Raw genomic sequence first — 144179 nt, 5'->3', positions numbered from 1 at the left:
CTGTAGGAAGCGGCCCACTGGGCCCTGTGGCAATCAGGGGAGTGAGCGCCCACGTAACAGGGGCAGGCAGCACCACAGTCCAGCTGGTTCTGGCATGTGAGAGCCCACGCTCTGCACCGCCAGATCTCCCAAGTTCTCATGAGAAACTGGAAACAGATTTATACGTAAAACAACCTAGTTTTGTTTTTATTTTTATTATTTATTTATTTATGTTTAATAGACTTTGTTTTTTCCGAGCAGTTTTAGGTTCAAGCAAAATTGAACAGAAGGTACAGAGATTTCTCATATACCCCCGGCCTCCACATATATATAGATTCAAGTAATGTCTGATTCCAAAACCATTATTTGCAAGGTGTCAAATGGCTTCTGAATTCCAAACGCTCACCACCAATATTTTTTTTTTTTGTGAGGAGGACCAGCCCTAAGCTAACATCTGATGCCAATCCTCCCATTTTTTCTTGAGGAAGATTGGCCCTGAGCTAACATCCGTGCCCATCTTCCTCTACTTTATACGGGACGCTGCCACAGCATGGCTTGACAAGCAATGAGTCAGTGCGCACCCGGGATCCGAACTTGTGAATCCCAGGCCTCCGAAGCGGAGCGCGCGCACTTAACCGCTTGCGTCACTGGGCCGGCCCCACACCACCAATTTTTTCAATTAATAAATTTTATTTTTTAGAGCAATTCTAGATTCATGGCAAAACTGAGCAGAAAGTACAGAGAGTTCCTGTGTACTCCCTGCCCCCATACTTGCACCGCCTCCCTCAGTATCAACATCACCCACCAGAGTGGGACATTTGTTACAACTGATCAACCTACATTAACACATCATTATCCCCCAGAGTCCCTAGTTTACATTAAGGTTCACTCTGGACGTTGTGCATTCTGTGGGATTGGACAAATGTATAATGACATATCATTACGGTATCATACAGAGTAGTTTCACTGCCCTAAAAATCCTCTGTGCCCCGCCTGTTCATCCCTCCCTCCTCCCCAATCCTGGCAACAACTGATCTTTTTACTGTCTCCATAGTTCTGCCTTTTCTAGAATGTCATATAGTTGGAATCATTCAGTATGTAGCCTTTTCAGATTGGCTTCTTTCATTTAGTAATATGCACTTAAGGTTCCTCCATGTCTTTTCATGGCTTGATAGCTCATTTCTTTTTAGCACTGAATAATATTTCCTTCTCTGGATATACCACAGATTATTTACCCATTCACCTACTGAATGACATCTTGTTTGCTTCCAAGTTTTGGCAATTATGAATAAAGCTGTTATAAACATCCATGTGCAGGTTTTCGTGTAGACATAAATTTTCAACTTCCTTGGGTAAACAAAAGGAGCCCAGTTGCTGGATGGTATGGTAAGAGTATGTTTAGTTTTGTGAGAAACTAAACTTCCTTTTGGAAGAAACTGTCTTGCAAAATAGCCGTACCATTTTGCATTCTCACCAGCAATAAACAAGAGTTCCTGTTGCTCCATATCCTCGCCAGCATTTGGTGTTGTCAGTGGTCTGGATTTTGGCCATTCTCACAGATGTGTAGCAGTATCTCCTTGTTGTTGTGAGGACTTTTTAAATGCTCAAGAATCTTCCATTAAAAGCAAGAAGGAATGAAGGAATGAATGAGGGAGGGAGGGAGGGAGGGAGAGAGGGAGGGAGGGAGGGAGGGAGGGAGAAAAGAAAGAAGGAAGGAAGAGCGCTATGTGAATCAAATAAATCCCATCTCTGGGCTCCCAGCGTTCTGGTCCCATGCAACATTTCAGAGGCAAGGAGCTGGGCCCAGGCACAGGGAAGGGCTTGGCCGAGACCACAGAGTTAGTTCGTGGTGGAGCAGAGATCATGCTAGGATGCAGGTTTCCCCTTTCCCAGCTTAGTGCTCGCCGGGCTTGTGCAGATTTAGACATTTTCACAAACTCACACTGAAATTCTTTCTTTTCTCCAGAACTTGGCAGCAGCCTTGCTTGTGTGCTTCCCTCTCCTCAGCAGCTTGGTTGAAAAGTCTCCAGATGAACGCCAGCTCCACAGCCAGCGCTGCTCTGGTCCCTCCAGTAAATGTTCTTTCCATCTGGGAGGCAAGTTGGAAAAGGAGGTTGAACACTGATGTCCTGTGGAGGTTCTAAGAGTTGGAGTCAGTGCAGTTGAAACCTTCACTCCACAGAGGGGCCTAATATTTGGGAATCTATGTCTTTTCTTTCTATTAAGCATTTCCAAAGTGTTGGTACTGAGCTGAATATAAAAGCTACTCCAGGAATAAGAATTTAACAAAGGTCTTAGTGGTTTTTTTTTTTTCAGTGAGGGAGATTAGCCTCGAGCTAACATCCGTGCCCATCCTCCTCTATTTCGTATGTGGGATGCCGCCACAGCATAGCTTGACAAGCAGTGTGTAGGTCTGTGCCCGAGATCCGAACCTGTGAACCCTGGGCTACCAAAGTGGAGTGCCCAAAGTCAACCACTATACCACTGAGCCGGCCCCAGGTCTTAGCTTTTTTGAAGTACTTGGACTTATGCAGGTAAAACTTAGAGTCAAAGATTCCCTGACAGAAGAAAAGTTCTACAAAGTTAGAAGCGCAAAGATGCTGCGTAAAATTAAGATTATAAAAGGTCAAAGGGACAGAAAGGTGATAAAACATGAGGGAAAAGTCATGTGCCCAGAATAAATAGGAAGTTAACACTATCAAGGAGTGATACTATTTTATTAAATCATAAATATGGCTCAAAAGGAATTTTCTGGAAAGAGATCCCTCAGTATACCTTCAATCATTCCCAGGAAAAAGAAGTTCTCAGTATTTGAAAAGTAATTTTGTAAAATAAGCATCTACATCTTATAGCCCCTTTAATGTCAAAACTCACCCAGCACATGTGTCTGTTTTTTACTCTAAAATTGGCTCCTACGCAATACTTGGCTTAGTGGATTTCTAGAGATTCTCACACAACCATGATTATTTTAAGAATCATGACTACTGTGAGTTATAAATATTTATGCTATGTCTGCTTTTATACCAAAGATGTTTACTATTGAAATGCATGAGAGAATTGGAGAGGGCAATACTCTATAATACTAGAAAAGGCTTGGGGAAGCCTGGAAACCCAGAGCACCATTTTCCTCCTGGGAGCTGATGTGGTCATTGTCATCGGAGTCTCCTTCAAAGATTTGGAGATTTTGATAAAAGCAACATGGAGCTATGCATAAACGGAAAATTCTTTCATGTGCTTTCAACCAATGGAATTTAAATGTGGTTCATATGTTTTGTATTTTTTAAGCCAAATCTTCAGAGTTATCCACTGTTATTGACAGCTTCAACCAACAAGACAAACATTTTAGATGGGGGAAAACATATATATAGTATTTACTATTAAAACTGAGGAAGGGAGGAAAATAAAGGACAAAGTAATTTGGGTTTGGATTATTTTTGTCTACCAGTATTAGTAAAGATACAACTTTCCAATAATTGAATTCCTTTCCAGAAATGTCATTACTATAGAAGAAATAATACATGAATGTATTTCACAATTCAGAATATCTTTTATCACACCTCTCTAGCAAAGTCTTCTCTTTCTGCCCTGCCCTCCTACTGAAGCAGCCTATGGTCAGCCTGTGTGGGAGGGGCAGAGCCTCCTAGGACAACTAAAAACATGGGGCACTCCCCTCAGTTGGTCCATCATTGAGAAACTTGTCCCCCCACCCCACAATTCCTTGGCTCCAGTCATTAGCCCTGACCCATGGAGAATGCTTTATCTTATGCTTTAATACTCCTCCTGGGGGTGGGGGTGGGGGTGGGGGTCTCATCTAACCCACGGTGGTAAATCCACTTTATACTGAAGATTCCCACATCCATATCTTTTTAGGCAAAGCCCCTCTCCTGAACTGAGGCTCATACATCTACTGCCTTACAGGCACCTCCAATTCAACATATCAAAATGAGCTCGTCATCTTCCCCTGAATTCTGCCCCAGTAGTCAGAACTACCATCCACCCAACTGCCCAAGACAAAAATCTGGTTGCTAGTATTGGCTCTTCTCTCTTTCTTTGCCCTGTATCCAACCAATTATGCATTTGTTTCACTCAGTATTCTCATTTACCTGTAATCTGCCAAATTTTCTTCATTCTCATGTTGAAGAACATCATGATATGTTTCCTGGATTATTGCCATATATTCTTAACTGGGATCTGATTCTCCATTTTTTTAAACCCCCTACTACTAACGTATTTCTTTGGACAGACTGACCTTTAAAAGATGTAGTGCTGACCATGCTCCTCTGCCAAAACACTTCAATAGTCCCCACTGCTCTTCTGGTCAAGTCTAAGCCCTACACGACTTACAGGGCCGAAGTAACAGCTGCCACGGAGCCTTAGGCTTCCCTTGGCTATTTTCCCCTGTTCCACTTCCTTCACTCTCTCCTCCTGACCTTAATTGCCTAATTTATCATTCTTCAGAACCAGCTTAGATATCACTTCCCTTGACATCACCTATGTGCTTCCCTATCATCCTGGGCTTCTCCATCTTTGGACTCATAGTGCTGTAATGCAATCATATATTTCTTTATTCAGCAGAGATTCATTGAGTGTCTGTTATATGCCAAGGGTTATTCTAGATGCTCTCAGTATAGCAGTGAACAAAACAAACAAGTTCCCACTCTCATGGGTTATCTTTCAATGGAAGCTATTAAATTAACAAATAAATACATGTCAGAGACAAATGCCATGAAAGAGAACAGAGCAGGGTAACAGGATAGAACGTGACTGGAGCAAGAAGAAATTTACAGCTCATGGTAATCAGGGAAGGCTTCTCTGACAAGCCAACAGCGTAGCAGAGACGTGAAAATGAGGGAGCAAGTCATGTGGATTTCTGAGAAAGAGGATTCCAGGCAGTGGAACAGTACACACAAAGCCACCAAGATAGGAGTGAGCTGGGCACAATCCAGGACAAGGAGAGGACAAGGGAGGCTAGAACCGACAAAGCAAGGTGGGGAGCAGTGGGGAGGAGGGCAGAGTAGTGGGAGTGAGGGTGGATGGCACAATCGTGCAGGGCATTGATGGCCCTCATGTAGACTTTGGGTCTTATTTTACCTGGAATGGAAGCTACGGAGACTTTGGAACAGAGGAATGATGTGACCTGACTTAGAAGGATCACTCTGACTGCTGTTTGGAGAAAAGACTGTAAGAGATGAAAGAGGGGAAAAGAGAGACTATTTGGAAGACTATCGCAGTCAATAGTCTCAGCAAGAGGTGATAGCAGCTTAGACTTTGATGTAGTATTGGAGGCATCAGGAAATGGATGTTTTTGGAACAGATTTTGAAGGTAAAATCAGAAGCATTGATGGATGTATCGGATACAAGATGTGAGAGAAAGAGAGGCGTCAAGGATCACATCATCGTTTTTGTCTGAACAAGCAGCAGAGTAGAGCTGGCATTATATTGAGATGGGGGAGACTATGGCAGATCCAGATTTAGGAGGAGGAAATTAAGAGTTTTGGATGTGGTAGGTGTGAGATGCCCATTAGAGATTTAAGTGGAGATGTGGAGTACCAGTTGGATTTATTAATCAGAGTAGATATAATTGTCTGGCTTAATCACACTCTGAAATTAAACTATATGAGGATGGGGACCTGGGTTTTTGTGGGTTTTTTTTTTAACCATTTTTTTTGTGTGTGTGAGGAAGATCGGCCCTGAGCTAACATCCACGCCAATCCTCCTCTTTTTGCTGAGGAAGACCGGCCCTGAGCCAACATCTATTGCCAATCCTCCTCCTTTTTTTCCCCTTTTTCTCCCCAAAGCCCCAGTAGATAGTTGTATGTCATAGTTGCACATCCTGCTAGTTGCTGTACGTGGGACGACACTTCAGCATGGCTGGACAAGTGGTGCATCGGTGCACGCCCAGGATCCGAACCTGGGCCATCAGTAGTGGAGCATGCGCACCTAACCGCTAAGCCATGGGGCCGGCCCCGGTTTTTGTGTTTTTTAACTGCTAAATTCCTATGTTTAGCATATACCTAGTACAGAGTAGGTATTCAATAAGTAATTGATATTTGATCAATGAGTTTCTAGTTTCATGATTTGAAGGCCTGGGGAATTTTTGGTGATTTCTGAGCCACCACCAACGATTCTACAACTCCATTTATTTAATAAGAAACAGTGTGCATAGGGAATGAGGAATTGTTCACTTTGGCAAAGTGCCCTCTGAAACCTTATCAATAAGACAACACAATTCTTTTTCACTGGACAAATCAGTTGGGGGATTGTTTACTTGACAAATTTCATCTGGTCAAGGTCTAGGTGTCTATGGTTTTGTGTCCAAGAGATACTTAAAAGGTTTTGTTTGCACAGTCCACCCTGTGATGGCCTAATCATTTCTCCTTTGTAACTATAATGAAGTAGAGACAATTGCCTCCAGTAAGCAGTCACTGCAAAGTCTAGGCAGGAGTTTGCAAACTGCCCTTACGATCTAGATCCGAGTTCATTCAGTGTTGGCCTATAGAGCAATAAAAGAAAAGTAATTGCCAACTAATAAATAATGAAAAAAAGTTACTTATATTTAGATTTATGCTTCTTTAAAAATAACAGAAATTATAATATCGAGTATCCCTGGGCTAGCTTTCTGGTGCTGAGTGGCTGCTGTGCCTCTAGGATGTCTGTGTACTCTCCTACAACTCCACCTGCAGTGAGTCATATAATTAGCATTAGACTAGGCAACGGTTGTAGACAACCCAGAAACTCTCTTTCTTAAAAATCAATAGGGGCCGGCCTGGTGGCATAGCGGTTAAGTGTGCACGCTCTGCTGTGGCGGACGGGGGTTCGGATCCCAGGCGCGCACCGACGCACCGCTTGTCAAGCCATGCTGTGGCATCCCATATGAAGTGGAGGAAGATGGGCACAGATGTTAGCCCAGGATCAGTCTTTCTCAGCAAAAACAGGAAGATTGGCGGATGTTAGCTCAGGGCTGATCTTCCTCATACACACACACAAAAAATCAGTAGTTAAAAAACAAATGAACCTCAATGCATACCTCACATCACAGAAAATTAGCTTGAGATGGATCATAGACCTAAACGGAAAAACTAAAATTATAGAGTTTCTAGAATAATGCATAAGAGAATATCTTCATCAACTCAAGGTAGGCAAAGATTTCCTAGACAGGACCTAGAAGTAACTATTCTAAACTACTAAAAATGAACTATTTTTGACTATCAACTATTAAACTATTAAAAATTGGTATAATGGACTCATCAAAATTTTAAATTTCTGCTCATTAAAAGATACTACTAAGAAAGTGAGGGGCCAGCTCCAGTGGCCTAGTGGTTAAGTTCAGCACATTCTGCTTCAGGGGCCCAGGTTTGCTTCCCAGGTGCAGACCTACACCACTCATCTGTCAGTGGCCGTGCTGTGGCAGTGGCTCACACACAAAAAGAGGAAGATTGACAACAGATGTTAGCTCAGGGTGAATCTTCCTCAGCCAAAAAAAAAAAAGACAGAAAGAAATTGAATAGGAAAGTCATGGACTGACAGAAAATATTTACTATACATATAAGTAACTCCAACAACTCAATAATAAGAAGGAAAATAACTCTATTAGAAAACGAGCAAAGACTTAGGCACTTCACAAAGGAAAAAGTACAAATGATCAATGAACACATGAAAAGACGTGCAACACATTTAGCCATTAGGGACATGCAAATTAAAGTCAAATGAGATACTATTATGCACTCAAAAAGACTGACACCACCAAATGTTGTCAAGGATGTGGAACAATTTGGACTTTCACACATTGCTGGAGTATAAATTGGTAAAATTAGTCTGAAAATTGGTCCAGCAATTTCTCATAAAATTGAACATGTACCTATTCTGTGATCCAGAAATTCTATCCTTAGCTATTTACCCAAGAAAAATGAAAAATATATGTCCACAAAACAATGTATATACAAATGTTTATAGTAGCTTTATTCATAGTAGCCAAAAACTGAAAATAATCAAATGTCCGTTACCTATGAATAGACAAATTGTGGTGTATTCATGCAATAGAAAAGTATTCGGTAGTTCGTACTATTCAATGATTGACTAAGGAGAGTTTCTAGGGTGATGAAAATGTTTTATATCTTGATATAGTGCAGATGATATGGATATATACAAATATTCAAACTCTACAAACTTTACATTTAAAAGCCAGGCATTTCACTACATATTAATTATACCTCACTCAGATCCTACTTGTCAATGGCCAGACAGTGGATCTTTTGAATTGGAAAAGCTTCTTTTTTTATTGCCAAAAATATGCTATTAAATTAACTAAATGCAATTATCTCTACCAAGCACCAAATTAAGCATGAAGACAGTTAGCAAACGTTTAAAGAAAGGAACACACCTGCTTTTTTCACTTATTGTTACTGTCTCAGTTATCAATTTATTTTAACTGGTAAACCTCTTAGTGAACTTTGATTAAACTATTATGTTGTTTTAATGAGTTTATACTTTGTACATCTTAGCTGTGTAAGGAAACCAAACTCTGACAGGTCCCGGCATTACTGCAGCTACATATGACTTCCAAAGGCCCCAGCAAGACTCCTCCTTCAGCAACAGAGGCCCAGAGGAGCAAGTGATAGCACAAACTTGTGCTAAACACCAGAAGTTCTGCCTCCACTAGTATTTCTAATTTTCAACTCCCCATCTCTCCCTTCCCAATTGGCGGAAATTGACAGAAGATAATCAGGAACACTCAGTGACCCTCTGTATAAAAAACCCACAAAGTAAACTTCTCCCAGTGTCTTTGTCCATTCAGTCTGACAAAATACTGTTGACTAGGTGGCTTATAAACAACAAAAATTTATTTCACAGGGTTCTTGGGGCTGAGAAGTCTGAGATCAGGGTGCCAGCAGATTCCCATTCATGAGGGCCTCATGACCTAATCACCTCCCAAAGCCCCACCTCCTAATACGATCACATGGGGGGTTATGTCTCAACATAGGAATTTTGGGGACACACAAATATTCAGTTTATAGCACCTAATTAAAGATTTCCTTGAGATTTTGCCGCTCTTTTCTAAAAACGGCATAGTCTACCTCAGCCTCAGATTTCTGATTTCTTAGGAAACTTCTGAAATAAACTAAACTTGAAGTGCAATAGCACTTTTCATCTGCTGCCCTGAAGAGTGAATTTAACAACCTGCAACTCTTAACAGCTTGCAGGCACTTTCTCAAACAGCTTGTTTCTCTTATCACAGATGATTACATTTTGAACAACAGTTTCAAGCTAAAACTACATGAGATTTTAAAAACAGATATAAAGCAGTTTTGTGAAAAAAAAATTATTACTCTATTGACTATCCAAAGAAAATACTGTACAACCTTATCTTGCTTACTTTAATCCAGGGAGTCTAAAACTCCATATATTTTGTTCCATAACACACAGAGGTACAATTTTACTGGAATCCAGGGCATCTCCACAATCTTTTTGTTGGGGCCCAGGGCAGTCCACCTCAAAATTTCCCACAATGGGAAATTTTGAATTAAAGTTGCTTGTTTGAGTTGAACTTTTGACCCTTCTCTCTCTGTTCTCCCTGAAAGCAGGAAATAAATCTCCCATATGGAAGATACTCTCCTCGAACCAGGAGATGGAGACTTCCTTATCACCAGAGCTAGAGAATTCAGGGACGAGAAGCCCATATAAACAAACCTTGTTACTTTTACTAATTTGCTACCTCAAGACTAAACTCTGCTCAAATTCCTCTGTAATTACACATTGCAAACCTAAGTTTTTTTGTCCTGTCAAATCCTCACAAATTTATCGTTTTTTTGTGTAAAAAGATATATAGACTGCCTGCTTTGTTCAGTCTCTGACCATCATTTTTATGATCTCCCATATGTAAGTATTAAATTGCTTTTGCTCCTGTTAATCTTGTCTTGCATGAATTTTATTATTAGTCCAGCCAAAAGAACTCAGGAGAGGTGGGGGGCAGGGGGCAGGGGGAGGGGATTTCCCCTTCCCTAACATTTTAAAACTCTATTTTTCCAAGATATAGACTTTTCCTCCAGGGTCCAGTAGTCTAGGGTTGATGTATTGTCCTGCCTAGGGAAGGCTGAGAAATTAAATATTTCCACTTTCCAGATTTGAAAGTGGAAGACGAGAAATTTGAATGGTTCATCAGCAGCCAAGGTTCACATCTGCCCATAAACTGATACTCTGGATGACTTGATGAAACAAATAAGGCACCAAAACTTACTCTCTGAAAATGAAACACTTTGGCACAAATAGGAGTATATCAGCCTTTTGTAATGCAGCCTTTCACAAAAGTTTGGCCCCTGCTAAAAAAAAACAGATGCACTATGTAAACTGTTTAAATAAAAATAAACTGGAGTGTTTACAGAATGCCTTAAGATAGTGTCCATAAAATGTTTTTCTTTAGAGAATATAGTTGATTTCTCAATAACACAGCCAGATGTTGGTCAGATGCTAGATGTAACCAGACTGGACTCCAGATGTGAATTTGCTGTTACTGTGGGTAAGCTCGAATTACTGCTCTCTATGCTTTATTTAACCTAGGCTTGTAAATTTGCAAGTAATGATAGTCTGTGCTCTCAAAATGCATGGCTGGAAAACCCCAGGACTGCGTGCGTGGCACAGACTGCAAGCATATGGGGCTTGTAAAATTGATAAATTTCTCCAGGGAGTAGTGGTGAACTAGAGCCATAATTAGAACTGAATTGTAATGTGATAAAATTCATAATGATTATCTTTAAAAAAGTTGATTCTTGATCAAATTTCAGGACTTTTGTGAATGTAAATTCCTCTACTTACTACCTTTTAAAGTATACATACAGATCAATATTGACAATTCAATGACCTCTTTGTAGAATTAGTTCTCTTTGTAGTGAATTTGAGATTCTAAACTGATTTATAAGTTAGTGTCCATACTTTACCGTCAAGATGTCAAATTCCTCTTTGTCTAAAGTTAGGTTGTCTTCATTTTCTTTTTTAATGAATATAGATTCTGCTTGCACTTTTTGTTTAGATAAACTTATTTACACAAAAATCTAAAGTGGAAGAGAGAAATTATTTTGAATTATGTCCAATTTTAACCACTAAAGAGAGGAAACAAGAAGGAGTCTAATATATTTTACGTATATAAAATTTATTATTGTGTTATGTTCCTAAATTCTAAAAATTATTTTTTAACTGAAATAAGCATGAGGTAGAAATATATTAGCATTTAGATAACACTTTTTTAAAGACCTGGGCTTTGTCTCTAGTATAAGAAATAGTACAAGTACACAGCCTAGATTTTCATGGTAATATCAGATTCTAAGAGTACCTTTGATCTACTGTCACACTAATAGACCATGGTTTGGAAAATGAAGCCACAGAAGACTTTTACTTGAATGAAACTTCAGAAAAATATACAAATATACATTATTTTTGTTTTGCTTCTGTGTGTTTCTTTAAAGCCTCATGTTCCTCCAAAATATCTTTTCTTTCTATAGCCACATGTCTATCTGTGAGCAAGGCTTTCAGCTTGACAGGTGATTAAGAGAAGTAAAGGTTTTGCCAAAGTTTACAACACTCTTATTCATGTTAAAGACACCGTAGAGAAGAGTCTTCTAGAATGTGCTTACAATATATAGTTCTACATTTATTTCTGTTTAAAAGAACCATAGCAAAGAAAACAGTTGACAGACAAGTCCATAAATCTATTCAATTAACCTATCATAGGCTTCAAGAAGTCCTGTAGTAGGGAAACCTGTTTAATTTTGTTTAATACAGGGTTCCCAACTTTTCAGACACTGTAACATTTATTCACACGGCAGTGTATATTTGGGGGATTGCCAAGAATGATAAAGTTGAAACAGGAAAAACTGTTTTCAAATTACATGTAAGTATTCAAAGGTCCATATATCACCATCATCACAATCATAAGGTACTTTACAAAAACTTTCAAATATGCCATTTCATTTCTATAAATATCTTAGGAGCTAGAAAGGGCAAGTATTAATCACATCCACTTTGAAGATAAAGCAACTAAAGTTTACAAAACTTATGTGAGAGTTCCAGTTCCAGTGAAGATGAAGTAAGCAACTTCATTCTGTCTTTCCAACTGAATACAGCCAAAAGCCCTTCACAGAGTGCAGGGAGTAGCTATACGAGACCTCTGAGTAAGTGGCAGCAGGTGGCTTGGAGAAGAAAAACAGAACTCAAAGTACAAGCAATCAGTGGGAAGTTTCCGTGTTTTCTTCTTTTTCTACCCATATCTCCCTGTCTTTGAGTCAGCATGAATCCCAGAACAGTGTACCAGGAATGGACAAAAAGAGCTCCAAGAGAAATTCCTCTTTTTTTTTTTTTTGTCCTAGGACCGGCAGGCGGAGCCCATAGAAGACAGAGAGAGTGGGGAGAGGAAATTCTCTGGACTTTTCTTCTTTGTCTCTCAGCTTTCCCTCCAGCAAGCCCCACTCCTGAGGCTGTAAATTTGTGCTGGTGGCAGTGGCAGCCAGGTGGGTACCTGAGGGGAGGAGAATCCTTCTCTCTAACCAGAGAAATGGTGTGATCCAAAGACTATGAAGGAAAATCTCCATTTTCTTCCTCTATCCTCCTGCCACTTGCATCTGGAAGCAGAAGCAGGCTCAGAACATGCATGCAGGATACGGAGATTAGCAGAGGACCAGGAAGGAGGGACCTTGGGAGCCAGACAGTCTGGAGGAGACTGTGGAGAAGAGAGGGCTCAAGAAAGGAAGTCAAAACATTTTATATGAACCCTTTGGCTTACCCCTAAGCTGAGCAGTGGATCTGACCATAAACAGTACACCAATAGCTTTGAGAACTGACGTATGAGGTAGACTACCAACTAGGCCTCAGACTGGTCGCCGGTGGCACACATGCAGGAGACGGCTGAATAACACTGCAAAGGCTTTGCAAGGTATACTGACATCTGAATCACAAATCATATAAGGCAGGTCAGAAATTTGAGCCAGCACCTAACTGACTCAATTGCCTACTAAAACAAAACAAACAACAACAATAAAATATTCTCCATAGGATTTAATCAAGACCCAGACCCTCATAACTTAATATTCAAAATATCCAGCATTCAACCCCAAATTATTTAACATATAAAAGAATCAGGAAAGTCCGACAAATTACCAAGGGAAAGGAAATTGACAGACATCAATCTAATATGAACTAGATGTTGAATTATCAGGTAAGTCTTTAAAGAAGCTATTATAAAACCCTCAAAGAAGCAACAACAAACAGTCTTAAAACAAATGGAAAGATAGAAAGTTTCATCAGAGAAATAGAAGTTATAAAGGAGAACCAAATGAAAATTTTAGAACTGAAAAGTACAATCACTAAAATTTTAAAAATTACTGGATGACCTCAATAGCAGAATAGAGACAAAAGAAGAAAGAGTTAAAGAACTTAGAGATTGATCAATCATCCAATTTGAACAATAGAGAGAAAAAATTAACAGAGTCTCAAGAACCTGAGGACAATATCAAAAAGTCTAACGTGTGTCTTTGGAGTTACAGAAAGAGAAGAGAAAGATTCTTGAGCACGAAAATACATATTTGAAGAAATAATGCCTGAAAACTTTCCAAATCTGGGTAAAGATATAAACTTATAGATTCAAGAAGTTCAGCAAAGCCCAAACAGGATAAACTCAAAGAAATCCACGCCTATACACATCATAAACAAACTGATGAAGATCAAACATAAAGAAAAAATCTTCTAAGCAGTCAGAGAAAAATAATGCATTATGTATAGGAGAATAACTATTCGAAATGATTATAGATTTTTCATCAGAAAGAAGGCAGTAGAGCAAAAATGATATTGTACTGAAGGAAAAGAACTGTCAACCTAGAATTCTCTATCCAGTAAAAATAATCAAATGAAGATGAAATAAATATATTCTCAAATGAATGAAAACTAAGAGATTTCATCACCAGCAAATCTGCTATAAAAGAATTGCAAACGGAAGTTCTTCAGATGAAAGGCAAAAGATACCAGAGAGAAACACGGAACTTTGGGAATAAAGAAAGAGCAACACAAATGGTAAATATCTACATAAGGATAATAGATTATTTTTCTTTGAAGTTCTTTAAGTTCTTTAAATTGTTAAAAGTAAAAATTATAACATTGTCTGGTGGGTTGTTCAATGAACATAGAGTTAACAAATACTACAACTACAACATAAAGGGAGATATGGTGGTAAAGTTTCTACATTTGACTAGAAATAGTAAAATATTAATTCTAAGTAGACTGTGAAAACTGAAGCATGTATATTGTAATACTTAGAGCAACCACCAGGAAAATATACAAAAGGATATATTCAAAAATCTAATTGATAAATTAAAATAGAATACTTAAAATATTCAAATAATCCAAAAGGAGGCACAAAGAGTGGAATGAAAAACAGAAGGGACCAACAGAAAACAAAAAAATAAAATGAGAGACCAAACTCTAAACATATCAATAACTACTTTAAAGATAAATGGTTTAAACACACCAAGTAAAAGACAGAGTTGTCAGATTGGGAAGAGGGAAACAAACATATGTAGTCTATAAGAAGCCCATTTTAAATATAATGATATAGGTAGACAAAAAAGGAACAGAATAGTAAAAGATATACAAATACTAATCAGAGGAAAACTGAAATGGTTATATTATTATCAAAGTAAATTTCAGAGCCATGAAAATTACCAGAAATAATGAACCACATTGCATAATGATTAAAGAGTCAATACATTAAGAAGATATAACAATGCTAAGTGTATGTACCTAACAACAGAGCTTCAAAATAGATGAGGCAAAAATGGATAGAACTGACAAGAGAAACATGTAAATCCACAGTTGTGCTTGGAGATTTCAATGCTCCTTTCTCAGTAATCAATAAAACTGGTAGACAAAAAGTCATGAGGATATAGAAGAACTGAACACACCATCAAACAATTGGGCCAATTGACATCGATAAAACACTTCCCCCAACAACAGCAGAACACTCATTCTTTTCATGCGCACATAGAACATTCACCTTGACAGACCACATCATGGATCATAGGACAAACCTTAACAAATTTAAAAGAATGGTAATTATACAAATCATGTACTCTGACCACAAACTTATCATACACTGACCATATGACATAGCAATCTCACTCAGCTATTTACTCTAGAGAAATGTAAACTTATGGTTACGCAAGACATGTATATGAGTATTTATAGAAATCTTATTCATAGTCACCTAAAACTAGAAACAACCTAAATGACCTTCAATAAGTAAATGGATTAAAAAACTGTAATTCATCCTTACACTGGATTACTACTCAGGAATAAAAAGGAACTATTTATACACACAACAGTATTGATGAATCCCAAAGACATTATGCTGAGTAAAAGAAGCCAATCTCCAAAGGTTACGTGCTGTCTGATTCCATTTATGTGACAATCTAAAAAAGGCAAAACTATATGAAAGGAGAAGAAGTTAGTTTGTATCAGCAGTTAGGAGTAGGGGGAAGTTTTAGCTACAAAGGAGCAAGAAAAAGGAATAGTTTGGTGTGATACTGTGTTCTATATTCTGATTATGGTGGTAGTTATAGGAATTTATACATATGTTAAAAATTATAGAACTGTGCATCAAAAACAGAAAATTTTAGGGGAAAAAACCCTTAAGTGAATTGCCCAAGATTATGTGACTTTTATGTGATGAGTCAGAAGAAAAGGCAAATCCTTTCGTACTGGGCTTTCAAATATTTGTTGAAAGAAATTAACTGATGAAACAGCACCATAGGCTGTTTGTCAGTAGGCTTATGTCATAACAGTAATTTGGCAATACTTTAATTAATTTTAGAAATTGCAATCACAATATTAGATGTATTTAAATAACACTTTCTACCTTTCAACAATCCTTCCTGCTTCAACAGTCTCTACCACATGACTTTGCAGTCTCTCCTCCTAAAGGTTCCAATTTGGGTTCAGCTGTATGACTTGCTTTGGCAAAGGTATGGGGGGGGGGCGGCCCCGTGGCTTAGCAGTTAAGTGCGTGCTCCGCTGCTGGCGGCCCGGGTTCGGATCCCGGGCGCGCACCGATGCACCGCTTGTCCGGCCATGCTGAGGCCGCGTCCCACATACAGCAACTAGAAGGATGTGCAGCTATGACATACAACTATCTACTGGGGCTTTGGGGGAAAAAAAATGAATAAATAAAATTAAAAAAAAAAAAAAGGTATAAGGGGGAAGTGATAATGTGCTACTTCCAAACCTAGACCCTACGAGGCCTTGGGGTTTCCACTTGCCCTCTTACACCTCCATCATTACCAGGAGAAAAACATGCTGGGGTGAGCCCACTAGGTCTGGGAGGGAAATGAGAGATTCATAGCAGAGAAAATCCCGTTAAACTGAGCCCAGGGAACTCATAGATCCATGAGATTAAATTATTGTAATTTTAAGGCACTGTGTTTTGGGAGTGCTGTGTTATGTGGTCTTTTGTGTAGCAAAGGTTAACTGATATCTTTGTAAAGCACAAACTGACCTCTAGTCCCTGACAGGGGCCCAGTTTTAGGGGAACAGCAATGAGAATCAAGATGTTTAGGAAGGTGTTCAGATGAAAGGAACAGACAAATCCCGTTCTAGTAAAAGGAATGTATGATTTCTCCATAGGTTCAAAATAAAACCTGGTTAACAGATCTGAAAAGAAAACGTCAAACCAAAGTGTTAACACGAGCTTCATTGTTAACTTGTTACCCGATCTACTTGGGGCTCTTAAGCAGAGACAGGATCAGAACTGAGTTGAAATCAAGCAAGACTCAATCTGTAGGTGAAGGTCTAATATATACAGAAATAGAAAAAAATGATGGGTAGCAGAGGAGAGAGGAATGTCTTTGAGGCAATAGAGAGGCCTCTATATAGATGACCTTTGTGTCTCTTCTGACTTGGCGGTGGAGAGAGCGTAATGATAAATTTTTGTGCAATTACAATAAACTTCCCACCACTTCCTCTAGATGTTTTCTGACCTTTCTTATCTTCATTTTAATGGTATTAACACTATTCCTTTCGGATATCTCTAATTCATTTTAAGTGGGTGTGACAGATATTATAAATATCAGTGTATGATGCCTTAGCTTTCAAAACCGTACATCATGATCATCAACGATGTACTCAATATACCAAGAATGGGGGATACTCCATGAGGGCTTCTCCTTGCCTTTTAAACAAAGGGCCAATAACACTGATTTTTATGAAATTCTAATTCACTAAACTGCTATACTCGGGCAATCTTAACTTTGAAAAAAAATGTCTGCCAAACGACCCAGAGACGCAAATTTAAATAATTGCAGTTCTTCTTAACTCTTACTCAATACTGTGATTGATCCCAGATGTGCCAGACTGAAAGTTTTCTGCTGCCAAACTTTCTGCAACAACACTCCTTTTAACAGCTGAAAGATATCAAAAGTCAAAGGAATAAAAAGTAATTTAATTTGGATACGTCTTAAAACCCAGTGTTCTAAATAAAAAGAGATTCAACTAGCATAGGATTAATGCATATTTTATTGGAAAGGCTTTGAATTTGGAAAACCATTCTTGTATCCCGTGCTTACTGGGCTATGTCATTTGCTATCGATGATCATCCAAGTTTATTCAAAGTATGATCTTAGGATGCTTTTATATACAGTAAATGTTAACTAAATTATATTATGCATAAACTCAACAATATAAGTAATAATAAATTGAAGTTAATTAATCTTTATACTTCTTCAAAATCCTTTCCAAACTTTTCTAAACATTTATGGACATCAATAGTTATTTTAATGTTCTAACTTTGTTGAAGACTGACCTCATAAAATTACATTTGGAAATTCTGGGAATCCTATTATCAGATATAATCAAACTGGAAAGAGTAAGGTCTGATATTTACATTCAAATAAAAAAAATTGCATTTACATACAGGTTGAGAGAAAGCTCATTTAAAAGCAAAACTCATTTGGTTACACATTAGAATCACTGAGGCACTTAAAAAAAATACCTGTCCCTGGGCTTCACCCCCGGAGATTCTGATTTATTTGGTCAGAGCTAGAACATGGGCATCAGTACTTTTTAAAAGCTCCCCCAGGTGATTTTAATGTGCAGCCTGGTTTGAAAACCACTTATCTACTATTTTCTTTTAAATCATTGTGGTATGACCCCTATAAAACATGATGAATTCTTAGGCTTTGTTTCTAGAAGTGCAGTGACCAGAGCAAAGGAGGTCATCAGAACCACTGCAGTAGTCAGGTAGTTCTGTGTCCTATTCCAGGTGACCCACAGTGAAGTGTAATGTTGACAAAGGAGAGGGAAGCAGTGAGTCACAGAGGACAGGATGATAAGATGCTTGTGAAACTCTGACATGTTTATCTTGGAGAGCAGATTTAGGAAAATTACAATCCATTTGCATTGCTACCACACGGAAAAGGCATTCAGCTTAGAGTGTTCCTCCAGAAAGCAGAATGAGAGCCAATGGAAGAAGTCAGGAGGGCAACCGATAGCAGCTTGATAGAAGGAAAAGCATTCTGGTAACAAGAGCTTCTCACCCGCAGATGGGCAATCTGCAAAATGCTCAAGCAGAGGCCAAAAGATCTGTTATGGACACAAGAAGGAGGTTGGACTATAGGACCTTTTCTTTCTTGTTGTACAAATAACCTCAGAGAACATCTTGAAACTGCATGAAATTTCTCAAACTGTCCCCTAGTGTTTTTGGAGCCAAAGTAGAAGAAACGCCTGACTGAGGGACTCAGACTATTGGCTGGAACCAAGGCTGTGTATAGTCATGAGCTGCTGCTCCTCTGTGTGATCGCACTAGGTCTCACGTTAGCGCTGGCCAAGTCTCTGGATGTAGCACACCCTCGGGAGAAATGGGATATTTTTTTCTTTCAATATGAAAATTTTTAGATTTCATTAGATTGCCATTTAATGATTGATCAGACATGTTTCATTTAACACCGATCCATTAACTAGCCGAAAATTCTCATGCGGTAAGCTGAGTTTAGAAGTATCATGTGGTTATGGAAATAACCTACTTTGTTAAAGGAAAAATTATTCAATGACACTTGTTAAAGCACAGTAAGGCAAACTTTATTCAGGACCATTGCAATAGTATAGGGACCACTGCAACAGGATTTTGCCGTGCAGGAGAGAGAGTGGACTCAACTCCGAATACAGCATGGGCAAGTGGGAACTGACAGCCAAGGGACAGGGTAGGGGTCAGGGGATGGAAAGTTCCTAAGCGGAAACATCAGGGAAAGGGGGGTTCTGGCTAAACTTCTCTAACAGCATTCTTGCTGAAGGCAGGCCCGGGTGATCAGACATCACCTGGGGGATGGTGGAGACTGAAGACCCCAATCAGATACCAAGGTCATCAGATATCAAGGGTAGGGGGTTCCTGCTAAACTGCATTTTACAATGAAGGGCACAGATGGGCCTAGGAGAAGCTTCAGGAGCCTGACTAAAGTTTGGCCAAACAAAGACTCTTTGTCACCTTCAAGGGCTGAGCTAAATCAGATCTTCCCAACCTTTGCTGCATACTAGAAGCATTTAGAGAGCTTTTAAAAATAACTAATGGCCTGGCTTCACTCCCAGAGAATGGAATTTAATAGGCGTATTTGGGGGTCACAGCATTAAATGCTTTAAAAACTCCCATGTGATTCTAGGAGGAGGTCAAGGCTGAGAACCACTAAACTATATAATCTCTAAGGTACTTCTCTAAAACTTCAGGATTCTATATTGATTTTTGTTTAACTGAAAATAAATATATTGTTCGTTTAAAAAAAAGTAAATTAAGAAAATTATAGCCCTAATCAGCACTCTGATAGTTTTACAGAGTATGGAAGGCCATTCCAGTTTGGGTGGGACTATCTGAAGACATTTGTAAATTACCAAGATGCACTTATTGAAGGCTTGCTCCTCATTTTGGGTGACATGAACCAGGAGGAGAATGACAAAATGATGCTGAGTGAGAGAATCAGCTTTCACAAAGATTGCAACAAGCTAAAACCTAATTTAAAACTAATAAATAAAATTTAATTTAATAACATTCTACACCTGGCTCAGTGCAAACAAGAATGTAAGTCCTATAAAGTGAAGTCATGGCCTGACAGCTTCCAGAGTGAATGACAACAAATCTTACCTGACCATAAATTGTCAGCAGCACAATACAGCTGCCCGCTCCCTACCAACAGTAACTTGATATTAAATTGTACTAACAAAAATCCAAAATAGGAGTAACTCCTCACTTTGTTTCTATATCACTTATCTAGCATATTGAATTCAGGTCCAGGCACCACCATGGACGTATTGACAAATCATTCCAAGTGTAAAGGAGAGTGTCTGAAGTGATACCAACTCTTTGTAAAATCAGCACACCACACTCAGTAGGGAGGGGCCTCCAAAGGCCGTCATACAAGCACTAGTGAAAAATCTGATATTTCAAGTGTGGCAAAGTTAAGGTGAGGCACAGGGAGGTGGGGGGAGAGAGGGAATGGTTGTGATTACTGCTGTTAAATATTTGAAAGATAAGCTCATTTTAGAAGGTATTAATTTTTTTCATATCATTCCCAAATGTACAAACATAAACTTTAAGTAGAAGTTACAAAAGGCAGATTTTCACACAGTTAAGAAAAAGCTTTGCTGTTTCTGTGTCAGGATTCAGTGACGTGCGTGCCCAGCTCTGGATTGTAGTGCAAGGACGATATCTAAGTCACAACTACAATTTTAGGTACGATGGGCATGTAATAGTCACCTAATGAACAGTCACTGAATGAAGTTTTCAAGTACAGTCTGGATGATCTTCAATAAGGGAAGCGTGAAAGGGGTTTGCGTAGGGTGGGGTTGGGACAGAGATTGGACTACCTACCTTTTAAGACCACTTCCAATCCTGAGATTCTATTATTAGATGATACAAATTAAATCACTAAACCCTAAAATAACTCTAGGTTTTTATTATTTTACAATCAATACATACCTAAATCTGTCTTCTCCAAATAAAATATGTACCTTTTCCTCAAACGTGTGATTGGTGCATTAGGTAAAAATAAGCCATCTTGGAAGCCTTGAAACCACAGTGGCTTAAGGTATAAAGCTTTATTTCTTTCTCACACAGGTCTGCTGTGGACCTGGCACCTCTAAAGGGAAACTCCTTTCCAAATAGTGACTCGAGATCCAGACACCTTAATATATGTGCTTCAAGGGTCGCTATAATGGGCTCTTAACGCTTGGCCTTGGGAGTGATCCACATCACTTCTGCTCATAGGCCACTGGCCAAAAGCAGTCACGTGGCCCCACTTAACTATGAGTCAGTGGGAAATCTGGGAAGCACATGGATAGTCAGTGAAAAGTACATGTAACTGTCACAAAAGTAAACCATCACTGAAGATTTAGATTCTGGGCTACAAGCATCTGAGAGCAGATACCAATGAATCACATCACATAGACAAGTGCATATTCTGCACTTCTTGTTCTGTCCTCATTTGAGACTTAAAAAAATAGTGTAACATTGGACTAAAGACTTGCAAGAGAGTCTGCTGAAGGACGAAACTGTTTGAAAAACAGTGCACACAACATGCTTTCCAAAAATAACAGAATAATCTGAAGTCTTAGCGCCAAAACAAATGTTCCAAATCAGATGTCACTCCTCTAATTGATGGCAAGTTAGAAGTGGGTTTATGCCCATTTTTCACATTCTTACTTTGAAATATAATTAGATTGATTACAACTCCTGAATCTCATTCCTCTCTCTCAAGTCTTGATTACCTTACACACTTGAATTCAGTTTTGTTACTTTTTAAATGTCTCAGATCTGCCAAATCCTTTACCAATTTTAAACAGTTAAAAATATCCCCTTTATATTTATATAAAAATACTACCTTCCAAGTCTGTTTTATTCAAATTATTACTTACATGCAGTCAAGAAGTTTCTAAGTTCTGTTTTTTTCTGACATCACCCCAGTTACGGCTCTCCTAAACAATTCATTTTTGGACAGATTCATATAGGTCCATACTTTTGAAATTATAAAGTTTTAATTCCATTATCAATTACATTTCTAGGAGCATACTGAATAGATGTTAAAATGGTATTTGGTTAAAATCAACAAGTCACACCCAATGACCAGTGCAATCTGTAACCATGGTAACAACAGTAGTTCCAGTAAAAATACGCATCAAGGCCACACTCTCCTTGGCATTCGAAAATCCACTGTTTTCATGTTTCTATTTTAGAACTATTTTTTAGTTTAAACTGGGGTGATAAAATATGAGTTTTTAGTCAGTATATAATGTTTTTTAAAGCATTTTACTAAAAACTGTTTTAAGATCTGTAAAACCAAATTCATTCAATTCAAAATACTTACTGAAAGTCTAATACACACATGGCCACCAACCAGGTTACTCATAAACTGACCACTCCCTGTCTCGATCCTTCAGCCCAGAATGCTGAGGATAACAGTCATATCAGTTTATTCTTATAAGATCTTACTACATCATTCTATCCAACTCGGGGCCACCTACATATCCCTTTATTCAGGAACAAACTACACAATGTTTCTCAAGTCTTTACCTCACACATCATAACCAAAGTACACTTAGATTTATTTTTATTTTTAGTCTATCTGTTAAATTCAAAACTCCCATTCCCTTCAGGGATCACTGATTCAAATACAATAAAATATTAGACACAAAGCCAATTCCCAATTATTCATTCACACATGAGTGCCTACTCTATGCCAGGCTGTGTGCTAGGCTCTAAAACTGAAAGACTGAATAAGGCCCAGTCTCTTCCCTCAAGGAGCTTATGGCCTTACCGAGGAAAATGAAAGGTAAATAAAAATCCAGTTTGCTAAGTGCTCAGAGAAGCAGGCCCAATTGGAGAAGCAGTGTAGGCAATCTTCCGTTTCGGTAATCGATTGCTGTATAACAAACTTCGCAGAACTTAGTGACTTGGAACAACGTTATCTTTCTCTCTCATGGCTCTGTGGGTTGACTGGGCTCAGCTGGTGGTTCTCACTTGGGCACTCAGATGTAGTTGCAGGCAGAAGTCAACCACAAGGACAATAGTCATCTGAAGCCCCGACTGGGCTTGATGTCCAAATAATTCACTCACATAATACCAAATGACGTAGGAGCTCAGCTTCAGCTGCTGTCCAGCGTGCTCGTACATGGCCTCTCCATGTTGCATGGGCTTTCCACACAACTGCACTGGATTCTAGAGGGAGTGCCCTAAGGGTGAACCTTCCGAGAGATCAAAGCCACAGGTCTCTCATGACTCGACTTGGAAGTTGCGCAGTCACTGCTGCTGCACACTGTTGGTACAGAAGGCCCACCCAGTGTCACGTGGGAGGGAGCTGCACAAAGGCAAGGATCCTGGGGCCCTGGTTCACTGAGGACCATCTTTGGTGACTTGCTATCACAGGTGCCAAATTGCTTAGGTTTCAAGAATACATATTTTTTAATTTTCTCTCCTCTTGGCTCACAGAAGATCAATAGGAAGGCTGACTTAGGACAATATGAAAATGAACGAAATCACTCCAGGGTTAGATGAGGAGCACCTGAATTCAGTCAAGCAGCCAGGGTGCAAGGTGACCCAAAGGAGGGAAAGGGGATCAAGAAGGATGGTGCTCAGCATTTGAATACGCGAGAACTGGAGTGAATCAGAACTGCTTCAGGACCCCTCCCTCCAACAACTTCAGCAGGAACAAATTTTGTTAATCCCCCAAAAGCCAAAACAGAGGTTATTTGCAGTTTGTCTGAATCACCCAATGTCTGTAACACAGACTCCTGTCCCCATTGCTGCCCTTACTAGCCCTGTGCTGATTATGAAGAAAAAAATTATTGTGACATACCTTTCCCAGCCACAAAAAAATGTTTTAAAATATATTTGTTTTTTCAATCAAACCTCTGACACTGCTCAAATATTATGTAAATTATTGTGTCTACCAACTACTGTATCAGTTATAGTTGAGTCTGACCACTTCTACACTGATTTTATTATTAGTCCAGGCTCATACTCCCTAGTGAACATAGATTAGCAGTTTACAAAGTACATAAAGAATAGAAAACAAATTACTTCATCAGTACTAACTGGAAACATGCTAGCTATCCTTTATTTCAGAATAAGGTGTCCCAATTCCTCCTTTTAAAATACGGTATTGTATCATACTACAAAAATAAAAAAGGAATTCCTGAAAAAAATCATCTAATATATATCATTTTTATTTATATTAGCCTTTAAGAAAAATTTTGAAACCATGAATTTAAAAAAAAAAAAAAATTAAGGCTCTTTTTTGCCTAAAATTTAGACTCTATTAGTTATCTATATTGACCACAAGGTGGGGCTGTGATGTCACAATTTGGCAAGATTTACAACATATATAAACTATATAAACACAGACAAAAATAATTTAATAAAACAAAGTTTAACAGGATAATCTCACTTCTCAAATATGCACTTTTTTTCAATTAATCAATCATCTAACCGTTAAATGCTCAGCAGAAGAAAAATATGCTTTAATTTGTCCATCTCTGACTTGGAAGTTATTGATCTTTGTCAAATACAAAATGCTTCTGAGTAGGTGCAGAATTATATACCATGACGTGATTTCCTTAAAGATTCTTTCAACCATTTCACATTACATTCCTAAAGGAAAAGTTACTGAACTTAAATCATTGTTAATAAAAATGTCTTTTAAAATTATTTTTAAAAATTATTTAATAATTAAGCACAAAAAAGTTCATTACTCCTTACAAATCTACATGGAATCTTTTTCTCATTCTCCATCCCTTAATTCTCTCTTTGTAATCTAATATTTACTTTGGGGTGAGGATGATTTGAAAGGAACAGTATTTTCTTTAAATTATTTATAGCAAGCATGATCTTTTCCATTTCATCTGTTAAAACTATTAAGTTGATTATTTCTGTGTTCTACAGTGTTAAGTAGGCAGAAATTCCTTTCTAATTTTCAAAAGAGTAAAATATTCAGATTTTTTAGTCAACATTTTTCAGTAAACATCAAATACCATGCCAAAATCATAAAAGTTAACTTGATTTATCAAAAAACAAACACCACCACCTCAAAAATCAGAGCACTATTTTTCCAAATGAATGTTTTCTAATCTATTTTAACATATTAAGAATGAAAGAAAAATATAATTTAATCTTTAATTGTTTTTTAAAATGTCAGGAAGATTTATCAACTCCACACATCCCTAGTATGTATATTCATCTTTCCAATTTTTCTCATTCCTTCTATTAGAATAATTTAACTATATAGTACTTAGCATTTTTAAGGTATGTCTACATGTACAGTTTTATACCCTTTTCATTACTTATTTCTTAGTGTATTTCTCTTCAAATTTAATCCAAAATTCATTGCTTTCATTAAAGAGCTTTATACATTTCCCCCTTTTTTCTCCCCAATGACTTTTTCTTAATAAAGAGTTATCCTAAAAGAAGTCTATAGCCTGCTATTCTGAAAGACCACAGATAAACAGTGCTGTTTGACAAAGGCTGCTGTCACGAAGTCTTTAAGACCCTAATTTTCCAAAACAGTCAACATCTAGTTAAAGAGAGGTATTTACTGACACTGACTCTCAACTGTGACTGAAAATTTTATTTGGCTTTCCTGCAACTTGAAGAGATCTGTTGAAGAGACCACTCCATACTCTAAAGGAATGACAGGCCCCCAAAATGTCATACAAGACGGGCTTTAAGGCTTAGCATGCAGGGAAATTAAGATGTGCATATGACGGACAGGAAACAGGAGTGAAGGACTATACAAAGAGATTCTGTCATTAGGATGGGCCACTCAATTCATATGTTGTTTTCTATATTTTTATTCCATAGAGGGGTATTTGATCTCTTAGGTAATTACCAACACAGGTAAATTACTAGCATTGTTTTTTTTTTTGAGGAAGATCAGCCCTGAGCTAACATCCACGCTAATCCTCCTCATTTTGCTGAGGAAGACCGGCTCTGAGCTAACATTTATTGCCAATCCTCCTCCTTTTTTTTTTTTTTCCCCCAAAGCCCCACTAGATAGTTGTATGTCATAGTTGCACATCCTTCTAGTTGCTGTATGTGGGATGCGGCCTCAGCATGGCCGGAGAAGCAGTGCGTCGGTGCCCGCCCAGGATCTGAACCCGGGCCGCCAGTAGCAGAGCGTGCGCACTTAACCGCTAAGCTATGGGGCCGGCCCACTAGCATTTTTTAAGAAGGAAGCAGAATGGAGAAAATCAATATACTGGACTACTATTAAAGTATCCATATTAAGGGAAAATATTCACATTTATTCCTATACACATTAAGAATTAGGGGGAAAAAAAGCCACCATGATGAGCACTTAAAGCCCTTTGGTAATATACACACACACACACACACACACACTCCCACATACCCGCAAACACAAATAGTTACTATTAACATCAATACTTCCATTTAATAAAATTATATTAGTCACGAGAATTCTCCCTTTTCTTTCTACTGTTTTTTCTTTAAATTAAACAATTGATACACAAATATATTTCTATAGTAAAAGATTTCAGTTCTGCAAAAAAATAAAAATACCAACGATATGATCTAAAATTTCACTTCTGGGAATATATCCCAGAATATGATGAATTGGTTTCAGAAATGAAACAAAATCATCACCTCAAAAAGCTATCTGCAGGGGCTGGCCTGGTGGTGTAGTGGTTAAGTTCGTGCACTCTGCTTTGGCGGCCCAGGGTTTGCAGGTTGGGATCCCAGGCAGACTTACGCACTGCTCATCAAGCCGTGCTGTGGCAGGCGTCCCACATATAAAACAGAGGAAGATGGGCACAGATGTTAGCTCAGGGCCAATCTTCCTCAGCAAAAAGAGGAATATTGGCAACAGATGTTAGCTCAGGGCTAATCTTCCTCACCAAAAAAATCCTACTATCTGCACCCCCATGTTAATCACAGCATTATTTACACAATAGCCAAGACAATGGAAACAACCTAAGTGCCTGTTGATGGATGAATGGATAAAGAAAATGTGGTATATGTATATACAATGGACTAGTATTCAACCATAAAAAAGGAAATACTGCTATTTGTGAAAACATGGATGAGCCTTGAGGGCATTACTTTAAGTGAAATAAGTCAGACAGAGAAAGACAAACACTGTATGATACCACTTACATATGGAATCTAAAAAAACCAAACTCACAGAAACAGAGAATGGATTGGTGGTTGCTAGAGCCGGGCATGTCTCAAACTGCAGCTTTCTTCATCCATCCAATCCTACCTGTTGCAAATCTTTCAATTTTTCTGATCTACTTATGGGCATTTTTCATACTTTCCCTCACGAATTATGAATTGTTCTTTTTAAAAGTACATTTTATATTATTTCATGAAATTTGGGATAAGAAGGAAGATAGAAAATGTGCTCAGTTGACTGCCTTGATCCAATCTCTGGAAACATAGCATGATATTTAAATAGTGACTATAAGTCACCACCCATGTACACCACAACTGAAAAGAACTAGGATCTGGTAGATGCCTTTGCTCTGAAGTACACCACAAGGGACATTAAGCTGGCTTGCACTGGGAGAACTCTATTTTTTACAGGTGGAGTCTGTTCTGATCGGTTGGCATCCATGACATAACTAGTTGTTACTTATTTGGAATACCATTCCTAAAGTATAATAATATAATTCACAAATAACTACTAAAAGGTCTCTTCAACCAAGTGATGAATAGCAGGAATTTACTTTTGGTATGAAGTGCCACCAACGAAGAGAAAAGAGGTAGAACCCAACTTCCTTATTTCCTAAGTCCATCTCCCAGTAAATATAACACCTGGTACATTAGCATATTCTCAGTGCCTGGAACAGTGCCTGGCCCATGGAAGGGACTTGAAAAACAACACTGAATAAATAAATATATATTGAATAAATGCTTTGTCTCTACTTCCCCACTTGTAAAATAAGTTAGATCAAATCCCTAGTTACTTTGAGACTGAAGATATTACAATTCAATTTATAATTTAATAAATAGAATTTTTGTTAAGTTATGATATTAGTAAATGTACCAAGGAAAATGAAAAAAATAATAGCTTATTATATTGAGATATTCTTTCAGGCTACTCCATCATACATTCTCTTCTAAAGATAAATCACCAATAATAAAGAAAACAATAGAAACTTATTTTAAATTATTTTATTTTTCATAATTTTCTAACACACGGTGTTAGAAAAATGAATTTTGGCACCATGACTTAGACCTTTTATTCAAGTTTAACCTTTAAATTAAAAACAGTAGGTACAATAAGGATAGTTAAACCTCACTCAGAGACATGATGAAAAATCAAGTCACAAATTTCTTTGTGTTGGGGAATTTTTTAAAGTGGGGCAAAGGGACGGTACTAAAAAGAATAAGAAGGACAAAATGGAGATTATGCTGGGAAGACAAAAAATAAAAGAAACCTCCATAAAAAAACAATAAAGAGGAAAGACAAAGGGCAAAAAGGGAAGAAGAAAGGTTCACCAACTTTATTTTCCTGATATAAAATTCAAGTACTTAAGAAAGTTTTTTAAAAAATCATAAAATGCTACTACTAATCTCAATGAAATTTTTGTTTTTCCTCATTATTTTCTAGAATTAAAAAAAAAAAAACCTGTCTTGACTTAAGGACACTTGCTGATCTTAAGTCGATACTTGATGTACTTTTAAGAAATGGAAAGGTTTGAAAGTTGTCCTAAATCTAATATCTACTAAACATAACCCACCTTGGAAAATTAATCTGAAGCAACACAGGGCTTGATTTCCAATACAAATGTAAAAAAACCTGTTTAACAATCTAAAGAAAAATGTTTTTAACTGGATCTGGGCCTCAGTCATCTTTTATACTAAGTTTCTTGAGGAAAAACATTGTGTAATATTGATCTTTGTATTCGTTGAATAACTACTGCAAAACGTACCTGCATAGGTGGTCAAAAAAGTACTTACACAATTAGTTGCATACAAATTCAGTTAGAACCCCAGTTTTCCAACGTTTTAAAAATTGCCAATTTTCATTTATATCCATTTTGTCTATAAGTTGATAAATAAAATTCTTCCCAGGATTTTAATAAGAAAATATTAGTCTCATTCGTCACTTGTACAAGTGTATCTGAATATGTTATCAACTGAAACGCAAATCCAGAAAACTGTCATTATTCTCAGAGACATTAAGGCACAGAAATAAATATTGGCTTTTACTTTTTTTTCTTTCTTTTCTTCTTCAATCTGTGTTTTAAGGCTCAGAGCAGACATTAAGAAATATCAAACAATTTTTTGTAGAAAGTTTTTCAAATGTTTGGCCCAAAGTGAAGTTGTTCTGTTGAAGTTATTTAAATATTCCTCTCATCTTCTCAAGCACAACTTCAAAGACATGTTCGTGCCAGTCATCCATTCCAAAAGAAAATTCAATTCAACGAAAAGTAAATAACTTAGGGATCTATAAAGGACACTGCGATGTATCTTGTTCCATTTTTAACAGGAAGTCCTTCATGCAAATGCGTGAGCCTCCCTGGATGCATGAAGCTCCAGCCTTTTCGAGGTGATTCAATAGAGCAATTGTACCTTAGAAATTTGCATCCACCTCCCTAAAAGAGATGGAACAAATAAATGTAACAGCTTATTATGTTTAATTTTTCATCAGTGACAAAATTCAAATTATGCCATCTAAGCAGAATCTAAAAAAAAAATAAGGCAAAGGCCTTTTTGTAATGATGTATTTCTTTTGAAAAATGTAAAAACTAAAAGCCATGATTACCTGAAAATCTTCTCCCACATTATTGAGTGCAATGTTGATGGTAAACGTGGAAGCATCGTGATGAGGGCGAAGAGAGCGCTGTCTTTCAGGGGAGTATTTTACGACAAAATTCAATAACGCAAACCCCTAAAAAAGCAAAGTAAACCAATGGATTTGCTTATCAATAAAAACATAAAATAGCAAATTTGCGTAAAACCTGGAGGTGGGCAGGAGGATGGGAGGATAACTACCTTTGTATAATAGCCTGCGAAGACCTTCAGCGTAACCGGCGCAATAAACTCCCGGATAAAATGAAGCCATACGTTCTCCAGATCAATTTGCTTCATGTGGATATCATCAGTTGGGACATTTTCATAACCACCAGATATACGGCTATCCTAGAAACAGCATTAATGACATTATACAGTGTGGTCCATGTGTAATTCACATTTATATTATCTTGGAATTTTTTCCAACCACAAGATCATAATAGACAATAAAAGTAACAGTTGTTGAATTATGGTGTACCGTCTGCTTTAATTGTAAAACTATCAAAATCACTCAGATACCATGGCTTTGCAAATGTATCAATGACGAAGCAAAGTATTGCAGAGTCAGCAGACTCCTTTCCTACTTACTTAATGTACGTGAGGTCAGACTATAAAGTAAATAAAATTGGTTTCCAAAGCCCTCCCATGACTCCTAAAAAAATGAGTTTTTTACAGTGACCCTTCAAGCAGTCTTAGCTGCTTGATGGGCATAGATTCCACTTATCTCGCCTCAGATTACCTACCACTGAAAACAAGTTTTCTCTAATCTGTTCCTCATTTCTATTTTGTGGCACCCAAAGTCCTTGCATGATAGCTTGTCATTATCCTGCCTGCAACCTGCTGACTTCGCATTCTTCCTCATACTTGAACTTCTGTCTCCCTGATCAGCTAACTAGCTTGGGTATGTAATTGAGCAGAGGCAGTAATATTCCAGAGTATTTCACGTAAATTCCTTGGTACTGTTAAGGAGCTGGCATCTGTGGGTTCTCAGAGGAAAAGAAACACTTTGAACCACGGACAGTAATACCTCCTGCCAAGTCTTTGGCAATGAATGTAAATGCAAAACTGAATTACACCAAAGGGTTCAAACATTCCTTCTTCTTACATCGACACAAAAAAACAGCTTTGGCAGGCAACCAGATAACCTTTGTCTTAGTACTTTCACTACAGCTCACTGTGAAAATGCAGAGAATGGAAAATGGCCTTGGAGAAGGACAACCTCACACAGTAAAGACATGTAGTACCTTGCCATCTCCAGCCTGGGGACAGTGACCCTCAGGGACCATCCAGTGTAATTACACGCATTAATGGGAAACCGAGGCCCAGAGAGATTAACTGTCAAAGAATAAGTGGCAGAACTACACTGAAAACAGAGTTCTCCTGACAGCCTTGGCTAGCCCGCTCATTTAGGTCTAGGACTCAGAGATGTGTGACAAAAAGTACAGATCCCCTCTCAATTCTCTAAATATTTACTCCTTTTCCCACCCCACATACACATTTTAGTTCTCTGTGTGAAATTCAACTTACATGATGTTTCCCCCCAGACCACTGGCCATAATGCTCCATTTCCTCCACCAATTCATCACAGGCTTTTTCGGAAAATATGGGAAACCAAAAGACATCTGGACAAGGCTATAAAACATAGCATCACCATTAAGAGGAAGAATATTTTGTGTTTTTTAACTAATAAATGGCTTTTCAACAGTAACAGGACAGAATATTCAATATTCACCTCACTTAGATGTTTTTTTAAGAAGTTTGCCCAACATTATCGACATTACTGTTACAAACAATACTAGTTTTGGGGGTTTTCTGTTTAATGCTAAGACGTTTTTTTTTTTGGCATTTTAACATGTGTGAGATCAAGATGTGTCTTAGTGTCCTGGTCGGCCAGGCAGCCACTGTGATGTGGTTGTGATGCCACAGTGCATGTAAACTCGGTCAGACTTTCCTTCCGTCCTCACCGTGTGTGTGCACACGTGTGCGTACACGCATGTAGTTGGTGATGCACTTGCTGAGTTTACTTGCCCTTGGAAATGTCTTTTAAGATGATTTACACTATGATTTGTCATGGAAATGAAGGGTTATCATGTATACAGTGTCCTAGGACATATGATAACACCTACGCCTTAACAAGTCTACAGTAGCTCTTTCAATATGTACAAAATAAAAAATTCTAAATGAATGGAAAACATGTGTCATAGTGTAATTGGCAGTATTTTTTTATCTTTCTCACAATACACAAAATAATGGAGCATCTCAGAATCAAAGATGCCTTACATTCTCTGAAATAAGGTATTAGCAATAGTTTAGAACACTAATCTAAAATAGAGTTCATTTTTTAAAACACTTGAGAAGAGACTCTCTGAGCCCAATTTTTCTTTCAAAGATAAACTTTCATTGAAAGAGGCCTACACCAAAGATCTGCCCAAGGTACCTTATTTTTAATGGTTTGAGAAAGCTATGGCTTTTGGGAGTATGCTTAAAAAAAAGGCATGATCTTAAAATTATTGTTAATCTCCATGTCCTACATTTATACAACTATATGACCCTTAAGACTGTAAAACTGGTAATTAAGTCACATTAATTTTACCTAAAAGATAGTTTCTCCACTTTCACAACATCCTCCACTAAAGCAATATTGCATTAATAATATTCCCTTCTGAAAAGATATTAAAAATGCTTTACATATCATAGTAATTATTAATACAAACCTGTTCAACCATATTTTCAGTGAAAATCTTTGAATAATCACGGTTTATATACTTTTCCTTCCAGTCCTACCAAAAAAAAAATCAATTGCACAGATTAAAGCAAATACCTTTTTATAAATACTTTAATGGAAAATATAAAGTATATGCATTTTAGAAATTGCTCAAACAATTTATATATGACTACGTGTAGTGGACAAAATAGTAATTTTCAGAAACCAGTTTACATTTTTAAATCTTTGCCTGGTTCTGTGAATGCTCATATCATTCTATGAAAAACAAAATTTTATTCATAAAGTTCTATACCTCAGGATTTTAAAACTTGAGTAATCACACAGTGATTAGGTTTGTATTCTATATTCTATGCAAATACATAGGGGTAGGTAAATATGTGTGTGTTTAAAAGCGAAAGATAAGCAACAAAACTCCACCAACAAATATTACTAAAAATCAGCAAATTAATCAACGAGGGTCTTACTTATACTTTTATAATGAATTACTCTAAAATAAATTTGATTTTTTAAAATATATTTAACATCTGCCTTCACTTCAGTTTTTAATACATATCAAAGAATGATTATGGGGTTACTAACACTTCCACTTCTTTTAGTTACTGAAATTAAGATATAGGACCATACAATGCAAAACAGCTCTTCTTCATGCTAATTCATAACCTGATTCTTCTCTTTGACCAATCTCTGACACATAAACTACACAATTAAGATATCTCAGTTTTTGTCAACATCAGCTAAGGAATCCTTTTCCTAGGTCAAGTGTTTTATTTAAAAACCCAATATTGAGAGATTAAATTAAATCACTTCAAATTAAAACATGAAGTGATTTAGTATCCAAAAAGATCTCTTCTTAAATGCATTTAGACTGTTGAACAAAATTCTTAATTTTCTCTTTACAAAGTACAAATATAGGGAGTCAGCATAGAAGAATTGAGATATGGACCCAAGATAATTCCCATCAAGACATCTTCCAAAGAATATTTGCCTGAAATATATCTTTTGAGGCCAGATTTCAGGGGATCCCTGATAATTTATCTGCCATTCTTAATTTTGCATATCTCTGCTTATATGTAGCTCAGACATTTTTGATATGGAAGAAAAAAAGCTATCTTCAAATTCTTTAATAAATTTCATTTATACATTGTATATAATTATAAGGATCAAATTACTATATTATCTCATTATTCCCTCTAATATTGATTAGCTTTCTGATTCCAAAATATGAGAAAAAATTAGAAGAAAATAATCATCCACAACATTTCAGAATCTTTCTCTAAGTATTTTTTCCTATGCATCATTATTGATATTTTGAAGTTAAAGAAAAAAAGCCCTAAAGATTTTACATTATGATACTAATATTAACTTTTCATTTTAGACCACTTTTCCTGTATCATTGAGTAAACTGAAACTTCACTCATTTCTTGGGAGTTCTGATAATGGAACAATCACTAAATATTTTCCTATGGGATATCCCTCATGTGGCATATTGATCACACTAATTTACCAAAAAACAAAGGAAAGCAATGCTAAGAAAAGCAGATCCTACTTACTTCTGATACTTTCATTGCATCCTCTCCAAAGATTTGAATTCTTACACAAATGTCTACAGTTCAGGATATAATTTGGGACATTTTTTTAGGAATCTAATATTACACAAGAAATCTAATAATCCTACCCCTCAAAATACCAAGAGATTTGGTGCCAAAGTAAAATATGTAATTCCACCCTCACCATTAAAAACAAAGCCTCTTTTCCGTTCCTGTGAAAGATGAAGATATACAGCTAAAATGGAACAAAAGTACTTTTAAAATACAAAAATGTCTAAAGATATTCTTTTTCTTTTCAACAGAGTATTCAGAGACCATTAAATTTACTATTCCTGAATGTCAGTTACTCCTACAAAATAAAAGACAATTCTGATCAGGTGATTGAGTCTTTGTAATTTAAAACATTTACTATTGACAAGGGGAGAACCATAAATAGTAGTATTATAGAGATGATTCTTCGAGAGAGTATTTCCCCTTGAATAAATGTGCCAACTTGATTAGAGAAAACAGGTCCCAGTAAGACAGAAAAGGAGTTAAATCCTGCATGATTCAAATCTTTAAGAAAAGAAATAATTTTAGACTTTAAAAGGAAATAGTTTCCTCAACATAAGACTTTCTTTGTATGCTAAGTCTCTGCAATTTTCTCGGGCTATCTTTGGCGTACATTCACAAAATTGTTATAAAAAATAAACAAAATGATAAAATGAAATCCATTTTCCCAAATAAACTTCTTGAATTTTCTTCCTGAAAATCAAGTAATATTTTCATATGTGACAATACTAAAAATGTAAACATTTTTTCTGAAATTGCATTTAAAAATTTGATGGTGCTTTTGAATATAAAAAAATAGAAATATGGGGGGAAATCAAAGAAATTGATAATTCCCTTTTCCAAATTTAATATATGTCTTAATAAAAAAAAGTTCTTGGTCAAGTTTACATCTACTTTACAGGTCATGAAATATAATTAATTATATATCTTTTTACAAAAGATATAATTAAAAAAATTTTAAATCCTCTTACCACATTTCCATAATATTAACCCAAGTGATTTACATCCATTTAGAGTTATAGGAAAATAAGCAATAAATGAAATTGAGTATGAAATACATACCACGGGATTTTCAAAAATCTGCCAGAGGTCATTGTTATAATGGGAAGTATTGTAATTAGCAGTTGATAATAGTCTTCCAAATTCGTGTCTATTAGAAATGTACATAAACACACCCTATATGCCAAAAAATAATAGTATTAATCTTAGAAGAAAGCACAAGAAAATATATTTAACCACAGGAAAAATATATAGGACACATTAATTTCAACTTTTATATTTCACTCATAAACATGCATTTTTATTTTTCATATAAAACATGCATGATTTAAAATGAAAGAAACAAAATTTTGATTAATTATGAATTGACACCACACAAAACTAATTGATGCACTGACACTCAACTGAAAAAAAGAAGAGGAAGAATGGACTGTTTTTGCCCCTTTCTCATTGATCCTAGATGTAGACATCGGGAAAAAAACTCCTGTTTGAAAGCAGAAATATTTTTCAGACACCAAAGTGCAACGAATTGTACCTCTTTTGGCTTCTTTCCCTTTCAAAGACGACATCACATTTTTAAACAAGAATTCAAATGTCAATATTATTTCGCTAGTCTATTTTATACTGTTATTGTCTTGATGTTTAAAAACTGAACACACAAATTATTCATGTATTATAAGGCGGCTAAACAAAATCAGTCTCATATCCTTGTCCCAAACCAAATAAATGTGGCAAACACCACTAAGGTAAGGTTGTTTCTTTTTGTGCCTGTTTTAATGGTAAAAGGGTTAGTTATTAATAAAAAAAATTAATAAAAAATACCCAAATCTCATTTTAATCAAGATGTACTTCATGCTTACTCCTATCTCTTTTCTCCCTTAAAACTAGCAGAAAGGATTTGGGTTTAACTGTCTTATCTGTCAATCATAAAACGTCAATCAGCCCAAAGAACTAAGAGTTGACTATCACACAACGCCTACCCACAACACACAAACAGACACGTACATATACAGATTAAGAACCAATGAATACCAACATTTTACCAAGCTAAATGGAAAGAAGACTCTTAAAGAAACTTTACTGTTAGCCAATATACCATATCTAGTATTAATTAAATAAACAAAAATAAATAAAAATAAATAAAAATAACACCTTTGGGGGGCTGAGCATTTGGAATGTTTCCGGAGTAGGGGAGTCTTTTTCCCTTTGTAAAGTCTAAAATGAAGAGAAGCATTGGGTAAGTTGACCTGCACACCCACTCTCTCTCAGGTATTCTTAGGTAAATAAAAACAGCAGCCCTTGATCAAAAGCTGACATTATGAAATGTCCTTCATAGACAACATGCAGGACAAGCAAAGCTTAGAGCGCACACAAAGAGACAACTCCAGCCCTGTCTTTTTTTTTTGGTCAAACATAAATCCAAGCTCATTCCTTAGTAGAACTTTCATTAGACACAAAATTAAGACAAAGGAAAAAATGTGTGAGAGGCCATTCCAGGATGCGCTGTTGAGTCAAATTAGCCGAACATGAGCACGAATTACAGTCACACGTACTGAGGATATTCAATATAACAATGCACAGAGGTTTGTAGGAAAAACATATTCAAACAACACATGCCTTATTAAACTAAGAAAAAAATACTTGCCAACTTTTCTGATTTTTTCCCAAATCACATTTGCTTACATAAATTTGAATAAAATAACCCAATAATTTTTAAAACAGAAAATCGTATAAATATGTTTTAAAACATATGTATACATTTTGAAAAATATTTTCTATAGTCAAGTTTCATAATGAAAGTATATTTGTAGAACAGCAATGTATCATTAATTTTTCACCTAAATTAAATCTACAATATATTGTTCCTTCTTCAGTTTAGTGGTAAGGAACCTGCTTTTTAAGAGTGTGGAGTTGGGCTGGCCCCGTGGCTTGGCGGTTAAGTGCTCGCCTGGGCTACTGGTGGCCTGGGGTTCGGATCCCGGGCGCGCACCGACACACCGCTTCTCCGGCCATGCTGAGGCTGCGTCCCACATATGGCAACTAGAACGATGTGCAACTGTGACATACAACTATCTACTGGGGCTTTGGGGGGAAAAAAAAACGAGGAGGATTGGCAATAGATGTTAGCTCAGAGCTGGTCTTCCTCAGCAAAAAGAGGAGGATTAGCACGGATGTTAGCTCAGAGCTGATCTTCTTCACAAAAAATAAAAAAAAAAAAAAAAAGAGTGTGGAGTTAAGGACAGAGAAAACATGGACGTTGATTTCAGAACAAAAGTGTGTTCTTCTTAAATGTGTCAATGATCACTTCACCTGGGCATTATCTAATTAATTTTAATCAGGTCAAGTTTTCAGTATAGAATTTCAAATGGAAGTAAAGATGAATTTTTAAAAATGCATATCTGATTTGTAACAAATCTATGTTTATTATTGAAATCTTACTGTTGCTTATGAGTTAGCCTAAGCACCAAACCTAACATTTTTCAAATTGTTTCCACAGATGAATGTTCACCAATTATTCTTCATAATTGCTCCCAATTTTTCAATACAGAACCAAAAAAATTGGCTAGTACTTATAAATTAGAAAGAAAAAGGGCATCAAAACACAATGACACATCAACTGGGAAAGCAAGCCATCTTATAAGAACATTCAAGCAAACCATCATTGTATACCCTACCATTTCTCTAGCATTTCGGCAAAGAGCCATATCAGGATCCAATTTGTCACGAACAAAATAGTTCCTTTCATTCATCTCTGATCGGAGTGTCTTTCCTTTAATTAAGTACACATTAGCCATGTATGGGACATTCCATATTCCTCTGAAAGTAAAGAGAAGACATTCCAAAACACCACAAATACAAAATATTTTAAGTTTATTTTTATGTTTTTAAAATAAATGTTTTAAAATTTTGTTATATAAATTATTGAATCATATTACACAAAAATGCAACCACAGTTAATGATATTTGACATATATATATACATATACCTATGCTATATATATATTTATATGAGATTACTTGGTATATACCACATTTTTATGAGATAAATCACTATCTCCCTAGATAAAGTTCATTTCAAGGTTGGTATCTGTTTGGCATTTTGGCTGCCACCCTCACTTAGTTGTTATAGAGTATAATATTCTGTTGTACAGAAGGTGTTTCCATTTAAGATTAAGTAGTTTGATAGCAAAAATAATCACATACAATCAGTAATGTGCTAGAGCCAGCTCACACTGGCTCCCCTGAGCTGACTTTCAGCTTCACTTTCCAAGTCTACACTCAGAGACTTCACATCAGAAGCTTGAAATCAGCCATGGCAGAAGTATTTACACCACAGAAACTGGCAAACACTACGAATCAGGGCACCCCCAACCCCAAGAACCAGCTGTTAGACATTTACCAGCACACCACTGAATATAGCCTAAAATTCTCCTAAAATATATTCTCTTGAAATTCATGAAGCAATCTTAAATTTTTGTAGAAAAAGGAAGACATGAAGAAATATAGCTAGAAGTACATGACTATTGGGAGACACTTAATTTTGTCCTTCATTCTTTCCCACACCTGTCTCCTCACTCTGAACATGACTCATTTTCTAAGAACAGTATAACAAAGGTTTCACCTGAGGGATATGCTTGTTGCTTTTAGGGAACAGAAAGGGAAGATCTTGACCAAGGAAATGTAGTTAGATAGTAAAAGGAATACAATATCATTTTGTCTTACTAGATGAGCCTAGAAGGAAATGTCCATAAAAAATATACGTTTCAGCTGAATTCAGAAATTAACCACTGGTACAGTGTGCAGTGTTTCAATTTTGAAGGAAAACACACACACACACACGCATATACATCATAAGATATCATTCCTTCATGCTGTACGTGAAGTGTATTTTTGTATTAACTAGATCAAAAACCTCTACCTGATCCTTTTCCTTACACTTTAGACAACAATGACAGGAGGTTGGACAGAATTCACCAGTGCCTAAAGCAACTTGAATGAAACATGAATTCTCTATTCTACTTCTGTGAACCCTTATTTCTGCTATACCCACAGATAATATCAGGCATATGGTCTATACAAATCATCCCGGAGACTGTTAAAGTACTTTAAAACAATAGAATATGATCTTCATAGTGCTTTCTCAGCTGTCATGCTTTTTTTGTGTGTGTGAAGAAGATCAGCCCTGTGCTAACATCTGCCAATCCTCTTCCGTTTTTGCTGAGAAAGACTGGCCCTGGGCTAACATCCGTGCCCATCTTCCTCCACTTTATATGGGACGCTGCCACAGCATGGCTTGACAAGCGGTGTGTTGGCGCCCAGGATCCAAACCGGCGAACCCCAGGCTGCCGCAGCAGAGCGTGTGCACTTAACCGCTTGCACCACCGGGCCAGCCCCTATCATGCTTTTTAATTGCAGCTAACAGAAAGCCTTTATCATATTTACATCATTCAAATTTACTATTACTATTTTCACAAGCAAAACATCTTTTTACTACTCAACCGTTCAACAAAGAAGTGTGATTTTTTTTCTAAATTTAAGGGCACATGTTTTTAGTCATGAAAGAATGTTTGCCTTTTTTAATTGGGCTGACATATCTGAAAAATTAAGTAAAGCAGTTAATATCTGAGTCACTCTGGTCCATCATCTGATGAAACAAAGAATGACACAAAACCTATTTCAATTGTGATTATTTTTTAGTTTAAAAAATATCAGCTATTGTCTCTGAAAAAAAAATCAATCATGCACACACTTTGTAGAAAGTATATTCTTTTCAAACTTGGAAAGGAGAATATTGATGAAGAAATTGATCTTTTAAAGCAGAATATTCGCTATTTCAAAAAAAAAAAAAACTCTTGCGATAAGAAATTGCTGGAAAGTTTGGGTTGTTAGCGTTGTTTTTGTTTGTTCATTTATAAATTTTAAAAGCTATCAAAACCACCTTTATCCCGGCCAATAAATAAATTAGCTAAACTAAATTCCCTTTCCAAATTTTTAATTAAGGAATATTACTCTTCTAACAACCATAAGACAGCTACTCATGGTAACCATATATTGTCTCTTAGTATTTCCCATAACAGTGAGTTTGTTCCTTTGAAGACTCAGAACTTTAAAAATAATTTTTTTATATTAATTTTACACTAGTATTTCAGGATCCCAAGTGGTTGCTAGGTTTTCAAATTTCCATTAAACAGAAAGAAAAAAGATAAATAATAAAAAAAATATTTAAGTAATATTAACAAGATGACATCTTTAGATTATAGCATTTTCCATTAAAAGATTAAATTGAGTAACTTACACTCTATTCCCTTGAACAATGTCCACATAATCTTCAGATCGAGCATAGTAGCCATCAGGACTCAATGCTCCCCAGAAGTTGGACCACAGTTTTCCATGACGCGTCACAAGAGGAGCAATGATCTTTCTAAAGAGAAAGAGAGAAAACCAAATCCAGGTAATTATTTTTAAATTACTACAGAATTATGCATTTTTGGCTTAGCATGACACAAAAAAAACAATACAATTCATTTAACATGCATGTAGTTAGTCTGAAAAACTAAAAGTAAAATAAAATAAAAAGAGGAATTTCTTTCTAACATTTTTTCTTAAGTACACTCAGTTTCAATGATGTTCCTTAAAAAAAGTAACAAAAAGTAATTGAAGATGCTAAAGTATAAAAATGACATGTAAAAGTACCCTACTTATAGCCCAAAAAATGAAACTACCTTAATTATTTAATTATTTTAAGTATTTCAGAAATTATACTAAATGAAATCAAAGATTTTCATTGTCACTGGGAAGACATAATAGTCCCTGGCACATTAAAGCATCCAATAAATATTTGTTGAATAGAAAAATTGAATGAAGATGGGCTGAGATATTTGTAAAGAGGCCAGTGTTCCTAAGGTTAGGTCCAAATTACTTTAAAGTATGTTTCCTTTTTTTTTAACAACTTTTAAAATGGGTGTGCCAGTCCTGGCAACACTGAACATTTTTCTGGTCCTGTATTGTAGAAAACAAAATCTGAGGTTCCTCTAGAACTACTTTTAAAGTGAAGTGAACTGTAGTGGTGTCACACAATTTTTAAGAAAAGTTCACACAACTTCAAGAGGAAGTTTATGGACCACTATTCTCCACAAAAAACCTATTTCATAACACCCCAATCTTGTGAAGACCAACTGTGCCCTTTCTCTTACCTACAGAAAAGTGAAACGTAGTCTGTTAAATACACATCACGCAAAATAATAATTGTGATTTATTTTTCCTGGTTCTTATTAAAATGAAATGTCAACCAGAAACACTAATATTTTGTTTTGTTTAGAATATCTACAATATTAGAAATGATAAAACCAATTAGAATCTATATATTATGTTAATTGAAGGAATGATAATTTAATGTCGATAACTGACAAGATCAAATATTTAATAGAAAAAAACCTTGTACTTGTACTTTATCATCCCAGCTGCCTGCCAAAGAGGGTTGGGAAAGAAATGTTGAAAATCAAAATCCACGTGCTATGTACCTTAATGTTTTGAGTATGGAAATACAAGAATAGCAGCTGGGGGACGATGAAGTGCATTACACAATTGAGAGGTGAAGTCTGGAGCAAGGCAGTAGACAGCAGAGACGGGAAGAGGAGGGGAAAAGAGAGCTGATGCGATGCGGGAAAGCCACACGCTCTACGTTCTACGATGGGACCCATCCCTTGCCCTCTAACCCTTGGTCAGGTCTACCAGATCTCACAACATTCTCGGTACGTATATGTAAATTCTTTATGGAAACCAAATGTTTGGATACTGGAGCAAGAACCATAAGTATCATATGACCCTAAACCTTTGATAATTAACAGAAATTTATGGAACTGGAGAAACAACTTGAGTTTTACTGGCTCTTCAAGGCACTAGGGCCCCAGATGGCAGCTGTGTTACTTATGAGGGAAATTTTACTTTTTACAAAGTTTAAAACATTAGACTAATATTAAGGAAAATATACGTTAAGTACATAGTATGGATTCAATAAATAGTTCACTACGAGAATAATTAATAAGTACCTACCCAAAGTGTTATGAAACAAAAACATCTAAATATTATTAAAAGCATATGTACGTTGTACAATACTGAATTTCAATCAAATTAAGAGGATATTAACACTGTAAATTCAAGAAAGTATTACTGAATTCCACTAGGTTTTAAGAGTTACAAGTCACAACTCTATCCCGTATCTCTAGAGTAGCCTAACTGCTTTTCCCTGCCTAATGATCAAAACCTTATTCATATGTTTTGAAAAACTAGCATGGTGATGGATTGTAATTAGTATTTGGGTGGTGAACATGATGTAATCGATGCAGAAATAAAAGTACAATGATGTACGTCTGAAATTTATACAATGTTATGAACCAATGTGACCGAAATAAAATTAAAATTAAAAAAATAATAAAAAAAAAAAAAGAAAAACTACCTTCAACTCATAGATAGTTATCTTAGATAAGTGTCTATTGATAGTTATATAGTAGGGCTGTATATACAGATTAATACCGAGAGGTCTTAGATTTTGAAGTAATAACTGAACTCTCAAATTAACAATCACATTAAATATAGGGTAGGTTAGTAGAGCATAATAGAGTTCTCATAGATTTTACTCAGCAAAATAAAAACTGTAAATCTAATATTTCACTGCTAATCATTCTATCTGTTATGCAAATTAATTGTGTTCATATACATAAACATACTTAGAACAATACCTGGCACTTAATAAGCACTCATTAAAGGTGGGGGCTAAGTAGGAGTACTAATAATCCTATTATCAGTAGTAGCAGTATCAACAAGAGAAGATTAATATCATTATAAGCTGTATAGACAGTGTCTTTTTCCCATTTCAATTCAGTTAACTGAAAACAGGTACTGCCCAGCGATAATCAGTTCAGTATTAAATATAACCACAGATCTGGCTGTGGAATAATTTGTACCCCTGAAATTTCTTTCAAATTCTAAGAACTACAACTCTGTTTGCAATAACTTTTTAGGTGAGAAGTTTTATGAAACTGTACTTTAAAATTATCTAGAGAGAAAAACACAATTCCAAATTTTATTTGTATCAGATATATCACAATTTCATCTAACTTTAAACAGAAAAATAGGCCAATATAATTGACAAATATTGCATTTGTGATTGTAACCAATATTAAATACTTCTAATTTTCATGAGGTTGTTTTCTAGTTGACTCCTTTAAAAGAAAACTAATTAATTAGAACTGAAAGTTAATAAGGTGTATAAAATAACTTGGTGTGGGTTCCCTCAATTTGCTAAACACTGATAAGTAATTATAGTGTGTCCACGTAGATGCAGAAAATGATTATTATTTTAAAACTAAATCGACATTGAACTTCATATAGTACCTGTTTTGTTCAATCAAAATTTTTAAAGTCCTTGGATTTGTCAGAACAACATCTGCGTCCACACTGAAGTAATAATCACAGTTTTTATCCTGACGGCAAAAATCCCTGACATTGCAAAAGAAAGTAAGAATCAGATAAAACAAATATTTGCTGGTTGAAAAAATGATAACATAAAGCTTATATGTAAAACAAGGTTTCTTTAACAGACTTTTCTAATCAAAATAGTAAGATAATATCCAAAAAGATAAATATCGTCTTAAATTTCAAATTGGTCAATTGATCAACACAGATGTTCACAGATAAACAAATACTAGAAACATACACACAGAGCACAAAATCTTGTAGATCCAACAACTCAGTTTTAAGTGAATCTTGGAGATACAAGTGTGTGACTATTTAGGTATTAATACTTTTTAAACTGGATTTGCATGGGATTCTTTCTAAGATAGTTACTCTTCCGATTCTTTTCAGGGGATAATTATGATGTGTGCCTTTCTTGGTAGAGTCTCTCGTATTATCTTCAGGAACATGAAGGAATGAACCACTCGTGATACATGAAATGCCTCCAAGTATTATGGTTTCTGCATTTGGGGCTCTCTCTCTGAGCTCTGCTCCCTCACTGCTGGTCCCAGTTAACACTTCCTGCTATTATCAGTGTGTATCTCCACACCACATTTGTTCCTAAGCAACTGTCAAACAGGAGACACCGGGCAGGAGAGCTTGTTAAAACTGTGCAAAAAATTAGAGAAAAATAAGTTCTGAATGTGGACCCAAGGGATTCTCCAATGAATAAGTTATGGTACCATTAGCAGTAACATCTGTTTGGTTTTTCTGAGGTCTGTTTTCCAGCCTATCCCTTTACCTCCCACACGAGGCAGTATCCATCAGTCCGGGCCCTGAGCTTCCACAGCACAAAATAAGAACATCTGATGAGAAGTCAACAGGACTTATTCACCTTTTATCAGCAGCTCTTACCCCACTGCCTGCCATATTCAATTAACGTTCACTGAATAAATGCCTGTTTTTACTATTACCAGAGTTGTATTAGTAATCTGTCTGAAGTACTAAAGGGGCTAAAGAAAGGACCTAAAACATTTCTCCTGAGCGTTACATTATTATCTAGATCAGGAGGTAACTAGAAAGGAGGAATACCCTTTGTTCCCCACAGTCTGAAACATACATTTTTACCACACACAACCTTCAGACAGTAAACATTTCAGTCACTGCTGCATCGTCATACTATTCATTTGTCTGAGTATTTTTTTTAATCTTGATCTGAAGTTCATTAATAGTTTGATTAAATATGTTGACTCTTAGTCATTAAAAGAAAAATGTAAATAAATTCCATGGCCCTTTACACGAAAATATATACAAACACAGATGATACAGTCTAACAGTAGAGGCGCTCTCGCACGCGCACACACAAACACACACACACTTTTGAGATATCTAAGTTTAAGGTACTAATTTAGAAAAAAGTTACTGTTTTTTTAGTAGAAATTGTTTAATTTCAATTTGTTAAAACATACATTCCCATATTTCTGGCGTCAGCTTGACTCAGATCTTCTTCTGGTCCTACTATTTTTATAGTACTGATTTCATGTTTAGCTTTATCAAAAAATATCTTGATGTCCTTTTCATGATAAACTTCCTGTAACATATTTAAAAAATAGAAAATTAGTGAGAAAATAAGACAGTAAGATGACTGAAGTATTCAGTATATATGTAGGGATGGGTTCATATTCAAAGTGGTAAATTCGACAACTCACATATTCACTCTATCACAGACAAAATGATAACTATATTAAACATGTTATATTTAAATATCACCTAAATGTCACATGAAGAATCTAAAATAGATACATATCAATATTTTTTAAAGAGAAGATACTTCAAAATTCTTCTAACATCTACTCCTAAACAGGTCCTTGCATAAATATTTAAATCCTGGGTGCTATAAAATGTTTCTAACTCGAGGGAAAAAATAACTGATAGCCTGAGAATCTTACATATGTGTTGTAAAATATTCATAAAAATTTCTATTAAACCTAATAGATATTAATATGTTGTACATATAATCATACTTTACAAAATAAACATAATATTCTTTGAAGCCAGAGAGAAAAAATAATGCTCATATATAAAAATTGTGTTTTTATAAAAAGAGGGGAAAGTTTAACATTTTATTGACAGGGAAATATAATGGGAAAATTATCAATATAAAAGTCATCAAATTAGTTTGATTCAACTGTGCTAAAATTTAGAGAAGATTATCTGTCTCCATCATTAGAGCATTTCAGAGCTTTTTATGTATCTAGTCTCACTAGATACTTTTGAAAACTTTTCACAGCTTGTTAAAACTACTTATCACATACAATCTGCATAGAGCTAATTTTAAAAATAAGAATAGAAGACAAAAACTCTTGCCATCAAGGAATTTTAGGTGTTATGAAAGCAGGAAGAATATAAATAAAAAATACATAAAAACAAAACACTTTAACGTAAGTACATATACTACAACACATTTTACAAAACAAATGCTCAATGATTCACCCTTTTAAACTTATTTTAGTTGGTTTTCTGCAAATTTAAAATATTCTCTGGGAAAGGCAAATGATTAGCCGACATGTACATTAGAAAGAAAGAGCGATGTTAAACAAATAGTATTAGGACAGAAGAGAAAAGAGCATACTTCACAGCTATTGAGTTTTTCTAGATGATGTTAAATACCAACTTTTAACAGGAAAGAGACGAGTAACATACTGAGGGAAAATGTCTTTAAGTTTAGATTATATGTGGGAGGTGTCTGGGAGGTTCTGAATATTTTTGAAAGAAATGTCAGTATCAAAATCCTTTGGGGAAGAGCATGCCATTGTGTGATTAATCAAAACAATACTCTATCTGGAAGCTATTTCAAGTTCTGATGTTCTGGTATTATCATAAGCTGCAAACAATTTAATTCTAGAAAAGGAAGTACCAGAACTAACCCAAAGGCAAAGGAATATAAAGCTTTGACATCTCTTCCTCATATATTAAGTTGAGCCATAGGAAAATAATGGCTGATATTCAAGCACTTTGGATCTACAAAAAATTGAGTTTCATGTGGCTCATCCCAATATTATGATACTAGTTTCTAGACTCTAAAATCCTTAGGTCCTAAAAAGGCAGGGCAGTAATTACTTCAAAACTACCCACTGAATCTAGACCAGTGGATTTTTTTAGACATAAATAAACAAAAACAAATAATTCCAAAGAAGAGCAAAAATAGTTTGCACATAAAATATTAATTTCTCAAATACGTACTTTGTTATGAAGAAAGAGTTTAAGTGCTTCTTTTGGGTAATCCAGTGTCAACAATCGGTTCAGAAATCGAGGTAGGAAAGGAGTTGGTTGCTCAATAAAAACACCTATTGTTACATTTGGATGGACCTTTGTTTTATGGTAAAATAAAAACAAGTTATCATTAGTGTGGTTTTACTTTAAATTCTATTCAAGTCATAATCAATACAACATAAAATATACTAGAAGGTCAATTCAACCTAATCTGCTGAATTTGAATGGCCCCATGGCAAATCTCTAACCCTCAAAATACATTTTTGTGGACCCCTGACATCAAAGTGATTTTACTCAATCCCATCTCAGCATTACGACTTAAGTTTGAAGAGGAAACTCACTATAATATTTATTATATGGATACAATTAAGGATAGTGCCTATTCTACTGTTCAACCCTTCCTTTATGATAGTCCTTAAAGAAACTGCCTTCAGATCTGAATCTATTTTGACAGCCTCATCTAAGAAGCCAGAATGCTGTGTTTCCCTTTTCGTCTCCACAGGTCGCAAGTTCAGCAGTTAACGTGCAGCTCAAATAAAGCTGGAGGACTGGAGCCTTTGTTTCTATCCTTGAATATCTCCTTGAATCTCATTTTACTGAGAGTACTTTATTTTGCTTCATTATAATATTATATAAAGAAAGCTATTTTCTTTCACTAATATATTTTATCTTGTTCCTATTTTTATATATTTTCTTAAATCCTGTTTGAGTATGTTTTGGGGAACAGTTTATCTTCTATCCACTGCATGAAAACTTCTGAAATATCCATTATATTTGTCAGTCCTTGTATAAGCAACATTTAGAAAAAGGAGAGAAAGTTGCTGGCTTGAAAAACTTACAAATGGTTGGGGAAGACAGAAACATAAGCAAACGACCATGTAATGGTGCTATTACCAGAACTATATGCAAGATTTCTTTTTTTTTTTTAATTTTATTTATTTATTTTTTTCCCCCAAAGCCCCAGTAGATAGTTGTATGTCATAGTTGCACATCCTTCTAGTTGCTGTATGTGGGACACGGCCTCAGCGTGGCCGGAGAAGCCGGGCGTCGGTGCGCACCCAGGATCCGAACCCAGGCCACCACCAGCGTAGTGCATGCCCCTAACCGCTAAGCCACGGGGCGGGCCCTGAAAGATTTCTTTATAACGCCTTTTTAAAGCCATGTCTTAAAGCCTGAATTTAAGGACTAAAGATTTTTAAAAGCACTATATATGTTAAATGCTGAATTAGTTACCCCTCCCCCATCTTTTCACACATGGTACTTCACATATTCCTCTGTTACCTGGATTCTAATTTAATATTTGTTTGCAGTGAAGTACACCTGATACACTGCTGTACTTCTTTACCCATTCATTCACTCACCCAAATATTTATTATTAAATGAATAAGTAAACACAAACAACTAAAGACAAAATATCTACCCTCTAAGATTTTTCAGTTCAATAGTGGAAATAAGTAAAAAGTGGATCACAACTCCCCCTTAGCAAATGAGATAAGGCATTTCATTTAAATTTCATAATAATCTTACAAGTTATTTATTATTCCAAATTTACACATGATGAAAATGGGATTTAGAGGAGTTAAGCGACCCAGAACATATAAATTAGCAGGTAAAGAACTGGACTTCAACATGTTACAGCTCCATTATCAACTTAAATTCATTTTTATATACTAACAATAACAATAACACAACAGTTAACATTTATTGAAGGCTTAGCACTTCATGTATATATAAAATTTATACATATAAAATATTACATATATAGATATATAATTTCAATTAACCCTCTTCCCAACCGTATGAGAGAGCCACTATTATTTTTACATATAAAGAAACTTGTCTATAGCCCACATCTAAGAATATGGTAGGCCTGAGATCTCAACTACCCACATAATTTTAATTTTTATATCTCTATTGCATAATAACTACACACATAAATAAGAAATTTATTTTGCATAATAGAATGAATAGTTTTTTTCTTTCCTTTCCAGCATATTTTAACAGGCTGCAAGACAAAACAGCTTAAGAATCAAGTGATTTACTCCTATATGCAAAAAAAGGATAAAATAAAAATTTTAATGTAAATATTTTTCCACCTTTGCACCAGAAAGTTTATGTAAATGGGAACCAAATAGATAGAAAGCATCAATGCTCCCTCCAGAGGACAACACTACTTTCTGCAAAAAAGATCAAGATGACTTTTTAAACATCTTCATGATGCATCTTCCTTCAGAAATATTCCGGCATTCTCTCCAGAGAGGAAACATTCAGTTTGTTATTTGAAAGACTGGCCAAAACGTCTTATTTTCAAGTAAAATAGGGTTCTATTCACAAGCTCCTATACATGCACAAGTTACTCTTTATCCTCCTTTCAGACACTAATAAGCATAGAAACTATTTAATTCAGGAGCTTTAGTGTTTCACAGTGAGAGTATTTTGTATCTGCAAGGGTCCAGGAGTTACTAGAACTGTATTACTGGGAATTTTATTTTTGCCTACATTGGTTCTACTTATCTGGCATGCTGCAGATACTCAATAAACCTATGGTGAATGAAGGAAAGAATCAGCCTTAACGACAAAAACACCCCTAGAATCCAACTGTTCATACACATAAAAGTCTTCCAAGTTGCAAGAGCCATTTTCTGGAAGAAAAATGTTACTATAGGATATCCTAAAACTGCTCTGGCTGATGACAGAAGAAGAGTATATAAAAATGTATTATAGATAAATAATAATAATTTCCAACTGCTCGTTTAACCTCAAAGTACAGATGGTAAATTACAGCTGTAATTCTCTATGAAATCTATATGTTAGTAGCACTGTGCCTAGTACATAAAACGTACATGACATCCAGGCAAAACTGTGCAGTGGTCAAGCAGACAGGGTCTGGAGCCAGACTGTCTGAACCCAAATCCACCTCCAACACTTAAACAAACTGCACGCCCTTAACCAAGTTACTCAACCTGTATAAACCTCAGTGTTCTCATCTGTAAAACTCTGTCAATAGTACTACCCACTTTTAAGGGATTTTGTGACGTTTAAATGGGTTATATGTGTAAAATACTTAAAATAGTCCTTAGTTATATAATCATACATTATTATTTTTTAAATCATCAAATTTGAAAATCAAGCACAGATAAAATTAGTCAATACAAATGCTGGAGCATTGTAACCATTTTTTTCCTCAACGCTTTGACCAAGTTAGCAGAGTAAAATAAAACAAGAACACCCAATCATAGCAAGCTATTAACTATTAACAACCAAATCCCTTTTATTAGAGTCAATTACTCGATGGTTTTGCTTTCAAAAACATTTCAGAAATACACAAATCTAATAATTTTCTGAGTCAACCTGTTTTAGCTTTATAAATCCATTATCTACCATATTATCAAAATTGAAAAATAATATGCCTTTTTTTCTTTTACAAATCATTGAATTTTATGACACTATACTTTTTACTACAGTCAATGCCACTTACATTTACTGTAGATAAGTCAATTGTATCCAGTTCACAAAGAGTGCAGCCATTATCCTGTGTCCATGCATTAGGTACATAGTTTCCAAAATAATTTAGGAGAATCTAGTAAATGAAGGAAAACTGTATTAACATAAGCCAGCCTCTCCCCTCAACATGCTTTTGAACCCAGGTACCTGAGGGTTACCATAAATATTCAATAAGAACATGGTTACCCTTGGACCTTGTTCCTCACACAGACACAGATGAAAAGAAGTTAATCTAGTTAATTTGCTGTTTTCTTATTTAACTTGAGGGGTGACTCAAGGATCACAAGGATGTATGAGCTTGTCTTGCAGAAGAAAAAGAATGCCTTTAAGGAAGTTATGACCACCAGATAACCAGCCCCCAGCTGCTGCTGCCGCTAAAAAGTCTGGTTGCCCAAGGGCTTATCTGGAGTGAAAGAAACACAGAGTTTTTCCAAAACTCCACCTCCCAATCCCCTTAGCTCTATAAAAACCCCCTGCTTTCTTCTTTTGTTAAGTTGGATTTGAGAGAACCTATCCTCCTGCCTTCTTGTTTTGGTCAAATCAAATAAACCTTTCTCCTCCCTCAAGCACCAGTGTCCCAGTGATTGGCTTGTTGTACACCCTGCACACGAACTTGAGATTAAGAGGTTCGGTATCACTTTCATTTTATAAATGTGTAAACTGGGTACATTCCTTTAATAATTCTACTAATATTTATCACCTAGAGGTATATATTGAACAAAGTTATCTCCAGACTATGAGTCATAAAGTAGGGCAAATTTTGTCTAGAAATGCCAAAAAATGCATAAAGTCATAAAGGTCATTTATTTCATTGTATAATGAATAATACCAGAAAACACAATTAGGAAAATGTGTCAAACAATGAAACACATAGTTTTTTTTGTTGTTTTTGTTTTTGTTTTTGTGAGGGAGATCAGCCCTGAGCTAACATCCGTGCTAATCCTCCTCTTTTTGCTGAGGAAGACCGGCTCTGAGCTAACATCTATTGCCAATCCTCCTCCGTTTTTTTTTTTTTCCCCCAAAGCCCCAGTAGATAGTTGTATGTCATAGTTGCAAAAACACATAGTTTTAATTGGGCTAATGAGACTTACTGGCAAAAACAACACAATAAGCAGTCATGTTAGCAGTAATTTAATAATAAGATAAATATGTTTAAAGGCTCAGCACAGACACTTAATTGGGCAGTGGCAGTGTGACCTCTTACTAACGATATCACACAAAACAAATACTGTACAAAGTTTATCACCAAAAGACACTAAACTATGCTACCTACTGGGCTTCTGGGCAGTGATTCAGGGGCACTGACTTCAGGAAAAGAAAGCTTTCAGATTAAAAGAGATCTAGAACAAGCTCCTAATTACAGCCACCTCACAAATCCTATCAACAATAAACTAAAGTACGATATTGCTTCCCCACCTACCCCTTTCAGATCCTCAGAGGATCTCCTTTGTGACTTTTCTCCCCTTCTCCTTAAGCATCTATTGGCATTCATTTTACTGTAAAATCTGTGTCCTCGTGTATGTTTTGGGTAGGGGAGAGGATGAGCAAAGACGGATGGAGGAGAGAGGTAAGCACTATATGTTCTAAGTCCTCAAACAAATCTTGAATATCCCTAGAGTTTGAATATCTTTAGGAAAATTCTTCCAATCTGGTTTAAAAAAATTACTTTCTACTGCAGTGTTAATACCTGTAGCAGTATGAACATTTATAGTTTATTTTTTTATTATTTATTTTCACAAACTTATTATTTCACCTCAAGACAGTGAAGATGTACCAAACCAGCTGTGGTTGTGACTTTATATTACTATTAAAAGGAAGCATCTATAATCCTTATTATGCTTATATAATCACTAACTTTTCATTGGAAAGGTGAGATAAACTCAAAAGAAAAAAATGCCTATCCATTAAATATGATAGTCAAAATGTACAGAAGTGCCAAGAGGATTTTTCTAGCTTCTTAAGACCCTCGAAGAGATCATAAGATATAGAACAGATGAGGTAGATTAGTCTAATACTATTTTACGAGATTCCTCCCAAATATTTGAGATTCCATCCAGATATTTCTATTGTATTGAACTGAAGAGATGCTGTTAAAACAAGTACACCATTAATTACAATGGGAAAATCTTTGTGTAATACAGATATTGTAGACATAGTTACATTTAATCTGTATAACAATCAGACGACATGGACAAGTAACTCACATTTCTTTTGAACTATATTATAATTCAGGAAACAAACTACAAGGCAGGAAATATGTACTTAAGGCATTCATTAATACATTTCAAGAGTCAATGCGGTCATTTTAATAAAAACAAAATATAATAAAAACAAATTTTTTTGGGGCCGGCCCCGTGGCTTAGCAGTTAAGTGCGTGCGCTCCGCTACTGGCGGCCGGGGTTTGGATCCCAGGCGCGCACCGACGCACTGCTTCTCTGGCCACGCTGAGGCCGCGATCCACATACAGCAACTAGAAGGACGTACAACTATGACATACAACTATCTACTGGGGCTTTGGAGGGGAAAAAAAAAAGGAGGAGGATTGGCAGTGGATGTTAGCTCAGAGCCTGTCTTCCTCAGCAAAAAGCGGAGGATTAGCATGGATGTTAGCTCAGGGCTGATCTTCCTCAAAAAAAAAAAAAGAAAAGAAAAAAACAAATATTTTTTTATTATAGAAATAAATATTTTTGTTTCTATAATAAAAACAAAAATTTTACTGTTGTCAAATTACAAATGCAAACATTAATCATTCATGTTCTATACAAGATTAGGGTTTTGAAGGAAGAAAATAAAGAGATTTATGTGAAAACGGATACTTCATTATGTATTATTTCCAAAAGGGATTTTTAAAAAGCCTAGTAGAAAATACACAGTTTTATCTAAAATATTCTGGGAAATAATTTTTTTTAAAGAAGAAAAAAATCCCCCAAATAGTTGGCCATATCTAAAATATTCATCTATATATAAAGACTGGTACTTCCCTTATCTCAGAAATCTTATAAAAAATTAAATATTTATTTCATTAATTATTGACCAGTCTATTAGAATCCCTATGTGAATATTAAAATGATTAATATTTTTTAAAAGGTTAGAGCATAAACTGCATTACTTTTAGTTTTCAAAATTAAAGTTTTACTTTGTAACTTTTCTGCTTTCTACTTTTTAGCCTTAATTCAATTTTCATAGATAATTAAGATATTTTAAAAACATTACTTTTGACTGGAAACCTCCCTCTTTTAGATCTCTCACCACATAGGCATAGCTTATCCACCACCCTCACACTGCATCACATCTGTTCTCTTCATTAAACACTGCAGACATCCATGCTGGCAGCTCTGGAAAGTGCAGAAGACTAGTTAACGCGGTTGGGCTGTCCTCGGCAGTCCCAGCTACCAGGTGGTAGTTCTTTCCTGATGGTTCTTTTTCACAATACCAAAATGTTTCCAAGGATGATGTCATTTCATTGGCAGAGAAACTTTTCCAACCAATTTTTTTCTTTCTTCTTTCTTTCTTTTTCAAATCATTCAATTATTCAAGGTTATAGTGACTCTAGCATTGTGGTTTTTATGCAAAAAATTAAGATCCCTACTTTTATTGCAAATCAAATTAGTTTCAGAAATGATTTGTTTTCATGTGCAAATTAGGTGATTTGATCTTCTTCTGTCTAACTTCTGTTTGTATAAAAATACCACCAATACCATAATGATTACCTTGAGATGTATATTATCTGATATTTAAAAGAAAAGGTTAGGTATTAAAATAAGCATCTTATGATCAGTTACTAACAATAAATAAGCTTCAGGAATAAAAAGTAAAGCTTCAAAACAGAAATCATAGTTTCTATCTAAAAACTATTTATATTATATTGTATCTAGACCAGTAAGAGAATAATTATGTAGAATAGACACAGACATATTTCAAATAAAAATGTTAATTAAAAAACATGAAACTGTTTACACACCATTATGAAAGCAAATGAAAAATATGAATCTTGATAGATACATACTGAAAGGACATAAAAACTGAAAGCAGCTATGAAATGAAAACAATATGGGAGAGTAGTGGGATTATAAGTGATTTTTTAAATTACTTATAATTTAAAAATTATTCTTCCTAATAGCATGAGATTTGGAGACAGTAAATAAGAAATAAACTCATCTTTAGGGGGCCTGCCCAGTAGCGCAAGTGGTTAAGTGCACGTGCTCCACTGCGGCGGCCCAGGGTTCGCTGGTTCGGATCCTGGGCACGCACTGACGCACTGCTTGGCAAACCATGCTGTGGTGGCGTCCCATATAAAGTGGAGAAAGATGGGCATGGATGTTAGCCCACGGCTAGTCTTCCTCAGCAAAAAAGAGGAGGATTGGCAGATGTTACCTCAGGGCCGATCTCCCTCACAAAAAAAAAAAAAAAAAAAAAACCTCATCTTTATATACTTTGGTCTATAAACACACTCATTTACAGATTATGTGTATGTTTTTAAACTAAGAAATGAATTACGTATTATATCATTTTAGTTCAATGTTATGTCTCAAAACTATGGACATTATAATCATCCCTTGCTAAATAAAATAACAAGTAAAATTAACTTACAAAAGCTCATATAAAAAATCCTTTCACCTTTTATGAAGGTTAAAAGAAAATTTGTATGGAAAGAACAATCTGCTTTCTTTCCCCATTAGCCTGGACACAGGGGAAAATGTGGTATATTCATGTGCCTCTATCTAACTTTAACATAACATTATTAAAGAAAGTATAAGCATTAGTTGAATGCTTATTTATATAATCTTTTCTCAAATTTTTGTATTATACCAAATATAATTTTTATAATAATAAACTTACTTCAGTTTTGGTTGCACGTGTATAGTATATATCAGCCTTTCAATAAATCATAATTGAATGTCAGAGTCTATAAACAATCTAATGACCTAGAATTATTCTTGGGAGCGGTAAGGCAGATTTTTTTCCGGCAGGGCAAAAAAGTCATAAAATTGCCATGGGTCATCGTAACTGTCCTTGAGAAAATTTGATAAACAGGCACATTTTGTCTGTGAAGCCCTTACAGTGTGTAAATGTGTGTGTAATTCTGTAAACAGAATCATAGGAAGATAGACTAAATAGGATCACATCAAAGAAAATATACAGGATCATTAGACTGCTCGAAAGGCCAGAAACAGAGACAGCCTAAACTGAGACTGTGTCCTAGAAGACTTAAAATTTCTTAGTCCACACAGGTCTCTCTAAGGGATCAAGGATTAGTGCTCCTTTTCCTGTGAGAAGTCCTTTAGTCACTTAGTAAAACTCCAGTCAGCGTTATCCCGGGAATTTGTAACGAATTGATCACTTTGAAATCACGAAACATCAGGCCTTACTCACAATAGCTAGATTCTCCGGACCAAGCTCCCTCTTTAAAAACATTTAAATTTGATTAAAATATTACATTACCAAGGAGAAACAGCACACTATGTAGTTACAGGAGACATCCGGTTGTATAAGCACTTGCCTGACTGGCACCAAGGGTGTCAGATGGAGGGCTAAAACAGAAACGGCAAGCATGCTCGCTTGTGCACGCGCACGTATGTACACACACACACACATTTACACACTGTAAGGGCTTCACAGGCAAAATGTGCCCATTTATCAAATCTGCTCAAGGACAGTTAACGACGACCCACAGCAATTTTATGACTTTTTCCCTGCCAGAAACAAGCCTGCCTTACCACTCCCAAGAATAATTCTAGGTCATTAGATTGTTTATAGACTCTGACATTCAATTATGATTTATTGAAAGGCTAACATATGCTACACACGTGCTGGACCCTGGGGAAACAAAAGTCAACAGGATAGATATCATTTCTGTAATTCTTAGGCTAAAGGCCCAGGAAATAAGGAAGAGAAAAAGACAGGTAATTTCCATCCCATCTGGAGCATGGTACGTAGTGTGACGGAGAAAGTTCCAGATATTATAAAAGCATGCAGGTCACCTGAGGAGTAAAGACTAAGCTGACACCTAAAGATGAACAGGACTGAGCAGGTAGGGATACAGCGGGTTGGAACCAGGGCAGGGATTCCAGAGTGAGTGAAATGCAAGTACACAAGACTTGCAGACAGAGGAAACACGAAATTTTTGTGAAGCTGCAAGTCCCTCAGGATGGCAGGAGCTGAGGGAGAGAGCGATGGAGTATGAGAAATGTGCGTGTGGATGTTTGTTGGGTCAGGAGTCGGGGAGTGGATGGGGTGGTAGACTGGCTATCACTAAAGCAGGAGTAAAATTTTAAAAATGCCTTCAAGACAAGTTGAGAATTTGGAACTGCATACCTACATCAGTGGAGGGAATTACACAGGTGAGTGATGTGATCGGGCTTCTGCTTCCGCAGAATACTCCAGATCCAAGCTGCTGGTGGGCGGCTGCTACTGGTGAGAGGTTGCAGGTAGCCTGAAGTAAGGAAGTTGCTTTGGGCACTGAGAAAATTAGATAAACCACCCTGCACAGGAGTTAGAAAGGAGAGCTCTTGGATTGGAGCGGGAAGCAACCACAGCCAAAACAAAACCCCAGTTCTGGGTAACCAACTGCACGAAGAGGAGGCAGAGCTGGAGGTCTTGAACTCTGGGTCTTCCATGACACACGAAGAAATCTACCAAGTGGGTCTTCAGACCTGGAGCTCAAGAAAGATAAAGGAGCTACAGCAAGAACGTGAAAATCAGCAGTATTAGGAGAGGATTTGCTCACAGGAGAAGGAAGCAAATCACTCAAGAAATGTGTGTAGAAGAGAAAAGGAAGAGGCCTCCGTGGATCGCTGTGGAACACTTAAATAAAACAATACAGGAAGAGGCTTAACTCTCCGACCTCCATACACATCAAGCATTAAATTTTAAAAATGTATATTAAAAAAAGAAAGAGAGGAAAAGAGAGGAAGAGGAAAAGAGGAAGAAGAAAGGCCAGAAAATCTGTAGATAAACCAGCAGAGCACCATGGAAACAAAAGGAAAGAGTATTTCAAGTAGGACCAAATGGGATCGACATGGTCAAACATATCTTTGGGTGAAGCAGCTGACGAGTGTCTACTTACCCAACGAGAATGTCACAAGAGACCTTGACAGGAGCACTCCTTGGTGTGGCGGGAAGGGGAACAGTGGTGCTACTCTACTTCAAAGCAGTCTGGCTCTGAAGAGGAGGAGAAAAGACAGGCAGGCTGGAAGGCAATGTGGATTGAGGAGGACGTTTCGGTTTGTGTTGGCTCAGGTTTTGTTCTGTTTATAGGATGGGAAAGACTTGAGGGTCTTTAAAATGCCGATGAGAAGAAGAGAAGAGAGCTGGGAAAATTGATTAGAGAAAGGAGAGCACATGAGAAGACTGCTCCGTAGGAGGCAGGAATGGGATGAAAAGCAAGGTGGAAAGAACAGCCAGAAGAAGGGGAATGTTCCAGTTTGATGGTGGAGAAGCTGCCAATGTGGGCTTTCCCCTGAATTTTTTTCCATGTATACAGCTTTTATTGGAATTCACACTACTCACTCCTCTGAAACAGCAGACTACATCTCCTTATCCTCTCTTCCCACAATGCAAATCTACCTGTTAATCTCTTTTCTAGGTACTTATGAGTAAACCAGGCATCTCAGTATCTTAGAACATTGTTTTAGGCACAGTATTACTAAACACATAAATATATACAGTCATGTGCCATATAATGACATTCAGTCAATGACGGGCTGTATATACAATGGTGGTCCCGTAAGACTAGCAGCATATAGCCCAGGTGTGCAGTAGGCCAGACTATCTAGGTTTGTGTAAGTACACTCTACGATGTTGCAGAATGATGAAATCACCTAATGACGCATTTCTCAGAACGCATCCCCGTCATTAAGCAACAGATGACTGTATACAATTCATGTTCCATTTCGACTGGATAAAGCAATACAAACTTATCTATAAATTTTGCAGTCAATAACATTTTCAGCAGGCTCGATTATACACATTTGATACAGAAAAGCATCCAAAATTTCATTAGTCAAATTAAGTCTTCGTCAACTATAAATGATCACCCTTGGTATAAAATGCAAGAGGAAGCTTTCTGGCCATACAGTTATACCTCAATCTTAGCAAAGTTGTTAACTTAGAAAATGGTGAGGGGCCGGCCCTGCGGCATAGTGGTTAAGCGCGCACGCTCCGCTGCTGGCGGCCCGGGTTCGGATCCCGGGTGCGCACCGACACACCGCTTGTCAAGCCATGCTGTGGCGGCGCCCCATATAAAGTGGAGGAAGATGGGCACGGATGTTATCCCAGGGTCAGTCTTCCTCAGCAAAAAGAGGAGGATTGGCATGGATGTTAGCTCAGGGCTGATATTCCTTACCAAAAAAAAAAAAGAAAATGGTGACTCAGGTGAAACAAATGATCCCTAATGACCTCAACATTTCCTACTCAGACAGGATTCCCTGTATGAGGGCAATGTGGCTCATTCTCAAGTTAGCTGTTATTATTAAAGTGAAACGTGTTACAAATAGAATGAAAAGTTACCACTCTGCTAAGGAAAAATCATCAGTTTGATTAATCTGAATGAAACCAGATAATATACGGTATAAAAGATAAAGCTAGTAAATTGTTGGCACCAAAATAAAGCCTCTTAAAGATATTCAAAAAGAAGAAGAAGAGGACATTCTACATATTTCTCCATAGTCCATCTCCCAGAAATAAGCAAACAGGGAAAAGTCACTGTGACTCACCTTGGTGGGTCCATTTCCATTAATCACCACTGGTAATGTTTCATAAAATACATTCTTGGCTCTGGCTTTACCATTTTCAAATTTCAAGACAACTTCATCTGGGTTAAAAAGAAAACACAGGTTTTAGTCATCTAAAATGTGTGTGTATTTACATGTACATATATATGTACCTATCTATATAGTTTATCTATACATATACATATCTTGTTGTTACAAAATTTCTCACGCATACTATCTCAGGTGCTGCAGCACTTTTAAAAACTCTGCCTACTCCAAGACCGCAGGTACCCAAAACGAAGGCTAGCACTGGCACAGACAGAGTCTGAGTGCCTCACTTACTCCAACCTGGCACCAGTAACTAAGGTACTAAACCACAGGTGTGTCTGCTGGAAGGAAAGCGTCTTTGCAATCCTGCCTCTGCCTCTTGATAGTGATGTGACCAGTTAAACTACTGTCTCAATTTATTCATCTGTGAAATGAGATCCTTGCCTGACTTTCAAGGTTATTATGAAGATAACAGCAGTATATGTATGGCTAATAGAACTCTGCCAGGCATAAGCACAGTTTCTACAATTGGCCACCACTGATAGTATTTCCAGTTCTTGAAAATCAGGCCTAATGCAAATTCCAGGAGCACACAAGTCAGATGGGAGCAGAAACAGTTTTTTTTTTGCTTTTAGGTTCCTTTCCTCATGTTTCCTGAGCACTCCAAACTAAACACTTTCCATTCTGAGAATCTTTTTACTGTATGAACTGACTTGAAGAATTGTATTGAATTGCAACGTATTTTTAATTTTTAATGTATTAATTAATGTATTTTTATTTTAATGTATTAATACATTTTTATCAAGATATATGTCTATATAGGAAAACACACACAGGCATACGTACATGCATGCAAGCAAGCACACACACACACACACATTCCACAGCGGTAGCCTAGTTACCAGCTACCTTTCAGCTAGCTTAAAATACTCTAATACTCCTGGGTAATCCACAATACAAAGCACTTACACTGAAAAATGTGTAAAAATGAGGTGTAATTAATTCATACATAAATCTGCAGTCCCCAGATGATGAGACACTAAATTCTAGGTACCTAGGGCCAGAAGCTTATCTTTTTTGCACTAGTCCTAGGAAATGATTTTAACTGAATGTATTTAACTATAGCAAGCTAAGCTCAAATCTAATATTTTTTAATAGTTACAATATCTACATGGCAAACCTAGTCACAGACTCAAAATGGATATAACAAAGGAAAGACAGTTGAAAACACAGGTGTTCATTTGTACACACCAGCAATCTGGTATTCAGGAAGCATACCTACAGCTCCATTTAAGGTCTGGAAAATTTTGCATTTGTGATCCAATGTGATGTTAATAGCTTCCTAAAAATAAGAATAGAATAGCATTGAAAATGACAACAAGAATAGCAAATAACACTATCATGTTAATATAGTTTGTTTTGGGAGGAAATTTAAAGATCCTATATGTAAATTATTCCAGCAATATCCTTCAGAAAGACAGAAAGAATGTAATTTTATAGTTGATGAACTTGGAGGATAAAGGGTATGGTACAGCATTCAAGCTGTTCTCTCAATATCTCTACTTCTCCACCTTTTGGCTCCTTCTGACCAGTGAATTGTTAGCAGAGGTAAAATGAATTGCTTCCAACTTGGAGCATGTAATTGCCAGTTCGAGACTCTAAGTGTGCTCTTTCCCTCTGGCACATGACCCATCAGCCAGGGTCCCCAAGTGACCACAATAAGCAGCAACTCCCTGCTGGCCTATAATGGACATGTGGCAGGAGAAATAAACCTCTGCTGTGCTAAGCTGTTGAGGCTGGGGGTGACTACTGCAGCATAACCCCCCTGTCTGACTGCTGGATAGCTTTGTAATTAATCAACCCAACCTTAACGATTAACCTGCTTTACAATGCACCTGTTTTTCAGCTACATTGCTCTGTCATAATAATATTCCTAAAACTGTCTTTGCCTGCTGTTATAGACTGAATGTTGGTGTTCCTCCCCAAATTCATATGTTAAAGCCCTAACCCCCAAAGTGATGGTATTTGGAAATGAGGTCTTTGGGAGTTAATTAGGGTTAAACTGAGGTCATGAGATTGGGGCCCTCATGATGGGATTAGTGCCCTTATAAGAGACATCAGAGAGTTTACTCTCTCTCTCTCCGCCAGGTGAGGAAACAGCAAAAAGGTGACTGCTGTCTACAAGCCAGGAAGAGAGCTCTCACCAGGACCTGACCATGCTGGCACCCTGATCTCGGACTCCAGCCTCCAGAACTGTGAGAAGATAAATGTCTGTTGTTCAAGCCACCCAGTCTGTGGTATTTTGTTATGGCAGACAAAGCAGACTAAGACACATGCTAACCAGATAAAATCTTATGCTTAGAGAGAAACAAACGGGATTTATACAACTAGAAATATTACAAACTCAGCAGTGAGATTTCAGAGGAAGTGTCCTAAAGCAGAGACAACCAAGAAAGACTCAGAGCACTTTCACAGCTGAATCACACTAAACGAAGACAGGCATCATGCTGCATGGCCAGCACTCATGTCAAGAGCACGTTTCTCCCCCCAGATGAGAGACCAAGTCCTTAGGCTTGCCGTGTCAGGTACACAAGAAGGAAAGTAAAAAACGGAGATGAGGAAAAATAAACATTTTAAGAAGGAAGTTTCAGGGGCTGGCCTGGTGGCGTAGTGGTTAAGTTTCTGTGCTCTGCTTTGGTGGCCCGGGGTTCGCAGGTTCGGATCCCAGGCGCGGACCTACACACAGCTCATCAAGCCGTGCTGCAGAGCGACCCACACACAAAATGGGGGGAGACGGGCACAGACGTCAGCTCAGGGACAAGCTTCCTCAACAACAAGAGGAAGATGGGCACAGACGTTAGCTCAGGGACAACCTTCCTCAACAACAAGAGGAAGATGGGCACAGACGTTAGCTCAGGGACAACCTTCCTCAAACAACAAGAGGAAGATTGGCAACAGATGTTAGCTCAGGGACAACCTTCCTCAACCAAAAAACAAGAATGAAGTTTCTTAAATATTAAGTGTCTAATGAAAATACTTAGATGACATGTATTTAAGAAACAGAAACAGCTATAGTTTCAAACTCGCTGTAAAATATATTTTAAAATAATCTTATGTTTCCTAATGACAATACCCACAAATATACAATTCAGTAAATTTTAGAACTGTATCAGGTATATATAGTAAATTTATGAAACATTAACTTATATTAGGTAAATATACTAAAAATACTCTTGAATTAGAGAACTTTGGTTTTACTTTTCTCCAAAGTTTCATTTAAATCAATCTCAGGAGTATTGGCTCTCAGGCCTACGCAGGTGCCATTGTCCTCAACATTCCCCTCCTTGACAACAGAACTCAGATTTTTAGTAGGACACATATGCTTGAAATAAAGAACAAAATTTCCTTTGCGTAGTATATATAGCCACATAAATATGTTCTAGTCAAAGAAAAGTATGAGAAAGTGTTTTGTGAGACTTCTAAGTATGCTATACAAAGAGAGGTGACACAACTTGAAATGGTCTCTTACTTACTATTCTGCCTCTTAACAGCCCAGAATATGGATATCACGGCTGGAGTTCCAGTAACCATCTTAAATAAAGAGGTCACTGAAAATTGGAGCTATTACATACCCTCTTCAGTGGATTAATGTAAATTTTAGTGTAAAACAGCTGATCATCATCATTATCCTGGAGATTCCACTGTTGAACTATACGGTTGATATACGGAGCATAACCAATAAATCCTGCAATACAACAGAGACAGAAGAGAGGATTTAGTATTCAAAGACCAAAACTCGTATCTGCGTTAATTCCATTGACCAGTTGCATAGAGCTATAAAGCCATTAGGCCAAATCCTTAGGCTGGAATTTCACAGCTCACCAAGAGAGAAATATGAGTTTGAGTGTCCTTTGTTTTATATATAAACTATAATAGGGTGAACCTGACTATGAATTGCAAATCAAAGACTCTTTGAATAAACACATTCCCAAAATTAATTGACACAAGAACGGAACTAATATTTTCCACGGTTCCTAAGGGAAAAAGACTTACTAGGAAAAGAATAGAATAAGACAGAAGAATTTTCTTTCTGACCTTCTAAAATGCTCTTCTTGAATCCTTCATAGAGGATTCACTGTTTCTGAAAAAAGAAAATCTCTACTACAGTGGTTTTAATGTCAGTGCCAGAGACGCTAACACAATCAAAGGAATGTTGGATTTGTCATTGACTGCAAACATCCCAAAGAAATTTTATATCTAGGACATTTTGGGAATTTTTCCTTTACTTGAGGTAGTCATTACTGTGCCTGCTAAAGCATTTTCTGGCTAGGTTTTGTGTGTCACAGTCTGGAGAAAGGAAGTCTAAAATTGGATTGTTCCCCTTGGCCTCAGAGCATAAGCATTAAATTTGCCAGTAACAGTTGTCTATAAAAGACACAGACAACAGGATCATTTTTCCCCTGTTTGAGTCTTCCTCCGAATTTCAGAAATGCAGCCCAGCTGTGCTGTTTCAATGACATGCAATACTTTTAAAGGGACCAATTTTACTCCTGTGAAATGAAAGGAAACTTACATTTTTATCCTCAAAATTAAAATTTTCTCATAGGAATAAAAGAATTAAAAGAAATAGGTCCAGGACTATTACTGTTGCCTAGAGAAAATAAGACAAAATGAACATGACTACATCAATCACTGTTCATTTCTGTTATTTTTGCCAAATAGAAAAATCCTAAAACACTGAAAAATAATGCACTTTTTAATTTCTATGACCAATCTTTTGCAATTAAAAATAGATCCAAATAGTGACACATGACTTTTCCCAATGGTTTATATTATTGTTTTTCAAAAATTATGTTTCCTCATCCTTTTTATAAATCTCACACAGCCTATAAAAATGAAAAGGAATTACATCTATTTTCATAGTATGTGATATATATTTTATATAATTTATATTTTTCTATTAAACTGCCATATTATTTCAAAACAATAAAGTTTCTAATATTCTTAAATTTTCCTCATAAGGAAACAAGTTTACTCTCCACGATAAAGATTTTTTTAAACTAAATGGTACACCCACAAATAAAACTCATGTCCTCTAAATCTATCACTCATGAAATTACATAAACTTTTATTGACTATATTTAAATTTTCTACCATCTCTTTAATTATTTTGACTACAGAAAGCATAAGCATGAGGTTTTGATGTCCTTGTATGATCTCTTTCCCACGTATAAACACCTTTTCCTTAATTAAACTCGCTCATAAAGGCAATCATTGGTAGGTTTTTGCTGTTTTCATAGTACTATGCATCCAGCTGAAATTTAGATTGCTGAGTAGATATATTACTACCTAGATGAATTTACCTAAGCTATTTCACTATGCATGTCACGTTTGGAAAAATTAATAAATATAAAATAAAACTTATCGCAGAGTTCCACAGCTAAACGGTTTTTAAACTACCTAGGACTTAGGATAAGTTAAAAAAAATCAGCCATGTGTGACTGACGGCCTGACAGTTTGGAGGCAGAAGCAGCACCAGTTCACAGTTCAATCCAGCACTTGTCTGTGCTCAGACAGAGAAGTCCAGAGCGGGCAGCCCTCCCAGGCAGAGGCATTGCCAGTGCATGACCTGGAAATCTAAGAGGGGGAGACCGCTAAGACAATGAGGGCACAGTGCCCAATACGAGAAACCTTAGGCTCTGATTTGAACACCGAAATGAAATCCAAAGGTGGTGGATAGATGAGGAAAAAATAAAATGGTCAAGAGATCCCAAAAACCATGAACTGTAGATACATTGCGATGGAGAGGAAAAGTGAGCTAAAACTAGGCAGTACAAACCAGAAGCTATGGTTTCAGAAGTGCAATATTCACATGGGCTGACAAAGTTCCAAGGCACAACTCTGGGAATGGGATGCTGAAATAAAGTGCAGGTGAACAGAGCTGGGATTGAGGCACCTCACTGAGAAAGTAAATTACTTGCTGAAGGTTTCATTGCCATAAGTGGCTGAGCAAAGCCTAGGATCCAGACATGCTATGCTGCTACTTCAGGGAGCACTTATTTGAACTAGCCTGAGCAGTATCAGTGATATACATGGAAATCACCCAAAAAAATCTGTTTTCCCAGTGTGGCTTGCAATTTCCACCCAACTTGTTTCTCTCACATTTCCCCCATCCTATTTGGTTATGTCTTCTGACCATATGTTTACATTAATCTCAGTCTAGGGAAAACATTTTGGAGACATAATAACATCCAAAGTCAAACTGTATTTTACTTTTTGAAGGGAGGGGGGAAATGTGATAATTTGTTATTTTAATCCATGGTGGCATAGCTAATGCAGCACTTTAAGTATACCCAGATACTTAATATTGAATCTTTTTGACTAGTGATTGCAAGACAAATCATTCATTACTCCAATATATTTAAAATATAGATAAAATTAAGTAATGCCTATTTTTTAAAGCGACATGATTGCAGATTGCACTTTTTCCTAAGTAAGGGAACTTACTAAATCTATTATTCTATAGACAGAAAATTCTCAATTAAACTATAATCAGAAGACACAAATCCATGCTGTTTTTCCTTTAACAACTGAATGTCTTTAGAGAAGTCACTTAAATTTGGGGGACATGGGTTTTCTCACTTATAATGTGGAAACAATTAACACAGTGCCTATTGTTAAGAGCATCACATGGCATAATATATGGGAAAATGCTTTGTCAACTATAAGATGCAATGTGGATTTTAAACTGATACAATTTTTCCACAGTAGTAAGAAGATAATGGTTATTTAAAACTTCATTCTACAATTATACATACAAAAAAAGGTTGTTTCATCAATATTTATAATTTACTATGACTTGCATTAAACTTTTCTGCCAGTATCTTACCTACCTCCCGAATTCAGGTAGCGTTTCCCAATATGCACGATGGGATACTTGTCTGTCAGTTTTTTATCTGGCCACAGAATTCCATCTGCTGCAAAGACCACTTTATGGTTTGACTTTTGGAACTTTTTTAGAACTTCTTCTGGACCACCAGCAAATATGACATCAAAGCTGTTTAATGAGGGAACAAAGAAGTTTTAAAATATACCTGTCTGAATTTAAGCACATAAACCAAGAAACAGTTTCTAATAAAATTCAGAATTTAGACTCCAACACAGATTAATAGCAACTATTTACACAGTACACCAAACAAGTTTCCCTCAACTTAAATTATATAGACTGTATTAAATTATTAGTGTTTACATTACATTGGCAAGTGAAGTCCAAATAAAAGACAGCTTTTTTTTAGTATTAGTCTTAAAATTTTTTTCAATAATCACTTATTCCCCAAAATCAAAATTCTAAAACAGTGTTTAAATGTTGAAAAGTCAGTAACTTGCTATATAACTTAATACAGACACAATCATTGACAGAAGTTGACACTGTAACTGCCTAATGTTTCAATTTAATTTGTATCCATCTATTATAATTTCTGAAGATTTCATTATCTTTGACAAAGTGTGTTCAACTACTAAATGTCATCAATATAAATTTATATTTGAATCACTATTTAGCCTGAAATCCTAAAATAAAAGTATATAGACAAAAACATCTTTAAATGAGCTTTAATTGAGCTTTAAAGCTCAATAAATTTGAAAAAAAGAATTGTAAAAATTGACACTATAATTTAATGTCTATAGTTTCATTGATTTTTCTAGCGACTTCACTCTTCATAGTTCATTCACAGAATCACAATGACTTAACAAAATATAAAGTGGAAAAGCCACTACCTAGTATGTTTCCACTCTGCAATACATTCTCTATTCTTGCTACAACCACAAATTCTTTTGCATCTTTTTTTTTTTTACATCAGAGTACCTCAAGGACCAAGGGTTTCCCAAGATGATAATTTAATGACTTAACAGCCAGGTGGCAAACAATAAAAGCAAACGAATGCTCCTGAATTCAGCACCAGGTCTTCCTAATAGTCCACAGTCCCGATGCACAGCTGTGATATCTGAATGGAGGAGTAAGGAGGCTGCTCTCCATGCCTTTCCCAGGCAGACTTGCTCTTGAGGAACTTGTTAATACGCTAGGATAGTAGTAATGCATCAGGCAACATTTAATTGCTTTCTATATATGAAGTATTTTATCAAAATAAAACACACTATTGCTCATCTCTATAAAAGTGAAACAAGTAGGGGCTGGCCCGGTGGTGTAGTGGTTAAGTTCCCACGCTCTGCTTCAGCGGCAGGGGGTTCGCAGGTTCGGATCCCAGGCGTGGACCTATGCACTGCTTCTCAAGCCATACTGTGGCAGGCATCCCACATATAAAGTAGAGGAAGATGGGCACAGATGTTAGCCCAGGGCCAATCTTCCTCAGCAAAAAGAGGAGGATTGGCAACGGATTTTAGCTCAGGGCTAATCTTCCTCACCAAAAAAAAAAAAAGTTAAGGGGCTGGCCCAGTGGTGCAAGCAGTTAAGTGCATGCACTTCGCTGCAGCAGCCCAGGGTTTGCCGGTTCGGATTCCGGGCGCACACCGACGCACTGCTTGGCAGACCATGCTGTGGCGGCATCCCATATAAAGTGGAGGAAGATGGGCACGGATGTTAGCCCAGTGCCAGTCTTCCTCAGCAAAAAAAGAGGAGGATTGGCAGATGTTAGCACAGGACTGATCTCCTCACAATAAAAAAAAAGAAAAAATGAAATTGTTTAAAATTACTTTAACAAGAATAGTGTAAGTTCATAGTTGTGGCAGAGATGCTAACTGACCCCCATGTACATTGCCACACCTTTATTTTAATAATGGAATCCCCCCTGTTAACTGGGCACATGGCCATCCTGCTAAAGACTACTCTGGAGCTACATGTGGCCACACGACTAAGTCTGTCCAATGGTGTGCTCCTGTAATCTCTGTCTGTCCTGGGCTTTAAAAAGGAAGTTGTCTGCCCTCTGCTTCCTCTCTTTCTTTCTCCTTCATGGTGAACGACACTTTATGAGTAAAAAATACTTGATATACACACCCTCATCAAAAAAAAAAAAAAAAAACATGAAGATTAAAATGGTGCTGATGTACAACTAAATTCAGTAATTGTGCCTAGCCAATTTTTTTAAAAAAAGGGTTGGGATCAAAAAGATAGACTATTTCTTTTTATTTTAAATTGTTCTAGAGGGTTTAAATTTTATCATTTGTTTTTATTTCAGTTACAAAAATAACACTTCAAAATTAAAACATATCTGTACAGATACACTTTGGTACATAGTTTTTTCTCTTTTCCAAGATCAATAGGCAAGAAACTGTTAATACTACGAATAACATAATCATAAAGTGATCAGGGCATACAATTTGAAGTCTGCCAATTGGGTTTCTAATTCCAGCTCTGCCACTTGCTATCTGAGTAACCTTAGACAAGTTAGTTACTTAAACTCTTTATGCTTCAGTTTATGTATAAAATGGGGGAGAAAGTAGTACCTATCTCATCAAGTTATTGTAAAAAACTTAAAAATTAAGAACAATATATGGCACATTGTAAGCACTCGATAAAGTTAACAAAAATTAACGTTATTGCTACTAGAAGACAGGGACTACTAGAAGATAGGGACTAAAGAAAGGGGAGAGGCAGGAGGAAAACTCCCTCTTAAGTTTAAAACAATCTGTAGTTTAAAATAATCTTATTTTTAGCCAGATACACATATGTTTTAAGATAAATTTTAAATCAGAATAAACTTTTTCTGACTAAAACCTCAAACAAACTTTTCCCTTCTTGTTTATTTAAAAAACTGAATTAATCTCACTTCACAAAATAATTTTTACAAAAATATATCAAGTTTCTCTTTTTCTTATAAACAAGTACAACTGATTTCCTCAGTATGACTTTAGATTTCTGCCTCCTAAGATAATCCTATCTTTTCTAACAGAGGATTTTCCTCAAGACTACTAGTTGTTGACAAAATTTTTTTAATATTGAAGATTGGGAAATAAGACTAGCTTCATGGGTAATTGAGCCATGAGGGGATGAGGCAAATAAACCAAACTCTCTGAGACAGAGGCTACCAGGCAAGTAGCAGACGAACCCCAACACACTGTCTAGAGATAGAAAAAAAGAGCTTATTATGTCAGAGAATCATATGATTGCAGACTTGGGCCAAACTGATTCAGAAATTTTCCAGGTAGCATCACGTATTCAAAGTCGTAAATGCACATTTGGAAAGTGAATGTTTTCTGTCTTTGTAACCCTAGGGAAGGACACAGCTGCTACAGAGTATATCTCAAACTATTAATAGAGGTCAACAGCTCAAAAAGGAGGAGTTGTGGCAACTTTTACTTTTATAATTTAGTATTTTATAAGCATGCATTACCTTTATAACAAAAAGCAATTATTTTAAAGCAAAATGTAAAGGCAAAAATTATCTTCACATAATCCAAATGAGAATTTGACTTTGAATAAAAATCTAAGGTCGCTGAAAGTTTCCCATTTTATTCTAGTGCCATTGTTATTTCTGTATTTAAGTACTTTGGAAAAGTTCTTTGAACCAATTTAAAACTTTTCAAAGGTCAAGAAAGTTTTTCTACTTAAAATTACTTTGGCCACAACAACCAAATAGTCAAATTTTTTCAAATATGCACAACAGTCATAAAAATAATTCTCATAAGAATTCGATCCATTTAAAGATGACAAATAAAATAAAATTTTCCACTGTTAACTGTGGTAAATATTCCTGGGTCCTGCAAAAACCATAAGGTTCCCCCTTATGTAGTCACACTGAATCCTCTACCAGACCTATGTCAGTGTTCTATCTCCAGCAGGTCATTTAAACTTTTACAAGCGTTTGTCCTTCTGTGTTCCGTGTTTTTGTGGCACCACCAACCATACAGTCACCCAAGCTGAAATCTTGCATTCAGCCTTGCTTGCTCCGTTTCCATGGTCTCTCTCATCGAATCTTTCACCAAACCCTATTGATTCCATCTATGTGATCTATTTAGCATTCAAATCCTCTTCACTCCCACTAGAAGACACTGGATAAGATTAATTCAAAAACCCTACAAGCCTCCACATTACTTATCCCCTCCTCACTTCTTTTTGTGTGTGTGTGTGAGGAAGATCAGCCCTGAGCTAACATCTGCTAATCCTCTTCTTTTTGGTGAGGAAGACTGGCCCTGTGCTAACATCCATGCCCACCTTCCTCTACTTTATATGGGACGCCACCAGAGAATGGCTTGACAAGTGGTGCGTTGGTGCACGCCCGGGATCCAAACCCTGGGCCGCCAAAGCAGAGTGCGCGCACTTAACTGCTGCACCACGGGGCATCCCCCCTTCCCCCCACTTCTACTAAGGACTGTCTGACAAACTCTCCTGAAAACCATTCTATGCTGGTGTCCAGACTGGATCAGTGGTCCTCAACTATGGTCTAAAGCAGGACTCAGCAAACATTTACAATCTAGCCTTTTACAGAAAATACTTCAGGCTTTGAGGGTAATACGGTCTCTGTCACAACTCAGCTCTGCTGTTGTGGTGCCAAAGCAGCCATAGGCTAAACGTAAACAAATGAGCACAGTTGTATTCCAATAAAACTATTTACAAAACCAGGCAGTGGGCTGGACCACAGTATACCAACCACTGGCCTACAGAATAAAGTCTAAATGAATCACCCTCACATTAACAACTTTCCATTAAACAGCTTATTCTGAAGCCAAACTGAATTATTTGATCTGTCATCTGCGTCTTTACTCAGGATGCTTCATCCGTTTAGCACATCTTTTCCCAGTCAGATCCAAACCATTCACCTTCAAGGCCCATTTTGAATGTTAACTCCTCTACAAACCTCACTTGATCAACATAAATATAAAGACTGTTTCCTTCCTCTTAACTCCCATAGCTCTTTTCCTCTCCCCTTTCATGGAGCATTTTATTTTCTGCTCTTCATGCTGGGAGTGCCTATCTCACAGGAGACTGCATATTCATCCCTCACAAGCCAGATCCACGTCTTGATTCATCTGTGAATTCCCCTAGCCTTGTATTTTGAAGACAGTCAACAAATACTTGCTGAACAAATGAATGAATAAATGAATCCCAAGTCTCAATAAGAAGTAAAAGGTACAAGTAGCCAGAACAGAAAGCAACAGAAGTGTTCCTTAATTTTTTTTATTTGTTCCTCCCCAATCCAACACTCTCTTCACCGTCACTGATATAAACTTAAGCCAAAAGTTATAATCATCCAAACTATTAGCAGCTATTGTTTAAAAGCTTCAAGTCTAATGAAACTGAAGCACACAAGTAGCAACACACCTGATAATTCTGTCTTTAATCATGTCTTCACCTTAAATAGATATCTATATTTCCATAGATAATTAATACCACAAACTAATACTATGGAATCCCCCCCAAAAAAAACAGGTGAAATGTCCACCCAGTCGAATTTGCAGAATAAATTACAATAAAATCACAGTGGAAATGATTAAATTTATTGTAGAAATTATGGAAGAAAAGGAAGAAATTAGCTCGTATAAAGTGGGTACTATTTTAAAAACTAAATATTACTAGAGGAGGACTTTCCTCCAAATAGTTTATAATTTTTTCCTGAATACAGAATTCTCACTGAGGCCGGGTAGAGGTAGGAGTCACTGCGTCACTGCCTAGCTGGAGGGTCATTTTCTCCAGACAGTTTTCTGAGGGTAGCCTGGTGCTGGAGTTAGCAGAGAGGACCTAGCAGAGAAGGGCAGCCAAGGAGAGAACGATGGCCAAACAGCCAATGGCTCAAGCTGCTGGCTATCTGTGGACCATGAGTCACCATCACTTACTGTTTCTGGGCCAGTCTCTTTATTTATAAAATAAAGTAGCAGATGGTTAATTTCAAATAAAAACCTTCCTCTAGTTTTAAAATGATAGTTAGGTTTGATCTCTGCAACATTAGTACTTTCAAATCTGACATATACTTAGTGCACAGTAGTATTCATAGAGTCAATGAAGAAATAAAGAAACTGTTTTTTTTAATCCCCAGCATTTATTTTTACGTAGCTACAATATGCCAAACACAACATATACAAAGCTATGGATAGACAAATGTACCCAGAAGGCAAGATTTCTGTCCAGTCAGCACCCCTCCATCCAGCCACATCAGCTAGCACCATATTTTGCACATAACAGATACTTAATACATGTTTACTCAAAAGAACAAAATTCAAGGAGTAGCTGATCTGTTTTGGGAAATATATATATATATACACACACACACACATATGTATAAATGTGTATATGTACACACACACATAAAATCATAAAATATTCAGACAAATTAACGCCATGCAAGAGGACCACGTATCAGTCCAGACATATATATAAACACTCAATGCTGCTTTTGTATGCAGTCTGCTTATTCCTCATCCCAACACCCCACTAATACACTCAGCAAATATTAACAGGAACACCTGAACAATCTGAAAAAATAAACGTCACTCATTTCCTACATACTTTCTAAACATATTTCACACTATTCTGTATGAGGCAGAAGGCAGTGTGGTATACTTAAGTGACAGCTAACGATTTCAATTTTTCCTCCAAAAAAAAGGAAAAAGAAAAAAGCAATACAGAAATAAAGAACTCTGATGTGTTTGGCTTTCCTTCATACTAATGTAATGAAATGTTGTCTGCTGCTAATGACTAGGTTCTTTGTGTGTCTGCACACTTAAATTGTCATCACTGCCAGGAAGTAGGAGTCCATCAAATAAATCTGCCATAGTTAGTTAAAATTATAGCCATTGTACTTGAAAAGCTTTGCTTTCAGAAAATTTTTACTCTGTCTTCTGAATAAACTATGTAAGACAGTATAAAATAAAGGCATACTGGGTATGTAACCTGAGTTATGGGAGGTATAAAATATTTATTTTGAAGAATATAAATAGGATAGGATCCGGTCACCTATAGAATTAATACACATAAATTACATTTCTTACAACAATAGCAACAAAATCATAAAAATATTTTCACAATTAGAAAAATTACCCAATAAAACATAATATTTCACAATTTTCTAAGTAAATGATTCTAAAGAGATTATGCCAACATTCAAGTTTTTTGAAGACATACATTTTTCTTCCAAATTAGGTTTGTTCAGTTTTGTTTGCAGAATTAGTATACTATGCAAATTCCTTGAAGGTGGGATCTACATTTCTTTCTTTTTCTGTAGTGTTAAATTCTATGCCTGGGTCACAGTTTGTGCTCAAGACATGTATACTGAACGCACAGTGAAAAATCTGCTCACCCATCTCACATTTTCAGCAAAATTATATATAATTAGAAGCCAAAAGAAACAAACATTGGCTGACATGAAAGATCAGAAGCAACAGCATCATTTTCACGGTTTCTAATCAAAATCCAATTGTTTTAATAATTTCAATCTTTGAAATTTAGAAAATTTCAATGCTTTCCGGCCTTTACAAGTCATTTTATGTCTCCAAATGAATGAAGAAAAACAATCTATTTTGTGCGTGTGTAAGAAAGATCAGCCCTGAGCTAACATCTGCCAATCCTCCTCTTTTTGCTGAGGAAGACCGGCCTTGGGCTAACATCTGTGCCTATCTTCCTCCACTTTATATGGGACGCCGCCACAGCATGGCTTGACAAGCAGTGCGATGGTGCACGCCCAGGATCCGAACCTCGGGCCGCCAAAGCGGAGGTGTGCACTTAACCACTGCGCCACCACACCGGCCCCGATAAAACAATCTTTAAAAATAGTTTCAAAGCATCCACCATGTTTCTCCCTCTTGCAAGATCTGTTTCTCCCTCTTTTAATGCAATTTACTGTTACCTAATAGTTACTGGTTCCTTACTATTCACCCTGACAATATGCAAATCAGATACAGCCCTCTGCTTCACCGTCTGGAATATACAAACAATAACAATTCAAGGTGATAAGTGAATACAAGCCAGCAATATACAATCAAAATGATAAGGCACACACGCTAACAGCAGAGATTTGTGTGACTCAGAGTATCCCTCAGTTTCTGGCCGGGGTTTATTTATCCTGGATCAATCTCCCAAACCAGGGCCACCTAGAAAACTACTAAAATAATGGCTTCACTTTACATTCATCTTAATTCTATATCAACTTTTGCATTGTAACACTGACTACCATTTGAGTTTTTTAAATTCAGTCTTCCTTACTGCTACCATTAGTTAGCAAGAGCCTATAAACTGCAAAGTCAATTCCTTTATCTCACCTCAAAGTCATATAGTTAATCATCTTTAAACAAATAACGAACCTGGGAGTTTCTACCTACCAGAATCCTTGGGTAGATATTTTCATAGAGGAAATGTTCCTTTTGGTCAGGCCAATAACCACCACTGAATATGTCTTTCAAATTTTTCATATATTGGGAGACTTTCAAAATAAGCACACTTGCATCCTGATTAATGGCATTATATTCAATGCCACCTAAAAATGTAAATTTCTGCTCAGTCCAAATTCAAACTCAATTAATTGCACTGACTTTATTTCTAACTAATTTTCTTCTAAAGAATTTTCTTAAGTCTAAAAGAAAAAGAATATGGGCTGGCCTAGTGGCGCAGTGGTTAAGTGTGCACGCTCCGCTTCAGTGGCCCGGGGTTCGCAGGTTCGGATCCCAAGCAAGGACCTATGCAACGCTTATCAAGCCATGCTGTGGCAGACTCCCATGCACAAAACAGAGGAAGGTGGGCACAGATGTTAGCTCAGGGCTAATCTTCCTCAGCAAAAAGAGGAAGATAGGCAACAGATGTTAGCTCAGGGCCAATCTTCTTCACCAAAAAAAAAGAAAGAAAGAAAGAAAAAGAATAAAACAAAGTTGTTTTTTTTTTTATCTGATACCCAAAAGTTTTCCAAAACATGCTTATTTTAGGGTCTGGACTCTGCTGGTTTATATTTTACCATACCCAGCACAGAAGAAGCTTGTGAGGGTATTCAGTATGCATCTAATTTACTCGCAATAACACAAACACTTTTTGTTACATATCAGCCTACATATTATTCTTAAAAATAAAAAAAAACTGGTCACTATATAACAACAATTAGGTCTGACCAACTGTCTTCAATGTGACTAAAGTAAAAGAAATACACGCTTTACAAGCTAATTCTAAAAGTAATGCAAAGTATCTTATTATAAAATTCAAATGCTCAGTTACCTTGATGAAGGTGAATTATAAAATCATTATGGAATAATTTTTCTCCATAAGGGAATCTGCAGCTATCAAGTTACAATATTTGTCCCCAAAATCTTTATGAGCTTATTTCAAAAGAACTCATTATACTTCCCCCATTAAAAGTCATCAAATTTATTATATTGACAGGTAGTTGCTCTAATCAAGGGGAGATTGTCAGCTTTACAAATTATCTTAATTGCAATAAAACACATACATACTCACACGCTGCAGTAAGAAATAACTTGAAAAAAAGTTTGTGGTATTTTCTCATATGGAGAGCTTCAGTTTTCATTTTGTTTGGAGAAGAACTCAAACCCTTGCCAAATACTTATTTTTATCTAAATTAAATATGATAAATCTTACCTTACAGAGTATATTTATAAACAACCAGTCTCTAATTTTAAATGTTCATCCAAAAGTCAGTTTAGAATACATATTCTCATGGAAGCAATGTTATAAAATTGTTTCCAAACTAATTCACAAAGGCCTCCCTAAATGAGCACAAGGGCTCATTTTGGGGTACTGGAACTGTTCAGAAATTGAGTAGTGATGATAATTGCACAACTCTGTAAATTTACTAAAAATTATTGAACTTTATACTTAAAATGAGTGTACGTCATGGTATACAAATTATACCTCTATAAAACTGTTTTTAAAAAAGCCTATCTAGGGCCGGCCCCATGGCTTAGTGGTTAAGTGCACGCACTCCGCTGCTAGCGGCCCAGGTTTGGATCCTGGGCATGCACTGACACACCGCTTCTCCGGCCATGCTGAGGCTGCGTCCCACATACAGCAACTAGAAGGCTGTGCAACTATGACATACAACTATCTACTGGGGCTTTGAGGGGAAAAAATAAATAAATAAAAATTTTTTTAAAAAAGCCTATCTAAACCATTAAGTCCATAAATCTTTGTATTTTTTTATATACTAGTAACCTATGTATCCATAAAACTAATTATTACAGTTGAATTGTCCTTAAAAAAAAATCACATAAGAAATAGGAATTTGTTTGATTTATGAAAATTAATATATTCTCAATTCTAGCCTTGACCAGAGGTAAGCTTAATTAGGAGATTAGCAATTTTGTTACAGACGGGGTATCCTATTTCAAATAATTTATAAACAGTCTAATTCATTTCTCTCAGACCTTAGATTACCCACAATTTTCAACTGTATTGATCATTCTGTACACAATAGTTTTTTAAAGGGGTATTGTTTAAAAACACATAGGAGGAGAAAAAAGCTCTCATTTGCCCATCCCTCTTTACCTTGGTTACTTTCTCATCACCCCTAGGTTTTTCCAGGAGGAAAGAGGTGGATGATAATGGAGAAAATGTTAATGTTTCTTCTTAAACAAGGGCTTGGCTGAGTTAGGCATGCACATTTTCAGTTAGCTGACTGTTCTTACAGAGGAAGTTGTCAGAAAGTTTGTCTGTTTGGGTCACAGATATATCTCAAACACTAACAGTGCCCGGCACACTGGGCCTTCCATTAAAATTTTATGCTGTCTTTTTTGTCAAGCTGAGTCTTAAAGTATCATCTAAATAAACAAACGCAATCTCAAGTAGTCTTCTGATATCTCACAGTGTCCCTTTTCTCATTAGAAACAAAGGTGGCCCCTTCTTAAACCAGTTTCTCCCAAGGCTAAATCTTAGATGGGGGGTGAAGGAGGGGGAACAGGATTGGAGGGTAAAGCTAGAGGGAAAGAAGTTTTTCCCAAAACACAAACAGAGGCTTGGGAATCTAAAACCATTACTGAGTCATATGTGGTAACTTTTACAAGGAGAATTTGCCTCAAAGCCAAAATCAAAATGTACATGTGGCAAGTTCAAGTTGGCCACAATGGTTGTTTGAAATTCACAGTAATTTTAAACCAAAACATACTCATTACTTAATCTAAACAGTTACTATGAGATTTCTACTCTTTTTCCAAGGATAAAAAATATATACATAATAATAAATTCTGTAGAAAAATCCCCAGTACACAAGCTAACACCAGCTATACCACCTCTCATGCTGCAAGAATAGGGAATTATAAGCAGAACTTTATTTTTTTCCTAGGAGACATTATGGAAATTCTTAAGACACAAGTATATGGACCCCTGCAAAACTTTTAAGTGTTGATGGCACTGGGACTTCATTATGTCTATTTTCACTTCAAAATTTATGCCTTTCTTATTTACACATTTGCACAAAAAGCATTGCTCTTATTTCCATCTGCAATAATCTGTGGGTATGAATTTTCAAATCGAGGGAGAGATATAAAGAAACTTTCCCAAGTTAGAGGAGAAAATGCTAGGGGATTTAAAATGAGCAATCAATGACCAAAACAAAAAAATTAAAAGAAAGTACAGAAATGGAGGAAAGAAGATGGCAACCACTAATAATTCATGACAACTTGACATCATTAAAAACATGTAAGAAAAAAGTAAAAAAGACAGTGGACACTCCAAATTAAGTAGAAGGAAAGTGAAGTCATAGACAAAAAGATATTTATTGGAAAGGTTTCTTCTCTTTTAATAAACATAGGTTTTATTTCTCATTTATAATGTTACATGATCTAGTTCCTCCTGGTTGACCAGAAACCCTTGAGTTACTATCCTCAAAGAAAAGCTCAACATGATTTTTGCTCCACCTCAAGTCAAGATTAAAAGATGAATTTTACAAAAATGTTAGCTCATGCTGTGTTTTCTGATTGGAGTTTATGGTAACTCATCAAATTTGATCATATTACATAACTATGTCAGGCCATGGTTTTATAATTATGAGTAAAATCCACTTTTTAAAACAATCATTCCTTGTGAATAAAATAATTTCATATATAACCTACAAATATGAATGTCAACTCTTTTTTAAAATCATTTAATATGGACTTAAAAATCCATGGGTTATTCCTCTTACCATTCAGTAAACAAGACAACCAGATCCTCTTGATCGGCATAATGTTCCATGACTTCTTTCATTAATCTCACTTTTTGGCCCCCTCCAATACTATTAATTCCGTCCCCACCTTTCCACTGTTCTCCTTGACCAAGGACCTATAAATGAAATCAACATTTTATCACTGAGCAACACTCAAATTATGAGAGTATCATAAACACTGGAAGTCATCAGCAACGTGCACAGTATTACACAGTAACCACTCTTTGTTTCACTAAATCACGATGCTAGACAGGAAAACCTGACGCCTAGGTCAGGTCATAATTCTTCAATGTTATCCACCCATAAAATGCCACCTCTCAATTTTACCATTTCAGAAGCAGAGTCTAATCCAAGGAGGTCGGGGGTTAGGGGGACCACAGAAAGTATTTCTCATATCTTATGTTCCATTTGTTCAGACTAAAATGAAAAAGAAAATGAAGAAACCTTCCATAATACTTCCCAATCTGGCAGGAAATCAGTGTGATGAACACTGAAAGCCCTTGAAGCTCAGTGACTCCTGGACGGGGCCCTTAAGTGATTTTCCTACTGAACCAAATGGGTTGTTCAGGGAAACAAAGAGGGCATGAGGTCAAACATCACCTTATAAATCTTAAATTTACATTACTCTCAAAAGCTTTATAATAATTTATCAATGCAAGAAATTGCCTAAGACAATTAATTGTTCTCTGTTCTCATCCCTGTTTGCCTTAGCCTCACAGCTGCCTCCTGAGCGGAAGTGCGTGTTGACCCCCCTGGCTGTGAGGGAGCAGGAAGTGTGCCCCATTCTGCCACACACACACCTGGGACCTCATTTTCATCAAAACAAAGTCTGAAGTTCCTAAAACAATGATCTACTAGGAGATTTGTGAAATTAAGGAGGAATGAAATTAAAAATAAATACAAAAAAGGATAAAATAAAGTTAGAAAATAGTTATTATCAGTTTCAACTTTATTTAACACTGAGCCAAACATAAACCTGGCTGGCAAAGTCTGTGGGGCTCCCAGCCTCCGATCTCCAGTTATCACTTCATCACCACCTATCCTGAAGGTTGGGGGTAAATGCTGGCCAAGAAAACTCTAGCTGATATGCATCTGGATTCATACTGGGGCTATCTAGTAGAATTATTAGTTTTTGCCCTAAAAAGTGGCCTCCTCTGGCCCTGAGATTTGTTAACTTCCATTCCACAACCTTTGCAGACCTCTCCAACACTGGCAGTGGTACCAGGCCCACCGTACCTGGGAGCCTACTGGTTGCAGTGCACTATGTTACACTCTAGTCTCTCTTTTCTTTCCCCTAAATCAGTGTGTCCAACTTCAGAATGCAACCGAATCACATGGAGGGCTTGTTGAAGCAGACTGCTGGGTCCTGCTCCCAGAGTTTGTGGCTCAGCAGGCCTGAGGTGGGGCCGGAGAATCTTCATTTCTAACTATTTCCCAGATGATGGTCAAGCGGGTGGTCTGGGGTCCAGACTTTGAGAATGACTGCATTTCATAATGGGAAGACAGCAGGGGGATCAAAAACTCTATAGTCAGCCAAATGGGGCTGGGGTCTAAGATTTGACACTTTATAGCTATGTGCCCTGGGGCAAGTTTTGCTCACCCATAAACAAAGTAACATCTACCTTTCATGGTTTATATAATGAATCAACAGCATACCAAATAAGAAGGTCCTAACACAGTGCCTCCCACATAAGAAACATTCCACCATCTCCCCAGTCTGAACGCTAAAGATCTCCCTCATTGGATTTCAGCATTATTTTACCCTGATTTTTCTGTTGCTTCCATAGTGCTTCCTATCAGTGCATACAACTACATTTCTCCTCTATCCTAAAAAATTTCTCATTTATCCTGCATTAAACATCTGGTTGTTAACACTAGATCTCTTTTCCAGCAAAGCTCAGCCTCTCTAATAGCTGTTCTATATTAACATCTGTATCTAGTCTTCCAGTGGTTATATAGCGAATACCACCTTCTTTCCACAGTAGATACCAGACTACCTCAGTTTTTCCCCAGGCCAGACAATACTCTCCTCTCCTTTTAAGTTTTTTTTTTTTTGTAAATGTGTTAAGTTTGTTTGTTTGTTTGTTTTCCTACCTGGGATACCTCCCTATTCTCTTATTTGTAGAAAAGACCTGACTGACAGATCCTTATTTCTATAAAAAATAAATAAGTAAATAAAAAAGGCAGGCCTTTCACAGCTCAGTTTACTAGTTCTACCAAATCCCACAGATTTCCTCTGATTGTTTATCAGTGAGATATTCTCCTGGAGATGTGTCTTCTAAAACCCTTTTATACTTTTATAATGTTCCCCAGTTCCTCTAAAACAAACAAACAACAGGAAAAGCAACTCTCAATAATGCGACAGAAAGGGTATCCCCTTCACTGTCCTGTTCCCAATTCTCTGTAAACAAAGAAACAGAAAAAAATTCTTCAAAGTCAATGAAAAAAATTACTGTCAAATCCTAATTATGTCATGCTTGTACATGATTCCCCAAAAGAAATATAAATATAAATATATATATAAACATATTTTTCTGTTCTTTTACAGAACATGTTCATACAAAGCATTAGCAAATATTAAGAAATTATTGTCTGAGTGGTAGAGTACTAATAAGGCCAAAATGTATCTTTAAAACAATCAAGTATATATAAACTAACAGCAGTCATGTACCCAAATTCCATCTTCCATCTGTGGACTGCAGATTGAATTGTTATTGTTATTATTGTTAAGAAAAATGTACTTTAGGTACATATTCTAACCTCTCCATGAATTAAAAGATACACCATACCTTCACAGTATAATTGAAGTATTTGGCTGACTGCATAAATCGATGGAATCCATCAGTTTCTTTTGTTGCTACAGTTATGACTAATAATTTACCTGCAAAGACAGAAGGGAATAACATAAGATGGTTTACCCAGAGGTTACACGCTCCCACTTTACAACTCACCATAGTGATCAGAGACCTCATTAAACCCATGGGAATGCTCTGGTTTGCTGATCTTCATAAAGCTAAACAAAGAGCTGTGGAAAACATAGGCAATTCAACTTGGTTATACTACTGCCAAATGATGAACCATCAAATGATAAATCATTTTAATGGTAAGAAAGTGTTTTAATATTTAAGGAATAGCATGCCCTCAACAAATCAATTCAACACTAAGAGAAACGCTTCCATAAAATGCACAGTTTTTATCTGTAAAGACAGAGATCGCCCTATACATTATCTAATCAACCAGCTTCATTGTCACCTATAAGTCATCACTGATTTATTACACAGTAAGGGCCTGAAGCACATTATATTCATCAAAATGCTAACATGTACAAAAAAAAGATCCAATCATGAGACTGATCCTAATTCTTTAAAATAAATTATGATGAATTGGGAGCAAATATTTAGAAACAGAATCTTAGTTTTTTCTTCCTATCAATGAATTTTTGTAATGAAAAATCTTAAAACCCACATCATTTACATCACCTGCAGTGCTTTGTTTTCTCTTTAACGAATTATCCAAAGAACTTGAAAACACCAATGTGTAAAGATACATGCACACCCATGTTCATTGCAGCGTTATTCACAATAGCCAAGACTTGGAAGCAACCTAAGTGCCCATCAAGGGACGAATGGATAAAGAAGATGTGGTATATATACACAATGGAATACTACTCAGCCATAAGAAACGATGAAATCCAGCCATTTGTGACAACATGGATGGACACTGAGGGTATTATGCTAAGTGAAATAAGTCAGAGGGAGAAGGTCAAATACCATATGATTTCCTTCATTAAGTAGTAGATAGTAACAACAATAAACAAACACATAGAGACAGAGATTGGATTGGTGGTTACCAGAGGGGAAGGGGGGAGGGAGCAGGGTGAAAGGGATAATTTGGCACATGTGTGTGGTGATGGGTTGTAATTAGTATTTGGGTGGTGAACATGATGTAGTCTATGCAGAAATAGAAGTATAATGATGTACACCTGAAATTTATACAATGTTATAAACCAATGTTACTGCAATAAACAAAAGATAAAAAATAAATAAATAAATAAAAGGAGCCAAAATTAGCACTGCCCTAGTAAACACACAGCTTTTAGTCATGATTTTATGATGGACTACTATTTTCAAACCAACATAACACCACTTCTTAGCAGAAGTAGGCAGGTTTCAGGTATCATTTCAAAATATCTATAGAAGCTATTAAGGAAATGCTTATCAGGAAAAGGCATGTTGAAAAATGCATAAAACAAATAAGCACATCAGCAAATGCCACAAGCGCTGGGGTATTTTTTCAACTTGAGGATATACGAGGACACATGGACTAAGAAAGCAAAACTAACATCTTTTCAACATTCTAGGCAATGAGCTATATCATTTGATTCTCACTTTCCTGTTACCAATAAGAAAGAATTCAGAAGGTGTTTAAGTGTCCACTAAGCAATAGACAATCATTGGAAATAGCATTAATGCATTATAGAAATCAATTAGAAACAATTTCATATGAATCAAAGTAATTATCCATCAAATTATGAAAATAATTAAAACAATAAAATATAAATAAGTACAGTATACATAAAGAAATAACAAATTCAAACATTCATCAGTCAGCCAAAAAAAGGAAAATATCTCCATGAAGATAAATACCAACATTCTTAGACTGTTTTCCTGGAGGGAGGTATTTCTCCCATAATTTTTACTACTATAAGAAACAAATATTCAAAGAAAAACAAATGATTTTCATACAGTTGTCAGGTCCCAGGTAAACATATTTTGAGTATTTTTCCAATTAATTATTCTCTTTTAAAAACAAAATTTCATCTGTAAAGTTTCAAACAGGTCTTAACCAATTAAGAAAATGTGACATGTCACCATTACCAATAAATTTTGAAATAAGTATACCAGATTTTATTTTATAAGAGTAAAGAGCATACTTTTTTTTCCTCCCCAAAGCGCCAGTACATCTATATCCTAGTTGAAAGTCCTTCTAGTTCTTCTATGTAAGCCATTGCCACAGCATGGCTACTGATAGACGGGTGGTGTGGTTCCACAACCAGGAAGCAAATCCGGGCTGCCGAAGCAGTGAGAGCACCAAACTTGAACCACCAGGCCATTAGGGCTGGCTCGAGAGCATACTTTTTAAAATTTCTTTTCTCTGTAAGAAAATGACTATATTTAAAGATAGCTTTCTTTCTTAGCTTTTCCTACATAAATCATAAGAATTAGCTAGAAGTTTAGATTTTGACTGGATGAATTTTTACACTTACCATTTCCAGTATAAAATTAACAGGGAGGATTTCATCATCCTTCACAGGAAAAGTAATGTTGGCTGGCCAGACCCTGGGGTAGACAGAAATGTTACCTAATCCAGTGACTCAGAAGGCAAAACTAAAAACGTGTAGTCTGACTCTGTCTGGCAATCTTATGCCAAATAAGGACTCCGGTGGTTTCACTACCATTGCTAATTACAAAAAACCAACACCAAATAATAAGTAATTTTGTTAAAGGAAGGTATGTTTAACAACATTATGTATAAACATCTGTTTCCTCTTCTCTGCTACTCAGTATCATTACTGTGATGAGAAATAAACCTTCCTCAGCTGGGGGGAGTAAAAGACGTGCTGACGTGTACCCTCACAGCCGTCACCAGCCAAGTCAAGAGTCAATCTGCTCACCGTTTAGGAGGTACTCTTGTCAAAAAATTTAACCTAAACTTGATACACAATTTAGATTTCACTAAAATTTACACTACAAATTTACCAAAAATAAAAGGACAGAAGACAAGCAATCTATAGAACCAATGGCAAAAGGGAAAAAAGAGAAGGGAAACTGTCATAGTAACTGCGATAGCATATTAAAAGAATTAAGAGACAATTCAACCAAATATAAATCATGGACTTTACTTGGTTCTTGATTTGAAAAACTAACTGCAAAAAGGTATTTAGGAGAAAATTAAGGAAATCTGGACACTAATTGAATATCTGTTGATATTAAGAAATTACTGTTAATTTTTTAGCATGCTAATGGCATTGCTTTTCTTTTTTAAAAAGAGTGCTTACAGTTTAGAGACACATACTAAAGTATTTACCCAATGAAAGGATATAGTGTTTGTGATTTATTTTAAAGTTATTTTGGGTAGATGTGAGGCAATGGAGGAGGAGGATGGACATTAAACAAGACTGGCCAGATGTGATGACTGTTAAAACCAGATTCTTTTTGTCTCTGTTTGGAAATTCCTACAGTTAAAAAAAGAGAGTTCAACTTCATGCACAATCCCTAATCTTCCAATCAGAAAAATGACAGAAAACTATTCAATATAAAACTTTAAGTCTGAATCATCTAAGTAAAAGGAAAGATAAAATAGATAGAAATTTTATAACCAAACAAAATTATAATTTAAACAACTATAATTAGTACCTTACCCAATCCACAATCGAAATGATAAAGTAAGATGACTGAGGAAATGGGCTTGAATAATAGGTACCCGTCAACCACTACCAAACCAATCCTTAATGGTGTCAAAGAAGAGGCAAAGGGAAGCTCTAGCTGTGAACAAATGTAACCTCTACAGCCACTGACTGACTCTCTTAGAAAATAGATTAACACAGTGTGCGAGAGCAAGCAACATGTAATGCATCTACGGAGTATGGTAGATTAGAACAATCACTTATCAATGAAAATCACATCATAGCAAAAGAAAACTTCTATAATCATCTTTACAGTGCCCCAAAATGCCTATCACTATAGTAAGATTTGATAAATACTGAGGTAGCCAAATATTCAGCTCTCTACAAAAATTCAGATGAATATCAGAATTTCTCCCCACATCAAGAAGTCAGCTTATTTGGAAAGGCCAAAACATGCTATGTTCTGTCTTACTAATGCACTTACAGCTCTTGGGGTGGGGGGGGGGGGGAGGTGCATTGTTAAAGAGTCATTTTTTTACTCCAAATAAGAGCAGGAGTTATCAATATTTAACGTTGACTTAATTTTTCTTTTCAAAAATAAATCACAGGTTTAAAATAGACATGTATTTTTGCTTGTATATCCTGTGTCCAAATGCTAAAGCAGCACATAAAATCCATCTAAAATTAACTGTCTTAATGACAAGCCTCACATTAAGTAACTGAGCACCAGCCTTTGATCCCAGTACTGAGGGATAAATCTCTCTTCCCAAGAAACCTTCCCTCCACAGGGTCAAACCAGTCCTTACTCTTACATTTGCAAATTTCAAGTAAACCAGTTGACCACAGGAGCTCTAAGCACACTGTTCTCACTCTGCAGCTAACTCATTCTATGAGCAGACATGTCCCTCATCTGTAAAGAGCAGCAGCTCTCAACTTCCTACTGAAGGAACATGTTTTCTTAGTAATGGTGAACACAATGCAGGTGCCAGCCAACTTTCACTGTAAAAGGCCAACCAGTAAATATTTTAGGCTGTGTGGGCCACATACAATCTAAGTCATGATTCTCTTTTTTTAAACCCTTTAAAAGTGTTAAAAAAAAAAAATTCTTAATTTTCTGGCTGTCTGTACAAAAACAGCCATGGGCCAGATTTGACCTAAGACTCATAGTTTGCCACTGTGGTTGGCTGTATGAATCTGAAGACAAACTATTTGGGTTCAAATCCCAGCTCTACCATCTTATTACTTATTAGAAATTGGTCAGTTACTTAAACTCTGTGTCTCATCTCTTTCTCATCTATAATATGCGTATAATAATAGCACCTACCTAATAGGTTAAATTAGTTAATATATGCAAAGTGGCTACATATGTACTAGATAGTAGCTGCTTCTTATATCTTTCTTCTCATTATTTCCACTCAACAGATGCATGGATAAGGTAGGTTGTAGTTGTGCAAATCTCAGCAGGTTACAACTCCATCTCTTTCTCTACCAGAATTATACACTCAAGAATCTAATCTCTTCCAACTCTCAAGATTTTATGTAACGGTAAAAAATAAAAACAGTTCAACTTGAAGCTGTTCATTCAAATAATTTAGCAAGTAACTGCAGATACACCTTCTCAAATCTTTACGTCTCTCTCCACTTTCAAGCAAACTAAAACACTAACTCAAATTATAATCATCACTAGCCCAGGCTTCTGCAATTGCCTCCTAAACCCACTTTACTCACTCCAATCATATCTCTACAAAGCAGCCAGAGAGATCTTTTCAAAATACTTAGATATCTCATTATGTCACCCCACTGCTAAACACCCTTACACGGCTTTCCATTGCTCTCAGGATGGTGGCCGAGCTCCATTACCTCAATGTGGTCCTTGACTACCTCCATCCTCTCCAATCTCACCCAAAATCTCTCTCCCCTTTGCTCTCTCTGCTCCAACTGTACTGGTCTTTTTTGATTCCCGAACAATGCCTGCTCCCTCCCACCCGAAGAAAAGAGCCTAGGCAAGACCATTATCCCCCACGATCTCCTGATGTAGCCATTGCATGTTTGAATTTGAGATTCTTACACCAATGCCATTTCCTCAGGGAGACCTTTCACGACCCACTAGAACAGGTCAGTACCCATTACACACTTTTACTGCACTCTCTACCTCTCTTTCAGAGCACTTACCACACATTGTAATTGTATATTAATTTGCAAGGTTATTATTTGAAATTAAAGTCTCTCTCCCCAACTAGACTATAAATTCCAGAAAGGCGGGACCTCTTTTACTCAGCACTACACCTCCAGGGCCTATCACAGTGTTTACCATATAGTAGGTTCTTAATAAACATTTTTGAATGAAGGGATTCAGGGACAAGTGATGTTATGTTTCATGTGTATATGTGCATCAAATAATGTGTTCTCAACAAAATGCCTATGCAGTTAGCTTTATTATCTCCAATTCACAGAAGAAGAAAGTAAGGTTTAAATAGGTTAAGCAACTTAGCCAAAGCAACTTAGCCCAAGTCAGCCAACAAATTACTAGCAAATCCAGTAGAACTTCAGTTATTCCTCAGTCTATTTTGTTCCAATGTCTCATGCAGCATTTCTTGGAGTCAAGAGGCTAGAAGCAAACTTTGAGTTTTACTACATGTGCAGAAAAGAGATAATGTAGCAAGCCTGAGACTTCTATCCTTAGAAAGACCCGCTTGCAGGGTTGGTCCTTGGCTGGCCTCTGGAAAGCTGGATTTGAGGAGGGTCCCACCATTCCCAGATAAGAATGGTTCACTGGGCCTAAATTGTACAAACAATGTATTTATGGTGAACACCTGCTTTCCTTCTAAGAGTTTGGAATTTTGGTACAGAGGTTGTGTGTGTGACCAGCCCCCAATAAAAACCTTGGGCACTGAGTCTCTAATGAGCTTTCCTGATAAACAACATTTCACATGTGTTGTCACAACTAATTGCTGGGGGAATAAAGCACATCCTGTTGACTCCACTGGGAGAGGACTGTCAGAAGCTGTGTCTGGTTTCCCTGGACTTGGACCAAGCACCTTTTTCCCTTTGATGATTGTGCTTGGTTTCCTTTCACTGTAATAAATCCAGCCATGAGTATGACAACATGCTGAATCCTCTGAGTCCCCCTAGTGAATGGCTGAACCTGGGGAAGGTCCTGGGGATGCCCAACCCATTATGTTTCTAGCTACAGGCAGCAAGTCTTCATCTGAAACAGGCATCATGGCCCTAATTAGTTATATGTCTGATAGATGGCTGGTTATTAGGTTCTGGGCTCAGAGGCCAGACTAGAGAGATACAGAAGACTCCAAATAGAGGCCAGAAGAGATGTATTTGGTACATAGGGCAATCATACCCTGCTCCTCCACTGACTGAGAGTCATTTCATTTTAACATAAATTGTGACCTCACAGACAGTCTAGCAAAGCCCACTTCTTTTACAGAGGAGGAAATCAAGACCTCAAGAGAAAACAATACTTGTCCAGATTCCTGCAGCTAGGTAGTAACCAATCTAGGACTGGAATTCAGGATTCTCCATTACTAAAAACATGGTTTTCCTAAGTCTTATTGCACAATTTTGTTGCTTTGTTAAGTATTGAGTCCCCCAAACACTATGACAAATAAACTGAAGCCATGGAGTCTAGGTGGCAAAAAGACAAATTTTATTTTGTAGAGTTGTTAAAAGAAATTCAAGACAAAAATTCCTTAAGAGCAATTCATGCCACAATTTCAACAAGAAAAAAACCTAAAAAGGATGTGTGAAAAAGACATTACAGGATTCCTTAGCAATTTTATAGGAACGGGGGGAGAAAATGGAATGCTTAAAGAAAAAATAATAGTAACTTCCAATCACTACTGCTACATAGGGAACATCTTCACACATGTTAGCACTCAGATGGAGGCCTGAGCTTCCACAGCCTGCGCTGGACAATGCAGACATACAGCCAATTAGGAGACGTGCTGTGAGGAAGTGGGGGGAAGAAGTGTGAGAATGCAGGGTGACCAACTAGCTCAGTCTGCCCAGGACTAAGAAGGTTCCCAGAACACGGGGCTTTCAGTCTTAAAACTTAGAAAGTCCTAGGCAAACCAGGACGAGTTGGTCACCCTAGCAGTATGTGCAATGGGACCAGAGAGTACTGCCAATCATGTACAAAAGACTGGATGACAAATGGCCCAGGAGACAAATGGTAGGAGGCCGCTAAGGATGAACTCTTCTAGAACCAGAAGGTCAACCAATACCAGAGAGCAAGTGAAGCAGGACCAGATTAAGACCTCTGGAGGTCTTAGGCACCTAAAAGGTCAAAGTGACTGAGACCACCTCTATCCTTCGTAAGCACTTCAAATCATAATATACATTTTAAGCCTTTTTTTAAACCAGAAAAATTGTACACATACTAAAATTAAGAGCCTTTTTTAGGTTTCTGTTTTTCTTTTTGGATGCTCATGTTTTCTGATGATATATGCACATGGTTAGTTTGCCTACTGAGTAACCTAGTATTGAACGGAAAACAAATTTCAAGGCAGAGTCAAAGGACTATTAATATCATGCTCAAGAATTCCTAGAAGCGATTTGCTTTCACCGTGCTTAAAGCTCAAGAACTTAATAACAACATATGATAATGAAAGCTTAAGGGCATTTAAGAATAACATATAAATAGATGATCATATCACCAAAAAAATCAAAATTAGTGTATCTGTAGTCAATAAAACTTGAATAATTATTAGGCTAAGACCGGAATTTTAGAATAAGAAGACTCAATTTTTCCTAGTATGAGGTGTAATTTTTAATATAAAAAATTGTGCGCCCCTCTATGACCATATTAATTATAGCAACCATTGACCACAAAAATTATGAGAAAACAATATAAATATAGTGACATATTTAAATAAATTTATATTCTCCTAATCTCAACAGTATCCACATAGTTTATAAAGTGATTAATATACACATGAACCATATAATTATTCAATCTGTGTAAAAAAAAAAACCCACTTTATTCAGAACCCTCTTTCACTACCTCTCTTCAGTAACACCCTATCCTCCCTCACAATAACTATCCATGCCCTAGATCTTACGAACTCAACCTAAACATGATAGACAATAAGAAGAAAATTAAAGAGGACCCACTCATCCACATCCATCCCAATCCCCTCCTGGAAACATAGAGATAAAATGCAAGGACTGGATTGAAGCCAAAAACTGTATACTGGGTTCCAACAAATTGTTTCTGGAGGTTAGAAGGGGAAAGTAAAATTCAAACACTGAGAGTAATCATGCTAAGGGGGGCTTCAATCAGAGCAAATAAAACGTGACTTAAAAAAACTGAAAGGAAAAAAGTGTCCTGCGAGTCTTACTCAAATATAAGCTCAAAAACGAGCCTACACATGAGACAGCCGGCCAAAGCAAACAAACAAGCAAATCTTAACAAGAGATGTGATGATCCCACTCTAATCTGCGCAGCCCACGTGTGGAAAATTATGAGACTTTCGGCATGCTACACTAGGGAGAATTTTGACAAACATGGAGTTGGACCAGCATGGGTAGAGGTCTGGCAATCATTTCACATATTGAACAGTTGAGGGACTCAGAATTTTTCCACCTGAAAAAAAGATTCAGCATCTCTCCACCTCATCATATTTGAAGAGAAGAAAACAGATTTCCTCTATCTTATTTTAAAGGACATAATTGGCTGGGGGAAGACTTAACAGAGAGGAGGCAGATTTTGCGTTAATACTGTCTTCATCCATCCAGGCTGCTATAACAAAATACGACAGACCGCGTAGCTTATAAACAACAGAAATTTATTTCTCACAGTTCTGGAGGCTGGGGAGTCCAGATCACGGCACCTGCATGGCTGCTTTCTGGTGAAGGCCCTCTTCCTGGTTCACAGCCAGCGCCTTCTCACTGTGTCCTCACATGGTGGATGGAGCCGGGGGCTCTTGAGAGCCTCTTTTATAAGAGCACTAACCCAATTCGTGAGGACTCTACCTTCCTGACTTAAGCACCTCCCAAAGGCCCCACCTTTTAACATCATCACCTTTGGGGGTTAATACTTTAACATATAAATTTTGTGGGAACACAAACATTCAGACCATGACAAAAACAAAGTACAATTAAAAGCATCTAGAATGAATGGACTGTCTTGGAAAAGCAGTGTTTCCTATCTTTACAAATATTAATATAGAGTATAGGACCATTTTCCAGGATTTACGAATTGGAGAGCACACCTGATCCCTTCAAGAGTTATGAAATTTACACCTTGGATGTAATTTTAATGCCAAAGGAAAAAGGATATGCCCCATTCACAAAGAGAGCAGATTTTAATCTGTTGAATTCCAAGGGTTCAAAGGTTGCAGCAACCTCCAAAATAGAAAGATGTAGCAGTAATAAGAGGCTCGTTTGATTGGGATAGGGTAACCCATCTGCTGGCCAAATGCTTTAGCAGAGACTATGAACTGCCTGCCAGAAATCTGGTCCCAAGACTGTGTAGTTTGTTCAAACAAATTTGATCTATTGCTGTTTATTCCATATTTTACAAAGGCACTAAAAATATTTCCCAAACTCATAAGCAAAGGGCATCAATAACCAAGTTAGCAACCAGGACAAATGAGCAGGGGCCGAGTTAATATATCCAGCTGATTAACCTACAAATGAAAAGAAGAGCTCCCCTGGGGTGGTGGCCACCTGGGGATGGACTAGTGGTTAAGCAAGCCATGTTCTCGAAGAAAGTTTTAAGGGTGAGATGCCTGAACCAAGACCTCTACTTCTCCATAGTGGGAAAAGAAATCTGTTTTTGAAGAAGTCTTCCTAACCTAAAGGAATGAAAATAAAGGAATATGGAATGTAAAATTAAAAGCAGACCTGATAAAGTGGGGAGTGGCTGAAATGGAAACGAGGGCAAAGTCATAACTTTCACTCATCATCTTCAAGTATAGTGAAACATTTGCTTCTTCCACACCACGTTGCTTTGAACACACGGTAATTATATTTTTTAAAAGAGGACATTTTCTATTGCATAAAATGAGCACATTTAATCTGAGCAGCAGCCCATCCTCAGTCTTAAGAATTTAAAAGCATCTGTTTTGACAACTATTTTGACAGAATCCTCCCCAACAACTTGCTAGTTCTCTACACTGTTCAACAAGTTGAAGTTGTCATATAGAGATTACTAGAAAACTGAGTCAGTATATCAGATATTTTGGGGACATAAAATTAAATGTAAATGATCTGATACCTACAACTATAGATATCTTCTTCTATGGAACTACTACAAGACTCCAAAAAAGGGAGCTTTATTATTCACTTTGTGCTGCAAACTGTCATAAACTTTCATCTTTATATAAGAGAACTGTCTTTTTTTTTTGGAGGATATCCCAGAAAATATAAGAAACATTAGCATTCACTGTGCCAAGCAAGGGATTAAAAAGTATACATTTAGCGGCTGGCCTGGCCACGTAGTGGTTAAGTTCGTGTTCTCCACTTCAGCAGCCCGGGGTTCGTGGGTTCAAATCCCAGGCACAGACCTACGCACTGCTTATCAAGCCATGATGTGGCAGGCGTCCCACATATAAAGTAGAGGAAAATGGGCACGGAGGTTAGCCCAGGGCCACTCTTCCTCAGCAAAAAGAGGAGGATTGGCAACCAATGTTAGCTCAGGGCTAATCTTCCTAACACACACACAAAATACACACACACACACACACACACACACACACGACTGATTTTTCCTTCCCCAGCCACTCTTTGTAATTTAATTTTTGGACTAGGTGATAAAGTAGAAAGAAATATTCTTTCCCAGCCCTTTCTCCCAGACATCTATCTGACTTCCTCTCAGGGGATACCAATGCTACTGTTCTTATGGATGCTTCAAGAGACGTCAATGCATATACTAGCAAATACTTTATACTCTACATCTCATTTTGCATCTTTTTTTAAATGTTCTTTTTTCTTTTTTTTTTTTATTCAATTTATTTAAACTAAAAACAAAAACAAGGGGCCAGCCCAGTGGCGTAGTGGTTGGGTTCACGTGCTCTGCTTCAGCTGCCCGAGGTTTGCAGGTTTGGATCCCGGGCACAGACCAATGCACTGCTTGTCAAGCCATGCTAGGGCAGCATCCCATATAAAGTGGAGAAAGATGCGCATGGATATTAGCCCAGGACCAGTCTTCCTCAGTAAAAAGGGGAGAATTGGGAGTGGATGTTAGCTCAGGGCTGGTCTTCCTCACCAAAAAATAAATAAATAAAGTGAGTCTCTTATAGGCAGCATACAGATAGGTCTTGTTTTTTAATGTATTCAGCCACTCTATGTCTTTTGATTATAGAGAATTTGGTCCATTGACATTTAAAGTAATTATAGATCATTATGTGCATATTCCCATTTTGTTCATTGTTTTCTGGCTATTTTTGTAATTCAAAAAAATTTTTCACATCTTTTTTTAAAATTGTAAATATTTCCGAGATATTTTAAAATGGAATCCAGCAACACAGTATTCTATCATATGGACGAACCATAATTTAATTAACCACCATGCTAGTGACAGATATTTATGCTATTTCCAATCCAATGCTGTACTAAAAAAAAATTGACAACTGAAAATGATGCACGTAAGTAATTTCTTACACGTAAGACTGCATCTGTAGAATAAATTCCAAGTAGAATTTCTGGGTCAACATTCTCCTCCCATTTAACATTTACCTTTTGACTTTGTTTTAACTGTATTATTTCTGCAGAAATTTCTTTTCCTATGGCATTGTTTTTATCAGCCATTAACTTTTATGTCTTCTAAGTTTTGCGCTATGCTTTAGAAAGGCCTTCCATATGCTACAATTATAAAATAATTATTCCATATTTTCTTCTAGTACTTTTATAGTTCCATTTTTTCACATTAATTTCTTTTATCATATCCTTGATGTTGAATAAATGAAATGCTGAACCTGCTGAGACTGTCTCTCAAATTTTTCCAAACAAGGAAGTCCTTATGTTCCATTTTGAATTACCAAAACGTATGATGAATTAACATCTTAATATTTTAATGAGAAAAATTATTTCAAACATGATTGCAAGGTGATCTGTGGTTTTTTAAAGACAGAATAAACCAAAAGGTAGTTTATATGTCTCAAAGTATACAAATACTGAAAACACTAAAAATAACAGGAAGATAATACTGTTCCATAATTTGTTTTTTCTAAGTAAAATTGGCTTTATAACACTATTTTGTTTGGATAAAAAGCCCCATAGAGAAGGTTCTCTATGTACTCCCATCTGTCATGCTGACAAAAACTCCCCTAAGATGTAATTACCTCTGACCCAATAAGGTCCCTATTGTCTAAGTGTCTGAATTTCCTCCCTTCTTATTTCTTCTCTTTATTTTGAATAGTGACTTCCTTGAATTCTGAACCAGGTCATATGTTAAAAGACATACATGGATGATTCTCACTTACAAGTCATTGTTGGGCAAGTCTGGCCCATGTCTGAGTAACCTCAGGAGCTTGAGATGGCATCCTCCCAGTACAGCCTCAGTCACGCCAGTCAAGGTTCATCAGAACCGCTGCATCACACTCCCAGATCTACGTTAATTCTACGGGATGGGGTTAGCATGGTGTGGGTAAGCATACACCTCAGCATGGGGCTTAGAAGGCTTGAAGGACAGGAGCAGAGGAAGTCTACCCAACTGACCTTTTACCTTTTTAAATGCAAAACAATATAAAACTCTGAACATGCTGACTTTTCTAAGTTTTGTGCCCACTATAATGTGTATGACAGGCCAGTTTTAGCAGGAAGCCAAAGGTCTTTCTGAACACATGTTTATATACTCCCAGTGCTTGAAGTACAGTTGTATTCAAGTTCTAAATTAGGGGGAAAAAATCAAAGAGATTGGTATTATATAATAAACATACATATATGATTAAAATAAGTCATCATAAACAGCAAGTTATTAAAGTATTTGATTTCAATCCATTATCATTCAGGCAATAACGTGACAGAAAGATGTATGTGTACATCACTTGTCTTCAAGTAAAATATTTAATTTGATATGTAGTGCACAGTAGACACTGTTGGTTGACCTTAATGATTTCTGCGGTAACTGGCCCCTCTAGGCCTCCAAACATCACCCCTGAGGCCATTAACCTTGTTCCAGGAGCTCACACCAACCTACTCTCAGTCCTCGGGTTCTTCCTCTTCCAAGCTCTTCTGCAGAGACATACTCCTTTCTTTAATAATTGAGTTTCTTGTCCTTTGCTTTTTCTACCAGTGGTACATCCCTATCATGACAAATTATTTCAATAGATGACTAGAATCTGGTCTTGTACCCTCTTCCTCAATTTTATTTCCTGTCAAAATATTCCAGTCTCAGAGATGGTATCCCAAACGTTCACCACTGAGAAAAGGCCATACGCACTGCCTTAGTCTTCGCAGGGCTAACCATTCTTAAGATTTGCCCAATGTTAATGCACTCAACTTCCAAGATCTCTGCTAATCGTCTATTGTCCAAAATTTACTCAACAAGAAGAAAGTCTGAATCATGGACTTAAGCATTAAAGAACAGATTTCCATTCCCCTGACTGTCCCTTATCTTGTAGACGTATTTCCCAGTTTCTGATACATTTCAGAGAAATGTTTTTGTTTACTCATTCTTGGAACATTCTACCTCGGGCCCTCCTACACTCACCTTAGTTTCTTTCCATCCCTGGGGATTACTGAACCCTGAAGATCCACTGGACCCCTAATCCAGACACTCCCACTCTGGTCCATTATGCCAGTGTCCTTGTCCAGCAGTTCTCAAACATTAGTGCACATCAGAAATACCCAAAGTCTTACTGGAACATAAATTTCTGGACCACACCCCCAAGAATTTTTGATTTGATACAGTCTTGGGAGAGGCTTAGGAATAATTTCTGAGCACCAGGCATGAGCACTAGGAGACGCTTGTGATGCTGAACAGGGATCACATTGTAAGAACTACATCCTAGGTATGCCAATGAATATACACACTTCGGTACCTCTAATTCTAGATAACAGCCTAATGAGGAAGTTAAACAAGGAAATCAAGAAATCAAGAGTAGCTGGGGCAGTGCCACAGAAGAAAAAATTTTAGGTGGACCTCAAAGATGGGATAAGATTTGGCTAGTCAGAAAAGGAGAGGAATAATAGTGTTTTCAGTATCTAGAGTGATAGGAAATAGTTAATTACAAATTATCCTTTAGGAGTGAGAGAGAGCAGCCGGAAGCCAAGACGGGGCAGACCATGGAGGCCACAGCTAAGGTCACTGGGCTTTGCAAAGGGAGGAGTGCCACAGGAGGCTTTGAGCAGAGAATTAACATTCTTAAGGTGCCGTAATTTCATTCACTCCTTCAAAAAATATTTATGGTGTGCCTACTGTGTGCCAGACATAATTCTAGAGGCTAAAGATTCAAGAGTGAACAAAAGAGACAAAAAATAAATCTCTGCCACCATAGAGATTACATTCTAATGCATGGGAACAAAAACCAACCAAAATGTTTTCATTTAACTTACAAGGCTAAAGAGAAAGCGAGGAGGGGCAGAGGGAGCCTTGAACTGATCGCAGTTTTGGACAGCATAACCAAGTGTCACTGAGAGGGAGACGTGAAGTGGAGGAAGTGAGCTAGCTATGCAAGATCTGAGGGAAAGCTTTCCAGCAAGAGGAAACAACAAATACAAAGAATCTGACTGAGCTGAGTCCAGGCCTCTGTGTCCTCGGGGAAGAGGGTGGGGGACACTACAGGCACCAGAAGAACCAGAAGACACCAAACAAGAGAGAAAACTAGATGAGTTCAGAAGTCACAGTGAACAGATTGTGCAGGACCTAGTCGGTCACTGTAACGACTGGCTCTTCCTCCAAAGGCAATGGGAAGCTATTAGAGGATTTTGAGTGAAAGGATGACATAATAGTTGCTAAAATATTACTACTACTGTTACTAATGCTAATAATAGTGTCTACCATGTAGACACTATGAACTCACTTAATCCAAGTGCTACAGCAATTCCAATGTTACATTTAAATATGTTGCCCAAAATTAAACAGACTATCAACGGCAGGAGCTAGATTTGAACCCAGGCAGCCTGGCTCCAGAGTCTGTGCTAGTAACTGCTATACAATCCTGTGCCCCATGATCTGACTAAAGTCTGACAGGATTACTCCGGTTGCTACCACAGAAATAGTTCAAGGGTAAAATCAGGAAGCCTGATTGGGAGAGTGTTTACAACCATAATCTAGGCTAGAGGCCACGGTGATAACGGACCAAGGAGCGGCAGCAAAGAAGGGAAAAAGTGGTCAGTCTGGACATGTTTTGAAGGTAGATTAAATGAGACTGACTGACAGATTAAATGTGGGTTTTGAGAGAAAGGAGTGAAGAAGGACTCCAGATTACTTAAGAAGACTAACCTTAAAAGATTAGCCAGCTGCATAGGTAAAATGGTACAAAAATGTTAAAATCAAAAGTACCCGCTGTGACCTTCAAGATGATAAAAAATCTAAATGCCGTATTTCCTATCCTGAAGGGGACACAGTCCCTAGAACTTCTCTTTTGTTGACACTTGTTTGCTCTTGGAGGAATTATGGACACCGCTATCAGACAACCTAAATGTGGATTAAGTGATTTATTATAATGCATAAAACAGGATAAAGACAAAGCTCATCCTAAAATGTAAAGCTTCCTTGTACCTCATAATATTTTATTTAGATTTTCATTGATTTTAGGCAGAAATCGATGTGGAGAGGTTTTCTTTTTTTTTTTTTAAACCTATCTATAGAATAAGCAGGCCATAGTTGCACATTCCTGTATAAACGCCATCACTTTAAGTTATTAGTGAGAAATGTGTCACAAGGATTAGAATGTGGACATTGAAAAGCAACTGGGGAGAATAAATACCAGCTCTTGGCCAAAAGCATTGTTAGAGGAAGGTCACTGTGAAAAGTGAGCCTCTCTCCTTCCCTCTTTCCCCATCTCCTGTACCATCGAATTCAATTAATACCTAGCATAACATGTTAGAAATGAACTGGTCACCAACTGGTTCTTCAAAAAAGGAACAAAAACATAGCAAGGCATTAAGTATTCATAAGCAAGTCACGTATTTAAAGCAGATGTTTATAAAATAGCTCTCTTATGAATGCAATCTAATCTCAGGAGCATAAATCCTTACCGGGCAGGGTGCACCTGTGCACCCAGTGAGGCTGTATCTGAGTCAGCAGCTGTTCAGGGAACCTGTGCAACAGGAACAGAGGCCTCTGGTTGGAAAGCGCAGTCAGTGTCACGTGGGACCAGCTCCTATGAGGAATCCTCAGAAAGCCAAGCTCTCAAGAAGCCTCCACACCCTGGAGTCAAACAAGGAGACATTCCCACTGCTGAAAGGCTTCCTGGAATTACTCATCAGAGAACTGCTCCCCTGTGAAGTCTGACTTCACCGTGACCTAGAAGCGGGGGTAAGCATTCAGTCTTTCTTAGCATCGATGACCTCTCCAACACTCCCCACTCACTTGTAATTCCAGGATTTTCTCAAAGTAGAAGAAAACTCACATTAGTCATAAACTGGCATATTGTTAAAAATACATATACCACAAAGAATCTGGATTAAACTACATTACTTACGTGTAGTTTTTCAGAAATATACAATACGGCTTAAAATAAAAATAGAAAAGATTTCTCAAATTCACAAACTGCTCTCTGGTAGCATTTTTAGTCACTGAGCATTCCGTCAGTTAAACCATGGAGGCTCTGATCTTTCTCTAAATACTTTTTCAGTAGAAATCATTCTATAAAATACTATAACTAAGCAAAGAATACCAAACAATCTCTTCCTGACGTTTCATGATCATTTCTTACTGTACTTTCCAGTAATACAGTAATTCCGCAAAACACATCTCATTCCACACAGCTATCAATCCCCAGAATAAGTGGCTCCAGACAGAATGGTTTTTACACGCTGTTTCTGACCTTTAATTTCTTGGTCTCCAATTCGATGTCTGAGTGTCAGCACGTCTGCTTCTATCATCAACAGCATGTTTCTACAGTTACTGCCCCTTATAATTTTTATAATCTATTATGTACTGAGAGGCAGAAAACTCATTTTCTCATATGTGTATTAAATAAAGTCAGTAAATGGTTTTCCTATCTTTAATCATAAATAATACAAAGAAACAGCTGGATGTTTAATTATGGCTAAAAAGAAAAGTTAACTATATTGAAATTAAAATTGCTGTATTTCATAAATGTTCACCAATAATAAAATGATCGCTACCACATGAAGTCTTTAGAGATTTATCTTGCAGCTTACTTAAACTGTATACATTCCCCAGATGCAGTTTACGAAATAATATCTAACTTTAGGGAGCTCCTAGTTTTTACTGAAAGAAAATAAGCTGACCTAAAACATTCTCAGGCTGAAGCAGTAAAAAATATCTCAGGCTTCCATGATATTTGGTGAAAAATTGTGTTGCTTTGATAATTATCAGAATGGCATGGAAAAAATTCAAAACTCCCCTGTGAAAAAAAAATACACACACATACACGCACACACCCTACCTACAAATTCTTCTGCCAAAATAAAACAAGTAGTATTGGAAGAGAAGAGAACCCTCTAGACATAAACTCCACACTCTTCTTCCTTTAGGATAGTAATTTTGGACCCTGTATGTATAATACAGACAGCTAAAGAGCTTTTAAAATAAGGATGCCCAGGACCCACCTCAGACCAATTATCATTCAGAATCTCTGGGCTATTCTTATTTCCCTTTTCAGAATAGAGAGAAACTCTTGTGCACCAGAGGAGTACCACAGAGGCTGGGGCACCTGGAAGTTTCAGCCTGTGACAGGGGAGGGGAATCCCAGCCTCAGGAGTTTATATTTCTGAACTATAGATTTAAACCCTGACTCCTCTCCACCTTTGAGCCCTGAAAATAATCCTCGATGGCTTTCATCTTCATTCTTTCAACAAATAGTTATTGACCATTCTCTGTGAATCAGGCACTGTGCTAAATATTAGAGATATAATGATAAAAAAGCAAGCACTAGAATTTAGGACAATGTAAACTCTAGGAGCTGATGGTGCCCCAACTCCAGCTGACACATAGTAGGCATTCAATAAATATCTCTGGAAGGAAGGCACTCAATAAATATTTTTGGAAGAATGACTCACTGCTTTCACAATCTTACAATAGAGTGAGGAGTGGGGGTGGACGTGGCAGATAGTAAGCAAGTAATTGCATAAATAAATATAAGCAGAAATTGCGGTAAATGCTAAGAATGAATTCAAAGCAAGAATGAGATGAGAGATTTTAATAGAGGAAACGGTTCTAAATTGGAAGGTTACAGAAGAACTCCGAGGAATTCACACTAAAACTGAGACCTGAAGGAAAGATGAGTTCAGGTAAAAAAGTGTGCTGTTTGTACAGGGACGTAGAATTAAATATGATTCAGCAATATTGATTTCTCAGGGGCCCTCTCTTTGTCAGCTATTCTGGATTTTTTCATTTCTGTCCTTAGAGAGTTAGAGGATTGGTAACAATGTCCCTTACTGTATCATTGACCAAATGTTCCCACCAGAAAAGCAATTACCAAGTTACAATTTAACACAACTCCTCCCTTACTTTTCAAAAAGATGAAGAAGATATCCCTTTTCTAGAGTTACTAGAAAGTAACTAAATAAACCACAACTGAAGCTACTATCTACTACTATTTAATGTACTTCATTAAAATAAACTAATTTTTTCTAATCAGATTTTTGCCACCTAAATCAATTTGTATACAATATTTTCTTTTTTCAGTAAATAGAAAATTATATAATCCATCAAGTTTCCTTGCTTGATGCAATTAGCAAAAACGTTTAGTGCTAAACTCACTGTCCAGTTGTATCAGACTATTCTCTCGACGTTTCTCTGTATTGTTTTTTTTCCCTCTCTTTGCCTATTCATTTTCAGGCCCTTTTTCCAGTTTTTCTTCCTCTACCTCCTTCCGAAAACTAAGAGAGGCACATATTAGAATCACCAGGGACCTCTTTTCCAGTTACAGGGGAGCTCCATTTTTTATGCAAAGGATGGTCAGAGAAAATACTACAAAACTTAAACCACTCACATTACAAGATTAATTTTCCCATTGAACTAAATGGAAAGCAAGAGAAGAAGGGAGTATTTTCCAGGCACATAAATCTCCCTTGCCTTTAAACATATTTAAGCATAATAAATAACAAACAATAAGAGTTAAATTCAAAATAAACTTTTTAATTAATATAATACATCAAATTATAAGAGAAAGGCATCATCAGCACATTCTGATCTCCTGTCAAACCAAATACACTGAGGCCTTGGGGCAAACCACAGCTGACCCGGACTCTGGCGCAGCACTGATCTCAGTCATGAACCAGATGTCCCCCATTTGTTCCCGTCTTCCTCTTCCTTGCTTTGGTTATACGACAATTTCTGTAAACTTAAAAATCTGCTCCAAGCTGCTCTGTAATTCTTCAGCACTTTAACTACCATTTTGCAGAGTGCTCTCTCCCAAACTCACAGCCAGTGAATCAGAGCAGCTGGTCTGGCCCTCTTCCCAGGGTTTAACACTTCGCCTTCCCCTGCAAACTTTCTGTTGTGGAGGCCTGTTTTTCAGCACCAGAACTCTACTGAATAAACACTTGGAAAACAACACTACAGACACACACACACACAAAAAAAGACGATAAATTTTAATAACGGTGATTATTAAAATAACTGTAAAATAGTCACCAAAGCCCCTCAAGGAAGTTCCAGTCTCTGTAAACAAGAGTGAGAATAAAAAAAACAGCAGGCAGAGTCTGATCCTAATTGATGTTGACTTAGGCAAATTTAAACTTCTAACATGCAAAATTTTAACTCCTCCCTTCTTCTCACATCCCCCATCCAATCTATCTGCAAATCCTACCAGCATCACAGACTCCCGCCTTACCATGCCACCATCTCTGTGACTGGCCTAACTGGGCACCATCATCTCTTCCCCAGACCACTGAAATGGCCTCCCAAAGGATCTCCCTGCGTTTACCCCTGCCCACTTGGTTCCTTACACTGCCACCAGAATGGCAGGTCTGCAACTCTGTCAGCTGAGGGCTACAACGTACGTACAGCTGAGCAGCTGTACTCCACAAAGCCACCCAGCAAAGGGGCCAAAGGGGAGAATGGGGCTGAAATCCAGCCTTACTCCATTCAGAGGAGGTAACATTCTAATTTACACTGATCTTGAGTCTTTTTGCCTCAAAATATTCGAATGGTTTCCTTCTTCTCAATAAAATCTAAACTCCTTACCATAGTCTCCAAGGCCCTAAAAGTGATCTGGTCCTGACTGTCACTCTGATCTCCTCTTCCACCACCAGCCCCCCACTGCCCCCTACTGCAGGCACAGGAAAATCTGCTGTTTCATGTCTCTGCTCAGTATGAAAGCCCTCCCGGAAAACAGTACCTAAAATGGCATTTCCAACCTCAGCACTCTTGCCTCTAATCCCATTTTATTTTTCTTCTTAGTACTTATTTCCACCCAGTACATCTGTTTATTGTCCTTCTTCACTCCACTAGAACGTACACTCCACTGATTTGAACATGCAACTCACAGAAGAAATAGTGACAAAATAAAAAAAGCTTTTATTTTGGCAAGTAAAGAAATAAATCACTAGGGGCCGGCCCGGTGGTGCAGCAGTTAAGTGCACGCGCTCCGCTGCAGCGGTGGCCCGGGGTTCGCAGGTTCAGATGCCGGGCGCGCACTGATGCACTGTTTGTCAGGCCATACTGTGGCAGCGTCCCATATAAAGCGGAGGGAGATGGGCACGGGTGTTGGCCCAGGGCCAATCTTCCTCAGCAAAAAGAGGAGGATTGGCATCGGATGTTAGCTCAGGGCTGATCTTCCTCACATAAATAAATAAATAAATCACTAGAAATTTAAGAAATAAAAAAGGAGAATAAAGAGAATCAAACCCTATTTTCCCCTAAAAACTGGAAGAGATTCTTTTAAGAGCAATGCTGCTGAGAATTCCATACAACAGACCATTTGATACCCTGCTGGTAGAGATGACAATCCATACAACCTTCTGGAAAGCAACTCGACAATATGTAACAAGAGATACAAGAGGTCATATCCTTTGATTTCAATATTTTGTTTCTGGAACCTATCCTGTGAAAATAGAAACCAATTCATTTTCAAGAACATCCCTATAATATTATTTCTATCAGTACAAAATAGTAAACAAACTATATATCCAATAATAGGATAATAGTTATACAAACTATGGTATAATCCCACAACAGATATCAAAATGTTATTCAAAAATCATGACTTGAAGAGTATTTGAAGTCTTACAATATAGTGTTTTGCGAATAAGACAGAATACAACATTATCTCTTTATGCTTATCAATGTGTAAGTATCCCAATTTTATAAGGAAAACACCTGAGGATATGTGAACAGAAAAAAAAAAAGGGAAAAATACTATCACAATGTTTTACATTGTTTACTAATGATAGTGGGATCATGGACAAATTTAATTACTTCTATTGTCTTCATTTTCAGTTATACCCATGTATTTTCACCGTAACCAAAAATACAACTTTTAAATGAAATTATACCATCGTCATGAAGTCTGTCATATCCTAGTTCTTACTGGTCCTACTGGTTCTTCAACATTTCTTACACAAGCTCTGTCATTTCTTACTAGAGCCTTCAGAATGATTTACAGATGAAAAACACTATTAGAAAGGGCTAATCTGACTGCAGACTGGGCACATGTCATCAAAATAAATCCAGATTCACCAAAGGTTTATTTTTATCTTCATCAAAATGAAAGCAAACATTTTTGAGATGTATCATTTTAAACTCACACACACAAAACCAAAAAGCTAAAATTCCCATGGCAGCATATTACCCTATAGGCATTTATTAACCTTACTCATCCATTTCCAACCTAGTTTGCTCATTTTAACATTGAAGTGTGCATACTTACCACCTGGAAGTGTCACAAACAATAAGCAAAACAAATGTAGCTTAAAAATAAATAAATGCCATGTGTCGTTGGAGAAAAGCCTAGAGACTAGAGAAGTCAAGTAAAATGAAACAACATTTGCATGTCCCAACTCCAAATAATTTTGAGGAAGACCAATCTTCTAATTCTTTTTCTTTTTTTGTGTGTGAGGAAGATCAGCCCTGAGCTAACATCCGTGCTAATCCTCCTCTTTTTGCTGAGGAAGACCGGCTCTGAGCTAACATCTATTGCCAATCCTCCTCCTTTTTTTCCCCAAAGCCCCAGTAGGTAGTTGTATGTCACAGTTGCACATCCTTCTAGTTGCTGTATGTGGGATGCGGCCTCAGCATGGCCGGAGAAGCGGTGCATCGGTGCATGCCCAGGATCCGAACTCGGGCCACCAATAGCAGAGCGTGCGCACTTAACCGCTAAGGCACCCCAACCTTCTAATTCTAATGCAAGATACTCCACTGTAGATTTGCTCACAGAAGTTTCAGCCACAAGCTTATTTATAGTTTCTGCTATGAGCAAATAAACTACAAAAGTAAAAAAGGGTTACATGAAAACCAAACTTTCAAATAAAAATCATTAAAAATAAATCTATAATTATGAAGTATAGTCATGGTGACCCATAAAGTTTTCTCTGGTACTTTCGCTTTCATGAATACTTAAGAAGTGGAGTCAAGTTAAATCCTTTCCTCCTAAATGAGCCAGAATTTTTCTGTTATCTCTTGACCTCCTCAAGTTTCAGAAGCCTTGAGTAAACCCCAGTTGTTTCATCTCAGAAAAGAGACTTTAGCAAGCTAAGTATTTACTGAAAATTAATAGGGTGTCATATAAGATGAAAGCACTGGAAAATAAAAAATAAATAAATAGCTGAAAGCCAAACCAACACTATAAAATTGTAATGAGAGAGAAGTTGCACTATACCGTCCCCCACATACGTTACGATCCACTGGCCTAAAAAAAGGATGAGAGGAGATAAATTCCTATTACTTAGTTGCCTCTACTTGATAGTTTTATTTCATTTTTCCCATGACTTTCTTTAGTAGCTGTTGTTCTTGAAACTTGAGAAAGTATTCAACAATCTCAGAACTTGACAACAGAGTTCCATGTTAGGAAGTAGAGCACACGTTTCACGTAATGCTGAGACCAGACTTGAGTCCCTACTGCCAAAAAGACATGAAATTCTGAAATTACTGAATGATTTGTCAACTCTGAGAAGAACAATTACTAAAGAAAGTCACAGAAAAAATAAATATTAAAGTTATATTTCCCCAAACCCTTTGCAGCTAAGCTTCTAGATAAAAATTATGCCCCTTCTCTCAGATGCATTCCTATGAGATTCGGAAGACATGGTCTTCTCCTCACTACTTCTGGCCATTTCTATCGGTAAACGTGATCTGGAAGTTACCCTACATCAGTGTTCCACTCTTCCACTTTGTGGAGGGGGAGAAGGAAGGGAGGAGACATGGGGGAAGGGGTGCGAAAAAGGGAGGAGAGGGAGAGAGGGAGGGAGACAGACAGACAGGCTGCAGAGGCAGTAGTGAATTCTGCTTTCTAGAGTCTAGTCACAGCTTCATGTAAGGGCTCAAAGGAGACAGCTTCCTGATTCCTGAATTTTACCTATGGCAGCATTTTGGTAACTCAGTGGTTCTGTGGGAGGCTTCCTGATTCCCTGCAGTAGGATTGAGGTAGTCACCTCCCGGTTTGGTCAGCTCTCTCTGCTAGGAGTCAATGCTGGAGGAGTCAATGCTGGAGGCTCAACTTTTCCAATAATTGTGCAAGCCCATAATTAGTTTTGTTAAATCCCCTTCTGTTCCAGATATCTAAAATGGCTTCTCTTTCCTGAAGGGAACCCTGACAGACATAGGTGCCCACTCCTCTCGTTAGTTGTGACTGGAGTGAGCCATGGGTTACCTGACCAGCCCTCTGTAAGGCCCACAGGCAAAAAAACTTCCAGAAGCTTGGAGTTCCGAGCACAGCAATTCACCGACTTGGTACCCACAATAAGAGATACTGTCTCTGTCCTCTTGCAGGTTAAAATCCAGCTGAGAATAGGAAGTTAATTCACATGCCAGGACTGAGAATAACATACTAAATACCTAATTAAGGAACAGATTATACATTAGCAAACAATTGTGGAGGAGTCCAGCCTGGAGGGGAGAACAAACAACTAGGAGACATCTTGGATACATCACTCAACACCTCTAGCTTCAGTTTCTTGGACTGGAGAAGCAGGGACTGCAGTGAGGGAAAGCATTTAAACAGATCATCTAAGAAAGGTGCCAGTTCTAATAAAATGATTTTGGGAGAATATTGTGATAAAGTAGCATCAAAAACAGCTTCGTGAATGGGCAAATTGGAGGCCTTAAAAATGATAAGTAGGATTTTGACAATGGGAGGGAACTGGAAAAACAGATATGCCAAAAAATGTAAAAGTCTGGTTGGTATCTTTGTGTCTTGGCTTGGACAGTGAGGAGTCCAGTATGAATAGAGAGTGAAAGTTGGGAAATAACGGTAAATACATTTGGAAATAGGGAAGGCACTGGAAGCTTCTGAACAGGGCAGTGAGATTAGAAATGTGCCATCAGACTACAGCAGAGTTTCTCAACCTTAGCTCTGCTGACATCTGGGTCCAGATCATTCTTTCTTGTGGGGGGGTGTGCTGGGCATCGTAGGATGTTTTAGCAGCATCCCTGGCATCTAAAACAGGATGCCAGCAGCACCCACCACTCATGACAATTAAAAATGACTCCAGACATTACCAAATATCCCCCAGGGGACAAAATCACCCCCGGTTAAGAGCTACTGGACTTGGGAAAGGTTAGTATGGAAAGGCAGGCATGAGTAACACTTCAGGAAGCAATATAACTATCTCATTCTGTGATGTGTGCCCAGACCAGGAGGTGCAAACACACATCAGGGAAGAGGTCAGGTGGGAGCCATGGTGAACAGGAGCGCACAAGCCCCATCTACTAGGCGAGCACTCCCAGTGTCAGCCAGCGCAGCTGCCACGTGAGAAGGCAAATCCAGGGTTTCCAGGTTTCCTTCCCCTCCCCCAAAAGAAATAAATTCCAGACTTTTAGAGATCTGTAGCCTAGACTAAGGTAGTGACAGCTTGGAGGGGTGTCTAGGAGGAGAAATTAATGGATCCTAATCAAACAAACCAACTCTAAAAAGACAGTTTTGAGAAAAGGGGGTAAAAGTGAAGTTGAATAAGTATTGGATGACATGAAGGAATTACTATAGAGTGTGATAACAGTATTAAGATTATGTTTTAAAAAAAGGCCTTGTCTGTCTGAGATATTTAATGATATGGAGATCATCAAATATATCACATATACATAATATATAAATGCTTTCCATGATAGATGAAACAAAAAACAGAGAGAGAAAATAAAGGGTGAAATTCAACATATCTGAATATCAAGAATAAATCAGAGGAATGAGGAAAAGGGACTTTGAAGTTTTGAATTTGAGTAAGTCAGTAAAGAACATCACCACAGAGACTGCACCACTCAATTTACTATTTATTTCCTTTGAGTTCCCTTAGAAAAAGTTGTCGTTATATCTTAACTTGTTAAAACTTATTTTCGAGAACTCATTGACAGCCTACACTTTTCTCCCCATTATCAATCAGAACACAAAAATTAATTCCATACGTTCTAGGTTCCACTTTAGAATAATGCTAATCAGAATTACACAGTTTAAAATAATAACATTAGTTAGTAGCACTTACTGAGCAATTTCTGTATGCAGACTCTGTGCTAATAAGCCTTTTACTGGCATTATCATTTAATCCTCAAATCAGCCCTAGGAGGCAAGCATCATTATAAAGAAACTATGATTCAGAGAGGTTAAGTAACTTGTCCCAAGGACAATCAGCAAATAAGTGGTAGAGAGATTTAAATTCAGGCTGGCTGATTCTAAAACTCCATCCCCTTAACCACTAGCCCACCCTGTCTCCCACAGGGCATCTTCCATAGTTAGCATGCAAGCAGTTTATGAGCATGTGGCCTTAAAATTAATCATGCACCCCAGCAGCTAGGCAGCTCATACATACCTTTAATCCTCAGTTAGAGGTATCCAGCCCCCTTCCTGTTGGGTGAACCCTCTGAGTATATCTAGAAAGCAGACATTCTCTTCTGTACTGCCTTGGCAGTTGCCCTAATGTTTGAGGAGCAAAGGAGCATCTTCCTCAGATTCTTAGCAATATATTTAGGATGAAAGTGGGACCAATACATCTTTCCAGATAATCTGAAGCACAACAGACTTATACCTCAATTTATCAGAAACACCAAGAGATGTGAAGCGCCCTCTTCCACCAGGGAACGCATCCACGGTTAGCATCAAAGAGTTCCCGCGTCTATGTTTTTGAACCTCTGCTGATCACCAAGGCAACCAGCTGATTCCCTGCAACCAAATGAAAAGCAAATCCAGTACCACACGCTGCCTCGGTGTGCATGTCCCACCAGGGTCCACACACCCGGGACTGCAGGCTGGGAGTCACGGCACCGCAAGAATGGCTGGGTCACAGAATTTATTATGGTCAGTATGAAACACTACACCATCAATTAGCATAATCTAGATAAACAAATCCCTAGTACGAAACTATTCAAACCATATTTCTGCTTAGGGCATGTCCAATTTCACATAAGCAAAATTCCCCTTTGCCAGCATTTGGGGCAGTGGCTTCCAGTTCAGGTTGTTCTGAATTAACTGTCTGAACCCATTCAAATCACACATTTTACAGTTTTTTAACACGCTTGCAAGCACTTTCACCTCCTCTCCTCCACTTAACCTCTACCTCCCATCACCTCTTCGAATAGGACTCATTTCCAAAAGGATTTTCTAAAATTCAAACATGCTATAAACTAATTCAAGTGTGGACTATTAGGACCCTTACTACGAAAAATTCATACCTTGCATCTACAAAGAATTTAAATCCAGTTATAGAAAATGAGATCTAAACTGTCAATTGTAGTCATTTCTTAAGTTTACATGTATGGTTCAAAGTAAGCTTCTCAGTTTATTGTTTACCTCAACCTGAAAAATCTTCCCTCTCCACTCAGCCATAAACTGAGACCCACCGTGGTGCTGCGGGGATTGGGGTAATAGAGTCGGTCAATGACTGGCTACGGAGAAGAGGGCCTGGGCTGTTTCAGATTATACACTCTATGAAAAAACTCCATGCATACACTTGAGGGACATAAATGTATCAACTACTTTACATTAAGTAGTTTATCATTTTAATAAAACAGATTTTTCTTCAACCTTACTTACTCTGCAGGAGAAACATCTGCTAATGTTTACTTGCTTATTCAATAAATCACAGATAATCTCCAACAACAACATCCAGACTAAATGGTTCTGTGATTTTTGAATACTTGAAAAAGTAACAACTGTACGTTTTCAAAATTAAGCCACCCTCTTCCCCATCCAATTGTTTTATTCGAACTGCTTCCTTTAATTTACATAAAATACCTCTGCAAACAATAGGAAAAACAGCCAGAAAAAGAGAAAAAGCATTGGGCACCACCATCTCCTCCAAAGATTAGACTAAGACTATACCACTCACTAGACGTGTTCCATTCTAGGGGGGCAAACACATGGAGAATAAATGCTACTGTGACAATGAGGGAACAGTCCAGATCCAAAGGCATCCCAACTTCTAACTCCATTCTTCAGGCTTAATAGTAATTGCTGTGGCTAGCGAACACATACGCGTACACACACATTCACATACGCACACAAATACTTTCCTCCAATAATCTGATTTTCTTTTTATTTACCATGTTTCTAGCTTACTGAATGCAACCATATTTTAACGATACTTAACAAAACTAAAAAGTAGATCTAGGTGCTTTGACAACTGTTTCAGAAACAATTTAGAGAAGGGCCTCCAATTTTTAAACAGCACAATTCATTAAAAAAATTTTTTAACTTCTAAAGAGTTACCGGCATTAATTTTGTTAACCGATAAGACTTAAACAGTCAGGACTAAAACAGAGGAATATAAAGTTATTTTTAAAAACAGCTTGCAATATTTAAATGCACTGAAGAGTATATGAATCTTCTCAGAAGACAGAAAATAGCTCCATATAAACACCAAGACTGTTTTCTCCTCTCTTATTAAAACATTTGGAATAATTTTAAAACGTAAATTTAATTCCAGTTATTCTTAGCCTTTCTTTCTTACCTCTAAATCAAAAGTTAATTAGGAAAAAAAGCAACATCAAGGCCTAAATCCAGCTCCTGATAGAATAACTAGAAGATTAAAATATAAAAAACAACTTTGTATCTCTGCTTCCTCTGGCCTAACAGCTATGTTAACAGTAAGTTTCCTTGAGGCCCCTTTTCTGACTCCTGCAGCACTCTGTCTCCACTATACATCTCGACACTTGGAATTCAGGAAACAGCAAGTAACGGAGCTAGAAGGATCATAAATTACAAAGGCAGGCGGGGAGGCAAGGCTGGTGAGCGGGGCGGTCAGAACTCAGACCTAGGTCTCCTGACACCCAGTGTCCACACTCCTCCCCAGGCGCCAGGCTGCCTCACCGTTAAGTGCTTCTTTGATTCGGTCAGCATTACATATGCATCATTTTCCCTGTAAGAATCTTAGCATTTCATCGTGGATTAGGAACTGAGCCTAGTGCGTTTTTTGTTTGTTGTGTTTTGTTTTTCTATTTTTCTTCCACATAAGGCAACTCAGGACACAGACTAGCCATTCAATAAATAGCCGTTGAATTCAATTTTGAAATAGCAATTTGTCACAGTTCATAAAATTATACGATAGGAATTATTCTTAGCCTACATTTGTATCTAAGAAGTTACAATACTGTTGGTTACCTCTAGAAAAAAAATGTGTTCTGGGAGAATTTTTAAAGTTTAGTTAATTAAAGAAATGTAGATTTATTAAAGTTTGTAGATTCATAAAAGCAAACGTAAATTACTACTCAAAGAATTAAAGCAATAACAAAAGAGTTAGGCAAAAATGCATAAAAACTTTCACCCACAGAAGAAAAGAGATTGCCTCACGGCTAGGGTTATGCTGCTATGTTCCTATGAAACTACAGAAATATCTCGTCCACCCATGTCTAGGGAAAACACTATTGTATTTCTCTCCAGCTACTCACATACAGTACTTCTGACACCACAAAAGTGTTTTTCCCCCACCTCCCAATTCTCCCCTACCAGCTGGGTGTCCTGCAATTCAATTCAACTCCACCACAATCAGCGCAGACCCCACAGGTTAAAGGCTAAGTCCCACAGGACTGCCCCCACGACAGACACCAGGTTACCCACAACTTCTGTCTGACTGGCTACAAATCAGAGGCTCCCAAGACCCCCTCCTCAGCTTTGATAATGTGCTTGAGCAGCTCACAGAACCCAGGGAAAAGTTTACTTGCTATTCCAGATTTACTACAAAGGATATTTTAAAGGATACAAATGCACTCCAGATGAAGAGATACATAGGGTGAAGTCTGGAAGGATCCTGAGTGCAGGAGCTTCTCTCCCCGTGGAATTGGGGGCACTACCCTCCTGGCATGGAGATGTGTTCACCAACACAGAAGCTGCCCAAACCCCATACTTTAGGGATTTTTATATAGGCTTCATCACGAAGGCAGGATCAATTATTAACTTATTTTCTAACCCTCTCTCTCTCCAGAAGATGGCAGTGGGGCTGAAAGCTTCAGGCTTCTAATCATGGCTTGGCCGTTTTAGTGACCAGCCCCCATCCTGGAGCCCACCAAGAGCTGCCTCATTAGAACAAAAGATGCTCCTAGGAAATTCCAAGGGATTTAGGAGCTCTGTGTCAGATCCTCCTATCACTCAGGAAATTACAAGGGTTTTAGGAGCTCTGTGTCAGGAATGGGGGTCAAAGACCAAATATTAGCAGGAACCAGGGGTAGAGACCAAAATATGTATTTTTTATTATTTCACAACCTATTAACATGAATCTACACATGGATTTCATGGACTCCAACCCTGGAGAAGAGAGAGATGTCTCTGCAAAAGAACATGGCGAGAAGAGTGAGGAATGGGATCAAAGAGCGAAGAGAGAAAAGCTGAGCAAGGCCACAGAGCCCATGAACCCCAAGGACGTGCCAGGTGCGCTGGTCTCTAGTCAGAGCAGAGCAAGAGCTCAGGCCCTACTCTGTAAGTCTGTTCCCTGCTTTGCTCTGGTGGTTTTCCAGTTGGGAGTTCTGTTTTGTTTTGCCCTTGGTTACCTAGTAAAGTCACTGTTTAAAAAATTCCAACCCTGTTTAAACTTAACTAAGAAGAAAAGGAGAATTGTCCTTCTCTAGACGTGGCCGACAGGAATTTCAGAGGCTTTGGACGAGCAAGGCACTCTGGTCACAGTCGTGGTGCCAGCTGGAGGCCAGGAAAGACCTAGGGAGGCTAGAGCAGGAGAGGGGCACCTTGGAGACAAGGAGCCTCAGAGCTGCCTTGGGCATGAATGGAAAATCCCATCAAAGGCCAGTTTGCCCTCTGCATAACAGCCCTGTAAGACTCCTCCAGGTGACTGAAATTGAATTAGGGAGGTCATTTTAGTCTGCCTGCAAACTGTTAGCCAGTTTCTTTTTTTTTTTTAAGAACTAATTTAAATTTTATATTTGCTGATCTTTTTTTGAGATGCTGAAGTCGCTGCTGGTGTTTAACAAACTGCTAGAACCAGGAAGAAAAGGATTAAATGTTTAAAGAACCGGTTTGAGAACACATTTTGAAAATCTAAAAGCAACTAGCTCCTTTCTTAGCCTTGTGTGTAGCATCTATAAGTAATTAGCACCCTAGGCCCCATAAAAGCTGCGGCTTCAAACCAGTTAGAGTAGTCAATGACAGAGCCTTGTTGGTGGGACACTGGCTCTGTGTTGGGGCTCTGTGGTCACTGGAATTAAGATGTATAGCCTCTGGGGCTTCTCTGGAACAATGTCCCCGAATCAGGAACCCAAGATGCCAGGATTCCACGTACTTCTTCCACTGGCTGCCGAGGCTGCAGAGGGTGAGGCTGTGTGGCATGATGCATATTCAACATCTCCTTAGTGCCCTTGAGCTTCTGGGTCTGACTGCGGGGTGGTGAGAGCGATAAACATTGCGTGTGCTTGAAAGTTCCTTGGTGCCCTAAGAATCTTGACTGTATGGCGTCCACAGCATAGAGGAGCAGAACTACAACCTTTAAATCAGAGGAAAATCCTCTCCCTCTTTCTCTTTGGAAGAGACTTGAAAGCAGATTAGCAGTAATTAGAAGATAAATAGCATTCCTTTTGAAAATTTAAGAATATAACCCTAAAGAAAATGAGCAGATGATCAGTTAACGTCATAAATACCAGGATGTCTTATGCATCCAAAATAATGAAAGCAATATTAAAATCAATATAATAATGAATAAAACAAATGAGATTTAATTTTAACTCTGACTTATTTTAGAAACTCATCCATGCTTGTTAGAAACATTTTCCTGACCATTCAGCCCCTAATTTTAGCTGTAGGTCCTCCAAAACTCTTATTTGTATTAAAAGTTTTATAGTGTATATTTATAGTAATAAGCATGTTCTTTGAATTGTATTGAAATTAAAACACAGGTGTCTTTTTCTTTTTCATTTCTAATGAAAATTTTGGTTATAAATACAGTAGTTCTAGGAAATATGAGCCTCAGCCCAAAGGGAGAGGATGCTCAGACAGAGTAGATTTTGTCACTATGTCTTGATACTGACTTGGGAGTGTCCCCGTCCCTGAGAAACTTGCACAGAAACTGATACTTCCTTGTGGGAAGAGTAAAAGTGAAAAAGAACTGTAAGAGAAAAGATTTCAGTGTTGTCTGTTCTTGAAATGAAAGCAAAGACTGCCTACTCACTATTTGTTTAAAGTTTTCTCTCAAATTAAAAAAAATTTAATTCCAAGCCTAGATGAACTAAACTTTAAGCCAAATTTCTTGTAGCAGAATAGAAATAGTAAACAAAGTATATTTCCACACTAACAAATTAAGCATTTTCTCACTTAATCACATCTTCTTTAAGAAATTAATTTAAGAATGGGAGATATATCCATATTTCAATAGGAATAAAAAATGACTGTTATTTTCCCAAACTGCTACAGTATGCTACTAATACAATTAAGGTCTGAAAAGTACTTAGGAATCAACTTAGTAACTAAGTATGTAAATGCACTAACCTGAATTAGTCATTTTTAGTAAAGAGACCTATATTTAAACACTAAATTAAAATTATAAACAGAAGTCGAGTTCCCTCTTTAAACACACAAAAGAAAATATGTAATACAAAATTTTCCTCCGGGTATAAAAATAACATACCTCAGCTCTTTGAATTTTATTTTAAAAAAAGTAAAGTTATCCTGAGCGGGAAACAATAAAACTTATTTGAAGTTACTGTATTTTTTAATTATAAACGGTATTTTTTTGAAGGGGTATTCTTATGACAGTTAACGGTGTGGTAACCAATTCTGTACCGCAACACCATCTTCAGCAGCAGCACCACCAAACACAGGTTGCAAGACAGAAGCCTTAAGGTACTAAGAAATGTAAGGACAACAAACCATAACACACTGCTAATAATTCTACTACTCTGGATGACTATGTCTTGGCTAAGTAAAATCTCAATACCTCTGAAAATTAGTTCTGTTATTCAAAGTTTAGTTCAGTGAGGCAAGCACACCACAGCCAGGCAAACTAGTAAAATGTAAAAGAAAAATATCTGTCACTTTGAAAGCAACCAGTTTCTCAGTTTATAATTTTAGCAATAGTTGAAGAATAAAATACTCATTGATAAAAGGGCTAATCATTTCCTCCCAGGAATTTAGCCACAAACTCATAACCAAGTTTCGAGACCAAATTTCTAGAAGAACACACACAAGCTCTGAAGAAGAAACATGCACCTCCTTTCCAGACAGCCATCACAGTGTTTTATTCATTTTTGATCCTGAGTACACTATTTACACCAAAGTGCATGCTAGTTAGCATCAAGTGCCCTGTTTAAAAAGATGTAACAGGGAAGCTCTATGTTTAATTCAAAACCACCATAGGAATCACTGGCAGAGTCTAAAATGACCAACAGGCCTCTCAAATGCCCAGAGCGAGCTGCTACTGTCCAGAATCCAGCTCTTCCCAAGAGAGCACAGATCTTCATGAGACACAGCTTAAGTGCGAATGTCATCTCCTAAGGCAAGGGTCAGCAAAGTCTTTCTGCACAGGGACAGAGAGTAATTTAGACTTTGCAGGCCCTAGAGTCTCTGCGGCAACTACTCCACTCTGCCTTGTGGCACCAAAGCAGCCACAGACAATATGTAAGTGAATGAACATGGCTGTGGGCCAATAGACTTTGTGGACCCTGAAAACTGAATTTCATATAACTTTCACTTGTCACGATATATTATTTTTCTTTTGATATTTTTCAATCACTTAAAAACATAAAAACCATCTTTAGCTCACTGGCAACAAAAACAGGTAGCTGTTTTTTGGCCCAACGGATTTGGCCTGTAGGTCAGTCTGTCACCCCAGCCAAGGGTTCAGTTTTCCTTTAGCTTGTGGCTATCCCTTTCCCCTCCATTTACATAAACCTACAAATTATGTGCTTTCTCTTTCAGCAAAGCATTCCATTTGCTTCTTTAGGGCTCTGATGCCCAGTCTCTATTTCTTTCCCATAGGTCCCAAAAGTCGAAAAGAACAATGAGGAAATGAAGAAGGACACGGAGCACGGCCTGAAGAAAGGGCACAAGCCCCTCTTTGGTCGCTTTCCAGCTATATGATCTTCTGCAAGTTACAGAACCATTCCAAATCTCCAGTTCACCATCTATTAAAGAGAAAGGATCATGGTATCCAACCACCTGAAAGTATTTGTGAAGGTGCGACTTTATACTGAGTAAGGTAGGTAGAGCAGAAAACATCACCTGCGGAGAGGAGCTGCCGCCACAGTTCAGAAACAAGGCCTTGCCTGATGCTTCACAGCTAAGTCGCCAGATCATGGTAGCATCTGGGTCCCAGGTAGAGGAGGGAAGCTCAACGAATTTAGTGAATATCCTGGGAAAAGGAGAGCTAGCACTCTCACTGACTGCATGCCGCTGTTCACAATTCTCCCAGTGGGCCAGAAACTCAACCAAAGTAAACTGAGAATCTTCTTTGTGTTAAAAGAACAGGGAAGGTACTGTGAAGAGCCCAAAAATGAATTAAGACTCAGTCCTTCAGGTCAAAGAATTCACAATTTATTAAACATCAACATTTATCATACAAAGCAGGTACAACTTATACAAACCAACTACATTAAGAAGTCAGAAGAGGAGCCAAACAAAGATAGTAAAAGGAAGAATTTCCCAGGAGCTAGATTTAAACAATGAGTAGAATTTCAGGGAGAAAAGGCAGACACAGAAATCTGAGAGTATACTGTATATATATATGTAGGCTTGGAGGATATGTGGATTTGCAACTCCACTGGACTTGACTAAATTGTTCTCCAATGATGTTGTGCTTCCATCAACAGTTTGAGCGTTCCCATCCTCACAACAGTTGCCATGATCAGAGTTTATGTTTACAATGCTTTCATCAATGTGATGGGTAGAAAAGGGTATCTCAATTTAATTTTCATTTCCTGTCCTCACATTCTCTAGAGTTGTTTGTATGTCTGTTTTCATATTATGAAATAAAAGGCATAGTCTGTTTAAGGATGACAAGTCGTTCTGTGTGGCTGGATCCCAGGACATAAAATGTGCAGAGGAAAAGCCTCTCTCTCTTCCTTTCCAGAGGTTTCTCCAGGACCTTGGTCTTTCCCTCTCCACCCCATAAATTACTGGTTTACATCAGCAGATAGAGACAAACCTTTCCTTTCCTCCTTGAATGTGCCAGGGTAAATTAAAGAGTTTATAAATGAACATGGTCAAAAAATACTGGTCTTGATAGAAACATCTGAAACCATTTCCTCCATTTTTGCCCAAAACTTGGTTTCTGCCCAATTTAGATCATGGAACAGTCAAGGTACCCTAGAAAACACAAAAAGATTTTGATCCAGGTCTGGAGACCTGATTGTAAATGTTTGGCAGGAATACATCCACTCCTCTCCTTCTCTCTTCTAGAAGGCAGGAAAGATAGATCGGAGTATGAACTGGATTTACTGACACTCATTAGGAGGGTTTTGGCCTCAAAAGCTCCCATGGGGATAAAATTTTAAGGTAAAATTCCTATCAATGATTCTAGGAGAAAATGATTGTTTAGATTTAATCAAAATCTTGTTTAGATTCTTCCCATGCTAATAACAAAGCGGCAACCAAAAAGGAAAGAACACAGCAGAACTCTCAGTAACTATAACAGAAAGCAATGTTCTCAACTCTGGTCAACACACAGCATCAAAGCTAAGAAAAACTATATTCTAAAAATTGATTAATGTGATTCAAATGGCACATTCTCTACTACAGTGGAAAATCACTAAAAATATTTGCTTTCAAAAAATAGTTCCCATTATCATTCGAGTAAAACTATAATGCTGCATTGCCTCAAATACACATAGATTTGTCTATTCCAGTGGTTTTCAATCCTGGGCAATTTTGCCCCTCAGGAGACATCTCGCCATTTTTCATAATGAGACATTTTTCATTCCCTTACCTAGAAGAGGGTGCTCCTAGGAGCTAGCGGGTAGAGGCTAAGGATGCTGCTAAACATCCGACAACGCACAGGACAGCCCCCACAACAAAAAATTATCTGGCTCAAAATGTCAGTAGGGCCAAGAAACCCTGGTCTAATCTATTTCTTCACGACTATCCGGGACATGGTGACAAATACAGGGGGTTAGAGAGGATAAGCACTCTTCTTCAAGACCTCCTATTAGACCAGACAACTTAGAATTCTAAAGTTCGCTTGATATTTACACAGATAAATAAAACTTTCCAATTTAGTAATTTTCAATTGTAATATTTTAGGGAGAAAATGAAACAGTCCATGACTCTAGCCACATCATCGAGCAGTGCACCATGTACATTTATTAGCTTATCACATCCACCTACATAAAAGTGCATAATCAAACTAGCTACTGCTGACTCCACCTATGAATAATTAATACTTTCCTGCATTTATGCGATAATTAAAAGCCCCACGCCCACCCACCAAAAGCAACCAGTCCTCAGATTTCAGCAGCAGGTTTTATGTGGTCATTTTCTGAGGAAAACATTCATATCTGAAATTCCCTTTCTCTGATGTTACAATCCATTAAAATTTTACTGTTCAGCTTTGTAAAATTTAAAAGCCAGAGTAGGAAAGGAAGATGATTTTGAGTGTAAACTTAAAGGCAGCTACAAAGAGATGCCTTCTATGAAAAGTAAGGGGCGTTGGTAATGAAGTGAAATAAAATATACAAAGGCTGAAAGAGGTCCCTCTAAAAGTAGCAAAGCCCTTAGAGGTTATTTTATTTCCCAGTAAGTTTCCTTGGATGTTTCAACAAAGAAAGTCATTTTTCTGGGGAAATTTTTAAAAAATATCTCCATTTCCCAGTTTGCCAAAGGCATCTACTTATCTATTTTCTAGTGTTACGTTAGTGTTTCTAGTGTTATACTAAAAGAAAATTCTAAAGTTATGAAAATTTAAAGGAACCACACAGGGTTCAGAAATCCATTTTAAAACCATCACATACATCTGAGAGAAAGAAAAGCATCACGTAACTGACAGAAATCCATCTGAATGCTCAAGTTTCTCAAGCTAACAAAGCAAATACTGTTTGGCAGGAATGTACAAAGATGGGCATTTTAGTCCACTGCAGTTTTCAGAAACACTTGAAGACAAAACTATTGCTACATGGACTAGCTGGGCTCTATACCAAATGTCAACTTCTGAATGTAAACCTGACATACAAATTTCCCTCCTTGTGCTTAAATTAAGGAAAGTTCAAGCAGAAAAGGCCCCTATTTACTTACCAAAAAAAAAAAAACAATGTCTAAATGATCCTAATGAGGAAAAAAAAAAAGTACAGCAGAAGGACATTTAAATGCAAGATCTAATTTCAGAGAGTTGGACACAGGGCTGGCACACAAAAGTGGAAAACTCCAAGAATATCCCATGTGCAGCAAATGGCAGCAAAGCGTGTTTAAAGAAACATGTGGTGAGACTCAATCCGGCTGAATGTAAAAAGTTTTGTTTTACATGAACTTGACTAGACTATTTGCTGTAGTTCCTCCTGAAAACAAGAAACGGCACCAGGCTCGGGAAGTGTGGCTCAGGAGAGACGCTGTGCGCCCACAGCTTCCCCTCCAAACCCCCAAGGAGGAAGGCTGCCGCCTGGAGGTTCTGGGGAGCCAGGCAGCCTCACCGAAAACAACCGAGGTTTTGAGCGTTGTTTTTGGCAAGACTTAGGTGTTACCGGCTGCTTCCTGGGGCGCTAGAAGGAATGTGTCACCATCAATCAGAAAGTACACTGAGCCCCGTGTTTAGGTCACAGAGGGAGGACTGCCTCGTCCAACACGGATAAATCATGCCAACTCCGGGAGAGGAGAAAGGGTTGTTGCAGGAAAGGTGTTGGTGCCCAGGGACCGGCAAGACCAAAAGGAAACCCCGACTTGCGCAGAAGAGAAGTTGGTGCGGAGACTCCAGGAGCCGCGAGGGCGGCGCTCCCACGCGTCCCCGGGGACACACTGGCGGAGCGCAGTTCTGGGGACGACCTGGCGGTCCTGGGGGGAGGGACAGGCACCCCACTCACCGCGGGGGTCCCGGGCAGCGTCGAGTCCCCCTCACCTCGGCGGCCGGAGAAGGACAGGCTCCCACCTACTCAGCTCTGCGGTCCTGGGAGGGGCGCGCCCCCCCTCACCTGGCGAGCCCCGCGCGCAGGGCCGGTGGATGAATGGACTGCCCACCCGGCCGAGCCTCCCGGGACAGGGCGGCCCGCGGGACTGCTCACCTGTGGGGATGCCGGGGGCCTTCTCCGCGTCTGCCCCCAGGCAGGGGCTCCAGGGCAGGAGGACGAGCGCCAGCAGCAGGAGCTGCGGGCTCCCCACGCACCACCCCATCTTCGGCCCCTCGAGGGCCCGCGCGGACTCCGCTCCCCACCGCCCCGCGCGGCGCACTTCTCGCGAGAGCGCGGGGACCCGGGTCCGCCCGGCCGGCGACTGCGGGGAGCGGGCGGCCGAGAGCGCGCAGGGGGCCCGCGGACGGCAGCGGGAGTGCGGCCTCGCGGAGGCGCAGAGGGGCAGGCGCCCCCGGCGCCGCGGGCGATTTATAGGCTCCCCGAGGGGGAGGCGACGGGGCGGGCCGCGCCCCGGCTATTGGCCGCCGGCTGACCCGCTGCGTGCGCCCCTGCGGTCGCCGGCGTCCTCGGGCCCCGGCTGGGACTGTGTGCTCAGCTCGGACCTATTTAAAGAGTGTCTGCGGCTACGTGTGGAGGCTCACGCAGGGCTCCTGGCTGGGACCGGGAAGCGTGTACTTAAGTTTGGGAGTGGGCCTGCGAGGGGGAGGAGCCGCCCGGAGGCGGGCGGGCGGTGCCCCTCTGTCTCTGCTGCCCGGGGCCGCAGAGGGGGCGCCTTGCCCTTCTCCGATGTGGTGACCACCCGCAGTCAGAAGGGACTGCAGGTCTGCAGCAGGCTTGGCTGAATGGGACCTCGCCATCCTCCGAGCCATGGAAATGGATCGCCACCCACCACCCGCGTTAACTCAGGGGGCGAGTTTCTTCTGTAAAGGGAAGGCCCTGTTTTTATTTCACTCTGTAAACCGAAAGTTTTTATTGTCCCGTGAACACTTCTTCCTCCGCCGCCTGTGCCAGGAGGGCCGTAGACTCTGCCCAGTAATGGCTTGTAAATCCTGCGGAATCCGAGTCCAGTGTGTGTAACCTGGGGCTGTGCCTTACAAGATCTTCCTTCAGGCCACATGGAAAAGTACTCCCGGAGATGTCGTCGGAGCGCTCTCAGCTCCCTGGCGCGTCCTCGCCTGCTTCTCGTTTTGACTCGTGTCTAAGCAAAATTCTTTTTTTCTGTATTACTTCTCATCACATCTTAGCTAGCCCAGTGTTTAATCTGTTGGGATGAGCAGAGGCCAAAGCATAAATTAAGGCCAAAGCGTGACAGTTTTGCCTCATATATTTCGTGACATAAGCTATCTTATGGGAGAAAGAGAATCAGACTGGCAGCATGTCAGTATTCTGGAATCTTCTACCTCTATCTTCCTAAACTGGAAAAAAATAAACACAAAATCCCAGATTTGAATACCCTTGCCTGTGAAATTAAAACAAAAATTATTGTAAAAGATATGTTGCTTGATAATCTCATTTTATCTAAAATTAGCATCATATCTAGATAAGACGACTACTAAATGGGCACATTATACGCAGGTGGAAAACTCTGCAAAGAAATGTTGCTTGGGGTGCAACATTTTAGAAAAATAATCATTCCCTGTGCCCAGAACTAAGCTGGTTATTACTGTGTTTTGAAGGTTTGGTCTCGGTTTCTTAAGAGGAAAATTGGAGACAGTTCAGAGAAGAGTAACAAATAATTAAAGAAATGGAAAGTATGACCTGTGAGAAGAATGAAATAAGGCTTCTTAGCTTGAAGACGAAAAAGCTAGGAGACGGATTCCATAATAACATCCTTGAGTGTGTGGCCAGCGCTGCTCCATAAAACTAGGCAGAAAGCAAACAGCATCAATCTGCAGAGTCCGAGGACTCTGCTAGGAATGGCTGGGCTTTGGGCCAAATCTCAGTCTCCAGAATGCCTAAACCTGTCTACTGTGCCTGAACTCTGCCAGACTCCTTGAACTTGACTTCTTGCTTCCCTGGTTCTCCAGTATCTTCAAGAACTTGCATGGCTAGAACCTGGCTTTCTGGCCCCCCACACCCCCTCGGACCCCATGCACACTTACAGCCTCTCCGCATCACGCATCACACATGTGTGTGTGTTTCAACTGCAAAGTCCACCAATAATCGCAGGTTACTAAGACATTCCTCCTTCTCTATTGAGATTCACGAGGTCAGGACAGTAAGACTTGTATAAAGCAAGTGTTTCTTTGGGCTTTTCAAAATAACCAGACACATTTATCGCCGTCTGAAAGAGCCCAAATTCTGAAACCAAATCCTTCCTGCCTTCTTATATTTCCAGCTGTCTGCTGAACATTTCTACTTAGACATTCCACTGGCACAAATTCCAAATGTTTTAACTCATCAAATCCAGATCCCACTCACAGCTTCCTCATCTCTGCTAATGATGCTGCTGCTCACTAACTCACGTAGCCTCAGACATTTTGTACTTCTCTCCTCCCACCCTCCGCCACACACAGAGATAGATTCCAAATCTAGTCACTTTTTCCCTTCACATTTTCTCTCCAACTCCTCCTTTCCATTCTCACTGCCACCTCACTAATGCACTCCTGAATATACCCTAACTGTGCTGTTTCAGCTGTTTCCTAACTGCTCACCCTCCCTATAGACCCTCCCTGCCCCCGGTACAATACCACTGTATACCACAGCTGGATCATCATACTCAGATATCCGTTTGATTACTTCATCCCCAAACTCAAAGATTTCATAAGGAATTAAGAAATAATCCAAATCCCTTAACCTAGAATTCAAAGTCCTTTGAATGCTATCAAACCTAATCACCTCTCCCTGTACCCTATACCCTATACCCAACCAATCTGGTATGCTTTATTATCTCCCAAAGCAGACCGAAGACTTTGTCGCTTTTATTCTCTAGAGTTTGGGTAAGAATCACTGTCTGGACCAGCAGTTTGTTGGGAGTTTCAAGGAACAGGGTTAGTGGAGGGTGAAGTGGCACAGGAAAGGGAAGTAGCCAATAATGGTGTATTATTAAATCTACCATAGTAGGTGACTGAGCTCAAGCCTTCAGAATTGATGTACAATACAGCCTCAGAAATATCCTGGCCAAGGGGCAAGAGAATGGGGTATGTATACCCCAACACTCATCAGTCGTTGATTAAGGGCTTCAGGGCACTCATTAACTCTCAGGCATCCCAGCCTGCTAGGCTCATAGGCACAGCAGCTGCCCAGTAAAGATACAGGTCTTGGGCATGAGAAGTCGGGTCGACATGCTCAAAAATGGTTAAGGAGATCTGAGGAGAAATGAGAGAAGCACTAACAGCATCTCCTCAGCCACCATGCGTTTGTTCATGTTATCCCTCTATCTAGAAAGCTCTCCAAACCTCTCCTCCTCCCTTCATTGGGCTAACTTCAGTCAGGCTCAGGTGCCACCTCCTTCAGGAAGCCCAACTTCAGTGCCTCATCCTACCTCAGGCTGGGTTAGGTGTCCCTCTTCCATGCTCTCTACCTCCCTACACAAACCTCGCTCATTTTTGGCAGATTTTTATTAGACAGTTTGTTTACTGAGAGCAGGATCCAATTCTTCTTTATCATTGTATACTAAGTAAGTGGCACATAGTGGCATGTATTCATTCATTCATTTGTTCATTCAAAAAACGTTGACTATGTGCCTACCATAGGCACCGTTCTAGATGATAGTAAAACAAATATATCAGTGAAAAAACAAACACGCATCTGTATCCTTACGGAGCTTTTATGTAAAGAAAGAGATAATAGACATATAATGGTAGTAAGTGGTAGTCAGAAAACAAGTCAGGGAAGGTAACTAGGAAGGACCAAGAAGGAGAGGGGATGCTGCAACTCTGAACAGGGGGTCCTGGGAAGGCCTCCCTAAGAAGATGATGCTTGAGCAAAGACCTTAAAGGGGAGAAGGAAAGAGGTGGTCATGCTGTATGGGGGAATTGTGTTCCTGGAAGGAAAAGCAGGAAGTACAAAGACCATGAGGCCAGAACACACCTGGAGAGTAGTAAGAAGGCAAGAGGGCAACAAGCAGGAGTCAGTGACTGTGGGTAAGATTAGTAGGCAATGAAACTGAGAGGTAACAAGGAGGGGAGGGGTGAACAGATAAGCAGATAGTGTGATTAGTGTAGAGTCTGGTGACAACTGTGGCCTTGAGGACATTATGCTAAGTGAAATAAGCCAGCCACAGAAGGAAATACTGCATGATTCCATTTATATCTAAAATAGTCAAACTCATAGAAGCAAAGAATAGAATGGTGGTTGCCAGGGGCTGGAGAGAGGGGGGAAGGGGGAGCTGCTAATCAATGGGTTTAAAATTTCGGTTCTGCAGGGTAAATAAGTTGTAGAGATCTACTGTACAACATTGTGTCTGTAGATAACAATACTCTATTGCACAATTAAAAATCTGTTGAGGGTACATCTCATGTTAAGTGTTCTTAACCAATTGAAAAAAAAGAAAGAGTGAGCCACTTGGATGGTTGTAAGCAGAGCAGTGACCTGATCTGATGTAGGGTTTGAAAGGATCACAGAGTCTGGATGCTGGGTTAGACTAAGACTAAGGGAAGTGAGTGGGTAGTGAAACAGCGAAGCCTGGAGACCAATTTGGAGGTTAACACCATGGTCCAGGAGATGATGGTGGTTTCAACCTGGTTGGTAGCAGAAAAAGTAAGTCAATTTCTAAATGGATTTTGATTGTAGAGCCAACAAAATTTGATGGTTTGAATGTGGGTGTAAGAGAAAAAACAAAGGAGTCAAGGATATTTATTCAATGAATATTTGTTGAATGAATAAGGAAGTAAAGCCTTGGGAACACATGTAATAGCCCTAGGGAGGGAGAGAGAGCAAGAGGTTAAATGAACTGGATGAGAAAGGAAAACAACCAGACAGCCAAGAGCTGAAACTCAGAGAAGACAGACCTTCTCGAGGGGAGAGGGTGGGGAGTCAGCAAAGGAGACTGATAAAGTTAGACAAATAGGAAAACTTCTACAGAAGAGAGGCTTGGGAAATAGGGAGAAGCCTGAGAAAAGGTCATTGATTTTAGCATCGGGAACATGAGTTTAAGATCAAAACCTTAGATGGGAGCAGAAACCAGAAGGATGTAAGACATAAACTGCAGACTGGGGCGTGGAGGCCACGTGAAGCAGTCTCATGCTGTGACTTTTCAGTCTAAGTCAGGCCTCTTCTGCAGACGTCAGAGGAGGGCCTTTCTAATTTTAGGGGGAGCAAGTTGTCACCAAGCTGAAGGGACCTTCTATAAATGAGGCTTGTAGCATACTCTATGAGTCCCAGTGGTTTTCTTTTTAAATTCTTTAAATTGCAGCTTGAGGAGAACGATTTCCAAGGTGATTTTTTCAAGAGCCAGACATCCAAACCAGACCGGTATGAGAAAATAAAGTGAACTGCTTAACCTATGGTGAGCAAAATAGGTTTCCTCACCCAACAAAAACAGTTGTTTATCATAGGGGAAATGTGCCTGGGTTATCTTCTGAAGTTTTCACTCCTGATTTCTTATTGTCTTTAGGAAAAGATAAGAACCATTTATGCATCCTGGTTCTCATTCAGCACTTCCAGCCGAAGCACCATGTTTTTTAACCTTTATTATATGTTTTAGTCATCTGAATATGATTGTATAGAATCTTCCCTAGGTAGATATGAATTGTGAAACCCTTGTACCTAGCAAAATGATGTCAGATGTAAAACTAAACTCAGCCAGATTCAAAGTCAGAAGAGCAGGCCAGGACAGTAGAGAGAGCCAGAGAGTACACAAGTATTCCAAAGATGATCCTAGCAGATGTTTTGTGACTAGTCGCAGTGACTGGGACAGTGCTGTCTAGGCCGTGAGTCACCCTACAAGATCAGCAGCAAAAGTTTGTGGCTTCTGCATTCACTCTTCCAAATGTATTTTACCAAAGTTCCAAGCTGTGACATATTTGTTGGCATAGGTGACACCAGAATGATGTTAATTACGACTGACCAATACAATGTCAAAAATTTCTTTTTTGACAGTAGTTTCTAATGATTTTTGATGGCTTTATGCCCTTATGGTCCCTCATTCTCCTGCTTCTCAGGACCATTCAACTCCTTTCTCTGGAAGCATCTCTGCCCAGAGGCAGGTTTGTCCTGAAGCTAATAAAGATTAAGTGTCAGTGCCCCTCACTTGCAAGGGCATCTGTGAGTGTTGAGAGTGGCTGGGAGTTGTACAATATCCCGGGTTGGGAAGGAAGCCAGGTTATAGTTAGGAACAATTACGAAGAAAGCATTTCTCAGAAACTCTCAGAAGATCTTAAGAAAAAAAAGAGACCTGAGTCCCAAGGATCCAGTAAAGTGTTAGGTTTTCTTTTCTTATCCTAAATAAGTATTTGCTTCTTTACGTTATTTTACATTTGTAAGTCTATAGTCTTTTTTTCTTAAAGATTCCTAAAATGATGTAAATTTTAGGCCCTATTAAACCTTGATTCCCTCCTTGTCCTACCGCCAGAATCTAGACTCAATCCTTTCCGTAAGGATCGAGACTAAGGAGTCTATGATCCACAATTCCTGGGCTCAGCATGGAGGCAGACCTTCCTGAGTCAACTCTGATCATATTCTATGCCTGGTTTCCAGTATTGGTATCATTACCTTATTCCTCTGTGACTGACCTTAGCTCAAGTATCTTAGTCGTTATCTTGGATCCCTGTCTGATAGCCTAGTTCATCTCAGACTGATACCTTCCTTTATCCTATCATAAATCTCCAGAGAATGGAGTTTTATAGCTTCTCAACCTGTGAACCTACTCAAAGCTTCCTGCTGGCCTCATCTTACCACCTGCCATTGGGTGCTTCCTTACGTGCCCCGCCCCATAACTGGCTGGTCAACTGGTTCTGCTCACCCCTGTTCTGGCAGAGCTGATTACGGCAGAACTGAACTTAACATACATTGATTACAAGTGTTTGATTCAACCAGAATACTATGAGTTGAATAATTGTATTATAATATCACTTGGTGAGCTCCCCAAGGATGCTAGTTGGAAATGAAGCATAGCCTAACTAAGAAAATATACAGATCCATTTTGCAATAAAACAGATGTAAATAACTCTAATAGTAGATGTTGTAAAAAGAACAGAGACGATAATAGAAAATTATAAAGGTTTGGCTTTAGAGTGTTGGGGGAGAGGGAGAAAATCTCCCTATGCCCTTTTCCTTAAGGTTCTTATGGCTGGCCAAATAATTAACAAGACAGGTTAGCAGGAGAAAATAATACCAAGTTTAATAACATGTATACATGGGAGAAACTCACAAATGAGTAACTCGTCCCTCTGTCTAAGCTGCTTGCTTAAGTATTGCAGCTAAAGGCGAGGAACGTGTTGGGGGTGAGTAGTGGTCTGGGACTTCAGAGAGCAGGAAGACAATTCTTTTCAGGATCATCTATGGATAATGTGGTCAGGAAGAGACAGAGTTTTTGATGAAAGGGGCTTGGTGCCTTTCCTATTGTAACCTCTATCCTACATTATCTTTACAGCCATCATGATAATAACTCCTTCTTGAAACAGATCTTTTGTTTTAAATTCTTTAGGCAGTTTGGGAGGGGAAACTCAAATATTCTTCCTGAGTTCTCTGAGTCCTTATTATCTTCAGCTCGAAATAATCTGCATACCAGAGTGGTGCCTCCTGGGGTAGCTTGCCCTGAGCACCATCAAGAGAAATGGCTGTTATTCAGAAATATGCCATAAAAGTGCAAGTACTATTTTTAATCCATCATTCCTAAAATCTAGAAAATGAATTCTGTGACATACACTAAAGGAAATATTTTTGCAATAGAACTGAAAGGAAGGAGAATTTACTTTCAAGGGTGTGCCAATAGAGAAAACACAGCGTTGGCCAAGGTTCCGTACCATGCCCAGCCTAAATGTACCACCCACCATGATAAGTGTGGTCTTCTTTAGAGCATTTTCCATTACAGGTTTCCAAAAGGGATGGTTTGCATCAGATATAATTTTCTGTACTATAGACACAGGTCACAATTCACAGAGCCCCTTCATCCTGCTTGAAGATAGCCATAATGATCATGAGCCCGTTGCTGACTGCTTGTGAGCCTCTTTGTATTGCATGTGAAATGTTGAGGGAACTCCCTGTGGGCATCGTATTTTGCAAAGTTCTCTGACGTTGTCATAACACCATTCTGGAACCTGAAGGTAGCCATTTGGCAACTGCCCCTCTAATTTATCTTTTACTTCAATCACAATGTTTTTCTTAATTACTGCTTTAGTGTTGCTTTGTTAATGTGTGGCTCTCTTATCCCCCCTCCCCCCCGCTGTAAATATGATTCTTAAAGATCACAATTTAGAAATAATTAACAGCAATTTTAGCCAAAAGTGACAACACTATTGAGGTGCAAAGGATTATCAGTATTCAAAAGAAAAATGTTTTAGGTATAGACTATAAAAGGCAAATAATCATTTAAAGAACAAGGTTTTAAACAAGAATTGTGTTTTTTTCTTAAAAATTTAAAAATCTATCAAAATGAGAAATATTATCAAATCAATTATCCTGCTTCTCTTTGAATTCTTCAGATTTTCAATAATTATAATTTATTGCCTAATGCAAAACAAATAAATTACAACTAGTATCCACACAGCAAAATTGCCCCAAATCAATCATAAAAATGGAAAGCCTTTTTCTCTTTATTCCACCCATGGTTTCCTTAAAGTAGGTGCACAGTTGTTCGTTCGTTCAGGCAACAAATAGGTACTGTGCGGGCACTGTGTTCCAGACACTACTTTGTCTTCAAGTGTCAGATGAATTAGACACTTCTCTCACTTTGAATACCTCTGTGCATGTGAAAATCATCACTGTATTAAATAGTAAACTAAATCATGTTATGCAATTCTTTCGTCTACAATGTATCTAAATAAAAAGTTGTTAAAGAAAAAATAAATGTTCTGAATTTTGTAAGCTAGATTATTTTGGAAATATCGTAATGTCCCAGATAAAATAATAATTTGAATTATCCTCTCAAGATAAGATTTTTCTGTCATTTGTTGTTTTTGAGGATAAAATGTATTGGTTTTGGCATATAGTTAAATAAATAAGAGAAGTATGAGAAATTATATATGCTTCCATGTCTTTTTTGTCCATGTCAATTCTCAGTATCAGTCTTTTTGGAAAGTATAGTGCCAACCAAGGAAATCATTAATTTTGAAATTTCAGTTACCTAAAAAAATAACTTACCAAAAATGCCTTTTTTTTTTTCTTTTGGTGAGGAAGATTAGCCCTGAGTTAACATCTGTTGCCAATCCTCCTCTTTTTGCTGAGGAAGAGTGGCCCTGGGCTAACATCCATGCCCATCCTCCTCCACTTTATATGGGATGCCGCCACAGCATGGCTTGATGGCTTGTGTAGGTCCTCACCCGGGATCCGAACCTGAGAACCCCGGGCCGTCGAAGCAGAGTGCACAAACTTAACCACTACACCACGGGGCCGGCCCCCCAAAATGCCATTTTTTAGTTGCAAAAATAAAGCAATGAAAGGTAAGTTATTATGGTTTTAATGTAGTTTTTACTCTTCACCAATAGGACATGTCACCTAACTTTCATATACGCTAATTTCTCTCTCTGACAAAATTGGTTCCCATTTTTAAAGTATACTCTGAAGATCATTCAGCAATGACGATAGGGCGTTATGTTTATCTCAGATCTTTGACTCAGGCCAACTTGGGTTCCAGTCCTCATTCTACCACTTAATACCTATAAACCTTGACATAGTTTCTTAACCTCTTGAACTGGCTAAGATTAAAGAAAATTTACTACTGCACATCCAAAGGTGTCCACAAATATGTGGGTCCACGCACAATGTGTCAGGTCTCTGGCTCCATTTCTTTCTGATGCTCCTGGCATGCACTGCTCCGGTTCTTGGACTGGCAGTAACGTGTGCAGGAGTTCTGGACGTCACACTGACAGGAAGACATCCAGGAAAAGAAAAGGAACTGCCTATTTTTGTGTCTTTGCCCAGAAGCTGCCCAAAGAACATGTCAGAAGACTTCCTCTGGTGTCACTGGCTGGAATTAGGTCACATAGTCATTCCTAAACCAATCAGGTACGTGAAAGGGATTGCCACTCATGTTCATCTGGTCAGGATCTTTCCCTAGAGCTGTGAATAGGGTAAGATTTCTCTGAGTCACATGGGGGGGAATTTTTTTTGGAAACTTAAACAAAATTGGAGGTTCCATTAGGAAGAATGAGTAAATGATTGACAGCCAACATAGCTCATTATCTATTTGTTGACTGGCTACCAAGGAGGATTCAGTACTCTTATCATACATACACACACACACAAACACACACACTCCCTCTCCAAACCTCCCAAAATATGTCATGATTTTAGTTAGATTAGTACCTAAGGTTTGCGTGATTATGGCCAAGTAAATAATGTTTACTGTTCAGCTAGGTTATTTCTTATGGTTTCATTTCCTATCTTGTATGCTTTCTGCTTTTCCTGGAATTAATAATTACATTTTACAAAATTTAACTGTCTTTTTTTCAGTGTGGTGTCTTATATGATATTTATCTGATGTGAGTTCCTGAGTCCATGCCCCTCTGTTCCATTTTCTGCAGAGAATAAATCTCCATGCTGCTGAGAGGAAGAAAAGGGGCAAGTCATGGGAGAGAGAGTTTTCTGGCTGTGCCAAGCGGGACAGGGGATCTGAGGCCTACGTACTTCCTGTACAGACCCTAAACCAATCCTTTTGCTTGTAGCCCTACCACTTAAACTCACATTCCAAGGTATTTGATAGCTCCAAATTATGAGCATTTCTCTAGCAGGGATTGTTTTGTTTCTCTTTGGAATCTCTGTCTGTAGGCATTCAGGTTTCAGCTTCCTCCCTGCTAAGAGAGTTAACAAGGATGTATCTAATTTACATTTTCCCATAATTTACTGATATCATCCACTCCCATCCTATTCATATTACCTTTTGGGTTTATCCATTTGGGATTTTATTCATTCACTTACATTTTAGAGGGATTCCTGGAGAAAGTAGACATAAATACATGTGTTTAATCTGCTGTGTTTAACTAGGTGTCTGTTTCTTAACTGCATTAAGCTTCAATTTCCACATCAATAAAATGAGAATGTTAATATGTTCCTATCTCATACTATGGTTGATGGATTAAAGGAGTGAGGCATTAAAATTGTTAGTACATTGCCACTTATAGTAAGCAGCAACTTATTATTAAAGTTATAAAACAAATATACATATAACATTTGTATACAACAAATAATGCATAGGGAAATGTATTTAATTTTCTCTATTTTATATTAAAAATTCCATAAGAATAGAAATGTTGCCTATTCTATCTATTTTTGATTCATATATATTTCTCTAATTAAATTGAATTGAATATTTAATACTTGCATTACAAGATCTTACTAATTAAGCAAAGAAAATATCTTTGCAATTATAATCATGTGTTTCACAGATGGGCATACATAGTACTATTAGGCTCAAATCATCAAAATGAAAGCTTAGAGACCCCATTGTCATCGGGAAATATTGATGACCTCCCTCTCCCCCGCCCCAGCAAATAATTATGTCTTTGTTGTAGTTATAAATAATTATGTTTTTGTAATCATTTCTTAAGGGGAAGCTATTGGTAATAATAAAATAATTTGGGGGGGCAAATAGTGAGACTTGAAAATGGATTTATAAATATTTTTAATATTTCTAATTCTGGAACTTTAGTTTGTCAAAAATTGAGGGACTTCCGTAGTTTTGCCTGATAGAAACCACCATCACTAAAGGATATATAAAGTCCAAGTGATCAACATATCATTAAAGGTATGTTCTTTAAAAGCTGTATCATCAAAATGAACTTAGTCACTGAAGAAAGAATTTAGCAGTGTCTGGACATTCCATAATAAAAGGGAAGCAGTTAATCAGTTTAGCACGAAAGGGCTTCCCTGATCCCTGCAGCTGCCAGGGCTCCCTCCCCCTCTTCTCTGTCTGCATCCCGTCCCGTCATCACACTTGCTATCTCCGAGTGTGCTTACTTCCTCATACGTGGGCTGTAGTTTCCTTTGAGGCAGAACCATGCCTGTTTCATGTTTGTATTCCCCAAAGCCCTGGCACCATGCCTTGAAAATTTCAGGCATGCAATAAATATCTGATGAATGAATGAGTACATTTACTTTTTTTCCCCCTTTCTGTCACGTATAAAGACCCAATTCATTGGTTCCCTTTTCTAACCAGGGTTTCAGTAATAGATATATCCCTATTTTACTTACTATACCGAGATTAACAAAACAGGATGTTGACTCTTCTTATATAATTTTTAACCACCCCCCCACCCCTGATCTAAAAACTATTATAATTGTATTTTCGTATTTTTAATTGCTCCTCTCTCTTGCATCCTTATGTTTGAATCTCCACTTCTCCACCTCTTTGTGGTTCAGATGTGAGGAAGCTGGTGTTAAGCCTGTCATCGTGGCATCACTGGGAAGAGTCACAATTGGACATTGTACCTTTTCAGTCCAGTGAGAGATGTTCGGTTGGCCATGATTTTTTTTCCTGTCAAATTCTAAACTTTTGTTATAAATGAAAAATAATGTTAGTTTGCGGTCTTATGTTGTGACATTGTGACTCTTAACAGAAAAGTGGCATTTAAAAAATTATTTTAAAACAAGTGTAATGTATTATCAGGTTTGGAATAATAATATGTAATAAGAACCGAAATGTTTTCTATAGGAGCACCTCTCCCATTTGGTAATAGAAGTCAATAGGAAAACAAGAGGCAATTTTACAAAACTGTAACTGGTTGATAAAACTTTTTCTGATTTTAATGAAATATATACCAGTATTTTGTAAATAAAGTCAGTCAGTCTCGACTGGGTATCATTAATAACATGATGATTTCCTCGGAAGACATTCATTTTCATATCAACTGTTTACTATAAAATATTTGTCATTTCTCCAGGGTGTTGAATTATGGAATTTTTTAAAGACTATAGGTTGTGTGTCTTTGGACGGAGCAAATAAAGTTTAATTTGAGGCCTTGGGAATTTGTTTAAACGTATGCTTGCTTTCCTGTTGTGTAGATAAGTAGGTCTTAGTGTGCCTCTAGAAATCATCACACATATGAAAATGTAATTAATTACAATTATAGGGTTAGAAATGTCAAAAAATGAGTAGTCTCTTGGATAAAATTTGAAAGAATAAAAAGTATTTAAAGAAAAAATTTTAAATTAACAATCTTTCTTGTATATTTTTTTCCCACGTGCATGTCTCCAAAGCCTGCGGGCTCGCATTTGCTGTGTCTTGGCCACAGAGCAGACCCTTATCAGCACAGGGTGGCAGCCAAAGTTATGCTGCAGAAAGCGTTTTAGGATTTGCTTATTCCTGGAAATGGAATCACAGTGTGTGCTCTTTTGTATCTGGCTTCTTTCACTCTACGTAATATTTTGAGATTCATCCACGTGGCCGCCTGTATCAGTTGCTCCTACTTTTGTGTTGCTGTGACAGTGATTTGGGCATAGAAATCAGAACAGTGGTTGTTGCTGGAATAGGAGGTGGTGTGATTGGAGAGCGAAGTGGGAGAATTTTCTGTGGCGACGGAAATGGTCTGTATCTTAATGGGCGTGCTGTTTACATAGGTGTGTATATTTGATAACATAGGATTTGTGAATTTAACTGTATCTATGTAGTTATACTTCAGTAAAATTTAAACTCGATCTAAAGGAACAAGGTGATCTGGAAAGAAATGTTTTTAAGAGGTTTTTGTAGATAGTCTGTGCTTGTTTTATCTGTCAACAGAAACACATCTGTGGTTCCACCTAAATTGCCCTGCTTTCTTCATGCTGCCCCTCGAAGTAAAGTGTGCTAAAGGTGTTTTAAATCAATAGATGTGGCTCAAAGGGTCTAGATGAAAACATCTTTTAATTAAACCATTTTGATGTTTTACCAAATACCAAATGTATTAATCCATTTGTAGAGCTTTGGGCACTGTGTACATCCTGAGTACTAGAGATAGAGTGAGTTGAACTAGACAGAAGCATTCCAGGTGCTCCTGGAAACTCTAATCTCAGAGAGGACAAAGGTGAGAAAAGGAATTACAAGCGTGATAAATGTCATGAAAGGAGGAAGCACAAAGTGTGTGGAGGTGGGAGGGTGTGGAGGGCTAACCTAGCCAGGGAAGGGTTGATGAGAAAATGTTCAAAGACCTGAAGGGTGAGTGGAATTTCACTAGATGAAGGAGAAGTTGGGGTGAGGGTATTCTGGGGATTTAAAGGTCACAGGCAGGAAAGCAGACACAAATTACTGACCAGTAGTGAGTCAGGGGTGGTGTGAGGAGATGGGACTAGAGAGGGAGAATGGGGTTGGGTTGATCGGGGGTAGTGCTGACAGAGGAGACTACACAGAGCATTGAAGCCTGAGTGAAGATTTGGCCTTTGGCCTTTGGTCACCATCAAGACAAGCCAAATTGATATTGTACTGTTCTTGTCGATTGTTGCTGAGGCTTTCATATATCCATCTACGAAAGGAATCTATGTGGCTTTTTGCTGCATCATTTGAAGAAAGTTTGTTTTCAGTCTCATGACAGCATGAAGAAGTTGTTGTTGAACACGAGACGTAGGTTTTACACTTCCCTGAATCATCACAAGGCTCTGCTCATACAATTTGACATCATTATGGTGTCACTCATCTCTTTGTGCAGTTCAGCAATACAACATTTATCCTCTTTTAGCGGGATGTAGCTGATTGTACAAAGTAGGATGACTCTATAATGATGTACAAGGTAACCTTTTGTGCCTTGAGATCTTCTGCTTTTCCAGTGAGTTCTTACCAGAAAATTGCTTACTCTCACCTCACAGGACCCTGACACATGGCAGACCCAGAGTTACCCCAAAGCCTTCCACTACCTTACAGCTGAACTCTAACTTTCAACTCACTTCACCCATGAAAACCTTTCTAATCATTTTGAAATATTAATTAAATTGATATCGCATTTTTTAATACTTTCATGGAATTGCTTGAGAGATATATATGTCCTCTTGGGTTGTGACAGAAACAAGGTAGGTAGAGCCCACCACATATTTATGAAGTTATATCGACGCAACTGATGCCAAACCTCTTAATCTCAAGTTCGTGTGCCTGATGCCCAGCGAGCCAAACACTAAGACTTTGGTGCTTGGAGATGAGAAAGTTTTATTCGAATTGGCCAAAACAAGTAGATGAGAGCCTAGGTTCGCTCAAATCCACCTCTCCTAGAACAGAAAGCAGGGAGGTTTTACAGAGCTAAGGGGCTTGGCAGGAGGGGCTTCAGGGAAACAAAAGGGTCACTCCAGGTTAGCCTCTGGGCAATCTGACTTCTGGGTTTCAACAGCTGCTGAGGGCCGGCCGTCTGTCCCGTGATCGACTATCTGGCCATCCGGTGATCACAACCTCCCCGAAGGCAGTCTCTTTCTTCTGCAAAATAAGCTCACAAATTCTCAAGACCCCTAAGTCACCCCTCAAGTTAAACAGGAAAAATAACAAATTGGTTTAATATCTACAGTACCCCTCAGATATCCGGCATCACAATTCTGTACTAGAGAACTTTGGATGCACATTTTTGATCAAGTGTGAATTTCCAACCTTACAAATAGTATAACTCTTGCTCTGTCCTTTTAGGCCACAAACTAAGTTTGAAATAGTCACATTGCTTTTAATCTATAGTGGATGTGCAAGAAGAACATGGATAGCGACTTTTCTAAAAGAGAAAAAAAAACTTTAATTTAATTTGATGTTCCGTTTAATAAGATTTGCATAAGAAGACTAACTCCAAGATTTTATTATCATTTTTATAAGACAACCGTTTCCTCATTTTTCACTTTTCACATGAGCTGAGAACAATATGAATGAGCAATATTCAATAACAACAAAAAATTTGTTCAGTTATTCCATGGGAAGTTTCAGAAATTCAAAAATTCATCTTTCATCATTTGCTGACAACAGACCACATGTTCCTGGGAAGGGCTTTCTCTCCTATGGGTAATAGTTTGCAGAGTTCTTTACTTCTTTACTCAAAATCCAACTCACAGTCACAATCTCAAAAGCATCCTTTGTCTTCTACTTAATAAAAAAAGTAGAAGCCATCAGTATCAAGATTTTGGACTATCTTCCCTCCCTATTCCCTTTGCTTCAACTGTAGATGTATCTTCATTCATTGCCATCGCTGACCCTCCCAGATAGGTCCCTCCACCTGTGTTCTGGGTCAAGTCACTCATTGCACTCTATCAATGGCCTTCTCTCCTATACCATCAACACTTCTCTCTCTTTGCACTTTCATAAAAGCACTTATATACACTATAGATTCTATTATAATAAAGTCAAAAAACTTACTTCCTTGGCCCTACGTATCCATCAGTCCAATTTCTCTGGGCCAGAGATTCTCAAACTTTTTTGGTCTTAGGAACACTTTATATCCTTAAAAATTATAAAAGGTCCTGCTGTGGACCGAATATTTGTCCCCCTCAAATTCATTTGTCCATATGCCAAAGCCCTAATCTGCAATTGTGATGGTAGTGGGAGGTGGAGCCTCTGATAGGTAATTAGGGTTAGATGAGGTCATGAAGGTGGAACCTCCATGATGGGATTAATGCCTTTATAAGAAGACCTCTCTTATCCTCTGCCATGTGAGAATATAGCAAAGAAGTCTGCAAAGCAGGCAGAGGCCCCTCACCAAATGCTGAATCCGCTGACACCTTGGTCTTGGACTCCCAGCCTTCAAAACTGAGAGAAATAAATATTTGCTGTTTAAGTCACATGGCCTAAGATATTTTGTTATAGCAGCCTGAATTGCCTAAGACAGGTCCCAAACACCTTTTCTTTATGTGGGTTATATTCATTGATATTTACCACATTCAAAATTAAAACAGACTTCTTATTAATATTTATTTATTCATTTTAAAGTACTAGTGAAAAACGCACTCCATGTTAACATATATGTTATGAAAAATAACTGTATTTTCTCTAACAAAAAATTTAGTAAGAAGAGTGCAAATTTCTTTAATATTTGGCTTAACAGAAAATAGCTGGATTCTCATATCTTCTGCATTCAATTTGTTGTAATGATTTTGCTTTTTTTTTTTTTCTGCTGGGAAGATTTGCACTGAGCTAACATCTGTTGCCAATCTTCTTCTTTTTGCTGAGGAAGACTGGCCCTGGGCCAACATCCATGATCTTCTTTCTCCACTCTACATGGGACGCCGCCACAGCATGGCTCGACAAGCAGTGCATCAGTGCGTGCCTGGGATCCGAACCCCAGGCCGCCAGCAGCAGTGTGTGCACCCAACCTCTGCAACATGGGGCTGGCCCCATAATGATTTTGCTTTTTGGGTGAAGTATATGAAGAATACATAGTCTCATACAAACATGTAGGCAAGAAAGACAGGATTATTGTAATAGCCTTTTCAGATAATTGTGGATATTTGTCTTTGATGCCACACCAAAATTTGAAAAGTGGTAATTTCTGAAAGGTTAGGTGCAAAGTGAAATCTGAACACATATAGATGAACGTTTGGCACTTTGTTACATAAAATCCAGTGGTCTATTATGCACTTTGAATGGATCTTTTACCCGCGTATGATATTCTAACACTGTGCATTGAGAATCTGAAATATATTGCCTCACTGAGTTATAAAGATCTTCCAAATATGCAGTGGAGAACTCCATCACACACTTATGAATAATAAGAGTGGAAAAAGGCAAATAAATTCTAATATTATTATGAAAATAGTTTTGACTAGTTCAAGACAGTTGAGTTTAGTGCTTAAGAGGGCAGGATCCAGTGTCTGACTCCTGGGTTATGGCTATCAGCTCTTCCACCTCAGGAAAAATCTGTGCATCCATTTATTATGGGGACAGTAAAAATACTTTCTTCATTAGGACTATTCTTATGTTGAAATGACATAATACATGTAACATACTGGCACACAGCAAATAACCAAGAATGAGCTCTTTTTACATTTCCTTTAGTTCCTAATTTTCTCCTGTTTATTCAATTTATATCCATGTTCTTTACTTTTACTTTGTCTTTTTTTCTGATCTCTGACATTCAGGGTACATGTGGCCTTAGGTCAAGAAAGATTAGACTCTTCAGCTAAATCCAAATTTGAGGGCCAGGAGACAGGTTAATGCGTGCTTTTCAGGAAGTGAGAAGATTTCCAGAATTTGGGAGGCAAAGAAAACGAGTCCTTAATCCCAAAGATTCAAAAGTTTTAGAGGTGATGGATATGACTTATTAAGAATATTACCTTAGGAAAGGAGATGACATTAAGAGGAGCTTCTATTCCTAGGGCTTCCTTGGGCATCTGTGTAATAGGAAGCAGGGTTTCTCCTTCAGGCTGCTTCGGTTAATGGAACACTTGGGAAAAGCATTATGTCAACCTGAGGAGAATGGTTGCATTTGGCTCCAGGAACATAGAAAAATAGCTGACTGCAGCTCTTTGTCAGAAATCTAACTCAAGCTTGGTTCAAGTATCTTGTTTTGGTTGCTATTGCTGTGTAACAAATTAACCCTAAATTTGGCAGGGCAGTTTAAAATAACCATTTTATTAGGCTCACAGATTCTGCCACCAGGAATTCAGACAGGGCACAATGTGAACAGCTTGACTCTACTTCTCCACATCTGTTCAGCTGGGAAGATTTGAAAGCTGGCAGAAACCCTACAGAGCTGGAATCATCTGAAGGCTCATTCACTCTCATTGTTGGGCTCAGTACCTATGCGTGGTCTTTCCATGGGGCTGAGGCTACCTCACAACGTGGTGGCCTCAAGGTAGTCAGAATTTACATGGTGGCTTAGGGCTCCAACTGAGTATTCCAGAAAACAAGTTAGAAACTGCATTGCCTTTCATGACCCAGCTTCATAAGTCACATAGTATCACTCCCACCATGCTGAATTGGTTGAAATAGTCCATCACAAGACTGCTATATTCAAGGGGAGAGGACATAGACCCCACCACTCAATAGGAGTAGTGTCAAGGAATTTTGTGGCCATGTTTTAAAACCACCTGGGTTCCAGACAAGGACACTATTCTCTGGAGCTTAAGGTAAAGAAAAGTCTAACCCTGTGAGGTTGGACCAGGGATGAAGAATGAATTGGAGAAACAACAAAAGGCTTCAGAGTCCAGTGAGTCAGAGGTAGCCTTGGACAGTTTGGGACTTGCCTGGATTGGGATTGAGAGGGATCAAAGTTTCTTTGGTAGCAGAGCTGGGTATGAAGAGATTGATTGAGAAAGGTTGGCAAGAGAAATGGGAAAATAAAGTAGTAATAAAGAAAATAAAATCGCTCATGATCCAACGACCCAGAAGTAACCAGAGTTTACATTTTGATGCGCTTCTTCCAATGTTGTGTCTGCATGTATGTGAGGGAGAATGTTTATGATTTATGTGAGTTTGTGTGTGTGCCTATGTGTGTGTGAGCATGCATATGAAGCAACATTGTGATAATACTGTATAATCAGTTTTGTGTCCTGTCTTTCAACTCAAGAATTGGTTTGCTTCTCATTGGCATCCACTCTGAACAGATTTTTATTTCAGGTTTTTATTTCTGAACAGATTTATTCGCTTCTGCAAAGTCAGCTAACTTAGTCTTGACAGAGTTCCCTTGTGCCTAAGTTCCTGTGCCCAGTGCCAATAGCCTGCCACTGAGTTGTTGTTTTTATTGTTGTTTTTTAAGTATTTACCAATTTGAACAAGTCTTCCCAACCTAAAAATCAACAAAATCACTAATTACTCCTGTCCATAACTGTAAGGGCCAAGACTCAAATACAATAAAGCTTCTTCCCTATAAACCAGACCCTGCCATCTTTCATTAATGTGCCATTTCTGGTACAACAGCAAAGACAACGAGAAAACGTTGTTACCAACAACCATCACTCATCCCTTCCAGAAACTATTGACATGGCCCAGGGTGACCGTTTGACCACCTGAGGTCTCCTTGTTTTCTCCCTGTAATCAATGTCCAAAACAATATAGTAAACTCCTGTCTCCTCAACTGTAGCTTCATCTACCAGCAACCAGCTGTTCTGAGATGGAAAAGAGTCCAATTAACATCTGTACCTACTTCTGAGACACCAGTTGGATTCCTAACCCAGCCGCCAGATAGGGCCTAAGCAGAAAGGCTCTCTGCAGAACACATTGGTGAGGAGAAGATTATACCCGGATTTGTATTCCAGGAAAAAGCTATAGCCAGAAGTTAAACATCTCTTGCCAAAAGGCTTAGAAGAACATAAGATCAGGGAGTCAAGTTGAATATATATAATGTATTGTAACTTTACACAAAAATTGTCTCTTTTTTTTATTATGGGCAATGGATATTTTCAAATAAGTAGTGTGTCCTTTGAAGTAGCTGTCATGGCTAGGAATATAATTAGGCTAATGACGGTATTCTCATCCATTCTTCTTTTAAAAATATAGAGGCCTTTATAGAAACCACCATATTATTTTGCCTATATTCAATGGTACTTATCCAACATTTATTTAGTCTCTGCTTTTTTGTTAGTCGCTGTTGTAGGCAGTGAGGAGACAGTGGTAAACATGACACGCAAAATCCCTGCCTTCTCGGAAATTACTGGAAACAAACAAATAAGCAAACAAATAATATTTCTGCTGGTGTTAAGTGCTGACAAGAAGGAGAGAGTGATTTGGAGGACTGGGATATTTCAGAGGGATATTTCAGGGCATGCATGTCTGAGGAAGTGACCTGTGAGAAAAGGAGGAAGCTACCTTAAGATCTGGGAAGAAGGATCTAGGGCCCTGAGAGGAAACTAAGTTTGCCTTATGACATAAGGGTAAAAGGAAAGCTATGGGAGAGTTTTCACAAGGGAGTAACTTTATTTGGTAAATCTTGGAGAGTGGATTTGAGATAACTGGGTGAATGTGGTGAGTGATTCAACTGAGTCGTAGAGTTCACGGTACAAACTGAGTTTCGTAGTTTGGGGAATCATCTTTAAAAGATGATTTCCAAAACTAGGTTAGCAACAGAAACCTTAGAAGGTTCCCCACACCAACCTCACCCTAGCTAAGTCATTATGAAGAGTAAATATCTCATTAACAACAGATGTATATATGAGGGCAGTTACATTTGTAAAGAATTTAGTGTGTCTAAGAATTGAACATATGAATTATATGTGGGTAGATGATATGGTTACTCACATTGCTTTTCTTTTCTTTTTGGGAGGGTTAAATATGCCCTTTGATTTTTTTTTAATTCTTCAAGAAACTGTAATCGTATACTTGAGTCTAGAGCTTGTCTCAAAGATCCCATATTCAAACTTAGAGGAGCCCGACGTAATGCGGTCACTTTGAACTCTAAAAACAGAAATGCGTTCTGGTTCATAAAGGGAACTTAAGCTAGCTAATTTATCTAGATATATGGAAACATGGCATCTACACACATTTTTTCCATTTCACTTACTTTACCACTCAGACTTTGGGGATCTTCCCGTAAGTTTGTCTGTGACTCATCCTTGGGTCAGATGACTTAATGCTTCCATCTAACCGAGGGAAGGAACATGATTATTTTACAAATCCACGATCCCCAGCTAGGATGCCAGGAGCCCTAAGGGGGCTCATCTTGTGGCTTGGCACTCTTCATCTTTTCTTTTTCCTTGAATAAAATCAGTGCTTACGGTTGGCCTGCTCACTGGCATTTCTTTTATCCCTTGAGGGTATTTCTGGGTCAGTTTGCTTTGATAGCTCATAAGAGGAGATACAAAAGCCTGGCTAAGTTTCCTTGTATAGAGCAAAATGAGCCCTGTTCCTCCTCTTCCTTCTTTTCGTTTACCTAGTAAAAATGCCAATTTTTGGAATAGTTCGATCTTATCCGCATACATTATTTCATTGGAATTCTAACAATAACACTGCTATCAAAACAAGTCAGGCATTATGGTTCTAATTTTACTGATGCAGAAGTGGAGGAGCACGAGATCTTCATTTCTAGCCTGAGATCGCATAGCTAGCAAGGGCGGCTGCTAGACTCAAAGCAAAGTCTGGGCCCCCAAAGTCTCGTACACTCTTTCTGATATATTGCATGTCTGCAGAAAACATCCCATCCGTACCACATCCATGCTTTCACTGTTGCAATCTAGGGATGCATTGTTCTCTTATAGTATATTTGTTATCTGTAGTGTGACTTGTGTGGTTACTGGAGATTTCTAGACAACGGAGTCTACAAGTTGGCAGAGATAACAGTCCTTCTGTCTCTTCAATAGATCATTTACACAAGCAGACTCTGTGGTTTATGTCTGAAACTGACACTGAAAGCAGCAGTTAGGAGATAAATTTACCCAAATTCCTAGTTTAACACCAACAGGCTATACCCTGAAGTCTACATTTCCGCTTGAATAAAAGCAGGATGACACCTGATGAAAGAGTCCTATTAGTTCTGCACACGCACACACACACACACGCACTCACACACGCACACACACGCACACACTGAACAACTCATCTGTGCATTTTCTTGGTTTAGAACCTTTTCTGTGTCGTTCAGAAAAAAAGATTAGCAAAATCTGAGAGTAGGTTGGTTTAGTCAGTCGAAAGGAGGAAGGAGTGAGGGTGTGGTGGGAATGTCAGGAGCAGAGTTTGGGAGTTATTTGCTTATTCCTTGAGTTGGGTGGGGAATCCAGCGAAGAAACTGAGCCAGTTGTTATAAAACTAGGACCACTGGGGAGAGAGAAAAATGAGCAGACTTTTAGGACCTTTTGCTGGGCGTTAGCATAGTGATCTCTCTTTGCTTCCTCCTCCAGCATTCAATCTCCTCGAAGCTCCTTTACATGCAGAGAAGATCTACATTACTCTGCAGTGATTTCTGGAGCACACTTTGTGTTTTGTTTGTAGAATTGCCAGATTTCACAAATAAAAATACAGGAAGCCCAGTTAAATATGATTTTCATATAAGCAATGAGTAATTTTTTGTGTGCAAATCTCAGATATTGCCTGGGACAATCTTTTACTAAAATTTATATCTGCAATTCAAATTTAACTAGGCATCCTGTTGTTTCATCTAGCAATCCTATTCATTTGGCTAAGACATGGATAAGAGCAAGAAAGTTTATATTATTGGCTTACATGCACATGGGAGCAAAGTTTCCTGGAGGCTTTCAGACAGTAAGAGCTGTTCCCAAACTTGGCCACACGTTAGAATCACCTGAGGAACTCCAGATTCTGGTGCTGTTCTCTGGGATTCAGCCAGGGCATGGGATTTTTCAAAGCATTCCAGATGCTGCTAATGTGCAGCAGTGAGGAGATGGTAGCTGATGTCCAGTGGTTCTCATCCTGCACTACACAAAGACCCAAGAGACTTTTTAAAAGTACCCATGCAGGGGCCAGCCTGGTGGTGCAAGGAGTTAAGTGCCGGCGCTCCGCTTCGGTGGCCCGGGGTTCCAGGGCCTGGATCCTGGGCATGCACCAACGCAACTGTCACGCCATGCTGTGGGCATCCCATATAAAGTAGGGGAAGATGGGCACGGGTGTTAGCTCAGGGCTAATCTTCCTTGGCAAAAAAGAGGAGGATCGACATCGATGTTAACTCAGGGCTGATCTTCCTCAAAAAAATAAAATAAAATAAAAGTACCCATATCCACATCCCACCCCAGAGCAATTAAATCAGTGTCTGGGGCTGGAGGGAGCAGGCCTCCTACATTGTAATTAAGGAAAATCGCCCAATAAATTTTCATGTTTCTTTAGGGTTAGGAAGCCCTAAATTATAACCTAAAATATGGCATCCTACAAAGGGCCAGCTACAGGAAACTTTAAAAAGTTTACCTTTAATTTTTTAAATTGTGAAATTAATATTTATTACAATAAATTCAAGCAATAAAGAAGTATCTAAAATAAAGATGAACTTCCCCAATTCTACTTTCCAGAGGTATCCACTGTTAAAACCTTGATCTGTTTTTCCCATGCCAAGCATATAGGGAGGAGGAGAGAATCAATGAGAGGCAAACAACATGTGTCAGTTATATAGTTATATTTTTAAAAATTTGCCATACTTCACTTTGATGGACCAGAACTTTGCCACGTCACTGTGTTAAGGAAATAGTGTGTTTATTTCAGGCTTCACTGTGAATGAGTGAAATCAGAACCTATAATACAAGGGAAGAAGGTGAGAAGAGACTTGAGGGGACGAAACAACCTCTACCACAATCATTCTCCACTCCTGACATACCCATGTAATGGCAGTGGCATTAAAGAACACTCCTGGCCACTCTCTGTCCCCTCATTTACTTGCCTCTGGGAGCAAGGATGACTTATGCAGCTAGTGAGTTTGAAAGAAGGAACTAGCATAAGTACTTCAGTCCCTTCCTTTTGTTTCTCTCTGGCAAGGCAGCCTGTCTGCAGGGAGCACATACTCCTAGCTCCTCCGTGGGGTAAGTGCTATAGTCCCTCACTGGGACTTCCAGCTCTGCCTGGGCCAGGGAGGGTAACTGATTCTACCACACTCTGTAAACCTACTGTTGCCAGAGAACACTGCACGTCCTTAAACCAGCTTAATAGGACAAAAATAATTGTGTTTCCCTCCTGTTTCTATCTCTCAATTGATTTCATTCACAAAACAATGTCTCAAAACACCAGCAATATAAACGTAGTTTCCCTTTGAAAGTTACAGAGCTATCAGTGAGGCAAATAGCATAAGCTATCCCTGATTTCCACCTCCAGGAGGTCTCGTGGCCATATCTCAAACAAGAGGCACGAACTCCTCCTAAACAGAAATACACAAAGACATATAGAATGCGGAGAGATCTGACTGTCATCCCATCTGCCAGTCCCTGAATAAAATATTCCCATTCCTCAGTCATGTCCTCTGTT

The 144179-nt window shown here is 38.0% G+C and overlaps 1 protein-coding gene across 4 annotated transcripts; it reads right to left on the bottom strand.

Annotated features, from left to right (window-relative positions):
• Window positions 1-28225: 28225 nt before the first annotated feature.
• On the bottom strand, window positions 28226-119842 carry PLOD2 (procollagen-lysine,2-oxoglutarate 5-dioxygenase 2). 4 transcript variants are annotated; one of them, XM_058551331.1, is made up of 20 exons: window positions 119477-119842; window positions 80987-81078; window positions 78177-78313; window positions 66006-66169; window positions 62745-62857; window positions 60364-60454; window positions 59068-59165; window positions 50328-50429; window positions 46820-46945; window positions 45046-45167; window positions 43517-43621; window positions 40419-40544; window positions 37798-37939; window positions 36275-36337; window positions 35186-35299; window positions 32515-32580; window positions 31328-31432; window positions 30002-30148; window positions 29772-29897; window positions 28226-29601 (listed from the first exon to the last, which is right to left on the bottom strand). In XM_058551331.1, the coding sequence occupies exons 1-20, from the start codon at window positions 119583-119585 to the stop codon at window positions 29446-29448; spliced, it is 2304 nt and encodes a 767-aa protein (XP_058407314.1). In that variant the 5' UTR covers window positions 119586-119842; the 3' UTR covers window positions 28226-29445. The 4 variants fall into 4 exon arrangements, with proteins under 4 accessions (XP_058407314.1, XP_058407324.1, XP_058407330.1 ...); XM_058551341.1 differs by having other exon boundaries at window positions 60391-60454; window positions 119477-119840; XM_058551347.1 differs by lacking the exon at window positions 36275-36337 and having other exon boundaries at window positions 119477-119840.
• Between the last annotated feature and the right edge of the window lie 24337 nt (window positions 119843-144179).

Source organism: Diceros bicornis, chromosome 2 (assembly GCF_020826845.1).
Source record: "Diceros bicornis minor isolate mBicDic1 chromosome 2, mDicBic1.mat.cur, whole genome shotgun sequence".
Taxonomy (NCBI): Eukaryota; Metazoa; Chordata; class Mammalia; order Perissodactyla; family Rhinocerotidae; genus Diceros; species Diceros bicornis.
Note: the sequence above shows the minus strand (reverse complement) of the source record. Positions and strands in the feature narration are given on the sequence as shown.

What these genes read in the sequence shown, in the direction of transcription:
- PLOD2 (XM_058551331.1), bottom strand. Translation starts at nt 119,585, where the DNA reads ATGGGGTGGTGCGTGGGGAGCCCGCAGCTCCTGCTGCTGGCGCTCGTC. An exon ending in ACGCTACCTGAATTCGGGAG is followed by an intron (nt 62,858 to 66,005) that starts GTAGGTAAGATA and finishes GTTGTATTGCAG; the next exon opens with GATTTATTGGTTATGCTCCG. An exon ending in ACATTAATCCACTGAAGAGG is followed by an intron (nt 60,455 to 62,744) that starts GTATGTAATAGC and finishes TCTTATTTTTAG; the next exon opens with GAAGCTATTAACATCACATT.